A 124,662-nucleotide genomic window follows, 5' to 3' on the forward strand; every position below is an offset into this window, starting at 1 on the left:
AATACAGATTTCAGATATAAAACTGAGCTGTAATCTTTTCCTAAATATTTGTACATTGCTGTATCGAGATGCTGTATGATTTATCTGAAATAAATGTGCACAGAAAAGAGTTACCGAGATATACTGTAGGCTTTGCTCGTACCCGACAATGACCATTTTATTGTCGCTACATGAGCAGTTTTTTGATACTGTGTCAGATGAAGACTAAGGCCCTTCCTCTGATTCTCTTGGTTGCTGTGTTCGTCATTCAGGACAGTGAGGCGGTGAAACTGTGCAAACTGCATACTACAATGTTTACAATGCGGATTAGACTCATCCAAATCTGTGTAATCCGTATCAGACCATTCTGCCATATTAACAAGAGACAGGTAAGCCATTCTCTTATTTTGTTTTGTGAAAACATAAATGAATTATTTGCGAAATGATTTTATATAATTAAAACAAGATATGACATATCATCCAAAAGTTAAGTCAAAAGTTAATACGTAATACAGTTGCTTTTTCCTCTCCATTTTAGCAAACCTGAATTTCCTGTTGTAGCCAGTCACATGTTATCAGGCTTGCACAAGATCAGATGCTTCACGAAGATGAGCTGGAAACGACTTTCTTTCGAGAAAGTCCGGGCCTCTGATTGGGTAAATAGGCTGATATAGGGTGTACGCTTTGTACACGAATTAAAATAACGCTTTCGTCTAGCCAATAAGAAGGCCTAAATGAAAACTAAGGACATATGATATTTTGTGAAACGTGGCAAGATATATGTATATATATTCGTCAAAAATTCTATGTATCTGATAAAAAACACTATCTGATAGATATGGAGTTGAATGCTTTGTCATAGCAATCTGAGGGTCAACTGATCAATAGATAGTGACGCAGATCTGTATCTAATCCTCGCTTTCTTGTTTTTTGATGATCACTGGTTGATTCGGACCAGATCGTTGACCTCCGCCAGTTTACGAGACTACGCGGATCGTGTTCGAAAGCCACGTCAAAACACCAATTCGTCCCAATAAACCGGTGTCACAAGAGCATATATTATGTTGCCCGCATTAGTCTTTTCTCATACCGTATACAAGCAGCATTCAGCAACGCAGATTTCCGTGTGAATAAGAGATCAGTTCAACAGCTTTGTGGTGCCCCAGAGACTGACAACTGAAGCTGTGATCCTGAGATCATTGACAAGTGTGATTCTGACATTTACAACTAAGGCTATGATCATGGCATTGATATCTAAAACTGTGATCCAGACATTCAGAAATATGGCTATGGTTGTTTTCACGTCCTGTAAAAACAGTTTTATTAATGTTGACATCATAGATTGATTTAAAGTTTTGACACTCAAGAATATTTCACTGTGATGGTTATCAATTTGATCAGTAGAGGAACCATGACTAATTGTGGTAACAACGACAGACGTTTGCTGATGAACATTACATTATGTGACGTACAAAGGCATAATTAATTACAGAAGCATTTAATAGTACCGGTATGGTAAATCTATAATATTCCAAATCAGAGAAAACTGTTATTTAGGCTTTGTGTCTCTTTTGTTTTTGCTTTGACAACTGCATATGTGTTTGGAATATCTAGCTTAGCCTTTTGGCAGTTTTATGAATATAAGATATAAACAGTACCCTACAGAGTGCCTGTGTAGAAAGAAAGGCTTCACATACATGTACACAGACGGCCATATCCCGTTTCTTATTTACAACTTTTGGTGAGATCTTAACTTACCACAACAATGTAAGCAGAACGACAACATCTTGTTCATTTTCCAAAGACGCACTCTTGAGGAATAAATGTGAAACGCTCATCCATTTATGGACAACTGGAGTGAGTATTTTACTGGTCACGTTTTTCACGCGCTAAAAACATTGTATAATTGTTAAATGTTTATATGGCGATGGTGAAACTATTTGATCATGGCTGGACTTAAAAATAGTATAAGTACTTAAGAAAGAACACTAGAATAACAAACATGTTTTATCTGTCATGGCTTAAATAAAAGTGATGTGTCAATTTTAGCTGGGTAATTTTTTTCAAAACTAATTAAACTTTGTCTTGAATTTACATGTTATAACTCAAATATCTGTCCTCTTAAAAGTCATATTTCGCGACTGTGGAGAAACTTGTCACGGAAGGACGATCATTTTATATGTTAACATTGTTACTTGGTTGAAGAGAGTAAAACTAATCATCACGTGATGCCCACTGTTATAGTTCTTGTCCAAAAGTGTTTACTGGCCTTCTGCCAACTCTTAGACTGTGGTCAAAAAATTCGGTTGACGGGTAATATACAAATGTTTGTTTGGACGCACAGAATCATAGATTAAACTCTGAGTCAAGATTTCTTGATAACACCTTGATTTCTTCACCCATGATGGCTCACTCACGGAAACATTACTCAGATTTTTTCTTTACCGTCGATAGCTCAAGAAAATAAATCAAAATACTCAGAATTTCTTTACTCTTAGTGGCTCAAGAAACAAATCTCATTCTTCAGAATTTTTTTTTACTACGGAAACTAGTCAGCAGCATTTTTTATCTAAGGCGAACAGAAACAACAATAATCTTTTCAATATGTTAATTATATTTTCCTCACAAAAATTTATACTAAGAACATAAAATACTGAATGTGTTGGTACATGACAAAACCTCCAAAAATACAGTTGCAAAATATGGTACAAAACAACAAGGTGATCATTTGGAATCTTTCAGATCAGTGCGTTCAGCAAAAGCCAATAATTCTGAAGCTGATAAACCTCGAAAAGTCATCCATTTCACGTGTTACGTGCTAATATAATATATTTTCTGGCGATTATGCACAGCACAACAAATTTCTCTCTTTTTTAAACATAAACCAAATGTATTCTCGATCACTTCCTGATTCCTTAACGCTTTAATCCGGACACAATCATACGTCATCGCAACAGTGTTAAAAAAAATCGAACTAACATAAAAGGTGCGTGGAAGTTTGGAGTGTAAATTGTTTTGACATTGTTTTGTTTTCGTCAGAAAAGCGTCTTAAAAGGAAAGTCATGAATTGTTGTTTATATAAGCATCGCTTACTTGAATATTCTTTATTTCTTGTTACGGCTAAAAATTACCAGCTTCTCAGTCGACAGAGAATCATTTGAAGGTGTGTTTTTATTTGTGCTAACTTTCAAAAACATACATATAGGCAAAACTGGCACAACGCCAGCTTGGTCAGTAATAATCCAAACAGGACACTATCGGTTTCTAGCAGACCGGGACCATATCCGGTCGAAGAGTGCTAATTACTTTCCTGGGCAGACAACTGACACGTGACCATTGTGAGTGCGTCTTTCCATCCTTGGTGGATGTCATGTAATTTGCAAATCGAGATACTGTGATTTCTTTCCTCGTATATCTCCTTCGCTCTGCCGTATACATGTACACGATAGTCACTTAATCTCTACGAAACATTTTAAAAATGAAATGCCATCGTGCAAATCATCGTTTCTCGTTGACAATTTCGGCAAAACACCGACTGAGGTAGAAATGTCCAAATGCCGGACTCGCGAGTTTTTGTAGTGTCGCTAATGGTTGGTTGTCCCTAAAATCATGAATTACAAAACGTGTGTAGGAAGGTGACTACATACTAGAATCGTTGAAAATGGTATTTTACTAGATTTTACAGGCGATGGGAAGGTGAGATGCTTCGACGTAGATTTGACCAGTTGGAGGTAAGAGGAGTGCTTATCTGAGCCGCCATCTGTTCTTCGCCAATTAGACAACGGCACTAGCCTCAGACTGTAGGTTGAGCAGCCATGGATATGGCGTATCAAAATATTACTCAATAAACAGTCGGATTAGAATGCACACGGCAATGAAGATTTCATTGCAGCTTCATAAACGGCTTTCTGTTATTGTTTCAGATGAAGGCACTTCTCCTTATGCTCGTGATCGCTTGGTTCGTCATCCAATGGAGCGTCGAGACTCCGCTGTAGACTCTGCAATCTAAGATGTGAGCAGGCTAAACCCAGGCCATTCTGTACGCAGCTTTGCAGTCACCTCCGTCCACGTACCAGGAACTAGGTAACTTATAAAGGGCATACTTATATCAGTCACGTATTTGTGTTTTGCTAAAAGAGTTCGGATTGTAAATAATTAGAAAAAAATGTACGATATACATGTGGTACTTTCAAATACAAAAGTTAATACATTCCACTTCTTGTTTTTTCCCTCTCCATTTTATCAAGCGTAAAATTCCTGTTATAGCCTGAAACTACCTTAATTTTCAGGCTGTCGTGGGACGATCAGGTAATTAACGAAAACAATTTGGGCCCTGTTTCACAAAGTGCTCCACACGCTTAGAGAAACAGGTGCCTGGGCACCACCTGCTTTCTAAAGTAGTAGAGTCTGAACCTCTCATTGGGTAACTAGATTTATATAGAATTTGTAAATGATTTAAGACATTGATTTCATCTCCTCAAACAGAAAATGAAAATGAATAATATATTATTGATAATGAACCATGGATTGATACAGTGAGATTCCTTTTTAAGCAAGTTCCATAAATGTTGACAACACTAAAATATTTCTTAGATATGGAGTTCAATTCTTCTTTACAACATTCGTTGGGTCATCTTATCACTACACAGTGACACAGTCTTCGAACTGATCCTCCTTTTCTTGTCTTTTAAGGATCACTTGTTAGCTCGGGCCAGGCCGCTAGCATTCGTCAACTGACATACGCTCGGGAGGGTCGCGAAAATTCCAAATCTTATTGATAAACCAGACTAAAAAAAAACATTTTTTTGGGGGGGGGGGCTTTTTGTGTTAGGACTTTTTCATGGCGTTCTCGAGCAGCATGAAATAACAAAAAATCTGTTTACCGGGGAGTCGTGTCGAAAGCTGTGCAGCCGGGTATGGCCATGTCATACCAGTTTTCATTAAAAAAAACCCTAAAGGTAAAGAGCCAATGAAATGGCGACCAAAAAAAAGGAAAAAAAAATGTTAAGCACATAAAACTACAATGGATCTGTGTGAAGAATAAAAAAACCCGTTAAACGATTTCAGGGCATCTTCGGTCGTCTAGCATCCCTCCGGGGCAAAGGCGGCCTTGTTCTGGGAGAGTCGACCGAGGGTCGTACTACTTTCAAATTGCTTCCGGAGTGCGTGCCGGGTAAATGCAACAGTCTGCCACTCTCACTAAGCGGTCGATGACACATATGTTGTCGTTTGGGCAGTCGAACGTTCGTTGACGACCACTTGTCGTCCATCACTGTGTTGTGCACACGTCACACGTGGGAAAGACCATTAATAACTTACCAAAGGTCGGTGGTTGACCCTGGGCACTTTTCCACCAATAATACTGACTGACATCGTATAAGTGAATAATTCTTGAATATCCTCAGTGACAGATGCCACTTGTTCGATCTGGGACACAAGAGGAACAGATTCAAAGCCTGTCTTGGACTGGAAATGTCTACACCTCCCCGCTCCCGTAGGGCACTGATCACAAAAAACGGTCGAGGACGCTCGTGAGGTCGCCCACTGTTCGTTGAAGACCACTTTTCACCAATATGGTGTGTATATCTGTATGTCACGCGTGGAAAGAGTTAGTAACTTGCCAGAGGACAGTAGTTTATAACTGGTATACCGGGATCGTAGCTCTATAAAACTGACCTCCATGATGTCAGTGAAAAATTCATGAGTATGGCGTTAAATTTATTTATTTATTTATTTGATTGGTGTTTTACGCCGTACTCAAGAATATTTCACTATACGACGGCGGCCAGCATTATGGTGGGAGGAAACCGGGCACAGCTGCAGACCTTCCCACTTACGACCGGAGAGGAAGCCAGTATGAGCTGGACTTGAACTCACAGCGACCGCATTGGCGAGAGGCTCCTGGGTCATTACGCTGCACTAGCGCGCTAACCGACTGAGCCATGGAGACCCCCATGGTGTTAAATAAACAAATAACAAAGCAAATGCATAATTAAGAAAATGTTGATTTAGATAGTATTCGTTGTGAGTTGTTGTGGTCAACAACCAATAAAATTAGTCGTCAGCAATCAAACAAACGTCAAGAATGTCCATGTACATTTCTAATGTGTAAGGGGAGCTTACTCTGAATGCAAACACGAAAATTTTCTTACATGCTTGACAACTGAACAATGACAAAAACACGCTGGTTGAAACGGAAGGGGCTGAGCACTTTACTACCGTAAACTGTACTTACATAAATGGCATGTGGTAATCACCAGCATCGGATACCATAACATCCTTCTTTCTTAACAAGTGTGACAAGACACACTTAAACAATTACATAAAACATGTATATGACAGCTCTTCATGACTGTTTGCATATGGCTGTCCATATAATTTTTCAGCTGAAATGGAAACTAAACGTGTTGTATGAATACGTTTTAATATTTAATCTTAAACGAAAGACCATCCATGAAAGTTATAAACGTTTAACTGTAAGACTGAGTGTCATTCGCAATCACACAGATCCGGAAGTGTTGGATGCTTAGTAATTTGGCCTGAAGGTGTTAAAACACTTGCTGGTTTCGGTGCAAAGGAAGAGTATGTGGTACATAGGGGGTGAGATTTTAAAAGGGTCCCCTGATGGCAGAATTCTTGGACAAGATATATAAAGTCGCTATCCGGCCTTGTCCTTTAGGCACCACTTTACCTCTGTCATGTTGTAACATTCTGGGAGAAGATCTCAAAACTGGGAGCTTGTTCGTGATGATGTTAACATTGACAGCTAGATAGGTAACAAACCGCAAAACAGGAGTTGTGCGGTAGTCTAGGAAGATTATTTGTTTATCTCGGCATGATGCCTCAGTGGCATCGGAAAAAAATGTTAAGTAGGCCTTTGATGTAAAACGTACATATACATGCATACATTATCGCCAACAAACTTACATTTTCTCTGGCTAATTGAAAGTGAATTCACAGTCTGTCGAAAACGGTGCACTTCGGGGCCGAGATCAGTCGTTTGCCAGTTCATGGCAGGTTTTAATGCAGAAATCACACATCACTGATCAGCCATGGTTACTCAGCGTTGCACGCGCCTTGCGTTCAATTCCAAACTCCCTAGTTAGAGGTACATGTCACGGACAGTATACGTCGTGTAGAAGACCATACACCTACTCTCTATGTTGGCTTTACATCACTGCCACTAATAGATAAGCCTCACCTCATCAATAAAATTGTTTCAGGTGCTGGGTAGAATCATGTTGTGCATACTTCAGATAAAAAGAATGCAACTTCCTCTTTTAAAGTCTTGGGTGTGGCTCGAACCAGGGTTGATCTTGATCTACCGCTCTCCCAACTGTGCTATCCGAGCCGGTGCGCTATAAGGAGTTTTGGTGCTAGACATTTTACCAGTCATTAAATCTGGGTTTTCTGTTTAATGTCTTGTAACCTCTGATTCGACATTCTTCTGACCGTATTTTATTTTTATGACACAAGAACTTTTAATCTAATATTCTACGTTAAATTTTCGCATTGTGTCATTTAGTTGAACACTTGAAATATTTTAAAAATAAATTTTTTTAAAAATTTGAATATTTTTTAACATAAATCAACCTCTTTCTATGGAAGCCGGCTGAGGACATCTCGCGGGTCACGGGACGCGACACGAGGGCGGTGCAAATGGCGCGCGAATGATGTAGACTTACGGGCTATTATAGATCAAGAGTATTAATCTTGAGGGCAATCCGTTGACAAACACGGTACCGTCCTCGCCCCCTCGTGTTTTTTTGCTAAATACTTATGTAGGGTGAAGATTGACTGTATACTCCTTTTGACATTGAATTTACGTCTATGGAGTGTCTGGGAAATGCATGTTTCACGCAGCGATGACTTTATCTGTTTTACAAAATATTCCGTGTAAGGGCATGGTGTAAATATTTTTAGGTTCCACCCATAATGATGTCATGAGCTACACTGATTTCGTTTATGTCTCTCGCCGTGATAAAGTAATGAGCCACTCGTAAAAAAGTCATAAGCCACTCGTAAAAAAGTCATAAGCCACGCTGACATGCTAATTATCCGTGATAAAATCATGAGCCATAATGACGTCGTTTACGTACATCTTAACCACAAATGATAACGTAATGAGCCCGACTGACGTCGTGTACGTACATGGCAATTACCCGGGATCAAGTCATGAGCCACGCCGACGTGCATGTAAGACATATAGAGGTTATGCAACGAGAGACTGTGTTACGATGGATACCATTCGAAGCTATTAACTTTTTTAGAATCACGAGCCTCTCACACTACACAAAATTTTTACTTTTTAAGTCGCTTTAAAAACGCCTCCAGATCATTAAGAAACGAGTTTCGCTGGTTTTCTCATTGCCATGAATATTTTCAAGAGGCCTATTTACTGTTTGGAAAAAAAACATAAACATTATGAAACACAACATAGGCCACACAAAACAAGCCCATCGATGACGAATAGTTATAGCTGACAAGTAATAGAAATGTGCCGTTTTATTCGAAAGCATATTATTTACACCTTTACACCTTTTCTTCATTCTGGTAGTTGTGTTCATGTGCACTCGCTGACCCAGCTTGCACTGGTAGCCGGAGCCAGAAAAGGCAAGTTTTTGTCGAGTGCATATTATCAATTTTACAAACACAATGGCAACAAAGGTGAGCAGTCGTAAAAACAAGCAAAGGAAGAAACCACGTCCTAAAACATTTACACGAGGAAAGTTTATCGCTGATAAAAATAGCTTGAGACTTGTCGAAAAGATGCGCGGTGAAAACTTCGAGTAACAGCAACAACGCTTTATTTACCTAAGCTATGTGTGAATGTAAAATTTGTAGATTTCTTTACAGAAATATTACTGAATTGAAGACTAGAAACATCAAATCGCCGAATACTAATAACTAACAAGTTATGGTTTATAAAAAAAAAGTTGAGTTTAAGACTATGTAATTAGCTCATTAATGAACCCTAGGCTATAACTGGCTGAATTTTTTCTGGACCAACAGTAACACTGAGTAACAGTGGGTCCTTGGCTATATACATTGATGACAACTTGATTGATTACTATCATTATCTGACAAATTAGGGCGTGAAAACTTACCAATACATAAACATCATTGAAAAGCAGTCTACTGATGAGCAACGCTCTCAAACATACCACTGGTTACGTATTGCTGTAGTCTGTGCATGATTTACTCAGTCCATCTATTGTCAGACAAATGAGGCGCGCCGTCCAATTTTGCTCGCTAGGTGGCGCTCTTGTCATAGCAGTGGCTCGCGTTTTAATTCAGTTTCTGCGCCACATGTTTTACTTGCTGAGTAAACATCTAACATAAGATACATGTATGGCAATGGATCTGTAGCATACCTCTTATAATCTCTGTTTAAATTTCTACTGTGGTTTTTGCTTCATTTATTCAGACTTCAAAAATGACAAGAATAGAAACTACAATAACCTGTACACATACATTTTAACTTAGTAGGCTACCTGTATGTGAGATTTTTAGAGCGAAAACTTTAAAAAGCTGAGAGACCGAAAACTCCTTTAAATCTAATTTAATTTTAAAGTTACTACATTAATTAAATTTTTATTTTGTTCCCCTATGCATACATGCACATGCTGAAATGCATGTTCATGCAGTAGATACATGCTATTTTTAAGATATTTTATTTTAAAAAATGTTAGTCTCATCAACATGACGTAAGTTTATTCACAATTTAACGCTTGATACTAAATACACACATATAAATGACCATCAGGATATCATCTTTCATGAATGTATGGAACAAAATTTTTTTATTTAGAAAAAATTAAATTGTACTACATCCAGATAATCTTGCTCCTCCGTTCATACATGTACACGCACGAAGGTCCATGTTGCAGATAAATATTTTAATTAAAATATAGTATAGTAGATATAAACATTTGTAAATTAAAATTAGGATATCACCATATATGAGGGGCCTCCGTGGTTCAGTTGGTTGGCGCGCTAGCGCAGCGTAATGACCCAGGAGTCTCTCACCAATGCGGTCGCTGTGAGTTCAAGTCCAGCTCATGCTGGCTTCCTCTCCCGCCGTACGTGGAAAGGTCTGTCAGCAACCTGTGGATGGTCGTGGGTTTCCACCGGGCTCTGCCCGGTTTCCACCCACCATAATGCTGGCCGCCGTCGTATAAGTGAAATATTCTTGAGTACGGCGTAAAACGTCAATCAAACAAATAAATCATCATATATAAGTTATTAATAAGTAATTTATAATTTCTACACTGTGTCTGACCCGTTTTTTGTCAAACACAAGCAGGCCTATATCGTCATGGTAACAAAATACAAGACTTACGGTATGTAGTCAGTTGTAACAATATTATTTGGAGTAATTTATATAAGCTTAGATTTTTTTCTTTCCTACCGAGTGAGGTTCAGTTGTTTTTCTCATGAAATCTGCTTTTTTGAATGAATGTATAACATTTTTTCATTGATATTAGGTCTACTGATTTGTTTAGACATTCACTAACGATAATCTCAGTAACCTTTGAGTTGCTTTTATCTACATGTATATAATGTTTGTAAATTTCTTTTGCAAAGTAATGTTGTTCTGACTCATGCCATTAAATTTAATAATAACCAAATTCAGAGATGAAATACTTCTATAAATTTGCTATGATTTCACTTCACACAGGCTGATGGAACTTGCAACATTTGATTCTCCTTGGCCGGTATACCTAAAGTAAAAAACAGATTTAATTCATTCGCTATGACCACTTATTATCTTCTGGAACTGCTTAGCTTTCCTTTTAAAATCCATAATTTCGGATAAAGCTGTATTTTCAGTCCTCGAAATCAGTAGGGAAAACACACATTTATGCGACGACGTTGGACTCGTTGCCAAAAAAAGAATACAGCGCCTGAAACTATTTACCTTAAAACGAATCGCCGAGGTCGCAACAGTGAGTTGAAAGGTCAAGGCCTGCTATTTCGCATAAAAATAATCCCAAGTTCTAAAAGTCATTTTCCTTGGGTAATACTTTATGACGTTGACCAATAACCAATCTTTGTGGAATTGAGAGCATAATCCAGGTCAGAATATTACCCCGCCACTTTCAAAGCTCTGCTTTGATTGGTTACTTGAAGCAAGATGTCTAGCCATCTCTCTTCTCTCTACATTTCAGCAGACAGTAAATGATACATGTGGGCTATATAAAACGAAAAAAACCTGCACTTGGATATGGTCCGGAATCTTGGTGTAAAAAGACGCCCCAATCTCAAGCTTCTATTGAAAACAAAGACTGGCAAATAAAATCATTGTTCTCCCAGTCAGCTTTCCGCACGTACCTCACTGGCAGACGTACCTTTTTATTGGTCCCCTTAACACAGATTTACACTTCTGTTAACTGGCATCACGACGCACTGCTATTTCGCTTTGTGACACGGATAAAGGAACAGGCTGTACCAGGCGCTGATTTTTTTATTAATTTTTAATGTACGTGGATGTTATTTCAGTTCGCAATCTCTCTATGTCATTTTAGGGCTATATAGGTATGAAGGATATTTATACTGAATGCACATGTTGAAGGTCATGTGTAGTTTCAGTCAGTCCTCTACCTGTCAACCAATCAGATCTGATTAAATTCTGGTCAATAAGAAGTAAAAATCACAGATCCAGACATAAATAAACAGCCCGTTACAAAACATGTAATGGGCCTGACATGTAGATAATGTAGAAAACTAGATATATATTCGGAATAATACACCTTATTCTGTCCCTTAAAGTCCAGCCGTGTTATTTATGTTTTTGTGTGTATTTGTTTTATTTTGAAATACGCAGCAATCAAATTATCCTTATATACCCCTTGTGCAAGAAAACTGTGTCCATTATCGAAATAATAAACCTTAACTGTCATAATATTTATGTTTCTTCGTTATTTGTGTCCTTCACAATAATCCTACTTCAATTAACATAAAGAGTTGCATGCACACACAATGCTGTACCACCCCGTGCTCTCTTATGTCTCTTATAATATTATATTCTGTTATAGTATACAACGCGGTATTGACATGCTCCGTTCGTACGCCTGGCGTTGGAGACTGAGTCGTTTCAGTTTCAAGTTTAGTTCACAGCCAGCTGTATGAGCACGTATGGAGCTTTGTACTTCACCGCTGTTTACGGATGTAGCATTATAATTCACGTTCATGTGTATTTGTTCATGGCGTTACATGGCGAACAATAAGATTGGTGACACGAGATAAAGGCTCAGTCAAGCGATGGCCCGGATGTGGGGGGCCCTTCAATCATGCGACCAGATAATCAAATGTATACTTCTGTATTTCGCTCTAATTAACCAAGCACTCAGAAGCAGAAACAAAGGAGACAACATCAACGTTGACGATGAAATCGACGCTAATAAACAAAGGGACTGCACAATGTGTTCGATAGTAAACATGTGCAGTGGCCACATCGCAAGATAGCTGGTTCGACAGCGCAAGATGACACTGCCAACAAAGTGAATTAATGAATGAATGCTTGGGGTTTAAAGTCGTATCCCTACAAAATGAAGAAGACTAGCTCGACTACTTTCATGGGTCTCTCCATAGGGTACACAGTACACTTATAAAAGTTCGCCAATACAAGTCAACATGGACGATATTTATTTATTTATTTGATTCATGTTTTAAGCCGGACTCAAGATTAGCATTATGATTAGAGGAATCCAGCATGAGCTGGACATGAGGAATTAAACCTGAGCTGCACTTGAACTCACAGCGACCGCGCTGGTGAGAGGCTCATGGGTCATTGTGCCGTGCTCGCATGCTAACCACCTCGATCACGGAGGTCCTTGAGATACAAAAATAAGTTTAAAAAGCGATCTTCATTAATTTCACTACAGCTGGATTGTCCGGGAAAATAAGTAACTGTGTGAATCTTTGCGCGGTGATTTGCTCTGCAAATTAGTAATACAACAGTGTGCTACGAGAAATCAAGAAAACTATACCCGTTTTATGGAGCCGTATGTGATAACTATTTAAGTAAATAAGCCCGTCGGAAGTAAATTTATCGAATTAATAGATATTTGTATATATAAATATATATTCTGAACATCAGACAGCCACAGGCAGGTTTTACGGATGTATGCAAATGTACATACATCCTGTTATAGACTAATCTAATACGAAGTAATTATCATTCATAAAAAAAAAACATGTCGTTATTATTTGATCTGTGTGCGGTGATTTGTGATTGGTGGAGACGAGACTGGTTATGTGACAGGATGCCCTGGTTTTGTCATACAGGTAACTACTGCACCTTCACAAACATCCTTCCCATGTGCCCTATATAAACGGCTTCGTAATACACTCTACAGATCACTTTTACTAGGTAAGTGCTCTTCACTGGGTATCTTAGTCTTCTTTCCTGTACTCTAGTCTATGTAAAATAATTTGTTTGACGTCCTGGCTTCATATGGAAATCCTCTTGTTCTCCAAAATGCCACAGGTTTATCAATGTTAAATGCCTCGTTGTTTCTTCTGTATGTTTTACCTGTGCTTCATTTAACTTCTCCTTACTGCTTTTTAAATATCTTGGAACAGTATCATTACAACCAATGACGTCATTGTTTCTTTTGTCTTACTAACTGAAAGTGTGAGTATAATACCCCTGGCATGTTATATTTACGATTCTTTCTTTCCAGACAAGATGTGGTATTTACTAGGTGCTTTATTGTTAACCGTTGTTAACGGTCAAAATATATTGCCGATTGAACCGCCTATCCCAAACATTCAGTAAGTAGACTTATATCCTTGCTTCAGAGCACAATTTTATGAGCAGCGTGAGTACACGTATTCTGCTTACTGTGTACCTCAGCGTAGCGGTGGATAAATGTTACATCAGCTACGTACGCTATGTTCAGCCTTTGTGTGACATTTTGGCGTCGCCAGGGTAAAGAAATTGCTGTATCACGAGAAGGGTGGTGGGACTCGTATAGGACTATTCCATAACGAAAGGGTTAGGAAAAAATACCATATATTGTAAATAGCAGCGCGTCTCTGACTGGTTATAATATTCCATCATTCTGGAACACAAACTTTTTTAATAAACCCGGCAAATGATTTAAATATTATATTATAATATAGTATAATATTATTAGGATTACCACAATTATTCTGTAACGAACATTTTCACTCACCTGTGTGGTCAGTTGCAAGCTATTTTAATTGGGTCACGAGATTCAAAATGATCTACAACCCCTTCGAGGGGAGATTGGCGAATGAGAAACCCCGAACGTGATATCACCTGTAACGAAAGTAATTCGGACTTGACGAAACTCTAATACTTCCTCTACATGGTTGTGTACAGTCCAACCTTTTCAACTAATCAGACCGGTGCTAATTTCACTGAACAAAAGTATGTGAAAATGTCATGTTATTATGGCAGTAATTAAGAATAAAATTCTTATCAGTTAGCTTTCCAGTATTACTGTATGTTTACTGTTGTCACTTCCAGGGAGCCAAATCTAGAAACTCCTACTTTCGACTCGTACCTTGTCGGCGTCCCCAGCTGTATTAAGCCTGGCCTTTCTGCAGATGTGTACGTGTCTGTGTTAAAAGGCTACAGTCCCGCCAATGTTATTGTTGAGCTGTTATCCGACACAGAAAGGACACTTGCAACCAATCGATCAATTGTCTATGTCGGTAAGAAAAAACCTAACATTCGTCAGCTCTAAACTAAAGTGCTGAATTCTATATTCTAACAATAAATTAAAAGTGCTATATATAGTGATTATTGTGTATATCGATCGTAGCTGGAAATGATTGGTCAGAATATGTATCAATTTTTTCCACAAGAATACAGTGTATATACACACATAGCTTATGGCTCCCAATCTTCATATGACTGAAAAATTGTTAAGTACGACGTAAAACCCCAAGCATTCGTTCATTCATTTTAAATCTTTTGCAGGAATTCCCAAGATACTATCAATTCAGGTGAGTTCATTATATTTATATCTTTGTAAGGCCATGCCCAATTTAATTCGCGGTAAGGATGTCTTGCATCTCATTATTATGCATACATGATGCAACACATTAAACGCACTTGCTCCTTTTCGCACTTCTTAAACCATTTTGTAGACTACATCTATATCAAATCAACTAAAAACTGTACTTAGCTCATATATAACGCCTTATTTTACCCATGATGTTACCCATTTATTCAGTAGCACATGTATGAAATCTCTCATCTATATTACTATCTAAGTTATTCATTATGTTCTCATTTGTTACGGTGCTCACTCGTGTGGCCTTACATGGAATTCCACAAGTATGTTACACGTCACACATCAAACTTTGCATTCCGGAATGATGCCATACGTGGACATGTCCTCAAGTATAATTTTCCAAAGCTGGATGGTTTACTCCGGGCATTCCACCACACACAGTATTACCCATCATTGTTGCATAAAGGCCAGTCAGATAAATAAATATCAATATCTTAATTATTAAGTATGCTCTCGTTTGTGGCGGTGCTCACTTGTGTGGTTTTACATGAAGTTAACTGGAGACCATTTACCTTCCTCCAGTATATGACAAACGTCACACGTTGACAGGTTCACCAGAATAATTTGCCACAGAGGGATGGTTTACCACGGGCACTCCACCACCCATAATATCATTTTCGTATAATTTAAACAATTTTGAGTCAAATCAGCTAAGATAATGCATGAGGTCATAAAATATATACTAATTCAGTAGAATTCTGGCGGTAAACACATTGTATTAATCCAAGTCATACTGACTTCCTCTCCGGTCGTACGTGGGAAGGTACACCAGCAACCTGTGGATGTTCGTGGGTTTCCCACAGGATCTGCCCGGTTTCCTCCCACGATAATGATGATCGACGTCGGATAAGTAAAACATTCTTGAGTCAGGCGTTAACACTGATCAAATAAATAAATGGTATCAAACCTAAATGCAGTAGTATACGGCCGTTTTTTCTTCACTTGCACATGAATGTCATAAAAGACAAATTGTGGATTTCACCCAAGCTGGTATAGCAAAATTTATTACTGCAAGCTAGTTTATTACGAACATTCTTTTACACAGTGATTTGATTTAAGTTAATAGCGCACGTACGAGAAAGTGGACTACTCAGAGTAAAGCTTTGGCATATACCCTTGACCCTTGGTGTATGCATAAATTCCATGACAAAAACAAAACGACAGCGAGAGCTAGATTCGAACACTCGGACTTGTTTGACAAGTTCCTGAGAGTTTCAAAGAAACATTTGTGTACCAATAGGGACGTTTCAGGTCAATAATCGTAAGGCCAGTTCCCAAAACGACGTATAACACAAACCACCAAGGAACTAAGAAAGTATACAAAGTACGAAAACAGGACGGAAGCAAAGTTATTACATACCAACTGAGTAATACATCTAAATCTGTAAACCTAATCCAGCAGTTCATTCAAGTTTTAGACACTGATCCACAGTACTCACGCATTATTATACACTATAACTGTGCACTACATGCATGGCCGTGGGTTTCCCCTCCCACCACAATGCTGGCTTCCGTTGTATAAGAGAAATCCTCCCACCACAATGCTGGCTTCTGTTGTATAAGAGAAATCCTCCCACCACAATGCTGGCTTCCGGTGTATAAAAGAAATCCTCCCACCACAATGCTGGCTTCAGTTGTATAAAAGAAATCCTCCAACCACAATGCTGGCCTCCATCGTTTAAGAGAAATCCTCCAACCACAATGCTGGCTTCGGTCGTATAAGTGAAATATTCTTGAGTACGGCTTAAATCACCAATCAAATAAATAAATAAATATATGCATGTTATTTAATATGCTGTATTTTATATTGCACATATTATTTTTCACACACTCATTCAGTACCGTAGTGCATGAGTGATATTGAACACTAGTTCAGTACCTCGTGTTTATAAACACTACATCAGTAACAGAGTACCACGCGTGCTTCTTACATGTTATTATCATCTCATATAAACTTCATACAACAATTCCACACAGTAGCACATGCATCCTATTACAAACCAAGTAGGTGGTACATGTTAGTTAGGTTGTACGTGTTAGGGAAATTTGTCAACATCGTTATGGGCCGTAGCCGAGGGATTCAGGTATTTGCCTTTCAATCGCTACGACTTACAAGGTGAGTGTTTAATCCGGGCCATGGACTACGAATTTGTAGACTACCCCGCTCTTACTGTTCATTAATGTCAGTAGACGTCTGAGACACAGGTATAGCCGTTTGCGCAATTCAGTGTTCGTTAGAGACCAACAAGGTGTGCATATCTGTTTGATCCACGTGGGTAAGTTCGTCATTAACTTGCCAAAGGCCGGTGGTTTTCGCCGGGCGCTCCTGTTTCCTTCAACCACAAAACCGACTACCCATCGTAAAAGTGACCAAAAAAATCGTAAAAAAAATCGTTAAAGTATTATCAACATTAATATCAAGGCGGTATAAGTACATTGTACTTGTATGTTAGTTCAAGTATACCTATTGGTCCGCTTGTTTCTCTTCCATTAAAACCAGTTTATATCAAATACACTGCCTCTCCCTTGCCTTGTCCTATGGTGTATCTATATGCAAACCTGTCCGCGTAAACACCATGTCTGGATGGTTGCTTGGTCTTGCTAGTTCCATTTCTTTCGGAATGTTTAAGGAAGGTTGTATAAAGCTTCAGATTCTGTGCTTTCAACAACCACCTCCTAGCAGCCCGACATGTTGCTGAGCATTGGTTTTAAGATTAACGAAAGACTGGAACCAGATGCTTTATTACAACTATTCTGTGAAACATCCAAGGACCTTGACTAGGAAATAAAGATATTATCCCCATTATCATATCACATTAAGTACTGTAATTCATTTGTATCGGAATATTATAAAATGCCCTCTTCTAAACACATCTTCAAATTTTGCAAGCCTCTTTAAGACGAGCTAGTACATCACCATTAAAAGTACGGAGGGCTAATTTCATAAAGCTTAGCCCTGTGTTTCTTCGTTAAATTCGCAGGTGAGGGGAAATAAAATTTTGGCGTGTTATACGTGGAGAATTATTGCCCATCATAAATGGTGCGGTCCAGGTATTCCAGGGTGTATTATCCCGCATTAAAGTCGGTTTTAACTGTAACGATGAGACTGACATAAAGCTTTAAATCTAACTTAACATCTGATACACTTGATAGAATGGATATATTATATCACCTGCCCATGGCTGTTCCTCATTACACAACACAAGTTTTGTAAAGTTTTGTCCTGTACATTTTATCTAAATTTGTATCATCGATTTCCGCCTACCAGATTCCTTCTGACATCGCTCAGCCAAATATGTATCCTCAACATTTTATCCAGCACAGCTTTGTATCCTCCACTTCCTTGTTCCAGATTCCCACTGACATCGCTCACACAAATTTGTATCCTCGACAATTTAACCAGCATATTTATATCCACCACTTCCTTGTTCCAGGTTCCCTCTGACATCGCTCAGCCACATTTTCGCTATTTGTTTATGCGCGTCACGGGAACAGGCAGAGGTGTGAACTTTCGGAACGAAACCCAGGTCAGAGTGAACCGTCGAAATGTGACGGGTTTTGTGCAGACAGACAAGGCCATATACAAACCCGGGGATACAGGTTAGTACAAATGTCAAGAATAAAACCAACTGGTTAGTATTGTTAGGTACACAGTCCAAGGTGACAGCATATCAGGATGCAGCTATAAACAAAACCCTTTCTCCACTGACACGTAGGTATCATAGTCCCGGAGATTTTGTTAATTTGTTTGTTTTCCTGTAAATACTCATTAAATGTGATGATATAATTAAAGACGTACAGCATAGAGAGTGTAACCAGAGCAACGAAAGTAGGGCAGACGTACGGCATAGAGAGTAAAACCAGAGCAGCGATGGCTGGGTGATAGACGTACAGCATAGAGAGTGAAACGAGAGCAGGGATGATTGTGTAATAGATGTACATCATAGAGAGTAAAACCAGAGCAGCGATGACTATGTAATAAACGTACAGCATAGAGAGTTAAACCAGAGCAGCGACGACTGTGGGATAGACGTACAGCAAAGAGTTAAACCAGAGCAGCGACGACTGTGTGGTAGACATACAGCATAGAGTGTAAAACCAGAGCAGCGACGATTGTGTGATAGACTTACACCATAGAGAGTAGAACCAAAACAGCAATGACTGTGTGATAGATGTACAGCATACGTACAGTGATATCTGGCAAATGGACACACGTAACGGGTAAAATACGGCCTCATATCGGTTTACCTCAGTTAGGGTTTTATTCTAACCGTTCATGTAAATATTTAAATAATTGCAAATTACACACTTTTTAGCACCATGGCTTAAGCAGAATTGTCCAAAAAAAGAATGCAGTTTATTTGACGTCACTGGTGTAAAAATACTCAAAATGGTGTATTATCATCGCATTTTACATGCAATAACATTAAAACAATGCAAAGGGACCAGGCCTTGGGGGTGCTTAGTCCACCAGCAGAACATGGGAGAATACAATATAATTGAAGACGTGTAACATAGATAGTACAAGAGCAGCGGGAACAGAGTGATATATCTGACAAATGGTGGCACGAAACAGGTGAAATACGGCTTCCTGTCAATTTATCTCATTTAGGGTTTTTATTCTAACTGCTCAAGTAAATGCTTAAATAGTTGCAAATTACTCCCCCACCCCCAGCACCTACGCATTACAATAAACGAAAAGGGATCAGACCTCGAGGATGCTTAGTCCACTAGAAAAATCCTGGTTTATGCTCTAATACAGTATAATTAAAGAGTGAGTGAGTGCTTGGGGTTTAACGTCGTACTCAACAATTTTTCAATCATATGACGACGAAGGAATCATTAGGGTGCATGTACGTGTAATGTGCCTCCTTGTAGCAGGACGGATTTCCACCGCTCTTTTATTTAGTGCTGCTTCACTGAGACGACTTACCGAAGGCAAGTAAGCCGCCCCGCCTGAGCCATTATACTGATACGGGTCAACCAGTAGTTGCACTATCCCCTTCATGCTGAACGCCAAGCGAGGAAGTTACAACTTCCTCTTTTAAAGTCTTAGGTGTGACTCGATCAAGGATTGATCCTGGATCTACCGGTCCCGAAGCGGACAGTATAATTAAAGACGTGCAGCATGGAGATTAAATGTACAGCCGCGACGAGAGTGCGATAATTGGCAAATGGTCACACGTAACCGGAGAAATCCGGCCTATCTTCAATTTACCCTAATTAGTGTTTGATTTTAATTGTTCATGTAAATGCTTTAATAGTACCACACTTCTTAGCTAAAGCGTATTGAGGTTAAACATTATGTAAGGATGTCAAGTTATTTTTTAGACGAGACGTCGTCGTATGACATGTTCTTGAGTTCGGCGTATAACCCCAATGTAACAAATAAATAAATGGATTAGACGTCACTGATCTAAACTTAAAAGGCAAGTTGTTGTCCGGACCACATTTTTTTCCCGTGGCAGATGGGTACATCTCATAGATTTCATATATATTTCTTTAGGACAGACTGGACAGTGAACTGGCTTTGGTGTCGCGCGTATATTACAGTTTACCGAAACTGTAACTCCGTAGAAAGAGTGAAACCTTTTGGCTGATAAGATTGACCAGTCAGTAATGTTGGCACATGCGCACCCCGTACTGTTGTACCCAGAGCTTGTGGAGGCCTACATACTGCTGGTAGAACACTGAGGATAAAAAAAATACAAAAATCCATACCGGTACCTCTTTAGTAGTAATCATTTAACTATTCATTGTTTGTTTATTTTTTCAGTGAACTACAGAATATTTTCACTGTTTCCTGATCTGAAAGTTCACAAAGCTAACTACGACATTGAAATCAAAGTAAGTTAAATCCGTTTAAGTTACTCTGTACAAATTTGCGTCACAGTTTGCCCAAGACTTTAAGCCTACATTGGATATGTTATTTTCTTTTCTGTGTGAAGGAAGCCGGTGTCTCACGGTTAACAAATCGAATAAAGAATAAATGAATCATTGATGCTACTTTGGTAATACTAAAGCCATTTATTGGCGAGAACATGTTCAAACTTACAATTTCGCAAAGTATTTTTCACTTGGGCTGAAAGAGTCTTAATAACGCTGGATTAGTTCGAGTCGGTATAGCCTCTGTGACATTTTGTCGCAGGCTGCTCATTCATGTTAAGGGAGATAACTGTGTAACAATGTAACGATTTTATGTCAACTGTTCCAGGACCCCAAGGGAAATAAGATTCTGAATGTGAAGAACGTGTATGACCCCAGCGGACTGGTGCGAGACAGTTTAAAACTGTCTGACGAACCTGTGTTAGGTTACTGGCAAATACGCGTCGTTGAAACTGTAAGTCAGTCCTAGTGACCTTGCGTAAATGCTTACCGATTCGAAATTTACATAGCTGTGGCCAATTGTCTTATATATTCATTGATAATATTAGATCCCTGTATATTTTTTTCCATACGTGGGAAGGTCTTCCAGCAACGTGCGGATGGTCGTGGGTTTCTTCCCACCATAATGCTCGCCGCCGTCGTATAAGTGAAATATTCTTGAAGAATGGCGTAAACCACCAATCAAATAAATAAATATAATAATTTATTTATAATTATTTTTATTTAATTATTTAACAGTGTATTAACATCATAGATTAGATGCCTATATATCGTAATTATTTCAATCTCTTTGTAAACAGTATTTAACTGTATCAGAGGAGTCACGACTATCGCATTTCTTACATACAGTTGTTCAAGTCATTAACCTTTGATACCCGCCATTAAATCTTTTGCATTTAAAAAAATTGATTGTTGTTTAAGGCTTTACTCCAGAATCTTTCACTTATACTATGACGGGTCACATGTGGAGAGGAAACGGGAATGCCCGGGGGAAACCGCCGCACTTTGCCAGGTTTCTTTCAATCATCCTGACTAGGAGCTGTATGCAAAGTTGTGAGACCTGGATTACGAACCTAGAATAAACAATAGACAAGCTTGGACCCGAGTTATTTCGGGCCAGAAAGGTTTACCATTATATGGCATTTCCTCTTGGCCCAAAAAAAACACCTCAATATACTAAAACACAATCAGTTCTTATGTCTAGCATCAAGTCTTTGAACATGTATAAGTTTTGACTGAATGACTATAACTAATTTGTGGTCTTTTGCAGGGTGCCGGGTCTATCACATTTCACAAATCATTTGAGGTGAAAGAAACAGGTAAGTGCTGCAATAATCAACCCTGGGCTGCTCTGATTTCTGTAACACGTCAACACAGTAACACATCGCAAAACATACTCCATAGGGCGGATGCTCCGCCCTCTACTCTCGTCTTTACGCAAAATTTATACAGAAATCATGAAGAACGCCAAGACCTCTGGTGTCAGGTGGATGAGGCAGGAAGTGATGGCTAAAACGAACATGTTGCCCCAACATTAGTTATATTATTATGGTATTTGATACATATCCGTTTTCGATCTTCATATAAAGAGTGCACGGCTTGATTCCAACTGACGCCTGAAGCAATTTTATTGAAAACGATGATTATAGTTCGGTGCATACACATGAGTAATAAGGCTAAGCCTAAACAACCGAGCGTAGTGAGGGGCTTGCGCTGTAAGGAGTATGATGAGTACGCCAATGCATGAAAGAACAAAATTCCTAAATGAGTATTTTTATTTATTTGACAGTTGTTTAGCGCCATTGTCAAAAATTTTTCACTTATACCATGGTGGTCTGCTTTACGGGTGAAGGAAACCGGTGTGCCCGGAGTAAACCACCGACATTCGGCAAATCACTGACAAACTGCCTGATTAAAGATGCAACCGAAGCTTATGTAAATAAATTATTTGTTGCTCAGACTTATATTCTTTAATACGGAAATTCTAGCATGAAATAAATGAAATGGTAAATCATGGCACCGCACCCTCACAACTCGCCCTCTGGACACTCGCATCACCCACATCATCTAAAACGCCGCCCCTCACATATAGGTCTTGCTGTGTGTGCTTTCAGTTTTGCCAAGGTTCGAGGTGACAGTCATTCCGCCATCATTTGTTTCTCAAGAACATGAAACCGTTGACGTAACGATCACTGGCCTGTAAGTATGGACTTAATCTAGTTCTGACAGTCCTTTTTTTCTTCTCGTGACCATTGGGATCGCACGTTCATATCCAGCTGATGTCTGTTCGGATTCGACTTTGAAGCAAGAAGTTTTGTCATGATCATGTTCGATCCAGATGTTTCTTCCCAGGCTGTGTGCTGTTTCTGGACGCCATCATTTGATCGGGATGTTTCTCCCCACGCTCTGGACAATTACCTCAATGTGTCAACATGAACCCGTCATTGGATCGAGATGTTTGTCTCCAGGCCCTTAGCGATTTCCTCAATTTGTTGACTAGTTGAACCAGTTGTTTGGTCGCGATGTTTTTCTCAAGGCTCTGTGCTGATTCTTTTACCTATAAACATGATCCGTATGGTATTAGTGAAATGATATAGAGTACGACAACACACCACAGCCAAGTAAAACAATGATCCACTATTTCTCGCGAGTACACTTTTCATCGACCTCCTCTACTGCTTGTTAATTTCACACCTTAAAGGACAAGACAGCACCTGGCTAAAACATATTTCGATCGAAAGCTTTCTAAAAAGCATCATGTTTTATTATTTTAATGACATTTCTTCGAATAACTGGTAAAGTTCAAAATGACAATACTGCACAAATTCCTGGTGTGAATCAAGGCAGACATCTGGAGAATTTTTATCCAATCAAACACGTTGCTGTCAGATTGCGCGGCCTAAGCTGTGAAGAAGCCTTTACCCATTCACTCCATGAAGTGACATATGATAAGACAGAACTACTGCATAAGACATCATTTTGAGATCGTTTACAACGATTTATTTACGTGTAGCCGAAGGGTCATTTCACAAAATGTTGTGGGATAGGTGTGTATTATTTATGGACCACCATCTTTGGTTATACGGCTTCCTTGCACGAAGCTCCCTTGTTATTTAAATGGACGGTCTTGTCAATGTTTGTGAAATGAGTTGATTTACAAGCCGTGTAATATTTAACGACGGTATCACAAATTATATGAGACAGTAGCATACCGTCTCGACCCAAACCGCATTCATCTTCCCCGATACCCTAGGCATGCTAGGCCTATGCTGTTGAAATTATACAAATACATTTTTTGTAGTTCATTTTAGCGTTTAGTTATCAGCTTCTAAATAACAAATATCAGAATCAGTGAAAAATTTATTAGGGATGCCGCAGATTTATGGGAATGAGAAGGCGGCATCTCACCAAAAAATGCTTAAAATGAAGTAATTTTTATCAATTAATTTTTTTTCTCAAAATTTGTTGGAATAGAAGAATTTAAATTATGCACCTTTGTCTTTCTCGCATACAAGGGATGATTGTTTTCTTTTATAAATTACAGTAAAATTATTGAAACGCCGTGTTCAAGCCGAGGTGTATCAGTTACGTATTATTATTATTAGTGTTTTATAGCTAGGTCAACATTGCTCTCATCTTAGAAGTCACCACCACAAAACTGAAGCACGAAGTTCAACGACAGTCGAATGCGTAGATCAGCCTCAGTGGTGCTTAAGTTTAATAGGCTTCCAAGTTTTGTTTTTTTTCTAATATATTCTTCTATACTTTTGGCAGGAATATGTTTGGAGCCATCACGCCTTCTGTGCAAGTAACGTAATATAAAGTGCTACTGCTTTTCACTGCAGTCTAATGGGGTTTCCACATTAGAACACACTCTTTTCACCTGTTCGACCGACCCCACAGTGTCTGTAAGTTTTATATCTACTTTCTTTCAAACGAAAATCTAACAGCCAGTTTACCGTCTACTTCCAGCTACACGTTCGGTGATGACGTCAGAGGTACGTTGTCTGTCAGCGTCAAGGGATTTCCTTGGTGGAAGTCCAACAAAGAAGATCTCCAGCCTATCCTTCATCAAACAGTTCCCGACGTGAGTATTGTATGAAGAATGTCCCTATTCATCATTTTTTACATCAATTATAGTAAGTAGTCTTAAGCACCTCAGTCCAGTTCCATATGAATGGAGAGGTGTGCCTGCGCCTGCTCACCAATCCATTTTAGTTGGTTCGAAATAACTATTGTTTAAATCAGTTCAATTTCTAATATCTTTCCTGACAGGAGTATTTGTAATATAGCTATAGGAATGTACCTCAACAACCCTCTGAATGTTAATACCGCTATACTCTTGAAGGGAGAGAGTGTATCCCTTACTTTATTCCACTAAAATGATATGCCAACGGATTTTTTTTTGTTCATTTTTGTACCAAGCTATTTTAGTTGATGTGGGTTGTTTTTCTTCCAATATTGCTAGCAGATTGATCCAATAAAGTCAAGTTTGCTTTGTTTTGCCCACCAGTGACAAATTTATATTGATATTAATACCTATGTCTCAAATCCAACTGTGGGTTAATCTAATCTGTCTCTAGTTCATTTGCCGAACTTCGGAAATATCAGTTCGTGAAATAAAACCCATACAATCTCTAAAACATATTTTTAAAAATCCACCCAACAACTGGACAAAAACGTATATCTGTATTTAAAGATAAACCACACCAATGGAAAAAGGAAATGTGTGTTTGCAATAAATCGAAATAATCTGAGCGTGTTATGAAGCAAGCTTCAATAATCAGAAATACTTGGATATAGCGCTAAACAAAAATTAAATAAATACACCAGAAAGCAAAAGATATCAGCATGGAGAGTAAAAATACAGCAGTGGCGAGAATGTGTTAATACGTAACCAGTGAAATCCGCTCTCTTTGTCAATTTACCTCAGTTAGGTCTTACTAATTGTTCATGTAAATGCTTAAAAGCAGCATTTAACTTCATTGCATCACTTTATCTGTAAACCGTTTATATTCTTCACAGTTTGTTGGAAGATCCACCTTGACATTTAGCGTAGACGATCTTCGCAACTTGACGAGTAACCAGCGCCTTTATAGCTTTGAGGTGGAAGCCACGCTACAGGAGACTCTCACGGGAATAACCGCCACCGATTCTAAGCATGTCACAGTATATCAGACTTCCACGAAAGCCGAGTATGCTCCAGGCAATTCCAGGACGTTCAAACCGGGGCTTGATTATAGCGTGATCGTGAGTATATACTTAGTCCTTCTGGACGCCATGATTGATGTTCTCTTAGTCCTGGATTTTATTCTGCTGTTTCTTTTTGGGGATTTTTAAAACATCGACGACCATTCCATGGTGAGAAATTCCAGAAATATGCTACAAGTATAAAATGAATGAATGACTGATTACGCCTTAACGTCACATCAGTACAAGTTTAAAGGAATGGAGTGTGTTTGTCGGCTAGTCTTTTAGTGAGAACAACATTGAATCTTCCTTGGAGTTTAGTGACCACAATGGCTGTGCATGGTTTAAAATTCTAATGTTAGGTTACACTTCGTGGTAAATTCTTGTGGCTGTTACATGTACTCTTGGTCATTTGCCAGCTTAGATTACAGTACAGAGAATAGAACCTCAGCAGTTATCACAATATGCATGACAGGTCACACCTTGTACCGGTGAAATCCTACCTCTAGTCAATTTACGTCATGTATAAGAGTAAAATGTAGCAAAGTACACACTCCCTAGCATTATGACTTAAGCAGAATTAAGTAAAAGAATGCTTTGGTGTTAGTTGCTATTTATTAGACGTCAGTGGTCTAGAATTGCTCAAAAGCCACAGGTAGTTCATGCTTGTTGACAAGATTACAAACGATGTCTGAAGTAATTTTTTACATGACAGTTGAAGGTCAGCCAGCAAGATGGAACAGCGTTTAATGGACCTCTGGGTAATCTGAAAGTACTGGCCGAGTTTACTCACCAAGTCACTCACACCGCCGAGGCGACAGTTTCCCTCACGCAGACAAACCCACCCAACAGTTCCCTGGCAGAGGTGTCCTTTGTGAGGAAACCCAAAGCTTCCCAGGAAGATATTACCCGGATCTTTGTGACGCTGTCTGATCTTGGGGGAGGTCTTTTGAAGATTAATATACCCACTGTACCCGAATACGCAGAAAGGCTAAGCATTATTGTAAGTTCCGCATGGCATATATGCATGCAAGTACACAAAGGATCTAAGAATGATGTAGATGGACAATATTAGGTTGTTTTAGTGTCGCTTCTTCTACTGAATGTTACGAGAATAGGATCGCTATAATGACATAAATACATTAAACGTTTAAGAAAGTTAAACGTTTCTCCAGAGAAATTCTGAAGAAAATATGCTATAGGAAATTATAGGGCAAATATTGTTGGAGTAAATTCGCTTATTGACGTCATTCTTTACTCTGTTTACAGACAACATACCAGAAACGGGCTTACTACTGGTATGCAAATCGAGCTTACTCTCCAAGCAACAGTTTCCTGCAGATGGCGGTATCCAACACCCAACCGAAGGTTAACACTCATTTTTTTTCTGTTCCGTCAACGAACTATACAGTTATATTGCTTGTTGCTGTCTGTGAAACCTTTGATAATTTAAGTGAGATCTTCATTATAATTAATATGTGTTAAAGGATAAATTTTAATCTGAATAACAGTTTCATTCCCGCTAACTGATCGGAGAACTGTCGTCTTTTTGTTCTGTTCATTTATTGTCTGCTTGTTTTCCTCAGGCAGGAGATACCCAGAGTATACAATTCCGGTCTACTGTTGAAACAGATTCATTTAGCATTCTGGTACGTGATAGTTTTAAAAATTTTTAAGAAATGATGATTCTGTCTAACAAGGTGAGAACACAACGAAACTTTATGAAATTTACCAACTCGATGATTCCTCTAAACAGTTATTTCACAATAAATATTTAAACTGATGCTTGTTTGATGGACATCGTGAACCAGTTCATAGTGGAGCTATTGGATTTCTAGAGGCTAACACTGCTAATACTAGTGCTCGGCCTTTACGGAGCGGGTCGAATCAGTAGAACCTTATATTATTAACACTTTAAGGCGCCATTATGCGATTTATTGTGCCTCGTTAGATTTCTGTTTGGCAGCCTTTTGTGGGATGCTAGATATTCTCTTTAAACAATGTGTTTTAGGACGACTCTTATCTAGATATGTATGACTTTTCTTAAATGGATTATCTTCATCGTTCACGTAAAATATGTGTGGTTATATTCAATACAACCCAAATAAACCGGTATATTGTTTAGTCATATCTCACAACCCCTGTTCATTTTACCTCAGGTATCCTCCCGGGGACGAGTTGTAAGAGTGTATGAAGAAAGAAGACGGGTCAGCTCCAAAAGATTCACGTTCTCTTTTGACGTTACGTCAGCAATGGCGCCACGAGCGAAGGTTGTAGCGTTTTTCAGGACACAGAGCGGAGAAATCGTGGCTGATGCTTTAGAGTTTTTTGTCCAAGATCCCTTTGAAACAAAGGTATACTCGGCAAATCAGACGCATACTGAGCTGTGTCGAAATGTTTTCAATGCAAAATACATACAGTATTTAGAGAAGAACAGCGAAGACAGTGTGTTGGTATCCAAATGAATGCAGTAAACTTGTGAAATCCGTCCTCTCGTCAGTTTATCTCAGTTAGGAATTTATTCTAACCGTACATGTAAATGCATACAAAGTAGTAACTCACTCGTCCCCTTATACAGAATTATGTAAAACACAATGATATTTATTGCTGTTTATTAGACGTCACCGGGCAGGCATAGGATTATTCAAAATGCCGAGTTGGACTTATATGCTTTGAAAACATCAGGGACATAAAATAAGCTTATATAAATGTTCTGTGTCTGCCAGTTATCACACTTCTGTGTTGGCTCTGGTTTTACTCTCTATGATGTCCTCGTCGTATTGTAAACATCTTAGAGACAGGTGTTTTATAGTAATAGTGCAGATATTCACTTGTGTGTTAAAGAAAGTGGTCACCTTGAGGTAGGCCTAAACCTGGCTAACGGCCGACGGGTTCTTGTAGCTTAGATAATGTTTCAACCACAATCTTAAGCTTTGATACTCAGTATTTCCTAGTTACTGCCAGCCTGAGTTGTCAAAGTTGCATGTACCAACCTTTGTGTGTTGGACAGGTGGCTGTAGGATTCAGCGACGAGGAAGTGAAGCCTGGAGATAACGTCACAATGACGGTGCTGACAGCTCCCAACTCATTGGTTGCCACGCTGGTCGTGGACAAAAAGGTTCTCCTGCTCAAGTCCGGAAATGACATCACTGAAAGCCAGGTACAACCACTTCTAAACATATTATGATCATTTAATTTCTTATTTGTAGAAAAGCGTCCTAGTTCCGTAAATGGTTTCAGACAACGGATGTTTGACTTGTGTCACATTGTTAGTAAACCTTCTAAATAGTCCCAAAGCGTAATCCATATGGTTTACACTGTTTCTTTCACTTGCATGACATATAAATCTTACCACGGACATTTGCTACTGTTGTTAGCCAGAAATACCACCGAAACATCTAATCTTCTTTTTTGTTCGACTCTCTTCAGGTTACACGTTCCATATCTGGATTAGACTGTGGATACCTTAGCAGCGTGATGGATGCTGTGCAGGCGTTTAAGGTAAGTGAACATTGTGTCTAATGGTTAATGCTTATGGCAATACATAGCTTGCAATAATAGGGGTTCGTCAGTTACAATTAAATCAGCATCCTACCCGTAAATGACTTGTTGATTGCAACATTTTCTATTAAATCGTCGAGATGCTTTGATATTTTCAAGCGGATTGGTTAATCTTGAATTGAAACTCTGTAAGTGGCTACACCGAGACAAGTACATGTTACAGACCGTGTTCGAGTTTTGGGCCGTTTAGTCTAAATTTAATAAAGTTGGGGCCGTTTTTGTCCTGCAATGAACTTTGACATAGCTGTTTAAATATTTTAATGGTAAAATTAAAAGGCGTTATGTGTTGAGAAAACAACCTTCTTAGGATGTTTATCGCTCGTGCAGCCAACAATCAAATAAACAAGTACTTGGGTTTACAGGCATCCGGCTTTATTGTACTTACTGACAGTGTACTAGCGTACAGCCCAATACAGCCGTCAAGACGTCGGGGATCACGTGAGTATATTTTGTTGTAGCTATTTGCGATTACCTCCATCTGAAGAATAAGTTACAGATAAATACAAACACATAGAAAGGTATACTTGTTGGTCATTGGCCATTTTGTCACTTGCAACGATGTGGGAAATCGTTACCCTGTCGCTCAGGTTGTTTGCCAATCTGCTCACAGTGACGTATTGTCTACGAAAAGACAGAAGGGCCTCCTCGGTATACAGTTGAAGTTGTTATGCAATGAGTGTAGGCAATGGAATGGGCCAAGCTAAAATATTCGTTGGTAACCGTCAGCCTACTGTATATCGCGAAATGCATAGGATAAGCTAAAATGATAAACAGTTGCCCCGTTTTTTCAATGTAATTGTACGATATGCTGTTAGCTGAAGTAAATAGCGTTGAGCTTTCATTAGAAGAAAATCATATATAATCTGTATAGATATATAATAATATATTTAAACTTATCTAACATATAGTTTGACAATATATGAAGAAATATACAAAATAATTTTTTCTATGGTTTAAATTCATCTCTCCCACCTATTATCTCACTTTGTTAAGCACTAAAAAAAAGAGCATGCAACTATAGGAATCGAACTCCTGGCCCTAATCGATACATTGGTTTCCGGGCATGCATGTTACGACGGGACCAACGCGGACAATGCTTTAGGCGTCAAGAAATATTGTGGTGAATGTAGAGCTCCCTCTGAACTTCCAAATTATTTCATTTTGTTTTTGTTTTTTTGTTTTTTTTTTATTTATAAATATATGATTCCGGGAACCAGCATGTTACTTCGTCCCTTACTAGATTTCTACTCCCTGCCTAGACACCAAATATGTGGAAATGAGTTTGGTTCACGTTTTGGTTTTGGTTCATATTGTTATTATGAAGGAGAATTCCCTCAGGAAAACGCCTTAAAATAGCAAACTCTGCTTCTGACCCTACTTTTGCCTTTTGATAAAACAAAAAAGTATAAATCGCATCTCTCTAGTTTTTAGCACACAGATTCCTCAGTAATTGTACTCCGTATTCAAGTAAATTTTACTTGTTTTTCTGCCTGAAAAAATTACACCTCACTGCTGCACCAAAGTGGAATGATTTCCTGTTCAGTTGCCAGCGGTCCTTTATAAATTTTATTTAGTTATCATAACACTCTTAACGTCAGGTTTGTTGAGGTGTTTTTAGCTGACACAATTTAAAATTCCAGACGTTGAGTTTGTGGGCCGGTTGCTAACATTTACACTGTAAACCGTTTTCAGTGTTAATCAAATATAAGTTTATAGATAGTTATAAAGGTCCGTCCGAAATTGAAGTGACATACCCCGATAGGACAGTTGTTAGAACCTCCGCTGCGGGAGAGGTTATTCCTGGGTCGGGGCACATCATAGACCTTAAAAGCAGAAGTTGTAACTTTCTCGCTTGGCGTTCAGCATAAAGAGTATAGTGCAACGACTGGTTGGCCCGTATCAGTATAATGGCTCGGGCGGGACGGCTTACTTGCCTAGGGTAAGTCGCCTTAGTGAAGCAGCACTAGATAAAAGAGCGGTGGAACAAGGAGCCACATAACTCAGGACTCAGGATTCCTTCGTCTTATGACTGAAAAATTGTTAAGTGCGATGTGAAACCCCAAGCACTCACTCGCTCCGAAAGGGAAATATAGGTGAGGGAGGGGAAGGGTGCGGGTGTCAGAAGCTGCACTACACCCCACCCTCCTCAGGTCTGTACCCGGAGGAACAGGGATGTTTTTTTGCCCCTCCTCCCAAGGTTTGATCTGGGAGAAACGTGTCTATAACACGATTCAATGATCACCGATAACCTGAATCAACCAGCATTTTTCAAACCCAGATTTCGTGTGGATACGTGGTGTTTTCATGGATGTATACTTGTATGTGGAACTTAAGGTACGTGTCCTGCGTGCATTTCATGATTTCAAGAAAGACACGAGCAGGTCACTATGTTGGTAAAGCCTTGGCTTGTTACGTTGTATTTGGTTATGGCAGGGTCGCCTGTCTTTTTTGTTTTGTATTTTAAGGTAATAAAGCAACTGCAGGATCTGCTTTGCCTCTCCCGGCCCTGGCACCTCAAGAAGACTTCGCCGCTGGGGGTTCTGGAGGTTCCCAAGTTGAAGAACTAAGAACCCTCTTCCCAGAGACATGGATGTTTGATGTGGAAGTCGCAAAGTGAGTTACGCCAAAAAGTGTGAATGTCTCCTAAGAGGGACAAACCAATGCCACACTTACTACCACTACCGTAATCCAATCCATTTGTTCCACTAAACCACAAAAACACAGACCACCTGTACATCGACAGCAACGACAACTTCAATCACAGTTCAGTTGAAATGACTCACACGAATGCCATCAGTCGTTGTATCGAGTCTCCTAAACCATAAATCATAGTAACTATTAAGCCGACCAAACAGCTTTCTAGATAAGTAATTTGTTGTTCTTTGATATGCAGACGACTAAGAATAAAGCCAGATTTGTATGCACTATGAAGTTACACAATATCGGGACAGAATACCGTGTTAGTGTTGCTTGCTAAACGCAAACATTTGATCTCACAGTTCCCGTGGAGAAGTGAATATCCAGACGACAGCCCCGGACAGCATCACCTCCTGGCAGGCCACAGCCTTCGCCATCAATGACCAGTCAGGATTCGGACTTTCTACGGAGCCAGCCAAGGTATTAGTCAAGCCAATAATTCAACTTGATGTATGCTACGTCTAATGAAGTTTAGTACGTTTATTGACATTCAAACTTTACAACCAGACCCACATATACCACATTTAACAGATATTAGTTTATTAAGCTGATTTCCTATTTGCTGTTCAAAAAAGGCACGATACACATGTATTGCCAAGATATTAAGGCGAAGACCGTACGCTTCAGTTGTGAACAGATTTGTCCTGGTTGGTTAAATTGAACTCGGTAAAATTGCCACTGTTTTTAACGTTGGTTTGATTTCAACAAGCCATAATTATTAGACTGGGCAATGTTGGGAAATGACTCGATCATCTGGTGTAACTAGGTGTCAGTATATAACTATGTGTGGAAAACCATCCTGAGGAAAACATAGCATTGCTCTGAATTTAAATATACTGTATATCCCACAGCTGACAGTGGTCAAACCGTTCTTTGCTAACATATACCTGCCATACTCCGTAATCCGAGGAGAAGAGCTCTTCCTTCAAGTCAACGTTTTCAACAACCTCAAAATAAATCTGACGGTAAGTAGACTGGGTGTTAATACAGGTCACATATGCTAGCTTCCTCTAAGGCCGTACGTAGGAAGGTCTCTCAGCAACATGCAGATGGTTGTGGGTTTCCCCCGACAGCTGTCGGATAAGTGAAATATTCTTACGGCGTAAAACACCAGTCAAATAATTAAACAAATTAAATGCGACCTTTTACCGCAACCTGAAGATATTACGAAACTGAATAGCTCCATATCTCTGTCGGTCAGTCAGTTTTAACATCCCAACTTTCAACATGGACATGCTATCTTTTAATACCAGACATTCATTTAACCATTTGTCAGCGTGCAAGGCGACACGAATCGCTCAGCGAGATGACGCATCTATTGCAAATGAGTGCTTGTTCAAGTATTCATTTGATGAAGGCGCGTTGTAAAACCTTGTCTGCAGTGACCGTTTCCAGATGATGTACACCCAATGAAAAATGAAACTAAACATGAAAAGAAAAGAAATAAAAACTACTACCGAGAAAAATGAAGAAAAGATGTCACCCCACCTAGGTGACAAAAGAAAAAGAATTGGTGTACAGATCAAGGAATATACACTGTCTTATGTATGACTTTTGATTTCAGGTTGATGTTGAACTGCAAGAATCTGATGGCTTCCAAACTCTTGACATCAATGACGCTGGAGAGGAAGTTCTACTTCCTGGATCCCGCAGCCGGACTTTAACAGTAAGTTTGAGGAATCCGTTTCCTAAACCTGTCTATAATCGGTGCAGTGAAACCGGCCATTTTGTTGAATTTAACGGTGCTTAGTGTCGCTTGCAACATTATATTACAACGTCACGAAGATGTCTTCAAGTTGGCTCCAGATCGAACCTCTAGTTCACCTCATCAACAAGGCAGTACTTGTGTGTGTGTGTGATTAGGCCTTAACATCAGCACTACTCCAACCATATCATGGTGACAGGATTTTGGTGATTGATATGAATTAATATTGTTAACAAGGCATGCAGGAGAATGAATCGTTGAAGTGTAACGTTAAATTGGCAATATTTTACCCAAATCATGGCGAATATCGCAGCAGAAAGTCAGTCTTAGATATACAGACGCAAAGCGTCTCTCAAAGAACTTCATTATTAGATTAATGTAAACGCAGATTTCAAGAATACTCCCCTACTAGGACTACGTATTGCCAAAGATGGAGAGAACATATAAATGACATAAAGTTCAGATAAAAGAGTGCGAAAAGTTATTCCTTAATGTGATCTTCAATATCGTTTCCCCATTTTTCCTAAAGATTTTTCCTAATTTTTGTATGGTGGGTATTTGGGACCAAATGTCGTTGTTTAATAATGTCACAAATGAGGATGTAACACAGGTCTAATAACTATTTTTGCACTAGAATTTGTTCGTTTCAGCTAACAAATATATTAAACTTCCATTTGGATCATATTATATTTTAATATGTTCATAAACATTATCATAATTTAGGTTAAATACATATGTTTTGATATCAACAACAAATTTACGTTCAAATAAATTTATTGGACAAGCATCACATCCTTATTTAGAACATTATTATGCAACAACTATAAATAGCAAAAGTTACCCAAATACCCATCATACAAAAATATTTTCAAATACCCTTTTCTCTTGAAAAAAAAATCCAAAAAAATATTAAACATCATATTTTCAAATAAGTTTTGACGCTCTTTTATCTGATTTTGACATCATGTTTATGTTTTCTTCTCCTTTAACACTATTACATGTACTTTAGGATCTGTTCGTTTGATTTCCTTGGTTTTACCATTTTGCATACAACGTCTGTATACAATCTTTTTCAGGTACCCAGTGGTATTCCCAAATCTGTTGTGTTTCCTATCAAAGCTGTTAAGCTGGGGAATATTCCCATTACTGTGACAGCCCGGTCAGGAGCCGCCTTTGATGGTCTCACTAAGACTCTGCTCGTGGAGGTAAGTGACCTTCAGGATTAACCTTCAGATATACAAAACTTTGCCAGTTGTCATGTGCTTGTCATCAGTTTTGTGCCGTCGTGTAAAAAGGTCGTTAGTATTTCTCTTGTAGTCACAAACTATAAACCGCTTCACTATTTCATTAACATCTTATCATTTTAGCACAGTTTATCCATGTCCATTGAAGTGAATATGCCGCCACTCCTTAAAATTGTAGTAAAGTCTAACAAGTAAGATGAATATACCAATGGCTCTAGAAATTGCTTGGTTGGAAGATGAAATTAGGGTTGTTGATGGTCTTGTAAGTACTTTATCTAACAAAACTCTTCATATGTACAGCCAGAGGGCGTGGCGGACGAATACAACTTTATCCAGCTGGTTAACCTAACCAGCTCAAGCCACCATCAAGCGACCAGCCCAGTTTCGTATCCACCAGGAGTGGTGCAGGGTTCAGAGAAACTTAAAGTGAAACTTGTGGGTAAGTTCAAAGATACAATAACATATTTTATATAGAACGTTACAAATACTGAGTCATCGCAACCATTACCACGCTCTCTGACCAATGCAAAGCCAAGGGGTTGATCCCAAGGTGGCGAAGCGAACAATGACAATAGCAAGCCGACACTATTATTTGTTAAGTGATACAAGACAACCATATGTCATTTCCGTAGGTGACGTACTGGGGGGCACGGTGTCGAACCTGGCAGGTCTAGTGCGCATGTCTTATGGATGCGGAGAGCAGAATATGGTGAACTTTGCCCCCACCGTGTTTGTGTCTACATACCTGCAGTCCGTGGGTCAGTTGACAGGAGAACGGAGGAGACAAGCGATTGACTTCATCTCTCAAGGTACAGTCGATTTAGCTCTAAAGAACATAGAGAAAAACACAAGACGTTTCAAAGCCGAATCTTTTATAAAATTTTATCTTAAACGGACATAGGCTTTCAAGAAAGATTAAATAGAAATACCGTTGTTTATTTCAGAGCGAAGTTGGAGTAACACTCCAACTTCGCTCTGAAATATAAAACGTTGAAATTTAAGAAAGACAAATCATCTCCAAAATTTGCTTGAGTCATGTACCGAAAGGTTCAGACATAGAATGTACCCTGTGCTTTGGCTGAGGAGTTATCAAAGGCCAGTGAATTAAAGAATTTGTAAATTCAATCTTATTCTCAGATATTTGTTTGGTTTTGAAGGATACCAACGCCAAATGAACTACAGGAGGAACGACGGGTCTTACAGCGCATTCGGAAATCGCGACAAAGAAGGCAATCTTTGGTGAGTGAACCAGGGACTTACAGACATAAATCATAAATCACAAAACATATTATCCAAGGATTTACATGAACATTTAAAAAAACCTTTTGAAGGTCAGGTAAATTGACACATTTCGTCCGTTATAAACAAGCTACATTACACTGTTTTTAATTATCAGTTGTCAAACCTATGTTATCCGCTATGTTATTCGACAATATGCCATCTTTCCTTTCCAGGTTAACAGCCTTTGTTGCCAAATCCTTTGTAACGGCGGCCAGTAACGACTTTCTGAACCTGGACCCAGTGGCTCTGAGAGCATCCTATGCGTATATAGCTGCACAGCAGAACGTCGACGGATCCTTCCGGTCAAAGGGAAAACTCCACAACAAACGACTGCAGGTAAGAACGACTCCTAACTGGTTTAACAGCAGAAACATTCATTCATTTTTTTACCGGTAAACCAGTAGAAATATTCTGTGGGAATATGTAGAGTTTTAGTGAGGTTGTTCGCCCGAGACAGCCAGAGCGTCTGGGTATAATCAAAGTTTGAGGAAAATGGGGTTGTTCATGTGTATAAATCTTCCAGTATATACAAATACGGCCCACAGTGACTGGTTTAACTATTTCTTTGCTCTTACTAAACCCTGGCTATTGAAATTTTTGTCTTGTATATCTGTCATTTGTTTGACAACCCTCAACATACCCATGCAACATATGTGCAGGCTACGTATTAGGCATTTTATGTTGTCTAATAAAGTTACCGCCTTCCACCATTAATGCACACATATTAAGCTTGATGTGTAAGTAAAATAAGAACGTGAGGAATTCGTATCAAACATCAAACAGATAGGCTTCTTATGAATGAAACTGTCCTGAGTTTTGCTCTAATCATCTGTTATGACAATAAATCCAAGGTAAATTAGCTGTATAATCATGTAAATTATCCTCGTTATTAGTGTTAATGTAAATAATGCAAAACTTGTAATTGTCCTCATTTGGATCGTTGTGTTACAGGGACAATCTGGAGGTGGTGACGCGTTGACAGCGTACGTACTCACTGCCTTGTTGGAAAACCCATCAACGGTAAGAGAAACCCTCAAGTCAGAGATCACGGGAAACACTCACCGATAGATCTGTGTTCATTCATTAAGGTGTGCGATGAATGACCTTAACTTTTCTTTAACTACGAGATGTTCCTTTTTGACTTTGTTTTGTCTACTATTAGTATGTATCATCAGAATTAATGCAATCCAACGCACAATTGTGATTACTAGCGCATTCAGCTACGGAAACAGCCGATCTTATGTTCAGACTAGAGACGAACACGAAAATAAGAAAATACAAAAAAAATGCTGTGGTAAGGCGTTTCATGATAAAATTATATCTATTTATACCTAATGAGTCGCCCGATTCAGCTTGACAACAGCAACTCTGCTCCTGTGCGTAAGAATGTGGAGTGAGTTGAGGTTCAAGCGTCTCATTCAACATGACCTCCAAATGTTAATTCCCATGATTCCTGAGAATGGCGGTGTCTATTTTTAGTAACATTGCTCCAGTGGTCGATCATACCGGATGAAGTACAAGTGCGCGGACAACCATAAGACCCAGTACAGTATTTCTCACTATTGATATACGCTTGCTATTATATTTTCCTCAACAGGATACAGACTTCAGCCGTACTATCGCCAAGGCTCAACGGTTTGTGGAGAACTACGTCAATACCAGTGCGGACCTGTATGACTTGGCTATCGGAGCGTACGCTTTGGCCCTGTCTGGCAGCCGGCGGGTGGACAGCGTGCTGGAAACTCTTGAGGCCAGGGCCACAAATAGAGGTTTGTTCTAAACTTGATTCCAAATAATGATATCCATTCAGAATTCACCTATTATGCATTGTGGTTTGTGCACAGTAACCTCTATAAAGGCCTGTGTCTTGGTCTTTAAAATAGATTTATGTTTACATAGCATCTGGCTAAAAAGCTTTGCTGGAAACGGATCATTCTTAATGTTTGTCCTGTACATATGCTTGGGCCACGTGCAGCAACAACAGCAATATCCAAGTTGTGTAACTTTATTTACTTCACCATACACACATATTCTCTTGTTCTGGCGATGTGAGAGATTCATGTGTCTCACAAAAACTATAAGCAGTACATTTTTCCGACGTGTTGCCAGCGGTGGGAATGTCACGTAGTTGCAGATGTGCCTTTTGCTGCTAGTGGGAACCAATGATGCTTTAGATATGATATAATTTATTATCTACTGACAGACGGCTACACGTATTGGGAGGTGGAGGCTGATCCCGTGTACAGATGGGAACCGCCGAGACACCAGTCAAAGGCAGCCAGCATTGAAGCTACCAGTTACGTGTGTCTTGTGTATGCCCTGAAGAAAGACATCAGCAAGAGCTCCCAGTGTCTGGCTTGGCTCGTCAGTCAGCAGAATGATTATGGGGGATTTGTCTCCACTCAGGTAAGAGAAGCTTCGTATCATATCTGAGGTCGTGTACGTCTTTGTGTCTTCTTCGAGAGTTGCGAAAAATTCAGCAAGTATATATCATGCAAATGCTTTGTTGACATTTATTCTTTCGTCTATAATGATAAGTACAGAAATGAATCCGGATTCAGTGATATGTTCAATTGTCTTTTTGGTAAACTGGGTATTTGTTTTACAAATATCAATGAAATCTTTGATTTTTCTTCGTCACATAATGATGAATATGTCGTTATGTTTCTATCATTTTGTTTTTGTTGTCCTTAAGGATACAGTGGTTGCTGTCCAGGCTCTCAGTGCTATGGGACCTTTCTTCTACACGAAAACCCAGAAGGGTTATATTACTGTTGAGGCCGCCGGGACTTCTGCATCCTTCACTGTGAACGACGCCAACAGGCTGGAGTTACAACAGGCTACGGTAATGTGTCCATGTTTTCTCCATTTAATAATAATCAAATAACTAATGAGGCTTTTCGTTCGGCTTATCTAAGTACAAAGATAAGTGACATTCAATATCTTTGAATCATGGTAATGGTTCAAAGAAGCATCCTCTTATTGCTAGAATATATAGAATGTTTGCACACCACAATTTTACACAAGTATACTAGTTCGGTAGTGTGTGTCCAGAACAGTTAGCCCATAGGCTCACCGATGATCTAAAGATTTTGTTTTCATTGTCATGTTTTATCTTCCTCAGCTACCGGTTAACGCCAGCAGTGTTACCGTGCGGGCATCTGGGATGGGCGTGTTCTTGGTCTCCGTAAGTACATCTATACACTTCAACGCCACTAGCACGTAGAATACACGTTTTACTCGCTCTGACCCAAACAAAAATTATTTTAAGTCCATGTACACTTGTTTGAGAATATTACTTATCCTGGTAGTGTGTCTTATAGTGTACGAGAGTTTCTTCCAAACTTCCCTCACTACCTGCATGTAGTCTACCATCATACCAATCAAAGCCAGGTAGGGACATAGGATTGTTACTTTAGGCTCCGGTTTGCATTAAGATGTGGTTCTAGTGATATTTTGATATCAGATACATACACTAAATGATATACATCGTTTGACTTGTGTTTTCGTTGTATGTTTTCAGATTTCAGTTAGGTACCACATCCAGACCCCAGTACTGGAGCCCTCGTTCACGCTCACCACGACCCTTATCAGAGACACACCCACGGTCATTGAGCTAAGCGTTTGTGCCAAGTGAGTACTATACACCAGGATGCCGGCTCTTCAAAGCATGTGCTTCCCAACACACGCTGTCTTTCTTTCGGATGGGTAGCCAATCACAATTTCTGAAGACAAAATTCTACCTTGGATGGGTTACTGTGGGTTATTTTTGTTTGACTTTTGATGATGGCACCTCAGTGTTCTGTTGTGCATATAGCCATGACGTCATCTATTTTACATTGCCTTGAGCTCTGAAACATCATGCCAAGGCAATATCACTCACAAATTGGATCTAAATTTTGAACTAAATGCAAATATTAATTATGTTGAATAGGTCATTATGGTTAGATTTGTTAGATACTTGACGACGGGCAGTGGTTTTCTACAGACAACCCTGTTTTCTTCACCCATAAACCTAACCGCTGTGGTACACGTGACAATTTCGGAATGCGGCCTGAAATGCAAATTTAATAATTTAATGAATCAAAGAGAGTTTGACGGGTTTGAACTCCATATATACTGATGTATTTGTCTTAAAGCGCGCCATTAACGAAGTACTACTGTTGTCAGATATCTTCGTGGTGAGGCCAGCAGTATGGCGAACATTGAAATCCGGTTGCCGTCAGATTTTAGCCTGACTCAGGAGGGGAAAGATCAACTGCTGTCTGTGGCCAAGAGGGTGGATGTGCTGGACGGCAAAGTCTTGATGTATCTGGATGAGGTAAGCGAAATGTGTTGCTGTTGAAGTATCTGACATCGTTTGAATGATACATAAATTTACATGCACTACCTACAGCGTTAAACTTTCCAACGTCTTATCCCTGGTAGGCTCTTTAACAGACTGACTTGTTCCGTATGTGCGAGCTCGAGTGAAGTTAGTATGTAAATGTAGTAAGCGACAACTTTCCTCTTGTCCTGTTTAGAACGCCATAAAATCTGATATTTTTGTCCTCGTTAGATAACAAGCAGAGGCGTTTGTACAAGCTTTACGGCAACCGGAAGTGGGAACGTTAACAAACCCAAGCCCAATCCTGTCAGGGTGTTCGACTATTACAACCCAGGTTAGTTTTACTTTTATTTTATTTTTGCCCCTGGCCACGATCGTGCTTAAAACGAAATAGGGGCCTTTTTGAAAGAGCTCTCTGCTGTGTGAGGAAGATTTGTCCTTGACAATGAGGCGGGGTGTGAGATTCCAGCTTCCACGTGATAGGCTACGGATTTGTTTATATTTTTATTTGACTGTTGTTTAATGTGGAGCTCTACCATATTTCATCTGTCCGACGCCAGTAGAGCTTTAGGAAAGTTAGGTTCAGGGGAAGGAAACTGTGCAGGGAGCGAACCACCGACATTGGCCAGGCACCTCACATACTTCTTGACCTAACGCCACAGCCAAAACAGCGAAAGATGGATTCGAACACGCACTGTGGATTTCCTCCATTCATAAAAGTGACTAGTCATGTAAATATTCACGAAAGGATGCTAAGGACTCCAGTTAAATCTATGAAAACAAGATAGGGATGTCTACTGATGTCTGCACTCGTGCCGCTTCGACAGCTAAATAAAAAAAACATTACTATACACGTGATAATTTTGTCAGCTAATTTTTGTCAGGTGTAAATGTCCTCTGCTGTTTGCTTGGAATTTGCACAAATTTATTTTCTCTTTTCTTTAGATGATTCTGCCCTAGCGTTTTACACCCTAACATCTCTCAATGGAGATTTCTGTGATTCTACCGTTTGTGCTAACGACTCTGCAGGCTGCTCGGCCAACTGCCCGGTAAGTAACTGATAATTGCGGGAAAAGGATGAGGAAAAATGTAGCATGTAGCCTATGGCTTTGTGTGAAGGATGAGGAATGAATGAATAAATGTAGCCTGTGGTTTTGTGTGAAGGATGAGGAATGAATGAAGCATGTAGCCTGTGGTTTTGTGTGAAGGATGAGGAATGAATAGATGTATCATATACATGTAACTTGTGTGAAGTATGAGGTATGAATGAATGTAGCATACAGCATGTCATTTCTGTAGAGGATAAGGAACGAAAGTAGTAGGTAGACTGTCGTTTGTATGCAATATGACTTCGTTCAGCATGTATCCTGTCGTTTTTATGAAGAATGAATGAATGAATGTAGTATGTAGCCTAACGCATGTGTAATAAATACAGAATGAATGAATGAATGTAGCATGTTGCCTGTAGTTTCTGTGAGGGGCGGGAAATGAATGAATGTAGCATGTAGCCTGTGTTTGTGTGGAGGATAAGGACTGAATACAGCATGTTGCCTGTAGTTTGTGTGGAAGATAAGAAATGAATACAGCATGTTGCCTGATGTTTGTGTGGAGGATAAGGGATGAATACAGCATGCTGCCTGTAGTTTGTGTGGAGGATAAGTAATGAATACAGCATGTTGTCTGTAGTTTGTGTGGAGGATAAGAAATGTTCGTATGGAATATGAATAATGAATGGGTGTAACGAGTAGCCTGTTGTTTATCTGGAAAATGAAATCTGAATGAATGTAGGATGTAGCCTGATGTTTGTCTGGAAGATTGATTAACTAAATGTAGCATAATGCCGTTTGTGTGAGAACAGAGAAATGAATTAATATATAATGTAGCCTGTTGTTCATGTGGAAGATGAAGCATGAATGACTGCAGCATGTAGACAGACGTTTATGTGAAAGATGACCTATGAATGCACGTAGCATGTAGACTGACGTTCATATGGAAGAAGTATGAATGAACGTAGCATATAGACTGACGTTTATGTGGACGATGGAGTATGAATGCAAGTAGCATGTAGACTGACGTTTATGTGGAAGAAAAAGTATGAATGAACGTAGCGTGTAGACTGATGTTTATGTCAAAGATGACGTATGAATGAACGTAACATGTAGACTGACGTTTATGTGAAAGAAAAAGTATGAATGCACGTAGCATATAGACTGACGTTTATGTGGACGATGGAGTATGAATGCAAGTAGCATCTAGACTGACGTTTATGTGGAAGATTAAGTATGAATGCACGTAGCATATAGACTGACGTTTATATGGAAGATGAAGTATGAATGCACGTAGCATCTAGACTGACGTTTATGTGGAAGAAATAGTATGAATGAACGTAGCGTGTAGACTGATGTTTATGTCAAAGATGACGTATGAATGAACGTAACATGTAGACTGACGTTTATGTGAAAGAAAAAGTATGAATGAACGTAGCATATAGACTGACGTTTATGTGGACGATGGAGTATGAATGCAAGTAGCATGTAGACTGACGCTTATGTGGAAAATGAAGTATGAATGCACGTAGCATATAGACTGACGTTTATATGGAAGATGAAGTATGAATGCACGTAGCATCTAGACTGACGTTTATGTGGAAGAAATAGTATGAATGAACGTAGCGTGTAGACTGATGTTTATGTCAAAGATGACGTATGAATGAACGTAACATGTAGACTGACGTTTATGTGAAAGAAAAAGTATGAATGAACGTAGCATATAGACTGACGTTTATGTGGACGATGGAGTATGAATGCAAGTAGCATGTAGACTGACGCTTATGTGGAAAATGAAGTATGAATGCATGTAGCATCTAGACTGACGTTTATGTGGAAGAAAAAGTATGAATGAACGTAGCGTGTAGACTGGTGTTTATGTGAAAGATGACGTATGAATGAACGTAACATGTAGACTGACGTTTATGTGGAAGAAAAAGTATGAATGAACGTAGCGTGTAGACTGGTGTTTATGTGAAAGATGACGTATGAATGAACGTAACATGTAGACTGACGTTTATGTGGAAGATGAAGTATGAATGCACGTAGCATCTAGATTGACGTTTATGTGGAAGAAAAAGTATGAATGAACGTAGCGTGTAGATTGATGTTTATGTCAAAGATGACCTATGAATGAACGTAACATGTAGACTGACGTTTATGTGAAAGGAAAAGTATGAATGAACGTAGCATATAGACTGACGTTTATGTGGACGATGGAGTATGAATGCAAGTAGCATGTAGACTGACGTTTATGTGGAAGATGAAGTATGAATGCACGTAGCATCTAGACTGACGTTTATGTGAAAGAAAAAGTATGAATGAACGTAGCGTGTAGACTGATGTTTATGTGAAAGATGACGTATGAATGAACGTAACATGTAGACTGACGTTTATGTGAAAGAAAAAGTATGAATGAACGTAGCATATAGACTGACGTTTATGTGAAATATGACGTATGAATGAAAATTTATTTATTTATTTATTTATTTATTTATTTGATTCGTGTTTTAAGCCGTACCCAAGAATATTTCACTTATACAACGGCGTGAATGGAAATAGAATGTAGCCTGTTGTGCATGCATCTTGCTTTTTATGTGGAAATTGAATTAGTATGAAGTATGAATGACTGCCGCATGTAGCTTGATGTTTATGTGAAAAATGAAATATGAATGAACGTAGAATGTAGACTGACGTTTATGTGGAAGAAGAAGAATGAATGAACGTAGCATGTAGACTGATGTTTATGTGGACGATGACACACGAATGAAAATAGCATGTGGCCTATTGGGCCAAAGATGAAGTCTTCATGCATCTTGCTTTTCATGTGGAAGATGAAGTATGAATGAGCGTTTGTACAAGAACATCATCAGTGTATTGAACCTGCTGCCTGTGTGATACAAGAATGAATATATACCGTCAACTGATGTTAGGGAAAAACTTCACCAGCACGTAGGCCTAATAGGCTGTTCGTAGAGGAAGAACTTGTATATATAAATTCCATACCTTATAGAAACATTAGCCTAGCAATGTAGCTTATTCAGATATCTTGAGAAATCAATCCGCAAAGCATTCCCTGTGTTTGTTGCAATTGCTATATAGTTTTGTTTTGTTTTTGTTTTTTCAGAAACGCAAGAGAAAGTAAGGAGCATGCAGCGCAAGAGAGGCTATTATAAGACTTCCATTTTGTTGTCATTTTACTATTTTCTTTTAAATTTGGATACAAATTTGTTCTACACTACATTTATAGTGTTTTCAGATCATTGATAAATTATAATTATACTTTTGAAATTTGGCTATTTATAAATAAATGAGTTTGAGGGATATTAATTTTATGAGGTTGTCTTTATTGATCATAATTGTTTTGCTCAAGGGTCAGTTAAACCAATTTCAGCAAAATGAAGCCATAAGTATTGAAACTGAGATTTCTGTGAATAAGGTTGATTCTTTTGATTCTCACGTTATTGTGTGGTTACAAGGCCTCTTCATGATTACATTGACTACACTGTAGTTTGTCACCATCACTGTTAAATTAGCTTGGAACATCCAAACAGAAGACTTGGTTCTGATGGCAAAGCTATCAGTTATCTTATTCTCGGCACTAAAAGACAAATTTCATTTTATAATCATCGAGGTTAAACAGGATTTTTCAGAGAAAAGTGACAAATCTGAACGCTATCCTGATTCGTATATGTAACACGTTAACATGTCTCGAAGGTGACACATTCCATGAATGTTTGGCAACTCACAAAATGCCAAAAGCAAAATGTTCATTCAACGTTCAAAACATTTTACACGATATGTGTTTTTTGTTATCTTGGGTACCTTTAAGATTTAGCTATTGTCCACGAAACACAAGCAATAAATCGGATGACATTCTCTCTATACCAGAGACCTGTGAACATCTGTATTGTGACGAGGCGCTCTTTCGGGGAAAACAGAGTGCAAACAAGTCTGATATACATTGCATTGGATTAGACCTCTCCCGAACGTTTCCATGAACACGTTTGGGTTTTTTTTTTCGAGTTTATTTACATGAATAATTCTAATGAACACAATCAAGTCGACTGTAATAATTACAGGAGCAGTGAGGAACCTTTCCCTAAATATCCTAAATATTGTTACAATAATGTTATTTATACCACCATCCTTCATGGCCAACACCTGCATAAATCGGAGATAACATTTATTGAAAATTCACAATCTTTTAAGGAGAATAAGTCTTCAATTATGAAACATGAGCGATGTATAGTATATGCCTATATATTTCTAACCAAAGAGAAGATGAATCGGACCAACCCATGACAAAGAAATATTTTGACTACTTTATATTTATTGAAAAAACTGCCTATTTACAGACTGATGTACTACGGTTTGTTTTGGTATAGGTGTGTTGAGGGCCATCTTTTCATCCTCTTTCTTGAACCATCCTGCACATCTGAAGAACCAAAAGGTTACTGTCTTACTGTGAATATGACAATAAATGTATGGTATATGTCTGTAACGATCAGTTCAATATTTGGTTTGACTACAAGGTTTTTCATTCATAATCCAACACGAACAATAAGGTCATCTAAAAAGGCAATTAGGAGCCAAATGCTCCTACATTCTGGTTCGGTTCCTCGAAAGTTTCCCATTTCTTTGCATATCACAAGGAGACAAATTGGTCATCAAAAATAGCATTGGTCCCAATGCTTCCACTGGCCTTCATATTTATTCAACAGGCCCGGTATGTTCAAACGACAATGCTGGAAACAAAGTTTTGCCAACCTTGAAACTTGTATTTCATGGTGTCCAGTGAGTCTTACACCGCCAAATGGTTTGTCGAAATATCCATAACGTGGGCAGAATTAATCAAGGGCATGCCGAACTTTCAAGAATGTGTGCAGGCATACATGTACAAGGGAGATAACTGAAAGCGAATAATCTTCGTCGAATTCGACCAACCAAATGAAAATAGAACAAACTCTGCATGTAAAGGCCTACATGTATTTCGAGGGTCTTGTAAAATTCGGCAAACGTGGGTAACGAATGAGAGTTTTTGATTCCACGAATTTCCCAAGTCGACACGACAAATCGCACTGTTTTTTACATGTTTTTGTGCGAGAAATACAGATAGGCCTATTAGATCTACCTATGAAGGTACATGCATATAGCCATTTACCTTTGCCGCAACTCTAATTGTTCTTGCTTAATCAGAGCTCATCTAAGAACACGGGAGTGTCCTCTTATCTCTCTTGCGTCAGAGCCGGGGCTTCGTACAGACTCTACATGGTCACGAATAATACTAAAATGTCAACCCTTCCTGAAAAACACTTTCAAATACATTGGAATTGATCTGTGACAGAATATTTTACGTCCTCAAATATTTCTGGCACCTGACTCATACTTCCTTTAAATCATTTTATTTACCTGACTGGTGTTTTTTCGCCAAATACCTCAAAAAGATGTTTGTGTCCTTATTTAAAGTTTTTCGCATCTTTTCCGTGTTCTATTTTTCTACGTGTTTAGCTTTGTTTCATTTACAAGTATCGATAACATCATAAGTTGAGTTAAAAGTGAGAAACTGTGGAACTTAATCCAATCAATTTGAACTCCTCTTAATTTGCAGAATTTAATTGTAATTTGTGCACCCCTTGCGGGTGTTAAAAATGTCTGTTTTCGACACTGCCGATGTGGTCTGTTAACGCGTCGTTTTAGTTCATGTATACAGGAAATACACACAAAAAAAGATTGCTTTTCCGCTTTAATAGTAGGCCTGTTACCTCATCTCTCTTCATGCAAAATCGTCTGTATCGCACTCTGCAGGGCAATGCGTCCAATCACCCTCACCCGCGCGAGGTTGGAAAGAGGTGGTGAGAACGAGGACAAGCACGTTAGTCTTCATCTGAAACAGACAGGGAGGCCGAGTACATACCAAGATGAAAAACAAGTTCGATTATTTGAGACAACGAGCTGTACAGTACATATAGGCCTGACTAATGTGACATGTGGAAATGCGATATGGAGTCATTTTTTTACAGGCTCTATTGGCCTAGAAAAGTCTAACTGGGTTAAGAAGTTATTAAACCATCGATGTGGCCGTCAACTATCAGGTGGTCAAATATCGCCACAATCGAACTACCGGCAGCTGGCCTAAAACGGTCGAACACTAAGTAACCAATCGTGTTGTTTGACCATACTATAGGTCTACAGTAATTAATTCGCTGGACGTCAGCCTTCATGGGATCACGTTTTCTCGCACCTCTTATTCTCTAGATAACAGACAAGAAGTATGCATTTCATAGGCGTACATCACTTAAAATGTTTTCGGTTGGCTTCAACACCAAGATAACATCGAATCTATCCGATGAACTAGCCACACGCTTGACGGCCATGATGTTAAAGGGACAGTTATCTCCCATAAAATTTTGGATGAAGTTACACCCCTGAATTCCGGAACACTTTGAAATTAAAGCCGAGAATGTGATTTTTTTCTGATGTGCGACTAAAACCGATCAAAATGTAGAACTTTTAAGGCAAATTATAAGCCTTGGGTCAGAAAATGTGCTTAAACATAAAATACCCCAAAAAAATCAATTCGAAGAAGTTTGATTGAACTTACCCCATCAGAAATGTTGCAACTTATCCCAAGAATACATGCTTTAAATGTCCATCATACAGTGGTTATCAACAAAACTTAAGAATTCTACAGACCGGTACATGTAAAAGACCTAATATCTGTGTGACAGTTGCAGTACAATTGTTATAGTTTTCTTCTTTTCATTTAGCTTTGTATGTGCTCACTCTCACAATATAGCTTCAAAAGAACATCAATAGCAAAATATCTATATCTTCTTTGTTTTTGATTCATGTGTGTCTATCAACGTTAAGGAAACGTGACAATTGCATCAGTTTTGGCATATTTCTGCATACTCAGAATATATGCATTAATTACCTTAAAATTTAAGGGAAAAAACTTAGAAATGTAACTTCCTTTTACATTTATTTATCTAATATTTGACAGGTGCTTTTACGCCTTAATCAAGAATATTTCCCTTGTACGACGTAGGCCAGCATTAAGGTTGGAGGAAACCAAGCTTGGAGTCCAGGGAAACCCCTTATCATCAGCAGTTTGACCTTTATGTACGAGCGGAGAGAAAACCAGCATGAGCTTGAACTAGTGGCCGGATTAGCGAGAGGATTTTGTGTTACTGCTCTGCGGTAGCACGCTATGTATATATAACTACTCGGAAACAGAGGAAGCAATTTCAACGTATAAAACAGTCCCATGAGGTGGAGAAACTAAAATTAAGCGATTCTCTCCGCGGTGGCAGAAATAGTGCCACTGCTGCAACTTACCTGTACCCTGGTTGCAACTTGTCCCTGTTTCCCCTAGCTCTAAGCTATGACGTACATGAGTTACTGAAATATGTATCCGAAGGTCAATGGTTATTTCACGTCCGTCTGGTTTCCCCATACATAGTCTTGACCGCGGTCACTTATGTGAACAAATTGTTGAGTAGGCCTAGTCATACAACGTAAATCATCAATCAAATAATTAAATTTAATAATTCATTTATTTATTTATTTGATTGATTGATGTTTCAGACCGTAGGCCTACTCAAGAACATTTCACTTATACGACGGCCATGCAGCATTCTGGTGGAAAACCCACGACCATCCACAGGTTACTGACAGATCTTCCCACGTACGGCCGCGGAGGTAGCCACCCACAGCGACCGCATTGGTGAGAAGCTGCTGTGTCATTGCGCCGCGCTGGCACGCTAACCACCTCGGCCACGGAGGTCCCCTATGGATTTATAAAGATATATGTATATATATGTAGCCTACATTATCTTATTGTAACATAATCTGCCCCTAACTTATTATTGACCTTTCCGGAATGTCTATATAGGGCCTACTGTTAGGCTCTATCCGGTTTCCCCCCACCATAAAGTTGGCCGCCGTCATATAAGTGAAATGTTCTTGAATACGGCGTAAAACATCAATCAAATAAATAAATTTGTTTGTTAATTGATTATGCTTTTCTTTGAAGCCACTGTTACTAGATTACACATGCATGTAGGCATATATATAGCCAAAATGTACCTCACTTGGCACAAATCTCCTGAGGAAGACTTGACAATTTTAAGTCGAAATAGGCCTACTAATTAATCGTCGAAATAAATTTCTTCGGATTTAGGCTACTTTACTTATTTATTATGCTAATCTGTTCATTGGATCAACTAGATTTCCTCGTCCAATTATGGGCACGTTCCAAACACAAAAAAGGACAAAAAACACACATCGAAATTTCAACACAATCCTAGACCTCATTTAAAAGAGTCCAAAGAGAAAAAGAGTCGAAATTTAGACTCCCCGCCCTCCATTCCTCACAGGTTTCTTTGCAATGACTTCAATAGGCTTCTGCTGCCCATGGGTATTATTACCGTTTGATCTCGTGGGTGGTTTGTTCTTCTATCTCGGAATGCAAGTACATCATAGTGCAATTCTAAAATAGAAATGTAGAGGTTTACGTTGAGATTACTTGGAGAGGCGCGTGATCCCGAATGTACGGAGAGTGTGCAGTGACAACCAGCATGGCAGAGGATAAAGCACGGAGATATGAAAAGATAGAATTTCTTGGCGAAGGACAGGTTATCATTTCTTTGATCTCTTATCATTAACTTCTTATTTTCTTCATGTGCGTTCCTGTTACATGAACGTGTTCGCCTGACCTGTTTTAATTTACCAGGAATAAAAAAAACATTGATCCTTATACGACATGAACGAAAACTGGACACCAAGTGATTTCTGCAAGTAATTTAGATAGATCCAAAACTGTAAATGTGTGAAATAAAGTAACAGTAGATAATGAGACAATCGAGAATTGTACCGCTGGAGCTTGGAACCGACCAATAGAGCAAAATCAAATACGACAATATATTGTACCCTAGTGTAGTAGTTGACTATAAGGCATATGACTTCACTAGATAAAATGCTGTTTTAAAATTCTGACATTTTACGTTACATTTCAGCAATTGAATTAAATGCCAGAATTTTAAAACAGCATTTTGCAGCCCAGGTTGACCAAAAGACTTGTCCATAATGTTAAACTTTTATTCTATGTTGTAGTTTGCCACAGTTTACAAGGCAAAGGATGAAAGAACTGGTGACATTGTAGCTGTTAAAAAGGTAAGACATCTATTGGATTTAAAAGAAGGAGTTAAAAGATTGAATTATTTTCTTCAGACTATTATGGATTTAATATTTATTTACAAATGTACAATAGTGTCAGAGGAAAACTATCATGGTATTACTGACAAAATGTCGAAAGTAAGGTATTTATTATGACATTGTAAGCAAGCAAGCAAGCAAATCCTCAGTCCCCCCAGTTATGATATTGCTAACTTAAATCAATACCAAGACCTATATTTAACTGCTGCTGCCATAAAGGCATGAAACAATAGTTTGGACTTGAACTCGTTGGTAAGGGCCGTGACTACCAACTACTGACACTCAATCCTGGCCTTGGACAGGAAATTTCTGGAGCCCCCTGATCTTATGGTAACAAATTATTTATGTGGCTCTAGTCTTGGATGACTTTTGTTCAGCCTTGCTTTTGTTTGTCCTCAGCATGAGGAAGTCCATCAGTAATTTGCCAAAGGCTGGTGGTTTGCCAAGGACATGTCAGATTCGGACACCCGTAAAACTTACTTACATTGTATAGGTTTTAAATTCTTTAGTATGGTTGATTCAATTGTGTCTGTGCTTAGAGGAGATCTGTATACTTCAATAAATATGATGGTTTACAGTTGTGTCTCCGCATTTTATTGCTATCACCACGTTTATCTTTGTTATGAGGTTTTAACAGTTTTGTTACACGTTTTATCATCCTTCAGATTAAACTTGGTAACCGTGTGGAGGCTGCGGATGGAATTAACAGAACTGCTCTTAGGGAGATAAAACTGTTACAGGAGCTGAACCATCCAAACATCATAGGGGTAAGATAGCTAAACATTCAGTGAGATGATGGTCTAAATTGTGACGTCAAATGAATTCCCATTACAAGTACTTTAATTCTTCAACCTTTGTGTATGTTTCCAAGATGTTTATTCAAGCAAAAGATTAGGGTATTAATCTGTGTAGACTGGTAAAATTGTATTTTCTTGTGAATTCTTGAAACTTATCTACCGAACCAGTGTAATTTTCTCTTCAAAATCCAATTAAAAAGGTGCAGGATTCACACTGAAAGTTACTCTTTAGTATGCATAAAGGCTGAGGAATTAAGATATGAAGGGCTTAAAGAGAATATATACTGGAGAATTTTGGTCAATTTTTCTTAAGTGATTAATCATTCTTTTCTTTTTTTAAATTAACGTCTTAGATAGATTTTATACCAGAAGCAGAACAAATTCTACGTCTAATCCACAAACCTCACAAATGTAACAGATTGTGAATCTAAGCCGAAAACTCTGCTGTGTATACAATAAACTTGGGGATGTGTTTCAGCTGCTGGATGTATTTGGCCAGCGGTCCAATGTTAGCCTGGTATTTGATTTCATGGAGACCGATTTAGAGGTAAGTAGGATAGTAGTCAGCAGATAGTGGGGCACAAATGTCACAAGGGTTACTCAGGTTTGTGATAAACAATAAACAATACCACTGACTTGAGTAATGGCCATCATGATTCTGCTGGCGGTATAACACTTACTAGTGTCAAGTAAGTAAAGCATTACAGCCCATGATAGCATGACTATAAGTCATGTGGCACAAGTGCCATAAACTGTAAGTAATGGAAATTAGCTCAGTGTGAGTGGTATTCTGTTATTGTTGACTTTATTGTTTAACTTACACATTTCAGACCATCCTTGAAAAAAAAAAAAAATTGTTGGGCTTAACCTGACCGTATCAGATTTGTGTTTTTGTTTATTCCGACTGGTGGGGCCTCCGTGGCTCAGTTGGTTAGCGCGCTAGCGCAGCGTAATGACCCAGGAGTCTCTCACCAATGCGGTCGCTGTGAGTTCAAGTCCAGCTCATGCTGGCTTCCTCTCTGGCCGTACGTGGGAAGGTCTGCCAGCAACCTGCGGATGGTCGTGGGTTTCCCCCAGGCTCTGCCCGGTTTCCACCCACCATAATGCTGGCCGCCGTCGTATAAGTAAAATATTCTTGAGTACAGCGTAAAACACCAATCAAAAAAAAAAAAAAAATATTCCGACTGGTACATGTAGGGATTTTAAAGAAGTTAACATTGAACTAGAGAAAAAGAGAAACATTTACATTAGAAAAAGTACGGTCTCAATTATAGCAGTATGCATCTAGAATGTTGTCGTGAAATATATGAGTTGCTTTGTATTTTGTGAACTTGGTGGCTCTTAGGATACTATTTATTTATAAAGTTCAGGGATACGTGTAATTCATGGGTATGTGTTTCAGATAGTGATAAAGGACTCGAGTATTGTATTGACACAGTCTCACATCAAATCGTATGTGATCCAGACTTTACAGGGCCTGGAGTATCTACATAAACGCTGGATTCTTCACCGGGTGAGTCAACCCTCCCCTGCCGCAGCGCCATTTTCAACTAATTCTCTCAATAATACATTACATTACTACAAGAGCAAATACAGTTTGAAAACTTGAGGACAAACTGTGAATCCACTCCAGTTGGGGATTGTGTTGAATTTTCCCTTTCATTTACATTTTTCAGGATGCATCTGCAGAAAGAGGCAACAGAATATCGTTGAAGTTGTAAGAATTTCCTAGAGAGATCGTGGATTAGATGACTAATGGCACAGACCATATTACCATGTAGCTATGGTTCCCCTCCATGTACATGTATTTATAAGTTAACTGCTTCAAGGTGTGACTGAAGGTTACGCAAGCACATTGATTTTCCTTAATATTTATGTAGTAAATTTGTCAACTTCAACTTCAGAAATACATGTATATATCCCCTAACTTTTATATCGTACAATGCCATATCACCACATGCAGTTTGCTCTTTTCTCTACAGCATATCAAAAAATCAACCTAGCATGACCACCATTTTTTGAGCTATGATTGCTGGAAGTGAAGTCATGGTATTTTGTTACCTTTCAAGCCCCTAGTTTTCAGTTTATCACATGGCGCAGCATCATGCCTATCAGGGGTTCCCCATGTCTCTGTGAAGCCACGATGCAGTGCGCCCTGCCTCTAAAAAAACACTTTATTCGATTTGCAGGCAAGGCTTACATGTATGTGAAAATATCCGTTTTTTTATTATCAGTGGAGTGGCTCCATGGGTGGCGTGGCATTAATGCTGACATATGTTTAAACTATGACTTTAACTAGATCTAAATTGGTCTTGAATAGCAACATAGCCTTCTCCAGCGACAACAAGCTGTTGGCAGTGGTGGGGGTTGGGGATCGGGGCGTAACCACGGACACCTGGCTTTTATGGCTAGGACACTCATCCCCCATGCCTTTCATAAATCCTGGCTAGGGGTCTGCCTTGGTAACCTCCAGTGGGTAGGAAGTAACACTGGCAAAAAAGTTTTCAGTTTTACCCAAAACAGACATAATTCTGATATATTTCAATTAGGTGCAAACTAACAGTGCAGAAATTTATTGTGCTTCAATCAATCAGTGCCTCACTCACTGTGTAACCGCATGTGTAACCTCATGTGTAAGTACTATCAAGGGGGATAACTCTAAAGTCCATTTGTCACTGCTACAAGTGAACTCCTATTGGGCATTATTGAACTTTTAGCTCGGTGAAAGTCCTGATGAAGTTTACCGTCATAATCATTTTACATTGTCTGTTTTGCTTCATTTCAGGATTTGAAACCTAATAACTTGCTTATCAATAAACAAGGCATTTTGAAGCTTGGAGATTTTGGCCTGGCAAAGTTTTTTGGTTCTCCAAATAGGATTTACACACATCAAGTGGTTACAAGGTGAGACTGACAACAACCTCAAATTTACACATTAGGTGCTTACAAGGTCAAATAGGTCATACCACAGTTAAGAATTAATAGAGGTTAATTCTGAATAATACCAAGACAGGATATGGTTAATGTGAGATCTTTTATTTATTTTGGCAGGACTCCATACACCGCAGAAAATACACTGTGACCCAAAATGATAGGTCAGTGCCAGCAACCTGTGTAAGGTAGTGGGTTTCCCCCCAGACTCTGCCTGGTTTCCTCTCATCACAATGCTGGTTGTCGTCTTATGAGATGAATATTTTTTTGTATTGTGTAAGACTATAATCAAATAAATAAATGTTTAGGTCGGTGCCTTCATAGCATTTGATTGATGCAACGCCATTAATATGATAGCAGTTGAATTGTTCTACCACAAACAAATAAACTTTTCTCAGTCTGTGGTGACCATTATTGTGTGCGTTAGGCTGCTTTTCAGTCCCATAGCAGTTAATATTTTTATCATCACTGTGAGGATTTTTCGTGTACATCTGTGATTTAGATATGTGTTAACATCTCGGTCAAAATTATATTCACAGCATCTGGCTGTGAAAGAATATTATTCCTTTGGACCATCAGCGTAAAGGTTACTGTACACGTGAACGTCAGATACTTACATGACCATGCAGTCATTGATCTGTGGCCGTGTGCGCAGTCTATCTGTCCACCAGTATGTCGAACATACATCTCTATGTATTTGTATGTCACATACAGGAAAGTTTGTCAGTAACTTGCCAAAGGTCTGTGGTTTACCCCGAGCACTCAGAATTCCACCCACACCCCTAATACTGAGGTATAGGTGAATAATTCTTGACTGTGGTGTTAAGCAGTAGTGAAATAAATACATGAGATAAAAACGTGGCTACATAGCCTGTTTTCTTATCTCAGGTGGTACCGTGCTCCGGAGCTGCTGTTTGGAGCGAGGAATTATGGAACTGGTATTGACATCTGGGCAGTGGGATGCATCCTGGCAGAACTGTTGTTACGGGTAAGAATGTTGGTGATCATTGGATAGGTGTTGTTTCTCAAGGTACAAGGAAACATTGAGTTCGCTAAACATCAGACCTTATCACAATACATTATTATAAAGTCGCACATCTGGGGTATGACCATTGAACTTCAAATACAAAACCTCCGGTCATGTAAGAAAACTCAGCCTGTCTTAAATAAAAAATATAAAATAAAAAGAAATTCAGAAACAAGTCTTCACTCGTGTTAGCAGTGATGCCATTTTGTGTCTCAAATGAAGTTCTGAATGTTGAAATTTCTTTCTGTTGTGCATTCTGTTTAAAGAAAACTCTTTCCTTTAACATCTTCTGTTTTTTTCTCCCAGGTACCTTTCTTACCAGGAGAAACAGACTTGGATCAACTCAACAAAATTTTCCTAGCGCTTGGCACTCCTACAGAAGAAATCTGGCCGGTAATTATTCTGTTGCGCTTTGGTTGGTTTATTAAGAAAATATTTGTGCATAAACTGAGAGCTGATTATAAAACAATGATACTTATATTTGTCAGGTGAGTCCCAATTTGTATTAAATACATGTACTTTATCAACCACTTTTTGTTTTTCTCCCTTCTCAGTGTTTATCCATACATTATACATGTTCAGTGTGTGTGGTGCTTAGTTCATTCTGGTATCCTCTGGATGGATCTGGGAGGTGAAATGAAATGATTGCAATGGAATGAGGGACAAGAACTCTGATTCAATCCATGCAAATAACTCAAAGGTACATGGGTTTATACCAGGCACTCCTCATTTGCCCGCCGAACCCTGACCCAAAACCCACCCAAATAAAATTGGCCTCCATTGTATTGGTGCAGGATTGTTGAGTATGGCTTGTGCTCAACAACAACATCCCTGACTCCGTCTTCCCTGGCTCAGCAGAACAATGCGTCCTCGTTACACACCAAAGAGGACTCCGCTAAGATCTTAATACCAAAGGTTTATCATGTACCTGGTTAAGTCGTGTGGTTTCATGTAGGTTTTGTTAAGTTTGTAGCCATCCAAATGAAATATGTGTATTTTTTGAGAATGGTGTACAACTTATTAAAACAATTGTGAAATACCACAAAAAAATAGACGTTAAGTACATGTACAGTACTGTTCAGGCAGAGTTTATACTGTGTGCCCTCTGTTGTTTACAGGAAATGAAGTCTTTACCAGACTACATCCAGTTCAAGCCGTGTCCTGGGACGGCCCTGAAGGACATATTCACAGCCTGTGGTCCAGACCTGATAGAGGTGCTGTCTAAGCTGTTACACCTCAACCCTCTAAGGAGGTGCACAGCCTCTGAGGTAACACTAATCAAGCCATCTGTTAGATTTCGTATCTGTCATTGTTTTCTCAAATCCTGTCACCGTTTTCTCTAAAATGATGTCACTGTTCTATCAGATCCTGTCAGTGTTCTCTCAAATGATGTCACTGTTCTCTAAAATGATGTCACACTCCTCTCAAATTCTGTCAGTGTTCTCTCAAATGATGTTTCTGTTCTCTAAAATGATGTCACAGTTCTCTCAAATCTTGTCAGTGTTCTCTAAAATGATGTCACTGTCATCTCAAACCCTGTCACTGTTCTCTAAAATGATGTCACAGTTCTCTCAAATGATGTCACTGTTTTCTAGAATGATGTCACAGTTCTCTCAAATCCTGTCACTGTTCTCTTGAATGTTTAACATAGCTATTATTATGAAAGCTCGAACTTGTAGAGGAAATTTACTGCTTTTTCAATACATCCACAATGATTGTTATCTCTGACATTTAATAGAATATTTGCTATTTATTTATTGACTTGAATGGTGTTTTATGCCGTACTCAAGAAGATTTCACTTATACACTGTCGGCCAGCATTATGGTGGGAGGAAACTGAACAGAGCCCAGGGGAACCCACGACCATCCGCAGTTTGCTGGCAAACCAGATGTTTGCTGGCAAACCAGATGTTTGCTAGCAATGTGGTGTATTAACAGTGTTGTAAACACTTACTGTTTACAAGAGCCAACACCTTTTACCAACTGCTCATTCTGTAACTTGCCTATTTGTCTCTGCTTCAGGCCCTGGACTTGGCGTACTTCAGTAACAAGCCTGCTCCCACCCCAGGCCCAGAGTTACCCATTCCGGGCGACAACAAACTGGTGAAGCAGGCTCAAGCCGAGTTACAGAGGCCGTCTCTAAAACGTAAATTACAACAGGATGGAAGTAAGTTTGAGGAGCACACACTAAATATAAATGTGAGGAGCACACACTAAATATAAAGGTGAGGAACACACACTAAATATAAAGGCGAGGAACACACACTAAATATAAAGGTGAGGAACACACTAAATACAAAGGTGAGGAACACACACTAAATATAAAGGTGAGGAACACACACTAAATATAAAGGTGAGGAACACACACTAAATATAAGTGTGAGAAACACACACTAAATATAAATGTGAGAAATACACACTAAATATAAGTGTGAGGAACACACACTAAATATAAAGGTGAGGAACACACACTAAATATAAAGGTGAGGAACACTAAATATAAAGGTGAGGAACACACACTAAATATAAGTGTGAGGAACACACACTAAATATAAATGTGAGGAACTGGCATTAGAAAGAGATTCTAAGAAAGCTGGGGTTGGTTTTTTTTTTTTGGAAGGTGTAATAAAGTGACACTTTTGATGCCAACACTTTCTGTTTTTCTGATGAGAAATGAGAAATTAATCAGTCTCCACAAAAAACTCTTAAGATGATAAATTAATCAGTCAAGCAAAAATGTGTCACGCTGAAAATGTAATACTTTAGGTTAAATACAGTATTCTGCATGTATTCAAAAAGCTTACTCAAGTTTTGTGATTTCAAACTGTTACATTATTACAAGTATTTGATGTCAAAAGTAACATCAGATTTACCTCAATCAAGGATGTGAAAATTCGTAAGTAAATTTATTGTTGATAGAGATAATTTAATTGAAAAGAATTGTATTTTATCTACAGCAGGTGCAGGCTTTGTGAAGAAATTACTTTTCAACGACTGAAGAACAAGTGTGGCAGGAGGGAACGGTTTATAGGGATCCCTGAGTTACATGCACTGTAAGATCAGCAGTTAAGGGAGGACTTCAGTGCATCAAAACTGTTACCTGAGAGGCCAGATCAGCAGAAGTACAGACTTAAGTTTGTACGTTGATTTGTCACCTAGAAGAAAACTGTGAAATAAGAACGCTGGCTTACAGAGTGATCCCTTCTACACTTTTGTTTTGTGGATAGAGATGCCAGCAAAAAGTTCAACAAGGAGTGAGCGGGAAGGGGATTGGATTGCTCTTATGGTTGAAGCTAAAACCCATCATGCTCAGCACAGAGACCATAAGAGGGCTTGATTGTTCTTGTGGACAAAGCTATACCCACCATGCTGAGCAGAGAGACCATGCAAGGGATTGGATTGCTCTTCTGTTTGAAGCTAAAACCCATCATGCTCAGCACAGAGACCATAAAGAGGGCTTGATTGTTCTTGTGGTTGAAGCTAAAACCCATCATGCTCAGCACAGAGACATAAAGAGGGCTTCATTGTTCTTGTGGACAAAGCTATACCCACCATGCTGAGCAGAGAGACCATGCAAGGGATTGGATTGTTCTTGTGTTTGAAGCTAAAACCCATCACGCTCAGCACAGAGGCCATAAAGAGGACTTGATTGTTCTTGTGGACGAAGCTAAAACCCATCATGCCCAGCACAGAGACCATGAAGAGGACTTGATTGTTCTTGTGGTTGAAGCTAAAACCCATCATGCTCAGCACAGAGACCATAAAGAGGGCTTGATTGTTCTTGTGGACAAAGCTAAACCCATCATGGTGAGCAGAGAGACCATGCAGGTGATCGGATTGCTCTTGGTTGAAGCTAAAACCCATCATGCTCAGCACAGCTAGAAACCGTGAGGAAGACTTCATTGTTCATGCTCGGGGGCAGAGACCATGAAGGGGACTTTAATACTGCATATTGGCATACAACTGATCCCAGAAGCCAGTGTACCCCGTGCTGTGTTCTGGTGATTGGTGTAAGTTTAACTCTGAGTGACAAACACCAGCATCCTCACTATGGGTATGACCCAAGTTGATAGAAGCAGAAATTATGTTTTGTTTGGTTTTGTTTTTTTTTTTTCAAACCTTTCAGCAGTTTATCAGAACTGATATCAGAAGATAAATCATCACTCTTTCTTTCACATATCGACAAAGTATTCCGTGAATTTTTACGTTGGTATGTGTTTGTATATAAGCATCAAAATATAGAATGATTAAGAATTACTGCTGTCCTCTATGCAACTCCAGTGTAACCAGTGTGACGAATGACAATGTAGACACCATTCTATTCATATCGTCATATATTCACAAGTGCTTCCCTCTGTGTTCATTGTTATCATTGATGTTTGAAAGAGAAGTGATGTATGTTGCATGGATATTGAAAAGAAAATAAATTATATTTTGTTGATAAAAGCTTGAATGTGATGTTGCACAGGTGAAGCAACTGTTTTGTGTAACGTTTATTTATATAACTGCTGACTATAAAGCACTTTTTAACAAGGTGCAAGCAAAAGAAAAACAGGAATGGATCGTTATATTGACTAGTTGTTGTTTTCCTAGTTGTTGAATTAGTTTGTATTATGACGAGTTTTGGAGTCATTAGGCGACACAAATTTTATTTTGTGTTTTACGAGCCAGCCTAAACTAAAAAAAAATCCAAAAATGGAGAAATTGAAAATCTTTTCATTGTGTCCGATCTTAATATTTTTATAACTTTTATAACTCTTATATAAGACTTTCATAATAAAAAATAAAAAAAAAAACTGACACGGCAAATCACATTATGGCTTTATATTAGTGGGTTTGTCGAATAATATACAATTCCTGTAAAATAGCCTTGTCCAATTTCCATTCCATTGTTGAAGGGGGCTTTGTATTTAGTAGTAATTCTTGCATTGATGGGGAATGTCAACGTCTGAAAAGTGTTTCATTTTTTCCCACTAAGCCTTCAGAAGCAATGTGAAATTAAAGCTTTTCTAGGGACTGTCCTATCAGAGTGTTCCTTCGACTCTTTCATAAATAATGATCCGCCAGAAGCAGATTTTTACACCTGACCTAGAAGTAAAAACTGTCACGTATAATGCGCTTTTAGCTTTTATTGATTACTTTAGAGTGATTTTTTCTGATGCAAATACATCCGAGGTCAACCCAGAAAAGGAATGATTTGTCAATATTAGATTTTAAGAGGAATTTCCACTTTGACACAGTCATAGTTTATTCTATCTCTGTAGACTTCAATTGTCATTGTCTACAGTTCAATTTAATAACATCCAGGACATACATATATGCCAATTGCTAAGCCTACGTTAGTCTAAACATGAACTGCCCTCTATAGGCGATCCGTTTGTGCTGATGAGCAACCCTCCCCCAAATGTACGAGTCATCTGTCAGCAAGTCGCTGATTGGATAACCTAATGTGCATTAACACATTTTCTGATGAGGGTCAGATAGATTTATGTTTACCACAGCAGAGGAGAGCATAGAAATGCTGCTCGGCCACCATTTCCAGTGATTTATTTTTCCCTGGAATATTGCGCATGCCACAAACGCTGTAGTTCTCAAGCATGTGAAGGTTAGGCTATTGCGGAGGTGTTGACTTGGAATGTCTCTTCTAGTATACCAAGGTAAAAGGTTTTAGATATCCATCTGTCGGGTACTCAAAACAAACTGTATTGTCCGCTCGCCAATGTAGCTGGTTATTGGGGTTGGGCATCTTTCCCCCTACTGTATTTAGGGGTTGATTCGAAAAAGCTATTTTCGTCACTTGTCAAAATTTAAAACCCGCTCATAATGGTTGGTTTTTGGTATAGCAGTTGTGTTAAGATAATACTGATGAGGTCAAGTCAAACACTGCATTATTCCATGACATCTTTTCATTATAAATAAAATATATTTAACATACACGTGAGGATTAAAAAATGTTAAAGTTTCAATTCAATAAACGTTAATTTTATTCAATAGTTGAACAGTTAAACATATTGAATACATCTTTCCATTAGCTTCAACCTTCAAAAAGGAAGTAGGCCCTATATTCAACATTTTAAAACATAAAATAATGTTCTTCGAATTACCCCTCCATCCCAGCTATCAAGTACGTTTTACCTGTGAGAAAAATGAAGTCGGTCAATGAATTCTAAAATTAACCCATATAGCTTCATGTCATAACAAACACCTGAAATAAATAACATGACACGATTGAGTACGGTTTTTTTTATACAGTGTTGTAGTCAAATATTTTCAATATTTGTTTCAAGTAAACCAAAACAGTTTACATTCGTTGCAAACAATTTTCTTCTGTAAGCCTGGGGTGGGTTTAATTCCGCGGATGCTCACAACAACGCGTGGACAACAGTTTATTTATTTATTTGATTGTTGTTGAATGCTATACTGAAGACAAGCCCAGTAATATAAGAAAATATAAGCCTGTTATTACTGGCAGCTGTATATTTTCTATGCGGGGTTCCATGCAAAAGTTCATTCTTTGTACTTTTATTAAAGCTTGCAAAATATAATGAGAGAACTTGGTGAAAATACTGGGAAAAGTTTGACATCCAGGCATATCTTCTAGAGCGATATGCGGTTGTGTTTGGTTTTGTACCTTGTGGTCTGTACATTGTAAAGTGGTGGATACGTAGCCTTTAGTTTATAGTATTCATGTACACACGGAACAGAAACAGACTCGTACGTATTTAATAGTTCTAAAGGCGCGTGAGCAATCTTGGAAATAAAGAATTCTGAAGAACAAACTTGCTTTTGGCTCTTTATATAAATAAACACAAAATAACAAAACAAGAAGAACTTGTGTCGGTGTTTACCTATCCGAAGTCTTTCATCCAAAAGTCATCACCACTATTTTGTTTGAAAAGTTGGATTGACAGTATAAAATACCAGATAAATTAAACTTATTTTAATAGGTGATGATACAATGGCGAAGGTAAATACACAGGAAGACAAACGAATAAGGTAAGTGAAAGTCGTCTTGAATACGTAACAGAATCATTTCTGTTGATACAGCATAAGCTTGGTATGAAAAAACAAAACATAAAACAGAAAGAATATTACACCAGAGTTATAATGGAGATTACGTTAGAGGTGTCTCTATATATGTACACATATGAAGTAAATTTAAGCATAATTATTATCGATGTGACGCGTGAGATATTTTCACATTTCATGAGTTTGCGCATAATAGTGTTTCTTAACAACATAACGTCAAACCAAGATCCCACATTTTACCAGTCTCAAATTAAGCAAGCAACTGCTCAAAATACGAGGAAGATATTTAAACCACCATTCAAAAACGTAAATGTTTCTTTTGCGTTTGCAGATCGATGCTGCCTTTGATGCATGTACAGGATTCATTTTCTCGGAAAGTGTTTGGTAACTAATATTATCTAAAGTCTTCAAAGCGCAATATTATTTAACATTTACGTTAACAGAAGCTTATAATATGCTTCAGCACATATTAGACAATATAATAACGTATCCTTTGTAAGCTTGTTGCCAGTGTCAGAAAGTCTCAAAGTTTCTCGGACACAGCCTTTCAGATCTCTCTCCACTCAGCCAGTCTCGTATATCCACCTATGTGCTCAAGAATCCAAAGCACCCTGATACTCAAGTGTCCCAGGTATCCATGAACTTAGAGGATCCAAGCACTCAGGTGTATCCTGTGTACACAGGAGCCGGAGGCCACCGCAACTATCTAAGAGACAGAGGCACTATACATGTACATCCGTGTATCCGTGTGTCTTGGTCATTCATACAGTCAATGTCCCAAACAACCATGCCAGATGCCGTCGACTTCCATGTGTACTTGCTGTTTACGATGTTTCAGAAAGCCCAGCACATTATCTAGAGATCCTCAGACACCTGGGTATCACGGACTTAATCCACTGTTTCGCTCACCGCTCTCTTTTCACTGGCGTCACATGGATATTTACGCCAGTACAATGTGCATGTGAAAGATTTTATAACGCAATGTCCTCGGTGCTTCTAACATATGGTCCTTAAATCACAGATGTTTGTTCGAGCCAATCAGATGTGTTTATTCCGACAAACAGACCAATCAAACGTCCATTGGGAATCCCCAACTGTTCATTCCTTTGTCCCCGTCAGCTGAATGAGTCACATCCGGGCACCACACAAACGAATTTACCAGGCCCGTTGTTCTGAAACCAAGAAATCAAAATTAAACAACATCGTTGTTCGGTTTGGGTAGAGATGTCCTTGTCGTGGTCTCATTCAGTGTATAAGTAGGTACACAAATTAACAGGTAAAATTAACAAGGTGTGTCAAAAGTGCATCTGAAGCTAACACGCCCGCACAGGACAGGACTCTGTGTTCGTGTCAACCTTGTCACAATAAGCCGTCGATGTCGATCGTGTGGCCGTTTGTGCATTCTAAAGTTCGTTGAAGGCGACTTGTCTTCCATAGATATAACTTGCATGTCTGTACGTCACATCGGGGAAAGTTCGTCAGTAACTTGCTAAAGGTCGGTGGGTTATCTCAGCCACTCTGGTCTCCTCCACCCATAAAAAGGACAGCCATTATTTATAAGTGAAAAATTCTTGAGTATCGTGTTGAACAAGAACTAAATAATAAATAATTAAGTATATCTATAACGATGGAACTTCCCAGAGTTCTTTACTTTGTGAATCTTATCAGTGAAATCATTAATTTTGATGAATACAAAAAGTGAATAAAAAAATTAATCGAAGAATCCACAAATTACTTTATAAAGTATTTGATATGTCCAAACATAGCTCTGGATCATTCGCTTTTATACGGGCGGGCTTTACCAACATGCCACCGTAATGTTCGAATAATTTCATTTATATGCCGTATGTATGCTTCGAAAATGGAGTTTCCTGGCTTAACACACCGTTATTATCAGTACGCCGATTTCAGTTGTAAATATAGTGCTCTCTACTTAAATGTTCAGTCTAAAACTGTAATAAGGCAGTGCCCATACTGGAGTACATGCAAACACGGTGAATTGTTACCCTTGTTAGTTGAAACCAAACTGATATATCAGTTAATCGTAGGTCTTTCAAAGTATATGGGGAAAAACGTCAGAGAAATTTCTCCAACACACAAAGCCTTTGTGTGTCTTCGATTTTCCCACAGTAAATAACGGCCTATTGTTTAAGTACAGCTTAAATCTATGTTACCAAAATCATGATCTAACAACCAACCATTAGCGGAAGAGAGAACTGATGGTTAATAATCTTCGTGTGAGTCCTAGACACGGGGCCACTGCGAACAAATATCCTGTTTTTGTCGGCAAACATTTCCTGTGACCTGTATTTAAATGATCGATATATAAGTACGTTCAAAGAAAGCAGTCTTTGTGACTAATTCACCGTCTCTTTACGGTGATTTACGATTTTCCCGGAGGTCACACCGTGGATCTGAGCACCACCTCCGTTATTACCTTGGTAACAGGGGCGGGCGAATTTACACATAATAATACGGAAACTGTTACCTGCTATTGCCGTGATCAAAGGATGGACGCCGACAAGGTAGTTAATGTTACCTGTGATTCTCACCTATCTTGGACCAAACCAGCGTTTTGACTCACCCAAGCTCGACATTTTGACCGTGTGTTACAATACGTTTCACACTGTTACACCGTCTTCTACATCTTCTATAAATAAATTTTCCTATATTGAAAAACTATTGTATTTGTACAAAAAAGTCTTCTTCTTTGTAAAGAAATCATTTTCTCGGTACACAGAAATCATTTTTCTCTCTACAAGAAGCAATGTCCTTTGTAGAAAAAAATCATACAATTCTTTACCAACATTTTAAGACAAGACACCTCTAGGCACAAATAAGCCACAGTCGTTATGCCTATGCAAGGTCTTTTCAGACCGCAACGCGACAAATCGGATCCTTTGATCTGATCTTCTCAATTCAGTGCACCAGTTCATGATCATGCCACTGAATGACAACTTTGCCAACCCTACAGGGAGGCTGAGCTCTGGTACACAACCTATACAGCTGGCTGCCCGACCCTTCCCACCTTTAACTCGGTCTTGCCTCCACCACTCTATCACTGTTTCTACCCCAGTGATTTTAGTGGCTCACGTGCCGAGTCCCGCCCATCAGTCACTCCGATAACTACCAAGATGTCAGCCAAGAACTCGCTGATACTCGATCCTTGGCTGTTTTACTGTTTCTGTTGGCAGTGTTTTGTTTACTGGGTAATACCTCACCACCGCTACATCTTTCTTTGACTTGTGATTGTAACACTGATAAACACTCGTCTGAAGCATCAAAACCTCTCGCCGTGTTCCTCTCTCTATGCCATGTCACAACGCTGACAGCGTGTTTGTGAAAAAAGAACCCCAATAGAACCCAAACTGTAAAATGCTGTTCATTTTTATGTGACTCTCAACAGTTCTCCTATCCTTACAATGCTTTTGTCTTTTGTGTAGTACTTTTGTTTACTCCCAAGAAACGTGACATTGCTGTAATACTAACTGGATTAGATGATTCTGTAGGGCAATTAAAACCTAAAATCAGTAGATCCACTGCCAAGTTTCACGTACGAAACAAATAGTGTTATTCCGAAAACCGAAAATTTCATTTTGACTTTTAATGATGATAAAATAAATTGCTGACATGCTGAGTCACCTGATGATTGCAAACTAAAATGCCGCAATATTCAGTCACCTGATGATGGAAAAATAAAATGCTGAAATATTGAATCACTTGATGATGGCAAAATAATATGCTGAAATATTTGAGTCACTTGATGATTGCAACATAAAATGAAAATATATTTGAGTCACATGATAATGGAAAAAATGCTGAAATATTGAGCCACCTGATGATTGCAAACTAAAATTATGAAATAATGAGTCACCTGATGATTGCAAAATAAAATGCTGAAATACTGAGTCAAAAAAGTTTTCGTTTTTATGGTGTGACACTACTTATGTATTACGATTATAGCCTTACTCCCCGTATATTAAACTAATAGAAGCCAAGAAAACCATTATGCGTGTCAAAAAAAAAAAAAACACAACGGAGAAGATTGAATAACCGTGGTAGCCTAGACTCAATATTTCAAAATTATCGATCAGAAATATATTTTAAATTCATGATGTATTCCTGTTTTGTGTTTTGTTTACTCTGTGGGTATGTGGGGCCAGACTGGTAAAAAAAAACTGTGCCTACACGTGAGCGTATTTTTCGGTGAAAAGTTAAGGCTCATATACACCTGAAGTTTTGCAACTTTGTCTTTGGTTTTCACCGGGTGAAATCACTTATCACCTTTGTAAAAATGTTTTCACCTGGGTGGAAACAGTTCTCACCTGGTTCAAAAGTGTTTCACTGGTTATCATCGAGGAGGAAACGATTTCAACCACGCGAGAATTGCAGATATTCAAGTGATACCAGAGGCTTTGTTAGAAAGAGCTTAAAGATGGAGGGAAAGAGCGAATATCAGGTAGTATTGCGACACGATATATTTTCATACTTATGCAAGTGTTCCGGTTGTTTGTGTAGCGTTCGTAATTAATATGTCTAAATGCTGTCAAAATGTCGCACTCCGCAATCTTCATTTCACGGATTAACATCGGGCGTTAATTGCTTTCAACCTGGTGAAAACTTCACCATAGCGAAAATGTTTGCACCCATTCGTCGGGATTTCACCCAGGTAAAATCTACCTGTTTCTCCTATTTATAACTTCCCTTCTTTTCGTGGTTTATAATACACGCTGATAGTGAAAAAAGGAAAATGTTGAAAAATTCCGGAAAAAAATCTTGGGCGGCCTTTCCAGAATTTAATAAAAACTATACGTAATTTTATTTCATGTTGAAAAGAAGGGAAAGAAAAGAAACAGCAATTTATTCCTAAAGAAAATATACTACTATTGCTTGTGATTAATGAAAGACGCAATTAGAGGAATCAAATGTTCATAGGCGTCCATATTTTTAGGAATAAAAAAAAGTTTTGTTTATAAGAAAGCACTAAATATTGTCATGCTGAGGCCAAAGTGTGCTGCGTTTATGACAACTGGATGCAATAAAAACAGTGTGTTGAAATTCTTAGAATTTCTGCACTGAGTAAGATGGGACAAGCTAACGACACAGCGGTCTGTGTGTGTATACAAAACCTGTCTAACAAACAACAGGCAATATATACAAACACACAGTCCCGACCCTCCGGACTTTACCCACGGCGTCTATATTTGCTTGATTTGTTTTTAGCACAAGGAGCGTCATTCTGACTTTAGGCATTATTAATGACCCTTACCCTGGATTTCCGACATGGGAATATATTCCTATTACAGACTGCTCTCCGCATACACTTGCCGAATCTCTTCAGACAGTGGAGGTCGTCCTTGGCACATCGGCCGCAGTCGGGTTCGTCCTGCAAAAACCGACAGGCCCTGCACGAGGTGTGCTGGCACTGGCCATGACAGCTTTGGTGACGCTCCGCTACATTCCTGAAACATAGCATACAGTAAAAGAAACTCAAACCAAATTCACTGATTTTTGATTGGGGTTTAACGTCCTGCTGATTCACTACAGAATGTCCGTCACATTCTTGGGCAGAGGAAAGATGCGTGAGTAAACTACCTAATTTTCCCCACGTCACGAGCTCAGAGTGACAAAAAAGGAAAGGTCACCTAAATAAGGCTGGAACTGAACCACCATCTCGGGCTTCCGAGCATTAAAAGAAACCTCTATGTTTCACAAAGTTGTTTTATGTGGAATGAAAGGTTAACTATTCACACGAACATCAGCGGATAGCAGGTTATAAGAAACCACAAAGCTTTCGCGGAAAAAAGGTTAAACTAATTATAGAGTAGAAAGAGAATGAAATGTGTGCCAGACAAAAGTACAACGTTATTAACAAATTTCAGTTGGAAGCAGTCAAATGCATGAGCTGTCAAGAAAAAGTAAATGTTTATTATATACGATATCAACACCCGCATTTTGAGTAGTTCAAGACCAGCGACGTCTAATAAATTGCATTTAACTTCTATACACTTTTAATTCTTCTTAAGCCATGGTTCTATACGGGTGTGTAAATTTATTTATTTATTTATTTATTTATTTGATTGGTGTTTTTAATACGCCGCATGTACTCAAGAATATTTCACTTATACGGCGGAGGAAAGCATTATACTGGGAGAAAACCCCGCAGAGCCCGGGGGAACCCACGACCATCTGCAGGTTGCCGAATTCTGCTGATGAACTACATTTAAGCTTCGCGAGGCCTATTCCCTATAGGTGCTGTTTTCATGTAAATGTTTAGTAACTGTGATTACAACATAGCTAATTATCACACTGTTAGGCCTGCCCTAGTTTTCCTTTCCATGCTGTTGTATTTTGTATTGACGTACACTTAGCAGATATATACATAAAAAATATCGAATAGCTCAAAGTGGAAAATCACACGAAGTTCAAAGGGGAATATCAGCCGAAACTGAATGTGGAATATCACACGAACCACAAAGTGAAATATAAGACGAAACACAATGTGGAATTTCAGATGACACTCATTGCGGAATATCGGATGAAGCCCAAAGTGGAATATCAGACGAACTTAAGGTGAAATAGTAGACGAAGCTTAAACTGGAATATCAGATAGAAGCTCAAAATAGAATATCGGACGAAGCTCAAAGTCTAATATCAGACGAAACTCACTGCGGGGACTCAAATGAATATGTGGAACATCAAACGAAGCACATTGTTGAATATCAGATGAATCCCATGGCGGAATATCAGATGAATGCCATTGCGGAAAATAACATGAATCTCACTGCGGAATATCAGATGAATCCCACTGCGGAATATCAGATGAATCCTATTGCGGAATATCTGATGAGTCTCGTTGCAGAATATCGGACGAAGCCCATTGTTGAATATCTGATGAATCTCACATTGGAACATCGGACGAAGCTCGTTGTAGAATTGATGAATCTCACGGCCGAATATCACACGAAGCTCACTGCAACATATCAGACTGAGTTCAGTGTGGAATATCAGACGACGCTCATCGCGGAATATCAGGCGAAGCTCGTTGCGGAATAGATGAAGTCCGTTGCGAAATGTGAGACAAAGCTAACTGCGAAACATCAGACGAATCACAATGTGGAATATGAGACGAAGCTCACTTCGAAATATCCTATGAAGCTCAACGCGGAATATCCTACGAAACACATCGACTAATTCATATCAGACGAAATTCAGTGTGGAATATCAGACGAAGCTCAATGCGGAATATCAGACGAAGCTCATCGCGGAATATGAGACAAAGCTCAGTACGAAATATCAGACGAATCTCACTACGAAATATCAGACGAAGCTCACTGCGTATAATAACGGTTGATCCGTTATTATACGCAGTGAGCTTCGTCTGATATGGAGCTCATACAATTGTTTTTTTAGCTGCATATATAGGTAATCTGTAAACTCTCTCTTGAAACTGAATTACACTATAAAAGAAGCCTATCTAGTTTGCAATGAATGATGAGAGTGTGTTTCGGAAGCACACGCAATCTCTAGCATGGATCACGCCAGCAAGTGCATGTATGCCTCGTTCATCAGTAGTCCTTTACTCGCCATTTGTCTTGTCACGTACAGCAAACTACGAAAGGCGTTCTAAACTGCACCAAATGACCCCGGGAATCTTGAGGTCACAAAGCTAAGAATGCGGCAGGGTTCTTTAAATAGCTCAAAGAGTAATCTATTACCCGACAAGTCTTCTTAATTACACCTTTGGTTCCATCTTTGTTTCCAGAGTTCGTATTTGTATGCAGCCCGCATCAAAGAAAAACTATTTATCAAGTCGTTCACTGTGTTGTACAGACTCCATAAACATTGCTTGTATATCGCTAAATAAGTCAATACGTAAATAAGCCTAGGGAGTTATGCTCCACACCGTTATCTTTCTCTAAGGAATATTTCCTCCAAAAATATCTTCTTTCTTTTCCTTTTTGGTTTAACGTCGGCTTTCATTATTATTTCTGTCCCTACGAAAAAGAGCAATAGTTTAAATGTTGACGTAGTTAACTATTCCTTACTCTGCCTTAACTAGATAACAATACATGGAGTGTACATATACCACCTAGTACATAGCATTTGTTAAATCATGTGTGTTGTGGGTCGGTTCCAATTAACATCACCAGGTATTAGTACAAAAACGAGAGTGTTATGGATGTCCATCAAACGCCTTTAAGCTGAGCGGCGTATATTTTACAATGTGTATTTATTTATCTGATTGGTGTTTTACGCCGTACACATGAATATTTCACTTATACGACGGCGGGCAGCATTATGGTGGGAGGTCTCTGGGCATAGCCCGGGGGGACCCACGACGATCCGCAGGTCAGCAACCTCCGGCCAAACCTTCCCACGTACGGCCGGAGAGGAAGCCAGCATGATCTGGACTTAAACTCGTAGCGATCGAACTGGTGAGAGGCTCCTGGGTCACTGCGCCGTACTGTCGTGGCGGCCACGGAGGCCCACTACAATGAGTATAATTCTCTTGGGAATAAATATGGACGAAGTGTTGAGAAATGTTTTCATTCCGCTGCTTCATATAACTGAGTCTTATTCTGCATAACCCAGGGCTATATATGTGTCGTGTTGAATAAAATCACCACGTTTGGTGTATGAACAATTGCAATCAATGTATGAACAGTTGCAATCAAAGCATAACTGAGATACATATATCTGATTAACAACTTCTTATAAACAAATGGTGCATGATTTGGACATTGATTAAATTTACGAGCCTGAAACATTTCTTGCGCTTTTCCGGTATGATTGAAAACTGAACAGGTTGCATGCTTCTCTGATCAGTGGTTGTTCATGACTGTATCTTAATTTCTCTTTTGATATACTTTTTTTTAGTTCTTTGGTGATTTGCCTTGACCGTTGTTTTTGAAATTAGTCTTGCGATTATTAACCTGGAAAGTTGATTATAGTGGACGATTCATATTAGAATGTTTGTAACAACATGCACCTGGGATATCCTATTCCGCTATTTTGAGTGCCATTATAGTCTTTGAAGCCATCTACATGGCTTGACACGAATGGGAACAAAAACCTGGTTTCCAGGTCAACGCTCTACCATACCGTGCCCTATTGGTTCTATTCGATATATGTTAACATTCAAAGAGAGAGAGAACCGCTTGGGCAGCCTAATGGTTAATACCTCCGCCTCGAAGTTGAGATCAAACCCGGGTCGGGTCATACCAAAGACGTACTTGTTGCTACCTCGCTTGGCGTTCAGCGCTGAGAGTTTAGTGTAAGGAAACACGACTGGTTGGCCCGGTGTCAGTGTAATGTGAGCGGGTGTCAGTGTAATGTGAGCGGGTGTCAGTATAATATGAGTGGGTGTGGTGTCATGATACTTCACTGGCGGCAGCACTTTGGCGGCATGGACTCGCCCTGCCGCAAGAAGTATTCATTCAAACAAAAAGTAAGAGAGAAATAATAAAACCTGCTATTTAAGCTATTAGGCAATATGCGAAATCCCGAATGGTGCATATGCATGGGTCACCCACTTACCGTATATTTGTTAATGAACCACCACAGTATAGTGCACCTATACAGGACCTACATGTTTTGAAAACCTATATGATATAGTCCTTTATGGTGAGGAAATTAGCCACAAATTATTATCTCCAAAGAATCATCTTTTTACATCAATTTTGAATAACTGTAAACAAAGTATGTATACACATCCCTTCTATAACAGAGACTGCCTGAGGAACCTTATATATGACCTTGTTGCAGATCTTTGCCCTAAGCCAGTTATTATTGCATAAAGGTTATCCCTTACTTATTCAACGTTTTAAATAGACATAAATTTAGGACAATGACACACGATAACATAAATCAATTAGGTACGCTTAGACTTTTCGCTTCCAACTAAGGTCACAGGTCATGGCAGTTAGTTGATATCTCCATCAGGAAACTTCTCAGTTTAAGTTCTGACAGTACACCTGCATTAACTTGTTTTGGCGTTCTGATATGATATGGTAGCTGATGGATATTTTGTGTTGTTTTACTGATACCATCAGAAGTATGGGCGTCGTAAAATTACTCAAACAATTCATCAAGAAAATTGGCGAGTTTCAACACAGTTTCTGTGCAAATTGTGGTAAAGCTGTAAAAAAGCTTGAAACACAATCGCATTTCAGAGCAAATATGTAAATTGACCAGTGGTATTATATGGCCTGTTGGTTTTTGACTGAAATAAATCCATTGTAACTTTTAAACATGCGAGCGGCAAAAAGCAGCGAAGAGACTATGCTAAATGTGAAATGTATGCAAATTAGGTCTGAAGCAGCTATAGATATATAAGGACTATATCTAAATTCAAGGCATGGAACCCAAAATCTACAGCAAACGGAAACTGCCACATTCAAAACACAAAGAATATGCAAGAAAAATACACGTAATACAGAAATGTAGATTAAAAGTAATTTAATTGTCAATTTAACTACACTATGTTCAATAATTTGTCCAATTTGATTCACGCTTCTTTGGCTGATGATATTCAAGCTACTGTGTGTCATAGAATGGAAATGGTGATTCTTTCTCTCCGCGATGAAAATTGCATGTATAGTTTTAGGAGTTTTTTTAAATATCTGATTGTATATTCCAGTTTTACCCTGTATTTCACAGTCTTTACTTAAAAATATCTAATTCTTCTTTCCCCACAAATCGGAATTAGGGTTTTACAGCGTATATACTCACTTTAGCGTATATATCAGCGTATATACTCACTTTAGCGTATATATCAGCGTAAATACTCACTTTGCCGAGCAAATGGCTTTAGGTTTTTTCTTGCAAAACTTTGGAGTACATTTGGGATAACAATATGACGGGAGGCCCTCATCCCCGACCTGGGTCGGACCTGTAATGAAAGTATAGCGAATTATACAAGTGAGTACTTCTCGTTTCTCTAGATGGCAAAACAGAGTATGTACTAGTTTCAAAAGCTACCCAGTAAAATAGTGAATGACAAACCAGATAAAGTGTTATTACGAAACTACAGCTTAATCTCAAAAGAAATGAAGATAGAGAAGGCAAAATTTCGCCCATGTATATAAGTACAGCGTGCTATGACAACATTACGAGTGCTGCGTGAACAAGACGTTAAGAAGACGTTTCCATCTGATAATGTGAGGAAAAATTGCCAAGGAACCCGCCAATTCTAATTTCCAAAATTTATTAAAAAAATACAAATATTAATAACAAACTTTTAAAAATGTAATTATAATAATATAAATAAAATCAAAAGAAACTCAACATATATCCTTATTATTGCTTGTGATAAGTTAAGCCGGTGTAACGTGAAGTCAACGTTCCAGCATCATTGAGCGAGAAACGTAGTTTTTCCACGCTGAACTTGACACAATTGACATGAACTGAAGAATTCCAGTCGATAAACGTAGGGCATATTCTTTATACATATGAGCCACAGCTACATTAATTTATAATAGTTTTAATTAGATAATCCATTTATCAAAAATAGGGAAACTATGACGGCGAAAACGTTGCAATGGCAAGTTCCTTAGTTGTGAACTGATCTGCCAAATGTACACTTCGGTATATGGAACTGTCTAACGAGTTCTAAAGTAATTTCGAAATGCACCCCAACTAGATTCAAGTTAACGTCATGCACAACGACTACACAGCATCGGTGCAGAACATAATTTATATCCAAAAATATTTACCAACAAAAACTGAATGTAGAGCGTTCTCTTTAACAACTTTAAACTCTTTAACTCTCTAAAGTTCCAACTTTAAGCCACAAGCTTTCATTCATTCTATTTGTTCCAACATTAAACCTCATGCAAGCATTTCCCATTCTATTTGTTCCAACTTTAAACCCCAAGCATTCATTCATGCTATTTGTTACAAGGTTAAACGCCAAGCATTCATTCATTCTATTTGTTCCAACGTTACACCCCAAGCATTCATTCCTTCTATTTGTTACAAGGTTAAAGCCCAAGCATTCATTCATTCTATCTGTTCTAACCTTAAACCCCAAGCATTCATTCATTCTATTTGTTCCAACGGTAAACACCAAGGATTCATTCCTTCTATTTGTTCCAATGTTAAAGCACAAGTATTCATTCATTCTATTTGTTCCAACAGTAAACACCAAGCATTCATTCCTTCTATCTGTTACAACGTTAAAGCCCAAGCATTCATTCATTCTATTTGTTCCAACGTTAAAGCCCAAGCATTCATTCATTCATTCTATTTCTTCCAACGTTAAAGCACAAACATTCAATCATTCTATTTTGTTCCAAGGTTAAAACCCCAAGCATTCATTCTACTTATTCCAAAAATGTGAACTTAAAATTTAGATGTTTGGCTGGTGGCTCTTGACACTTACAAAAACATGCACACATTTTTGAATTTTCACAGTTTCGTGAATTAATAAGAGTTGATTACTGATGATAATCTACAATCTGATTATCTGATTTGTGATTTATTTTGATATATTAAAAAATAACTTGTATAAATGTATTTATTATAGCATCTCCAGTCCGCTGATCAAAGCTACTGAATGAAAATATTCTACCATTATAATTCAAGCCAATATTGTTCTCAGAACAATAGCTTTTTTTAGGAATAATGTCCAAAAATCTCTTCACTCGTTTTGCATTACCAGACGAATCATCTTATATGGAACAAATTTATTCCTTTGCTATTGGTATCTGTTATGGGTCTCAGCTAGCATTATTCGTTGTACACACGATGGTCAAGGCTAGAGGTTATAAGGCTATTTAAAACATCTACACCAAAATAACTAAAAAGTGGGTACCTGACAAACTCTCTAGGATTAACATTCCTATAAATTCGACATGGTTAAAGAGTAAACTCAGTGACACAGGGGCAGAATTTTCCTGTTTTTGATCACCGCCCCCGTCAGTTTCCGCTGTTTGTTTATAGAGATATCAAAGAGAGCTTTTTTGCACGCTGGGAGTTTTCAGTCAGCACGCGAAAGCTTCTGTTCAGCACGTGGCCTCACTTACATCACGTGACCCATGGTTGAGACAATACTGCGCCTAATACAGGGGTAAGGTTTCACTTTAAACCTCTACGCAAAGATAACAAAAACCTGAATCTGTAATTTTTTGGCGAGAAATTTGAGTGTGTAAAAAAAATAAGAAAAAAAACATGTCTTAGTTAACCGTTAATGCTAAGGGCAGTATGTCCCAATCGCTGCCGCATTTCAGCATTTCAAAGGCAGACCATGTTAAAGTTTTAGGAAATCGTTTGCGTCATCATAAGAATCTTTCCACAGCCACAGCTTAATAATCAATTAAAGAAGCTCTATACCCGATATTTTTAACACAATCGATCACCGCCAATTCAATCGAATTTTCTCTGTTATTTTTCAAATTATTACTTTTTACAAAATATCAGACTATCCACGTGTTACCTTTCAAAGTCAATAAAATAGTTTCCAAATGACCCGTTTTACAACTTTTTATAAACTTTTTAAAACACTTCAAGCTTTTGTGCAGAACCTATCACTTTGTATTCACTAAGAATTAACTGCAATTATCAAAGGATTTAAGAAATTTAATGTATTCTTGTTAACAAGACGGGGCCTATTTTGAACGCAGGTTTGGGCAAGGTTACAAAACAGAGCATACACCCCATTTTCCAATTCAGACGTTATATACACCAATTTAACGTGGTCAAGATAACAATAAATTTGTTTGATCATAGATATAAGACGGCAATCCTGTTTATTGGTACAGAAAGCCTGGGTAACTTAATGAGGTACACATATCAGATGCGCTATATGTCTGCTTCCACAACAAATATTCAAACCAAGGTAAAATCCCATATCTACGGGGACTTGATATGTGAAGACTCTTGGGTTAAATAATCGTTTTTTTTTTTCAATATTCTGGATCATATGTTGCATTTAACCCAAAGCACATTCGTGATGCGAGTTCACCAGATATGCAACTAGCTCTTCAGTGCTTATGTCCATATCATGCAAGGTATCTTTGGTAGCATTTAATTATAACAGTAAATACGTCTCTATAAGTTACGCGATGCCTCCGTGGCTCAGTTGCTTAGCGCGCTAGGGCAGCGTAATGACCCAGGAGTTTCTCACCAATGCGGTCGCTGTGAGTTCAAGTCCAGCTCATACTGGCTTCCTCTTCGGCCGTACGTGGGAAGGTCTGTCATCAACCTGCGGATGGTCGTGGGTTTCTCCCGGGCTGTGCCCGGTTTCCAACCACCATAATGCTGGCCGCCGTCGTATAAGTGAAATATTCTTGAGTACGGCGTAAAACACGAATCAAATAAATAAATAAATAAATATACGTTACACAAAAACTATGTCCAAGAAAAACATCCCTGTCTCCATGTAAGATGCGGCGCCGCGATTCTATCTGATTCTTAATTCTAAACCTCATCGCAGGTTAAAAGATCGACTGCTGGGATGAGCGATCTCTTTAAAAAGACATCTTTAACCAGCAGAATGAGGCTGATTTATATATACTATATCACAGCCACGTTACAGCGTAGAGTAAGAATCATTGAGAGTTGTGGGGCTAGACTTGTCTTAATCACAAATAAACCAGAGTATTCAGGGAACAAGGGTATCGCGGACTGGTCGCGTGACCCCTGGTAATGTGCACTGTAAGACAATCGGCCGCGGCCAGTGCCTTCCAGCCCTGACGGTGCTCGCAGGGATTACCCGGAGTGTATCTAAATAAACACCGCGCGTTAAATAGAGCGCCAGCTCTTTGAAGACTACCGCGTCGTTTAGATAGGATGCCAGTTTGCCATGTTCGATTTCAGCTAACGTGTATGACGACTAATAAATTATACGACTTAAAGACCTGGGTTTGTCCCATAGATAACCCTAATGCATGCCACTTGCCGAAGGTTGGTTCTCAATACTTTGCCAACTAACACCTCCAACAGGGCAAAGCGTTAGAGTTATTTTGGCAAGACTTTCTCAGTTCCACCGTTGTGAAACCATCTCCCCACTCCTTCTCAGATGAGTAACAAAGCGCTAACATTCCATACTATATAATAAAATAGGATTCATGATTAGGGAGTAAAGTGGAGCGGGCCGTGGCGCATATCTTACAATTAATATGTGTGACATACGAGGTGCGGATTCAAATCCAGTCTTACATTTGTTAGATCCTGCGTGTTGTGTGACAATTTCAATCAACGTCACAAGTTATTACTGCAAAAACTAGGGTGTCAAGGTTATTTCATCAAACGTCTTTATTTCAAGTTTCTTAAGTTCTACAATGAGTAAAATTCTCTTGTAAGTACATATGGACAAAGCGTCCAGAACTGCTTCATGGCTGTGTCCAATTCCGCTTAACCCAGTGCTAGGGGCTGTATATTCATCGTGTTGAAGTACATCGCCACGTTGGATATATGAACAGTTGTAATCAAAGCGCAAATGAGATACATATTTTGTTATCAAATGATATTCTAGCATGATGGACGATTTGAATACTGATTTCACTCAGACGCCTAGAACATATCTGGCGTCTTACCAACATCAGTGAGAACTGGTGACTGCTTCTCTCCTTGATTCCGCCCTATTTTTGTAATTTATATACTTTCTTAGTTCTTTGGTGGGTTGTGTTACACGTCGTTTTGGGAATTGGCCTTGCGATTACTGACCTTATAGATTATATCCCGGTCTAATTGCATGTGGACGACGAAGTTGTTGTAGCCGTTACACAGTGTAACATTCGTTTAAGAGCACGTCTTCCACCAACAATAGTCTGCATATATGTACGTCACACATGCATGCATCGGAAAGCTCATCGGTAACTTCTCAAACGTTTGTGGGGTTTTTTCACGAGCAATCCATTTCCCTCCATCCATGAAACTGACCGCCCATGTGACCTGGAGAGTTGCTAAATTTGTTCTAGTAGTTTTACCAGCGACTGGTTCTTGTTTGGATGGTAGCTGTTTGCCAATGTGCCATCTTATATGTGCTTAGAGTGTGTTTGTTCATTGTTGCCCCTCTCTCTTTAGGTTTTCCTCTGCTGCAACTCATCTGTGCGGGTATTTTTACTGTTGCTCTTCCAATCTTTTGGGGTTGAAATTCCGTTATGTCTGTATATTTGAAAGTTTAAGAATTTTGCATCATATATGGATAAAATGGCTATTTGTTTGCTAACGTTTTTGTAGAAACAACCCCTCTGTTGATTTATCTGACATGTAAAACCAGCCATAGATTTACGACAAATATTAGGTAAACGAAGTTGACTTGAGTAGATACTGAGATGGACATTAGGAATACCGGTCATTCAGTTACAGAACCCAATTCGGTACGAAAAAGTGGTGGGGCTCACTGAACGGCATTCACGTGTAATCTCGCCAGATCTCACCCACAAGTTAGGGTCTATAAGGAATGTCCGTATACTGAAGCTCAGTATATCTGCGCCTGTTGCATTTCGCTTGCATACTACACATAAATCAGGCGGCAATGTATATCGCCTTGTTCAGTGTCAATTGTCGCGTGCTCTACCCCACCTCCGCATTCCGGATCAGTGGCCAATAACCAAACCCCAACGTAATCGGACAAATTACCGGACATTTTGTCTCGACTGCCATTGTTAAAGAATGTAGCTATTGTGAATTCCACCGAAACTCAATAGTAAAATGATACGGCGTGAACGAGACTGTTGGAGTGTTTAGCGTGAATGAAGTGGGTTGCCATGCCCTTGTGTACGTCTGTTCAGTGTGTAAGGTTCAGTGGGGGAACCATTTAGAGGCTATCATTACTGACTTTGTCCAGGTGACAATCTATACACCGGCTTATCTTGGAATGTTAATGCTTGGCCAACTCTTAACTACGCCCATTCGTTAAGGTCGGTAGAATAAGAAAACTGTTACTGTTGTTCATCTATTAGGTTATACCCACGCCCTATTATAAGGCTCGGTACCCAAGAGAAGCCTTCAGTAGGTGTGATCGAAGACCCCGCCTCGCGATTATACTTGTACAGACTTACAAGTAGACGATAAAATAGCCGAAAATGATCATGGGAAATGAGTTGAGCGACGGACATATCCGTGTTAAAAAGTTTCCGACTAGAGCATCCACGTTCGATAATCTTCCCACTTACAGCCTGTGTATACAAGGTAGATACATACCATGTATGAGAATCTGTACACATAAAGCCATTAGTGATGACAGATATCCAGGACACGCAATCTGAACTCAGTGGCCGACAGCACACTGCATGCACACATATATAAGATTCTACACACACAGGACTGATATACAAGTGGAAAATTTACAATAACTACACGTGAGGAATCTAAATTCACACGAATTCACGCGAGTTTCGCACGAAATATATATACATGTATTTATTTCATTCATTTGTGTTTTACGCCGCACACAAGAATATTTCACTTATATGACGGCGGGCAGAATTATGATGGGGGCAGAGCCCCGGGGAAACCCACCTCCATCCTCAGGTTGTCGGCAGACCTTCCAACGTACAGCCGGGCAACAAAAATATACATACAAGAAGAATCTACACATATTGTTTCACACAACAGATATACATGGGGAATCTACAAATACACATGAGAATCGACACGTGACAGATAAACACAGAAGAATCTACACTCACTATTATCACACGACAGAAATACACGGAGGAATCTATACTTATACTGTTATCACACGGCAGACATACACGGAGAAATCTACATTAACTGTTATCACACGACAGACATACACGGAGGAATCTACATTAACTGTTATCACACGACAGACATACACGGAGGAATCTACACTACAACAAACATATGTGTGCAATCGACATCTACTGTTATCAAACGAAAATGTATACACAACTAGGATTCACTCTTATCACACCACAGATATGCAAGGCTGAATACACAAACACTCAATGTTATTACACTACAGATATACACATACTGTTATCACATCACAGACATACACCTACTGTTATTACACCTCAGATACACACATACTGTTATCACACCACAGATATACACATACTGTTATCACACCTCAGATATACACCTACTGTTATCACACCTCAGATATACACCTACTGTTATCACATCACAGATATACACCTACTGTTATCACAGATATACACCTACTGTTATCACATCACATATATACACCTACTGTTATCACATCACAGATATACACCTACTGTTATCACAGATATACACCTACTGTTATCACAGATATACACCTACTGTTATCACATCACAGATATACACCAACTGTTATCACATCACAAGTGTATCAAATTATACACTTACTATCACTCCCCACATATACTCGGGGGAATCTACATACATTTACTGGGGGGGGGGGGGGGCTCCGTGGCTCAGTTGATTAGCGCGCTAGCACAGCGTAATGATCCAGGAGTCTCTCACCAATGCAGTCGCTGTGAGTTCAAGTTCAGCTCATGTTGGCTTCCTCTTCGGCCGAAAGTGGGAAGGTCTGCCAGCAACCTGCGGATGATCGTGGGTTTCCCCCGGGCTGTGCCCGATTTTCACCCACCATAATTCTGGCCGCCGTCGTATAAGTGAAATATTCGTAAGTACGGCGTAGAACACCAATCAAATAAACAAATAAACATACATTTACTGTTATCACATCACAAATATACACCTACTGTCATTGCGCCACAGATTTACCACTGTTACCACTCCATGGATATACACACGGGAATCTGCATACACTTACTGCTGTCATGTAACAGATATACACCTGTCTGCATTTACAATCTGTTCACGACACATATCCACGCACACACACGACTGTTTCAAACTTATTTCACTTTGTAATAGTCTACTTAATAAAAACCGATTACCTTCAAAACATGCCAAGCATAAATCAATGCCCCATGAAACCGAACATTATGCAAGTAATAGTCATTACAATTAAACAGAGCACACATACACACACTCGTCCCTTTAAACGTTGAAAATCTCTGAATAACAGTAAATGACGGGGAAAAAATGAAAATAAAAGATACCAACATCAAATAATTTCAATACGTTATTTTAACACACTAGAAGAATAAAACACGTTGTATTTTATCATTAGAATTATTGCTTAAATACATTTTGACTAACAAGTCTCGCGAATTTGACTTCATTTACAACGTCTAGGTGCGTGACGTGGTTGTAGCCGGGATGAAGGTGCACGGAGCAGTCATGGTTCGTTCCTCGACAGACAGCACATACCGGCTGCCTACAGGAAATCATGCCAGCCGCTCTGCACGAACTGTACCCAGCGGTTTCAGAACTCTAAACAATAACTTCCTGGCGTGTTTGGAGCGTCATGCCTAATGCATTCCTCAACAATTCTAGCCAGAACATTAAGTTGTCTTCAAGAAATCAGTTAAAGTGGAATTTGGACGACTATGCAACGAGGGCTAGCAGTTAGTGGTGTGATGACAAATGAAAAAGCTCTGGCATTCCACTGTCTGCAGTCTGCCTTTTACTTCAAGCGTATCCAATAACGGACGTGAAAGAAAACACAGCCAGAGAAAAGCTTTGAACTCGTCCATGTTGAACTTGTCAAGTCCCGACACCTTGCTAATGACGTTCATTGCTGTCACTAAGAAATAAACACAATTACATGTGATTCACGGGGGAAATTGATGGCGGTATTAATTTTCAGCTATTTACTGCCATACACTAAAGCACGTGTGGCTGCTCCGTACGTCGTTGTTATTATAATATGCAATTAATATAAATGCAAAAACCGTTTCATTCTCGGCCTGTCTATAAGTTGTGATGACGGTCACTGTAAAATAAAACGACGCGTCATGGCACAATAGCTTAAACGTACACAATATGTCGTACCCGTCAAACAATTTAATATTTATCAGACTAGCAATGCCACAGATAACAGTGCAGAAAGCTACTGACATCTTTCCATCCATTAACACTTCATATTTGTATACGTATATGATTGCTATTGTTCAAAACGCCTTTACAACACCGTCTGCATTTTTACAGCGTCATTCTGAAATGGATAGCGTTGAAGTGTTTAGAGTTGGTGTGACATGCATACAAGGAACGGAATTAACACAAGCATACGGTAGAGCGAGCGTGGAACTGCATGAGAAATCAGGCGGTCATAAAAAGTGTCCGGATATGATAAAGATATCGGAGATGAGAAGGTAGAAAGTGGAATGTACTTCTTGTTCTAGACGACTGCTGGCAAATTAATCTTACACTAAAACGTTACCTGTAATAAATTTAGCGAAATGCTCCCTATAAAATGAATAAATATATGTAAGGAATAGTCTCGACTGCAACTAACATCACTACATTTTCTTACTTCATCCTGCTTAGGCCATGGTGCCAAGCTGCGGGTAATTTGGTACTATCTAAGAATTTACATGAACAGTTAGAATCAAACACTAACTGAGGTAAATTGACAAGAGGCCTTTACGTGTCACCATTTGCCAACTATCACACTGATAGCGTCGCTGCTCTAGTTTCATCCTATATGCTCTGTCTTAAGAAATTAAAAGAAAAAGACTTTATTTGTGTTACCTTTCTGACATATGCCAGTGGGTCTGTGGGCTCCGGTGTACAAGTCCTCCGCTAGCTGGATGGGAGCTCGATTCTCTGGCTCACACACCAAACCCCGGTCACATTTACCCAGGTAATTCCAATCTCCTCCACATCGTTCGTGCTCCAGTTTGGCACAGACTGGGCAACAGTTACAAATTCCAGTCGTGATACCACCACGACACTCTAGCTTGGAAGCTCTCCGCGGGCTGCAGTGGATTTTCTCACAGGATGGACACTGTAATTCCGATGCAGACGATGCTAACAAGTTAGGGAGCCAAACAACAACAACAAGTGTAAACACCAGCTGTAGGGCAAGTCGATGACAGCACAATGACATGATCACTCAAAATGCCGGCACGTCAAAACACTGTGAAAGCCTATGTGGGAAGCACATAGTCTTAGTAGAGTATACTTTCACATCGAGTTCGCTTGGGGAACGATGAAGAAGGAAGTCGGGTTCAGCGGTGTGTTGATAAGACAGACGCGTGTAGGTCTTGACCTCCTTCACCTATACCATCCCGCGACCGCACCAGTCAAACTCACTGTCATTCTAATTGTGTAATTTTCAATTTTGCTAATAGCTCCGCTCGCGTCCCATACCAACCCGCCTAGATAACCGATTGAATTACACACCCCGCCTCTATAATACATGAACCTTTTAGAAAGGAGAAACACCTGGTGCGCCGTCCGAGACGATGGCAGAAAGCTTTTTTACCTCTTCCGAAATACCGACACTAAAACACTCTCCGTTAAACAACTGGCTCGATGTTTGGGGGACAATTACCAATATGTTTGGCACTGAGCCGTTGTAGACAAACAGAAAACAATTCAGATTTAGCTAAGAAAAAATACTTCTCTGAATCAGTAAAACTATCTCTGCTGTATTGGTATGAGACGTTTAAATAACGCAGCGCAACCTTCTGGTCTTCTCTTATAGGCTCTTGTCGAGAATACACAAATATTCGACCAGGGGAGTTTGAAATTCGCCCGATCTCCAAACTGTAGGGTCACGCGGTTATAGTTTGAGAGTAGAGCGGCGTGGTTTTACCGCGGCTGTTCGGCACGACTTTACCAGACCTTAGAACAACTGCAGGCCTCTGTATCGGTTGTCAAACTCTGGCGAGATCATAACGTCAGACAGTATGGAGAACAGAAGTAAGCCAGGAGATAGTCCCAGGTTGAATGTTGAAATAATCGTTTTTGTTATAGATATAGCATTATTACAGCCTATTAGGGCCTATATTAAAAGTTTTTACGTTGGAACGAATAACCTGTAGGGTACGTGGTTGACAGGCATCGCTAATAGCCAAAATAGCCAATCTATATATTATTTATTTATTTGATTGGTGTTTTACGATCATCCGCAGTTTGTTTGCAGACCTTCCCACGTAGGGCCTGAGAGGAACCCAGCATGAGCTGGATTTGAACTCACAAGGACCGCATTGGTGAGCTGCTCCTTTGTCATTGCGCGCATTTTTTTCTTCATTTACACTCCCATATATGCAGCAATATATGGGTTGTAAATTTTCCTAATTTATCGCAGTTTTCCATTTATAATTCTCTTGTTTATGTGAAAAAGTGACTTGAGCAGATTCTGCTGTAGACTCTTACATCACTTTCCAGCTGGCTTTATGTGAAAAACACTTTTTAACTAACTGCCGCAATTTGTAATAATATCGGAATAAGTAATCGATGGATAATAATAGTAATAATAGTTTAAGGAAGAGTATCAATTTTTCATAATTATTGCAACAATTATCACTAACGCCGGAATACCATGGAAACCAGTTGCTGCCGCGGTAAAATAACAATTTGACAGAAAAAAATCGGAAATTTGCTGAGTTAGAACACTGATATGTGCAATAACAAGCACAAGAACGACGAGAAAAAACGCTCTTGACCAATTCTGGAGCATGTTATTTTTTGTCTCCCGGTCGTAATTGGGAAGGCCTCCCAGCAACCTGCGGATGGTCGTGGGTTTCCTCCGGGCTCTGCCCAGTTTCCTCCCATCATAATGCTGGCCGCCGTGGTATAAGTGAAATATTCTTGAGTACGGCGTAAAACACTGATTAAATAAATAAATAAGTAAATAAATAAATACATAAGCAAGCAGTTTCACAGGGCTCTATACTGGTTTCCTCCACCCTTGACCGCCGTTGTATAAGTAAACTATTTTCCTGAATACTACGCCTAAAACACCAAAAAGGGCTTCTTGGCTAAGTGTTTAGCGTGTTGCACAAAGACAAACGAGCCTTACACCAATGCTGTCGCTATGAGTTCAAGCCCATTTTCCTCTCCGGTCATACGTGGGAAGGTCTTCCACCAGAAACCTGCATTCGCACAGCCGACCAACAGACCAACATACAGCTCGACGAACTGACCGACTGACAGATAGACCAACTAGACCGATTGACAGACTGACCGACCAGCTGACATATCGACCAGCTGACCAACTGAACGACAGATCGATCAACGAACGACAGACAGCCCAACTAACTGACAGGCAGATATGGCAACTTGAAAGAGCCAGACTCGTATATATCAAGTTATTTAAGTCTTAAGTCAAAAATTGCAGGACATGAAAAAGCCAAACTGAGAACAGTAGCTAACTCAGTTTGAGTTCTTCAGACGTTTGACAAATATTAGCCAGCATATATCAGAGGATACCAGATGCAGGTTCATATTAGTAACCCTTTCCTTCTTTAATAGCTGGCAATATAGCGAGTTAACAGTATCATTGGATTTTCTGTGACCGACTAGTGCCACGAATATCCTTAAGGCTAGGGTAACAATAGGAGACTATGTCCATTTGTCATGCTTTCTCTTCATGTAGCATCTAGGCCCTGGATCACTACCTTAGACTAAAGTCAGATAGAGCAGTATAATTCCGCAACATATTTTTACTAACTTTAAACTTTGTCATGAAAGTCAAAAACAACTCTTCGTGTTAAAATGAAAATTCCTAAGGTAAGTCGCAATTTTACAGCACAAAACTGTTTTGAAGTTAAAACTAAGGCCGACTTCAGTTCAAGACAGCTTGGTGATCTCGGGGCCTATCCTTGGGTGTCCGTTAATGAGTGTTTAAATTTTCGTTTTCTCAATAGTTTACAATACTAAATCGTTCAAGTGTGCGGGTGATGCATGTGTGTGGAAGAACATGTCTGGTTTCTGTTTGTCAACAATTATCCGTTGCTGCGTGTTTGGGTTATGTTTGTGTATGGAAGAACCTGTCTGGTTTTTGTTGTCAACAATTCTCCGTTAATGTGTATTTGGGTTATGCATGTGTATGGTGGAACCTGCCTGGTTTTTGTTTGTCAACAATTCTCCGTTACCTCTGTATTTGGGTCATGTATGTGTGTAGAAGAACCTGTCTGGTTTTTGTTTGTCAACAATTCTCCCTTACTGTGAGTTTGGGTTATGTATGTGTATGGTTTCTGTTTGTCATCAATTCTCCGTTAGTGCGTGTTTGGGTTATGCATGTGTATGGTAAAACCTATCTGCTTTTTGCTTGTCAACAATTCTCCGTTACTGTGTGTTTTGGGTTCTGCATGTGTGTGGTGGAACCTGCCTGGTTTTGTATATCAACAGTTCTCCGATACTTTATATTTGGGTTAAGCAGGTGTATGGAAGAACCTGTCTGGTTTTTGTTTGTTATCAATTCTCCATTACTACCTGTTTGGGTTATGCATGCGTATGGAAGAACCTGTCTGGTTTTTGTTTGTCAACAATTTCTCCGTTACTGTGTGTTTGGGTTATGCATGTGTATGGTGGAACCTGCCTGGTTTTTGTTTGGCAACAATTCTCCGTTACTCTGTATTTGGGTCATGCATGTGTGTGGTGGAACCTGCCTGGTTTTGTATATCAACAGTTCTCCGGTACTGTGTATTTTTGGTTATGCATGTGTGTGGAAGAACATGTCCGGTTTTTGTTTGTCAACAATTCTCCGTTACTCCGTGTTTGGGTTATGCATGTGTGTGTGGAAGAACCTGTCATCAATTTTCCGTTACTGCCTGTTTGGGCTATGCACTTGTATGGAAGAAACATGTCCGGTTTTTGTTTGTCAACAAATCTCCGTTAGTGTCTGTTTGGGTTCTGCATGCCTATGGTAGAACATACCTGCTTTTTTGTTTGTCAACATTTCTCCGTTACTGTGTATTTGGGTCATGCATGCGTGTGGAAGAACCTGTCTGGTTTTTGTTTGTCAGCAATTCTCCGTTACTGCGTGTTCGGATATGCATGCGTATGGTTTTTGTTTCTCAACAATTCTCCGTTACCGTGTGTTTGGGTTATGCATGTGTATGGTGGAACCTGCCTGGTTTTTGTTGGTCAACAATTCTCCGTTACTGTGTATTTGGGTCATGTATGTGTGTAGAAGAACATGTCTGGTATTTGTTTGTCAACAATTCACCGTTACCGTGTGTTTGGGTTATGTATGTGTATGGTGGAACCTGCCTGGTTTTTGTTTGACAACAATTCTCCGTTACTGTGTCTTTGGGGTATGCATGTGTATGGTGGAACCTGCCTGGTTTTTGGTTTGTCAACAATTCTCCGTTAATGTGTATTTGGGTCATGCATGTGTGTGGAAGAACATGTCTGGTTCTTGTTTGTCAACAATTCACCGTTACCGTGTGTTTGGGTTATGTATGTGTGTGGTGGAACCTGCCTGGTTTTTGTTTGTCAACAGTTTTCCGTTAGTGTGTGCTTGGGGTATGCATGTGTGTGGTGGAACCTGCCTGGTTTTGTATGTCAACAATTCACCGTTACTGTGTGTTTGAGTTACATATGTGTATGGAAAAACCTGTCTGGTTTTTGTTTGTCAACAATTCTCCATTACTGTGTGTTTGTGTTATGCATCTGTATGGACATGCCTGGTGTTTGTCAACAATTCTCTGTTACTGCCTGTTTGGGTTATGCATGTATGTGGTGAACATGTTTTTGTTTGTCAACAATTCTCTGGTACTGCCTGTTTGGGTTATGCATGTATGTGGTGGAACATGTTTTTGTTTGTCAACAATTCTCTGGTACTGCCTGTTTGGGTTATGCATGTATGTGGTGGAACATGTTTTTGTTTGTCAACAATTCTCTGGTACTGCCTGTTTGGGTTATGCATGTATGTGGTGGAACATGTTTTTGTTTGTCAACAATTCTCTGGTACTGCCTGTTTGGGTTATGCATGTATGTGGTGGAACATGTTTTTGTTTGTCAACAATTCTCCCTTACTTTGTGTTTGGATTATGCATGTGTATGGAAGAATATTTCTGGTTTTTGTTTCTCCGTTACTGTGTATTTTAGTTATGCTTGTGTATGGTGGAACCTGCCTGGTTTGATTGTCAAAAGTTTTCCATTTGTGAATTGCTCGTATGGTAGAATTGGTCCCATTTTTAGCTGTCTGGTTTTTGTATAAAGTCAACAGTTCTTGGTTATTGAGAGGCTTAGCCTATGTGGTAGAACCTCTCTGCTTTTTACATTGTCATCAATTCTCCATTATTGAGAGGCTTAGCCTATACGATAGAACCCTTCCGGGTTTTGTACGTCATCATGTCTCCGTTACTGACAGGCTTAGCCTATATGGTAGAACCTGTCTGTTTTTTGTATTAAATCAACAGTTCTCCGTTACCGAGAGGCTTAGCCTATATGGTAGAACCTGTCTGGTTTTGGTATTAAGTCAACAATTCTCCGTTACCGAGAGGCTTAGCCTATATGGTAGAACATGTCCGGTTTTGGTATTAAGTCAACAATTCTCCGTTACCGAGAGGCTTAGCCTATATAGTAGAACCTGTGTGGTCAACAATTCTCCGTTAATGATTTATTTATTTGATTGGTGTTTTACGCCGTACTCAAGAATATTTCACTTATACGACGGCGGCCAGCATTATGGTGAGAGGAAACCGGGCAGAGACCGCGGGAAACCCACGATCATCTGCAGGTTGCTGGAACACCTTCCCACTTACGGCCTGAGATGAAGGCAGCATGAGCTGGACTTGCACTCACAGCGACCTCATTGGTGAGAGGCTCCTGAGTCATTGCGCTGCGCAAGCGCGCTAACCAATTATGGTAGAAGATGTTCGGTTTTTGCATGTCAACAATCCTCTCTTACTGAGGGGCTTAGCATCTATGTATCGCTTTCTGAAAGTCAGCAGTTCTCCGTTGCTGTAGTGCAGCCTAGTAGAGTTGTACTTTTACGTTTTTTTGATACAAACGTTTCATTTAATCATGTATTTATTTCCTTCATTATGCTTATAGGCCTATACTTTATCATAAACAAGGTGTGTCGATACGATTAATTGTATGTCATAACAAATGATCTAATGGAAAATAACCAATTACATACACCGACAATATCAACCCTTATAGTTGGCTGATAACTGAAAAACAAAACACACAACCCTTATAGTTGGCTGATAATTAAAGACCAATCCACACAACCCTTATAGTTGGCTGATAATTAAAGAGCACTTCACAATAAAACCTTATAGTTGGCTGATAATTAAAGAACAATCCACAAACCATTTGGGTCGATAGAAATTTTATTTTATTTTTATTAACTGTGATAAGTGCTTCCTTTGGATTGGAAGTTTCTTCAGTTTACTTCCCAGTTATAGTGAACACATTCACATACCGAGGAAAACAGTTCATGTAAAGAATAAGAAATATGCAAATTGTGCCATACACATACAGTGATTAAAACATCATACACTGGAATGTGTGAACTAGCTAATTAAGGTGATGTATAACAGTAAGCAAATGTAAACATGGAGATATAAAAATAAAGACGATTCCTTATGATGGTGTCTTTATCATCGTGTTGTTGCTGTTGTTGTTGTTGTTAATGGACACAGCTGGGTTGAGGGTATCGTGGTTGGACCGCGTAAATGAACACACTGGTAAACATTTCAATAACACAGATAGATGCCTTCAGAAACAACGGAATGTTATGTTCTCATAATACCTTGATAAGAAGGCTTACACTGAAACATAGCAACGGTTGCCACCATGAGATACAATATAATTTTCATAACACACTGGTTAACATCTATAATACGAACAGAAGTCCATATCGCATGGCGTTTACAGCTGAAGCAACAAAGTTCTCATAGTACAGGCCTAAGGCATCAGTAACACAGACGACTATTATAGGGGTTATATACGACAGTCAGAAAAAAATTCCCAAACAACAGTCAGTCCCATACTGTAATCCCATAGTACATGAACCTCAGATTCTCTCGTACTCTGTCCTACCTGCATCCTGGATTCTGGCCTCACATTCACAGTGATTACAATCCCGAGGCCTGAAATCAGGATGTTCTAATGATACACAATACAAACGCTGCCGTGACGTCACGAATTACGTATCTCCTGGATCAACGTTACGTACCACAGCTGTATCACAGCAACGTGTTGCCTCGAGGTAACTTTACACTGATCTTGGCTGAATGTGTTTGATGAACAGATTGGGTAAAATTTGTAAACACCTGATTCTCAATCAAATCTTCAGAATATACACTGTTCAAAACAAGACGAGGGAAGTGAAATGGAATAGATTCTAGCCTCAATATTACACGCAACAGTCCTAAACGATCGAGCAAGTCTAATTTAGTTAATAACACAACTGACAAGGCGAACATGTATGGTCCATCAAAACTTTCAAACAATAAAAGTAGTCCAAATAGGTTAAATTAACGATTAATTTACTTAATGAATTTTCAAACTGTTACATGATAACGAGAATTGTACAAAACTGCACAGGCGTGGTGTATTTGCCAATCAGTGGTACAAAAATAAATGATGGGCATAACTGTGTAGGGGAGACCACTCCATCAGATACAGTTAGCAAGCCTTGGCTTAACCGGAAAAGAGAGACGAATATATGATACCGATCGTCAGAGCAACAAAGTCAATTGTTTTCATTAATTTCTCCGTCAATACAGACTTGTGAGAATGCCAGTGAAGTAACCATCAAGAAAATCATTTGTTTCTATTTTTCACATCAAATATAATCTCAGACAAAAAACATTAGAAACAGAGACATGCACGACATTACAAAGCCACTCTCAGCCTTGCCTCATCATCTATACATCTGTAACTATGAAAAACTGAAACAACAATTTCCATGGAAGACAAAAGATATTGGCAAGAAATTAAACTATGGCGGGACCATTAAATGGAAACTCAAGACGATATACTGGTGAGGGAAAAGAGAAAATATTATGGTAACTTGTAATCGTTTGGTCAGATGTAGCTCGTTTTGATATCACGGTCTCTGGATTAACAGATTAAAAACCATTGAGGAAGAATTGCCAAATATACGGTAATTGGATCAAAAATACCTTTCATTACAGATGACAAGCACTCTCGGCCATGTTGGATCTCTAACAAAATAATTTCATTTTCCAGAACTCTTAGTGAAAGGCAAGCTGCAGGAGACAATGACATTGCTTTAAAAACCCAAGATGGCCGCCAATGTACGTCGCCTATACCACGTAATACAAGCTGAATGACTAAGTGTTTAGTCAGCACGCACTGCTTCGGCATGTGTCAGTTTTTTCTTCATCCAAATCGAAAATGCCTGCATAAGAAACGACGAATGGTGACACTGTCTGATGACAGGTTTTAAATCATGACAAATAGTAACTGATGTCATAAGACTGCGTTTAATGACGGCAAATGGTAACGACGTCCAGATGACTGCGTTCAGTCACGGCAAATGGTAACCAGATCCAGATGACTGTGTTGAGTCATGACAAGTGGTAACCATTGGGAGTTGACTGCGTTGAGTCATGATAAGTACTAACCACTGCCAGATGACTACGTTGAGAGACAACTATGACCGCATTGAGTCATTAGAAGTGGTAACGATGTCAGGTAGCAAAAGTTGAGTCAGAATAAACAGAAACCGTTTGTCAGCTGGCACCAAGATGTTCGCATGGTTAGTTGTCTTGTAAAAGTTCCCGCTATTTTAACAACCTCAATCTTTATAAAATATCTTTATTTTTTATCCTGAAACTTGTATTCAGTTGGCGTCAGATCTCGTTGGTGGTGAAATGTTACCAGGGCCCCCTTGGTAATGACAGATGTTATCATCAGGGAGGAAATTGGAGAGTTTCTCTTCCCAGAGTACGGGTGTACGTGTCCTTGTCCAACCGATTTTGACAGTGTCGTACGAAGTAATCAAACGTTAGACGATCACACTAAGGACAAGGATTATATCTATTGCACTGAGTGCAATTCTGCAAAAGTGAATACCTTACTGGGTGAATCCCGCACTGAGGTTATTCACTACATGTGAATACGTAATAGGTGATTCCCGCACTAGGATTATTCCGTGTAGGTGAGTACTTTCATAACTGAATCCTGTAATTTGGTACTCCTGAGCATCCAAAATAGCGGAACGACCACAAAGCTCAGAACAGATTGCAATTGGTCAGGAGCGGGCCTAAGGGTTTTCCCAGGCTTGTTTTGATTTTGATCAGGTGGATGTCTTGAGAAAAGGTACCAAAGCAGACCGAAGAGTTGATCACTGACCTGTACAGAAAAGAGAACATTGTAATGAAAGAAAGTATATACACCTGCAGCACTGACAAATAAAAAAAAGGACAAGATAGCACTTGGCTAAAATATATTTCAATCGAAAGCAGAGTACTCAAACTTTCTAGAAAGCATCATACTTTGTTATGTTAATGAGATTTCACCGAATAACATGTAGAACAAAATGACAATACTGCACAAATGGCTTGTGTGAATCAAGGCAGCCATATTGAGAATTTTATTCAATGAAACACGTTAGTATCAGATTGCGCGGCCAAAGCTGTGACGTCGCCTTTACCCATTCACTCCGTGAAGTGACATATGATAACATAAAACTACAGCATAGGACTTCATTTTAAGATCGTTTACAACGATTTTTTACGTGTAGGCGAAGGGCCATTTCACACAGTGTTATAGGGCAGGTCTGTGTCATTTAAGCACCACCACAGACGTAAAATCACTTCATTTACAAGCCGTGCAATATTCAACGATGGTGTTACCAGTTATGTCAGACAGTATGATACCGTCTCGGCCCAAACCGCATTCATCTCCCCAAATACATTTTTGTAGTTCATTTTAGCGTTTAGTCAGCAGTTTCTAAATAACAAACATTAGGGTTAGTGCAAAATCATTAGGGATGCCGAAGGTTATGGGGAATCCAGCGATATGCAGTCGAATGTATAGATCAGCCTCAGTGTATTAAGATTTATTGAGCATGAATCTAGTTGTACAACAATCCTATTGTAATCTTGTAAACATTTAACTGAGGTCAAAATCATCAGCACAACCCCTCCAGAGGCTACGGCCTGAATCAGGAATACCCTGGCCGTGCATCTGTAGTTAGGCTATTGTCGCTTTGTTCCTTGTAAACGATGTAGTAGGCCTACTGTATCAACAGTTCAAGCAGTGGAAGAAATATTCTTCCAGCATGTCCAATTTCCGAGAAAACTATATTTGTCCCTTTGGCCTTCATCGCCGAAGGCATAGACTATTACACAGAAAAAAACCCTCGACGTCAGAGAGCTAGAGTAAACGTCAGGTCACCTTGCCCTCGATTATGGGTGACGTGCTGAAGCTGTGTCAAGACAAAGTTTCATTAAGCTTTTGCTAGGTTGAAAAAAAAATGTAAAAAAATATTTAATGCCGGGTTAAAATACTTTAAATGGTCGTCTTTTAGTGGACATAGGCATTAGTGAGGTGCTGTCTTTCACGTAGTGGACCTGTGAATTTTACACAGTACATGGATTTGTTTATTTATTTATTTATTCCATTGGTGTTTTACGCCGTACTCAAGAATATTTCACTTATACGACGGCGGCCAGCATTATGGTGGCACATGCATTGAAGCAGGTGACAAATCCTGTTCTTTTCTCCCCTACTACTCACAGCAACAATGAAGTTCATGCTACGTAGTAGTTACTGTTGTTCTGGCATATATTAATATTTATTTCATTAGTATACTTAACGCTGTACTCAGGAGTTTTCAGTCATATGGCGGCAATCAGGTTTATTAGTGGCAGAAATCATTTAGCACTGAGCGAACCGCCCTTCGCCAGGTACGTGGAAATCCTCATGACTTACAGCCGCAGTTGCAGCCGGATGCAGCGAGAGCTCGGATCAAAGAGGCGACCTTATTGGTCAAAGGCCTTTCAGTTACAGCCAAGCAGCGGTTTAGCCGTCCGTCCTCTCCATAACAATGACCATGTTTTTTTTTTTTTGATTGGTGTTTTACGCCGCACTCAAGAATATTTCACTTATACGACGGCGGCCAGCATTATGGTGGGTGGAAACCGGGCAGAACCCGGGGGAAACCCACGACCATCCGCAGGTAGCTGACAGACCTTCCCACATACGGACGGAGAGAAAGCCAGCATGAGCTGGACTTGAACTCACAGCGACCGCATTGGTGAGAGACTCCTAGGTCATTACGCTGCGCTAGCGCGCTAACCAACTGAGCCACGGAGCAATGACCATGTGTGTATGCATCCGTCATTGTATACTGTAATGGCTGAAACCCGAGTTCTTTGTACTTTTTAACATAGGGACAATACACGGCAATATTCATCATTTCTGGTGAGTTATGCACATAACAATGATATTTTTCACATCTTTAATACTGTGTGAAAGTTTAACCAGTATTCTGATACGGAAATGTTATCCGTTATCAGTTTTGTCTATCTTAAAATCAGCACCACTGTTAGCCTCTTCCGAGCAATGAGAGAATGATTTTAAAACTGTATACTTACGAAACGTTAATTCTTCAAGATCAAACTGAAACAAGACAAGTAAAGGGTTTGCAAAAAAACAAACTTTACATATGTGCAGTTTTCAGCTAACTGTACAATACGAAATTTTCACATTTGATGTTCGTTCATGAAGAACAAATGTGCGTTGGTTTCATAGTTCTATGTTAAATTTTATGTTGGTTGATGGGGAAACCAAATGTCGCTGGCTTCATGGTGTTAGCTTACATTTTATATTTGTCTAAGAGGAAACCAATGTAAGCTGATTTTACAGTGCTATCCTAAATTTTATAAACCAAAGTGCACTGGTTTTACACCAACACTATTCTGATTTCATTTCAATGCAATTCGACAAGGTGTAACTATGTCATTTATTATATTCAACAAATGTAAATTTCAACAACAAATGTATTACAACTATTAATATGTTGTTTACTAGATAAGCTGTTAGAGCCATTGCTTTGCTGAATGATTTAACGATCGTCTAGATAATTCATTTAGGCAATATATTATGCCATCAGCATGTTTGGATGCAAATGTACAGATTGTTTAGACGAACATCTTATATTCTGTAAGAGATTGGGGAGGGATGGGAGGGGAGGGGCGTTAGGGTTGAGATGGGGTATGGGGATTAGGGTGGAGAGGAGAAGACATGAATGAAGAAGGACAGAGTAAAGAAACGGATCGAAATAAAACATTGGATAAAAGGAGGCCTTACATTGACCGATTGTTCGGCGCTTAGTGATCCGCCTTGAGTATCATCTGAAAACCAAGAGAAATCATACCTAGACTCTAATAAAAACTAGCACTAGCGTACTAAGCAATTCGGTGCAGAACAATTAATGTAAACAAGCTGTATTATGCTCGTAGCTGCAGGAGCAAAACACATCAAAGGAAATATCAGCCGCGCAAAGTGGGTTGTTTTGTAAATCTAAAACGAGCTTATAGGTCTACCACAAACAAGCGTCAACTTTGCCGACTACTGTCTAAAAGATTACGAAACTGTAGAGAGAATAAGCTGTACTGCATCTACTTGTATCTCGTTTGAAGATAAAAAAAACCCCATGAGACTATGTCATGCCGACTACAAGCAAGCAATCGTGATATGAGATAAATGATCAGGAATGTCTCTAGCACGATATTGGAATTTCTTCGTTTAAGATTATGTCAGTAATGTATCCTTGTCCCTATGCACGTTCCACCAGACACAATTTTTATGTAAACGCCTTCATCAGTTACGCCCTTCCTTCTAGATACACGTATGTACAGAAGTTACAGAATTGCCTGTAGATAGACGCATATAAGTAAGTTACACATAAGTTATGCACTTCCTTGTTGATACACGTATATACATAAGATGCACACTTCCATGTAGATACACGTATACACATAAGATGCACACTTCCTTGTAGATACATGCATTTGCATAAGTTACACACTTCCCTGTGTACACGCACATACATTAGTTACACATTTCCTTGTAGATACACACATATGCATGAATTTCCATCAGTTACACATTTCTCCATAGGTACACGTATATACATAAGTTGCACACTTCCCTGTAGATACCTGCATTGCATCCGTTACACACTTCCTTGTAGATAGGACGTATACACATAAGTTAACACACTTGTCTGTGGATACACGCACTCATAAGTTACACACTTCCTTGCTCATACACGTATATACATAAGTTGCACACTTCCTTATAGATACACGCATACAAATAAGTTGCACATTTCCTTGTAGATACATGCATTTGCATCAGTTACACACTCTTTTGTAGATACACGTATATCCATAAGTTGCACTCTTCCTTGTAGATACATGCATTTGCATCAGTTACACACTTCCTTGTAGAAACACGTATACGCATAATTGCACACTTCCTTGTAGATACATGCATTTGCATCCGTTACACACTTCTCCATAAATACACGTATATAGATAAGTTCCACACTTCCTTGTAGATGAACGTATACACATAAGTTGCACACTTCCCTGTAGATACATGCATTTGCATCAGTTAAACAATTCCTTGTAGATACATACATTTACACAAGCTACATACTTCCATGTAGATACACACGTAAGTTAAACACCTCCTTGTAGATGCACACATCCGCACAACATTCCCCTAAAGCAATGCACGTTCCTTTCGTTACGTCGTCATGTCCTAATGTCAGTTACATACTTTCCTTTAAGCACACGCACAATGTCAGTTACATCCTTTGCTCTAAGCACTTGCACAATGTCGGTTACACCCTATCCTCTTAACTCGCGCGTGATGCCAGTCACACCTTTTTTCCAAACACACGCATCATGTCTGTTAATCCTTCCCTATCAACACATATTTGCCTGTAACGTCCTTCCTTCTATGTACAATACACATATGATTACACCTATACGTGGACACATCCCGTTAGCGCAAATCATGGTCCAATGGCCACTTTCACAAAACTTCGGAACCTTTTTCGTATAAGACGTTGTTTATATGTTATAGTGCAGTAAGGCGACGTCATTTACGAGAAAAGTTATGAAAAACTGACTTCTATCTCTAGAGACATTTACTTGTTGCAGAGACGATATTTGCTATATATTCTGTCTGGGACCCACTCATGCTGCGTCCTATATAACTGAGAGTAGGCCTATGTGCCTATGTGTAAATGGGTGTAATACATATGTATCGAAAACTGTTTACCAAGCTGCGCAAAGTACGAGTGACAGCTAGCTCCCTGAACTAAGATGCTAGGTGCAAGTGATATTTAGGATATCAGATATCAATTAAAACAAAACAACCATGCAATATACATACAAAAGCAAGTTCCAAACGATTTGATCAAATTCTGCCATGACCAAAATGTAACTCGATAACGGCGTTCGTTGGTTTCCAGAAGTAGTCTTGATGGAAAATTATAGTATGTGTTAAAGAGATTTACTTTGTTTCCAGAAGTTAACAATCAATCCATCCATCCCCTTACAACCTGGGAAACGACAAACCTGATCTGAATCGAAAGCGTACATGTACAACTAGAGATTAGCAGATTCCCCACAGTAATAACCTACTGTGGGGTGGCAGGACGCAATCAAAAAATGCTTTAGAGTACTACATATGGATGTAGCCAGCAGGAATGCCGATTTGCTTTCAGAAATAATATGGCCGATCTGGGGTTATGAGGGACACCTGGAGGACATGAAACAGCCATATATCTCAGTTGGTAATTTATTCGGTTTGACGATGTGCGACCCTGGTATCTGATCAATCTGATACGGCTTAATGAATATTCATTCGACTTTATAACCCCAGTGGGTAAAAAGTGTATTTGATGAAATGATACCAGTAACCGCATCACCCTTTTCTCAGCCCGCAATGCATGGCTATCCAAAAATAATCTACCTGTAAGACCACAGGCTGTTTTGACATCAACATGGCGTCAGTTCATAACACCTCCTCGATCACTCTTGTTGCAGACAGCCAGTTTACGCAGGCAGACCGATGCCATCATGCATCAGAGATAAACCTGTCACGATCGATATTCCTCCGCGATCTCGCGCGCTGCCATGGAAACGGAGCGGTATTTGTCAGATTTTCTGCTTTATCAAACCTACTTTGACTGCAAACTACGCAAAAAGTGATACCTCATTCCGTCTGTCTTTTCTTTTTTTGTCACCGACTCTAGCTTGGAATCAAACTTAATGGCCATGCAAGGCTAGGGTATTTATAGTCTCTTGTTGTTATAGAAAAAAACCCTTTTATGTCGGCGTGTTTATCGAGAATGACCTTAGCGAGACATTTGTGGCACACAAAGGTTGTCAAAAGATGTTTTGTCCTCGTAGGCCTTTACTCATAGCAAATCATTCTTTCAAAGACGACGAATACTGAGGGCAGAGATAGGCAAAAGACTCTAGAAGACAGACAAACAAGAACACATGCTGATTATACCAAACTAGACGAAAGAGTGACAAAGTAAGTGTGTCTCACTAACTGAGACAATGCTTCTATATCCCCAAAAGTATACTTACTGCTTTGACCTTCATTCATGTATGATGGCGGTAGGTCATTGGATCCCGGGGGGATGTAAGGACCCCGAGTTTCCTCAACTGAAACAGACAAAGTACATTAGGCCTACACATACGAGAATAATATCAACTGTAATCTGTAGTATATTCGCTTTAAATAGAATTAACGCGGTTGATATTCTATGTAAAACCAGACAAATACATTTTCATTCCTGGGGCTGAACTCCTGAAAGTACAATTTTACACTGAATGACTGTATGCGCAGAATGTAGTAGCTGCAAAAAGTCCATTTGGACAATCATACGCCTTGACCCCTTGTATATGCATCCATGCTTATTAAATCGATACAGTGGCTTTATGAACACTTGGAAACAAAGCGCGCAATAGGTACCTTTATTTGTATTCGACCTGAAAATCATTTTTGGACTAGGAGTTTGAAATCTGAATTGGATGCCATGATCTAGTCTTTTATCGAATTGAATATCAGCTGTCTTCCCTGCTATACGGTGAACCAGTGACGGTTTCTCCCTTATCTGTTACCAGCATTATTTACTACGTTTATATAATTAGTTCCCAGATATTACTTTCAGGAGCTTAGCCTAGTGTTTTGGAAATGGGTTTTGTGATTGTCGGCTTGGAACGCCCATTCGTTGTTAACTAGTGGTATACGAAAGACGGTTTTGACAAAAGCAGCGTGTATATGGTTTTCATATGTCAAATTCCATAAATGTAGTATCTATGAGTAATTTCGTGCGCTAATACTTAGCTGTAAAGCGAGCTTTACTGAAATTTCTCAATAAGCGATGTCCACATGGTGGTAATACAAATGGCTGGTGAAATAATCTTGGGAGATACTATACCATGGAAGACTTAGAAGAAACCCCTACAAGTTTAACCGAATTAAACTGACTAGAGACCGAATTCCACAGGTTACCTCTGACAATGTACTAGTTATCCCACTGTCGTCACTGCTCTGGTGTTACTGTCCATGATGTAACCCTTTCAACTTAAAAAAAAAGCCATCTTGAATGTCAAGAATAAGAACATAATTATTTACGACAGTAAACGAAATGGAATATCCACGCTATATACAAACAACCTTGTCACCTTGTTAGTCTGAAGTGTGCATAGGACAATGTCGTAAATGTCAAACCTCCTACTCTGTACAGTCACCACCGTGAAAGCACGTCGACAAAAAATACAATATCCCATGAACCTTTCTAGCAAAAGAAGAATAGCTAACTTCAGTAGCTAATGAATGGTAGTGGCGCAGAGAAGAAAAAACGTCTCGTGAATACACCTCGGTCTGGTGTAAAAATAAGTGATTATGTCGAAAGTTTGAAGTTTTCGTACTGGAAAATGGTACGTATAAAAGTATGGAGTGAGTGTCTGGTCGCCTATATATATATATATATATATATATATATATATATATATATATATATATATATATATATATATATATATATATATATATATATATATATATATATATGTATATTTATCTTCACGTATAACAAAGGTGTATTAGCATTTCTAGTAAAGCATAACATAGCACAAAATGTTAACAATCGCTGGTGCAAAATTGCTGCTCTCTGGTGATGACCTCTTATACAACAAAGCCAACGAGGACATTACATAGATCAAACAAATGAGTTTTATAAATAAATCAAGCACATGTAATCATCTAATTTGTCAAGCTGTCTACTGCTTTTGTATTGGCAACTGTTGTCTAACAGCAAGCTACACCAGATCTCGCTGGACACACTCGCCCACCATTGTTCGTCACCGGAAAGAGATCGATACCTGACTGGTTCACCTGTGTAGGGTCATTTATTGACCGTGATCGGCTGCACGGGTTCCGATAAAGACACACCGGCCTGAATGCGTGCTAGTCATGAATTTATAAACGGTGTGAACAATCTATAAATGATCATGTAAGCGGGAGGGATTTTTGTGGCTGATGAACGCGGTTGGTAATGGGGGCTCCGTGTGATACCTACACAGCACCGACATATATACGCTGTGAGATCCGTCGCACGGCGCTCCATATTGAGTTGATGTATAAGCATCACCACATAAGCACTGTACCTGCCTCGGCATCAGGGGCCAGAGGCTGAATAAAGGCGCAGACAGATCGATAATCTGCGCGAGGAGCAGGTCAGACTAGAGATACAGTCAGTACATTGGCGCTACAGAAACATACCAACACAGAAAACCTAGCTATATATGTTTATAAGAAATGGCCCACACACAAAAGTGACCGTGCACACAAACGTAACCTTGCACATAAAGGTGTCTGTGCACACAAACGTGACAGTGCACATAAACGTGATCTTGCACACAAGTGAAGCCGTGCACATAAACGTAATCTTGCACACAGACGTGATCCTGCACACAAACAAAACCGTGCACGCAAACAAAACCGTGCACACAAACGTGATGTTGCACACAAACGCGATCTTGCCACAAACGTGATCTTGCCACAAATGTGATATTACACACAAACGTGATCTTGCACACAAACGTGATCTTGCACACAAACGGAAACCGTGTACACAAATGTGATCTTGATAAAAGTTCTTGATAAAACAAGAGCATCGGTGACAATGTGATAGTTCACATATGGTCAGACGTAAGCGGTGAAATATGGCCTTTTGTCAATTTACTGCAATTAAGGTTTATTCATAGAAGTGCTTATATAGTAGCAATCTGCACCCCACATAGCACAACGGCTTAAGTAGAATTAGGTTCAAAAATGTGGTGATGTTAATTCCAATCCATTAGACGTAAGTGATCTAGAATTACTCAAAATGCTGTCTTGTCATCACATTTAACATACAATAACATATAACACATCTCATAATGCACACAAACGTAAACGTGTACAGAAACGCAATTGTGCGCACAAATGTGACCATATAGACAAACATGGGCCGAGCACACAAACCTGGCCGTCCAAACAAACGTGACTGTACACACATTCCTGACAGTGCCCAAAAAAAGGTAACCGAACACACACCGAGCACTGACTGTATACGAGGTGACCGAGTACACAAACCAGATTGTGATCAAAGTGAAAAAAGTCACCGTGTATAGACAGCTGGCCCTATACAAAAGTGACCGTGTACACTATCCATGCTGTGTACACAAGTCAAGATGTATACAAACTGCTCGAAGTACACAAAGTCATCTTGTACACAAGCTGAACTCAGAAAGTCACAGCTTGCCAAAAAATTTTGATGTATTCAAAGTAAGCATTTTCACACATCTGACGGTGTATACAAAGTAACCATATTCACACATCTGACGGTGTATACAACGTAACCGGGTTATCACACCTGGCGGTGTGTTGTTAGTTAAATGGTTACTCATTGACTGGATACGCACGGCCAATATGAAGATTATTGACACCATACATTTGCGTATCCTATCACTGAGTCACCATGTAACTAATAATACACCGTCGGCTGTGTGAACACGGTTACTTTGAATACACCGTCAGATGTGTAAATCGCTTCAGCGATATGATCATCGTTGGACCCAACAAAGGGAGATAACCTACTCAGTAGACACATTTGACGACGTCTGCAGGATTCGAGAATATATCTGTACTCCACGTGACTGTTGTTGTCTAAGTAAAAGCGTAGTATGATCAACCAGACCCTGATGTTTTTACTTGTTTGCCTGCAACGTGTCTAGCACAGATCAGGCACGTTCGTTTTCGCCGAGCTATGTTCTTCATTGAATCTGATGTATTGATACGCTTTGTCAATACATTCCTAATCGGATCCAAGTCACACTGGTCTCTCAACAGTGAACTCTAACGAGCTATCATGTCGGGTTACCAAGCACTTAATGCCAAACACATAGAGCAGACTCATGCAAGTTGTCATAGCGTCGAATAACTAGAGTATCACCAATGCAGTCCTCACTGGCTGTGTTTACCTCTGGTTGTGTGTTTTCACTCAGTAACAATGAGCAAGCAAAGCCACGCCATCTCGGGTTTCATGATACACATCAGTGATGGTCCTTTTGTAGCCTGTAGATAAGTTGTTCAATGTTTGCTCCAATCTCTGGGTGCGAGAGAATGGACAAAGATCTGTACTACTAACGTTTATTGATCTAGGCGCCAAAATAAATAACTACCATTTGTCAGTGGTAACTGCATTGAGAAGACACCAATCATGTACGGTCAATAAAGTCCGAACGTATAAAGTCAGTTAAAATTGTAACATGTTCCATTCCTCCTTGATTACATCTTCTTGAGCTGCTCCAGGTTTGGTTTCTCAAGTTGTGACTTGCTATAGGAATTAATTCCTCAGCATTTCTTTTTTATTTGTTTGTGATAAGTTTGAATCTTTCCAGTTTCTGAATTATTGGATTGCAGATTTAGGCGTTCTAACAGACAATACCAGTCGAGGTTTCTATCAAACATTCGCACACCAATCGATGTTTCTATCAGACATTCGCGTACCAATCGACATTTCTATCAGAAAGTCCTACACCAATCGACGTATCTATCAGACATTCCTACACCAACCGACGTTTCGATCAGACATTCCCATTCCAATCGACGTTTCAAGGTCTTTAATCGCAATAACAACACTAACCATCAAATACAGTGTGTTACATGGGAATTGGTCACACGTAACCGGTGTAATATGTCTTCTTGGCAAATTACCAGTTAAAATTTTATTTCAATTGTTCATTTAAGTACCTGAAAAGTAGCAAAATGCACGCCAGCTAGCACCATGACTAATGTAGAATTGTGTAAAAAAAAATCCCAGGGATGTTTAATGTAGACACTCACATATCATTTGTTAAGAAACTAAAATCAACGATCACAACAGTCCACCAAAGAACTAAAACAGTGTATCAGTTAAGAAATTAGAGCGTCATGTCAAGAGAGGAAATTTTCAGTTCTTTTGAGATATTGGAAAGACACGAGGAATGTTCTACGCCAGTAACCAGAATTCAACTCGTGTTTCATGATAGTGTATTAGTAGTGATAATTCAAAAATATATATCTCAGTTAAGCTTTAATTACGACAGTTCACATCTTCAATACAACGATTAGTTTGTTGTGTTTGGACTCGAACACTGTTTAAAACTTGACCCTTCCTTCACTTGTAATAATACACAGGTTCGATTCCTTTGTATTTACGTCTCTGTGGTTTAGAAAACTTTAATTCCATGTATTATTTGTAGTACTGTTTTCTTGGGAACATGAAAACATGCTCATTGTATGAACAAGCAAGCACGCTACTTGCTTTGAAGGAGGGTTGATGACGACATTGCACTGTTTCACTTTGACCTTACGAATTCCTGCAAATGACCTATATAAAGCTAGCTTAGAATTGAGCTGCCTCGGTATCGCTGGCCTCGTGCCACTTAAAGAGCATGTATTAATACTTAATCAGCGAATGGCGTGAGTTCCTTCCCTCTCCCGTGGCCCAAATCGATTGGATTCTGTCCATACTCTCTGATCATCTTGCATATACATGAAATGCTAGACAAGCTTTAACGAGAGCTCGAACTAGTTTGTGATGATTATCAGCATTATTTCGAAGAACTATGGCATAGTTTTGCCTCACGAGCTCACGGCAGCATCCTGCAACCCGCCCGCCTCAACCATAAAATATATCTTCCGATTATAGACTGGTTCATTTATGTGATTGGTGTTTTACGCCATACTCCAGAATACTTCACCTGTACCACGGCGCCAAGTATTACAGCGGGAGAAAATCGGACACAGCCCTTGGCAAACCCACGATCATCCGAAGGTTGCTGGCAGGCTTTACTACGTGTGATGGGAGTATATGATTTAAGACGCAAGCCAACCAAAAATCTTTCACCATGATTGCACCTTGTGTGCAAAATATTTCGGTAAAGATATCAACTACTGTTTAAAAATGTGACAACGTCGGACATTTTAAACACGTTCTGCGTTTCGCAATGTTCTAATTCGAATATCAATGATGGCGATGTCACAGCTCTATTCTGGATGAGACGCTTTTAAAAGGTCGATCTGTCTGAAACTACGTCAACCAACGTACTTGCTCTAGCTTTGGCAATCTATGTCAATGGTGGTGATGACACTGACACCTTGTCCGAGAAAAGTAAAGAGAGAAGCAATAGACTGTGACGCACAGCTGCACAATGCCAATGGGCCAGGTTAAGCAACTAGAAGGCAGGAAGAGATTGATTTTCGAAACTCCATGGTACAGGAAATAAAAGATAAAAACCACATGCCGACGACCACGCATGCAGAGTTCATACTAGAACTCATCTCACGCTGGGTCATTTATTGCCTTTTATGGATAGGTTTGTCAGGCACCTTACGAGATGTCGCTTCCAAATAGCTCTGTCCGATTTGCTGCTTCAGTGTGTTATAAGTGAAATATTTTTGCATTCAACGTAAAACGTAATTACATAAATAACTTAATTGCTGCCTATATGCACGCACTCTGTTTTGCACTCCATGCGTGAGGGGGTCAGGCTTTTGCCGTCAGGTCAATGGCTCACAACTTACACTTAATTCCAATAAAGCCATCTAAAAATAAGCCAAATTTAGCTTGCTGGCGTCATGAATTACGTGAAAAGCGGATAGTATACGACATTTAGTAACATCAAAGAACTCAGGCTGAAGTCGAAATTACCTCGGTGTTGTCGAGAAAGTAATCTAACATTGGCAGATGGTTGAAATTAGACAGTGCTTCGTCACCACTTTCTGGTGTTATACTGGTGTGATTGACGGTGCAGGCTTAGCAACCCGATATTTCGGAGAAACCCTCCCCTGTCTTTCAGCTCCATGGAACCAAATACAACAGTGGTCATTCTGTTCCTTTACCTTTTTGCTAGACTCATGGAGCTTTTCGCTACTCGCAACAACCTGGTGATACCTATAAAACCTAATAAAACGCGAAGGCCATCCGTTGTATTTGTATGGGTACAGCCATGACACTGGGAAGGGTAAGCGTACCTGCTGTCCGCTAGGTGGCGCTTAACATGAAAGTTGTGAATTTGATGATTCCATTGGCTTAGCAAAAAAAGTAAAGGACGAAACTAGGAATGTATGAAGGCGCATTGTTTGTTGTTAGTAGATAAATACTGATATATGATCTCCAGCAAATGACTGGAGACATGTGCGAAGGAACATACTATGTAAAAAGAACAATACGATATAAGCCTACCTTAAACTTCACTACAGTTCCATTTATTTGTAGAGGGTAATAGTAGTCCACTTTGTATCTACATTTTTCAACTTTTTCTTCAGACGTCTGGCCAACATTTCCCTGTATTCACTTCACTTTCGACCTCATTTTCAATGCAGGTACATGTATATAAATGTATTTGTAGATTTGCAACACACATCGCTGTATTCGTATCGTCAAGTAGGTGAGATAATGGGTCGTCCATACTGATAGCGAATGGCACTTGTCATGTATTATGATGAAACTGTAGTGTTCAGATTTATATATGGCTTATGTTTGACACACCATTGATAAAGTGCCGCTAGCAGTGTAAGAAATGTTGTCTAGGAATAGACAGCTGTCATACATTGTATGTACCCGGATAAGCATAATGATCCACAAACATGTGGCTACATGACTTGTTTTTAGAAATAGTCTGCAGAAATGTAAGTGACCTCCATCACGTGCCTTGTAAACCATGTCCAATAGCAAACGTCAAAATCATGCAGTACAATCAGCAAGAAGATTACAGTTGCCTGCGGTTATCAAAAATAGATTCTCAAATGAAATTTTCTGCGAATAATGGATAACAATGAGAAATGGGCTAAATGCACTAAGTCTGACAGAGGGCCTTAGAGGCGTAACGTGTGTGTCGTCTATACAAGATTGGATATTAAGCGCTGGTTTGGGAAAGGTTTCGGCCTTAAAGTCGATATTCAGACGCACTGTCTGAGTAGACTTTACTCGTGGACTTTACGCGACTTTGATGAACACAGGGCCTGGTTATTTCTCCCCATCACCACTGAGGGAAAACAAGCAACATTTCCTGTGATTTACTTGTTGATCGCTTTGAATTCGTATGACAATAGTCTATTAAAACGTGACTTTATAGAAGAATCATTTTTAAAAGGAGAGACCTGGGCCCGACTGTTCAAAAGTGTATTAAAAGTTAACCCAGGCTTAAACTGCTATGGTTTTTTCCCCAGCTGTGGGGAGAGAGATAATCTTATGTGAGGGACCTGTCGTGGTTTTTACTCTAAGTTGTAGAAATAAGGATAGTCTTTGAGGGACCTGTCGTGGTTTTTACTCTCAGCTGTAGAAATAAGGGTAATCTGTGAGGGACCTGTCGTGATTTTTACTCTCAGCTGTAGAAATAAGGGTAATCTGTGAGGGACATGTCGTGGCTTTTAGTCTCAGCTGTAGAAAAAAGGGTAATCTGTGAGGGACCTGTCGTGGTTTTTACTCTCAGCTGTAGAAATAAGGGTAATCTGTGAGGGACCTGTCGTGGTTTTTACTCTTAGCTGTAGAAATAGAGATAATCCGATGTGGGGGATGGCTCAGAGTGTAAAAAAAAGTCTCTGCTGTAAAAAATAAAGAGAATCAGAGAAGGGTATTGGATCGAATTTTGGGCCATTTCTGACTTAAGTCAAAACTTGAAATGCGATCTTACAGCTTATTTTTAGGCCTCAGTGATTAATGTTTTTAATACAACGTTATCCCAAGATAAATGTGTCACAAATTTCAACTTCCACTACCAAAAACTAAGCATAGTGAAAACGTTTCAAACTTAAATCAGAAATGGCTTTGTGAAATCCACCCGTGGAGGTCACCTTATCGGGGCAAATAAGGCAAATAAGACAATAGAGACCTTTAGTTAGAGCTTACAAGTTCTACTTGTTACAAGCTCATCTTGTAACTTTTAACTTTAAACTAGAATAGATAAAGTAATTCTGGTTTGAAGTTACAGGTTACAAGCTGAACTTGTAACTTCTAACCTAAGGTCTCTTATATCTGTGGCGGATTTTATATACAGTTGAAAGAGTTTGTGGCCAGACCGACGTGTGTTAGTAAAGGAGAGTAGAGATAATCAATCACTCACACACCTGTCGTCTCTGCTCGCCAGGTGTTCGATGGCTTACAAATGTCGTACAGCAACAAATTGCTCGCATTAGTGTTAAATCCCGATTATTAACAATATCAGTAATGACGACTAGACCAGTCGATAAACATCTAGAATAACACTTGAGAGATTACAGACTGAACTCAGTGCTGTTCTGTCGGCCGATGTAAGTATACCAATGAAATCAATATACCAGCGTGAGACAAGCTGGTTCCAAAAGTAATGCCGCTTAAATGGTGTTCACTGTAAACGCAGCTGTAAAAACATAAGCAAATTATCTCTGCACAAACTTAATCATTATCTCCCAAATAAAGAAAACTACCGTAAATTGTCTTCACACAGGCTTATGGAGTGTCTCCGCAAATAAATGAACCCAGTATCTCCCCAAGCGTTTAACGCATTGCACAAGAATGAATCAAAATGAAATCATTTTCACTGAACTCAAGAAATATATCTCGAACTACTTGATGAATCGCAGCGAAATAAATGAAATTACTAGTAAGTTATCTCCACGTGTATGACTCTGCTCTAATTAAACCACGACTCAGGACAACGACCATTCTTACTGCAACACGGACTAATCAATCAACCTAACTGTAAACCATCTGTTGCAAAAACTTGCACGCTGCTGTCACTCAGTATGGATGACCTGATGCATAATTGATACTGCAGATCGTGTGTTGCACTGGCCACTCCGGCATGAGATCTATACGTAGCAGTCAGTCTGGTGCTGTTTTAACTCAGTCATATACGAAGCCAGTGTATTTCCCGTGTCCCATATGGAATAAAACCTCTTAGCCATAGACAGCACAGTGACAGCTGTTTTAGTAAAATGGACACCTCAGCTTATGCATTGCGTGTGTGGGTATATGGAGCACCGGTACATAAGAGTATACAGACCACATTCGCATCTGTGACCGTTAGTTAGTGGATACCGCCAGGAATAACGGTAGCCCGACTGTAAATACATGTAGTGCAGTGCAAACAGACAGAGACACCAGATTAGAGAGGGTTGTTTGGTGTGAGACAGCTGGTTAGTACTTCCCATGTCATACCTGCATAAATACACATACTTCCTTAACGGCACATGTAAGCGTTATAGTGTATACGTACGAACATAATAAATCATATCATATATATATAGAGATACATAGTGATGGTGTGAAGTCACATCTGGATATGTCATCTGGATAATACAGGTACACGATATCGTGTATGGGTAAACACGTGGACATAATAATTGCAAGCTATAGCACATGTAACGACAAAGGCGCTGTTCATTGTAATGTTCACAGTCATTTTCTTTTCAAATGTATATAGGCGGTGTTGATTAGGCGCAGACGTGTTAACCGTCTACGTCTCTTCAAGGAATTTCTCATTGAAGTGGGTGGAAACTATCTCGATCATATGCCCAAAACTGTCCTAACATTAAAACAAACAGACTTATTTCTATATTAATTTGAATGGTGTTTTAAGCCGCGCTCAAAAATATCGAGCTATTTGTAACTGTGTCACACTTGGACTTAAATGGATTCCTTGACCAAATTAAGTTGTGTTTTCTGAAGATGTTCTGGTGACCTTGGTTGAGCACCTGCTGACCTTGGCCATGAACAAGCAAGTCAATTGAACTAATTTGAACATATGGTGAGAGTGTTTGTAACTCTCATTTTCTTTTTAAATACCCTACATGATTTTATGATAAACAATACTACATCTACACAATAAGAGAGATGCAAAACACTGATTAAATTGGTATCTGAAATTGCCAGTAAGCTGTACAAGACCCTGGTAAATCCTTAGTGGTTGCTGTTTGAAGACACGTCCTAACATGCTGTACCGTTACCAGGCCATGGGTGCCCAACAGGCACTGTGCCAAACATCCTATTCCATACAAGCCTACGGTTAATTTTAAAAAAAACGATCGACATACTTAACTAGTTCGAACTTCATGGAAATTTCGCCATCGTTAAATAATGTGCTGCCGTACACTATATAAGGAATTAAAACATTACCATTATCTAACTGCCATAGTGAACTTTGATGTAACTTGGTCTCAAAATGGATTGTCCAGTGCTCATGCATTTTTCTCAAGTATTTTAGAATTCTGGCAAAAACTTAGCAAGTAAACACCTTCTACATGTTGATTTCCCCGTCAAGTGGACAGTGATTAAGGTTATTAAACGTCCTATGTCAGAGTCTGTAAAGTTACTTACCTACGGTAGCGTAGATGACTACGATAATGACGGAAAGTAACAGCGACACTCCAATTGTGAGGAAGATTATGTTGAGGATTTTCTTGAGCACTCGGTGGTCCTCGGGACGGGTCGAGTTCAACACAGCCTCCCAGTCGTCTCGACCTTTCATCCTATTGTCTTGTAAAATACTCCAGATCTTTTTCAGGATGGAGTTATTTTCTCGCGGAGGGGCAATACCCGTGTGCATTCTCCTTGGACTGCCGCCTTCCCCATCGTCAATGACAACCTCTATTCCACGAGGTACCATCGTCACCGACGAAGCGTCCATCTCCATTTTTCCGCCAGTTTTTCTGTGATTTCTGCCCACGGAATCAGTGTTGGCAGCGCGGACGTAGTTCTCAAAACTCAAATCGCCGGTTTCGTTCAGAGGTGCGTCTATTTTGCCATCCTGCCAGCCCGAGCTCGGGTCACAGGAGGACGCAGGCGGCTTGTTCACTCGGTTCTCTGCCTTCTCTGTCGACAGCTGGGCTTTATCGTCTACAGGGTCTAGAATAATAAATCGATTTTGATAGTACACACAGTTCCTCAGTGTACCGCCTTGCTTCCCTCTACCCGGGCCAGGCGGAGTCGACGATATTGGAAAGCCGAGCTTTTGCCCATCGCCGCTAGATGGCACTGTTACCATGCCTGCCGTTTTATTCGTCGTGTATTTCTGGCCAGCCACCAGCTGAGTCGGGGAGGTTGATGTAAGTTCGTTAGTGATAACCATACTGATGGAATGCTCTAACCATCATACATTCCCTCACCCTCTCCCTCTCCGATCTCACTGTCCGATTAAGTACAATTCCAGCATGGCATTCACACAACCATTTTATGTTAGCACCAATATCACAAAACGAACCGGGAGTCGAAGAGAAATGCTTTCCGAAGGTTGTCTACTTGTCGCATTGGCCACGATGATCTGACGTTCACGAAACTCAAGCGTTAGTGGCTTATTCACCGCTCCCCGAGTTCCACCTGTCTCAGATATATTCACACCTTTGTGTCTGCAGCTTTCAATCCGGAACCAAGCGCACTCAAGACGATCGAGCTTCGGTGTTGTACTATAAGCAGACCTGACTTCAGGAAGGCACAAGGATCTCCGAGATGGACAGGCACTGTGTGCAAAAACACCGCGTTTAATACATGCCAAGGATCGTCATAAAATATTTAATGCGAGCGTTCAGTGTTGTATGAAGAGTAATTCTCCAGTTAACCTGGCTGTATGTCTATCACCATGCCTGTGTGTCACGTACGTCGTCTTCCAGCAGGGATGAACACAAGGATTGGCCTCCCACCATCTACTCCATCTCCCCCCAGCGGCCGTGCTTCACGAGGTACGCCTACCCTGCCTTCCAATCACCAAGTCCTCCTGTCCGTTTGTCTTTCCACTACGTCGTTGACAGCTTAGCTCGGTATTATTGCTTTCTGATGTGTGAATCCGTACAAAAGTCGCCGCTTCCATTCCCCAGCCTACAGGGATCGATCCAAAACATGCAGCTAGCAATAACTGGCAATGCTAAGCCGTTCGACGTCCGAGAAGTGTACAAGTTGCCGGTGCTGCGCTCCCTCGTTTAATGCATGCATGTCCGCTTCACTGTCCCTATACCGACTTGCTGCAATTACCTTGCACTGGAATTGCGAGAGCAGCAAATATCATAGTAGCGGGCACACGACATACCAACACAATATATATAACAGGGCAACAAAGCAATTTTCTCCTCGTTCCCCTGGAAAAGGTTAATCGAGCCGCGCGGCAGTTTTCGCTCCCGTTATTTGCTTGTCTGCGTTGCCGTTTTGCCGACACGGTCGACAGGCCAAACCCCTGTTGCTACAATCAAGTCTGGCAGTTAATTCAATTAATTACGGCAGTTAATCAATAGAGGATATTTCCCACACCGTATGACTCTCACGTTCCCATTGATTTAGCCAAGAGCTGGGCTTGTCACAGAAATGCTCCGATTCTTGAAGCACTTAAAGTGCATGAGAATGTAAATCTCCAACAAAGCCTTATCGAAATCAAAGTCGCTTCAGGTTTACGCTTACATCAATGGACACAGTAAACGGCTTACTCTTGGAACATATGGACTCATTTTGAACATATGTGTATTTAAAGGCAGACTCGTGCACTCTGTGTGCATGTTGCAAGCGGCTTATACTCGTGGAACAGCAATATGGACTCAATTTTGTTGATTCGTACACTGTATATGCATATGTCATCTTTGCATGTCATTTAAGGGTGAACTCGTAAGCTTTGTATGCGCGTGTAAGGAGCGAGGTAATCTTGAAACATTAATACATACTCCTGTTTTGGTGTACTCTTCTACTGAAGTGAATACCAGTGGATTCAAACAGTCTATTATGGGCGTACACTGTAGTGCAGTGTAAAGGCCGAGTTGGAATAAATTAAACAAACTGGCAGGGTTTATACCTTTTTTTCGCTTTTCGCGATAGACGTAGCACCTGGCGTTACGGTGTCGACAACCAAGAATGAGTGCTGTGTCATATCCGGTGTCCGTGGAGCCGCATTCCAGTGAGATAGCACTATGATATCTAGGCAATACAGAGCTATAGGCACCGCCATGGCGCAAATGAGTTTGCCCGTGAGGCAACACTCAGTTAATAACTTCACATTCCGATATCCTTCTGAAGACATTCCATGCAGACAGAAACATGCATTTCCTGTTTATTAATTTGTGCGCGATTAGACAGCGCTCTGCCAAGAGCTCGCCTCCTTTGTCTTCCACTGTTCTCTATACTCATTTGCCCTATGCTACTCACTTCATACCTTCATTTACTCGCGTGTTCATGTAAGCCTTCATATGCCGTTTATTGCAGAGTGCTCATTTACTACTTTATTAGCTTGCGGGTGCGCTTATGTGCTCATGAACTGTCATTAACTCGCACAATGTCACGTTCTCGCGAACCGTCATCTACACATATGCCGTCATTTACACACGTAAAGACTTTACTCATGTCATCCGCTCATGAGTTAGACGTAATTCCTACGTGATCATGGACCCATTCCACTGGTTCATTTATTTATTAATTTATTCGAAGAAGATAAGGAACATTACACTTCACAGGGAGCGGTCAAGTTTATGCTATAAGAAATCCCGTCTTTTGCTACATACTTAACTTCCTAATAAGCAAAAAGTGAAATAATAATTGCGGTTTAACTGCGAATTGACAGCATTTTCAAACATATAGAGGCGACAAGGAGAAATAATGTGCAAGATGAGCCTTCCTAGACCTAAGGTATGTTGTCAGCACCTTGGCGGACGCTTAAATACCTGGGCCAGAGAAGTGCCCTTATACTACTGATGATGAGGAACCATTGACTCTTGCATATATAGGCTACTACGAAAGTTTGCACCCTTTTTATCGGCTTGTTCCAAAGCTATTATAATTTTCCCCTATTTTCCGTTTTCTCGGCAATAAAAGTCTTAAGTGCGTTGACTGGCGTAGTTAGTATTGCTAGCGTCACAATTTTGTGTAGGAGCCTACATTTTTGCCTACAACACAATAGGCTTATAAACATGTATAGCACATTAAAGTAGATATGCAATGCAGCAACGTATATTAATTTATTTGACTGATGTTTCACGTCGTACTCAAGAAAATTTTACACCAGCATTATGGTGGGAGGAAACCCGCTTCCATCTTCAAACTGCTGTCAGACCTTCTCTTGTACGACCGAAGAGGAAGCCAGCATGAGCTGGACTTAAACACACAGTAACTACACTGGTGAGAGGCTCCTGGGTCATTGCACCGCGCTGACAAGCTAACCACTTCGGCCACGGAGGCGCCCCAGCAACGTATGAGCCCAAGACTACGTGAATCCTTGCCATCAGTCTCGAAAATTAAGATGACAGACAACTGTAATGACCGGACATCAGTCCCCGATGCTCGACATCCCTCCCGGCCCGCCGGAACTACACCCAATAATAATACAGCGTTTTCCAAGGGTACCATGGAGTTATCTTCCTTGATTGCCTCTGGTGAGCTGTGGTGCCAACATATAAAATTATAGTTTACATACATCAGTCTCTCATCGTATTACATCAGTCATCTTTATAAACTGCAAATGAAAAAAACATTATATATGTAGCAATAGAAATACGTCATTCCAATGTTTGTATACCCACCAATTATAAAACGCTGCACATCCTTGTGGTAAAATTACCATCGAATTCGTTTCTCATGAGAAACTGAGCCTATATAAGCAACTAATGTGTTATGCTAAAGGTCAAAGTTGATGACTTTTGTGCATTTATTCTGCGCCTGGCTTTTGCTTCTTGGTTGAGATATCAATATTCGTGAGGTGTTCTTGGTGAAATACTTGATATATACCATTTTCCATACGTTTTAGGGATGACGATTTGCAAGCCTTTAAACATGCAAACAGGTATACATATATTTTGATTCGTTGACCCTACATTCACAAAAAGCATTGATTTAGCTTGAAAAAGAGCTAGAGAATAAAGCAGATTGGTTAATTTCATTGGAAAAGATGTTTTTACGCCTGGGTTCGACTGATTCAAATTTCAAATTGTGAAGCATAAATAAGATCCATCAATCATATCAGATATTTGTTTACGTTATCGGTACATATGTAATCGACTTTCCAGATCTATACTCGAAACTCCAATTTCCAAAGCAATGTTGAATGTCAACCACCGAAGATGTATATAAAGTAAAAAATTAAAATGAAATGATGTAAAGCTGTTAATAGTTTTCAGTGATGCTAGAACAGTCGTGTTTTAGGCAGGTCAGTTTAAATCCACGTATTAAACATTAAGGTTAATCAGTTTAAACGTAAATCAACGGACGCTCAACTGTTTTTATGGTTATCTTTGACTTCACTCGTTATACAGCTATTGTGGTTCCCTTCTGAATTGCAAATGCAGACTTCACTTTGTTACGCTCACAGAGGCTTCTCACGGCATAAAGAAAGAACGCAGTGATACATGCCATAAATATCCGGTGTACCACAACAACCTGGCTCAGGGTCCGATTTCGGAAAGCGGTCGTAATGTAAAGGCCAATTTCCACTGCACGCCGTGCCGAGCGCTGCACGACGCAACGTCATACAATTTAGCACTACTTGTTATGTATAACCATTTTCCACCGTACGCAGCGCGATTCCGATACGGCTCCGCATCATTTTGTGCGGCGCCGTCATTTTAAACCCATCATTTGCCAGCACAATCGTTTATCCCTTTGTTGTCTGTTGTCCAAGATGGCTTCTGTATCTCGGACCAAAGACGATCTTTTCTCAGAAAAACGCATCAACCTTATTTCTGAACAACCAGTTTTGTTTAACAAAGCCATTAATAATCACAAAGATTTAAATATTCGCGACAATGCCAGGCAGTGCATAGCTGGGCGGCTAAATACAACCTCAGGTTCGTTAGCATAGGGAAAAATGTAGCTCAAGATCAGAACACACACCTGCGACCTAACTGGGCCCTGTTTCCTCACTCAGTTCCTCCTTCCAGGTGATCTTGGAAATCTGCTGCGCTCACACTTGGCTTAAAAATCTGTCCGGATTCAGAACCGGTTTTCGATTCGTGTGAATGGTTGCGTGAATGGTCGTGTGAAGAACGTCGTACTTAACAATTTTTCAGTCATATGACGATGAAGTCTAGTTTGAACGTAGTAGCCAATGTGGTACATGTAGGCCGCTGACTGAAATTCACGTCTGACTTTCACACAATGTAACCCTGAGGGATTATTCCACACCTCTGCCCATGCATAACGAGAGATGTGATATAGCCACCTTAGACTAGCCCCGTCACAAAAACAACAACTACTATAGTCTTGGTAAGTTCTTGGTAAATTATATTGTCATATTAAAATATATATGACATACATACATAAAAACTTTTTGATAAGCGCAAACATTACATACGCTAATGATACTACATGCTATACTGCCAACTGGTTGTCAGTGGAACACTCCATGACAAGCTATTTATAGCTTTAAATGAAAAACATCAATTTGTAAGGGGGGAGGGGGCATCTGGTAGAGATAAACATAAGCATAAAACAAATGACCAAGAAGGTATGACCAAAAAATCATCCTGTTTGGACTCCTGCACCATATTCTGTCTTTGTCACAAAATACAGCTTTCACCCCATCTGCGTCAAGAACACTGGTTTATGTTTGTGACGTTGGTGCCAGCATGCAGAGCCAACGTAGCGCACGTAACAGTGACGATGCGCCGGAAGGATTGTCATGACGACGGTAGACTGTGACGTCATAAACGGTCGATAGCATTCACACAAATGAGTTCATGTTGCATGTGAATATATGCGTATTGTATATAGCTGTCTACAAAATGAGGTTTCGATCTTCAAAGCTGTGATACCAGCAGGTACAGTATAAATATATTTTCACTACAAATGTCCACAAAGTGAATTTATCCTATTATGAGCTCGACATGAAACAATTACCAGCGAAAAATGAGATCCATTCCACTTTTGGAGTCTGTACAAAGTCGATCAGTTCTGGAGAGGTTAACTGCGTTTGTTATACAGTAAACTAAGGATTTTCTAACTTAAATCCCATGAATAAAGCAGTTATCTACATTTTTTCAGTTGCAAGTGTTCTAGTTGATTGACCGAGCAGAAAGCTGATGCGCAGATTCACAGCAGAATATGTTCAACCTCGAACAACTAATTGCATCCGTCGCAAAAGCGCAAAGGCGAACTAAAATTTCCGTCAGACCGGACACAGTTGACATCGAGACGATCCTGAATACTTTAGAGATGCTTTCAGGCATTGAGACCTCAGATGCGCAGAGGTCATGCATGTTTCAAAATCTGAACTTTTTGTAACAAATTCTAAGCATTGTGTGGATGTTTTAATTTTTAGCTTAGGTCGGAAATGGTTTAGTGGTATAGGGCCAGGAGGCCACACATGGTATTGCTTTGCTAACTTTCTGTAATCCACATTCTTCTATAATCTTCTGTATTTTAAAGGATGTCAGAAGACCAAGCTTTTAAACAAGTACCATGGCAGAACAGCCCGTATCTGAACACAGGTATATATCCTCATCTTTTACAATTTACAACACTAAAAATAATGGAAAAGTTTAATTGGTGGAGTTACCATTCGCCTCTTGACCTCACTACATGCGGAGACCGTAATAACAGCTTTAACAAGGTCGATCTACACGTGTCAAATTAAGGCCTTGCTAGACCTAAGCTTTCATGTCAGTCCCTTGTCTTCCTTGATCCGACAGCTTGGTTCAAGTCTTCCTACCGGCACTTAACAAAATAATAAAGACTTACAGCATAGAGTAAAGCCAGAACAATCAGATATTTCCCTGGTCATGAGTAAGTGAGTGAATTTGAATGTTTGGCGTTTTCTACGCCTAAACAGAGATGATGCACGCCATTGTCCTTGGTCATATTGGCGAAGGATTTAAGGCAAATATAAAATGTTAAGACGTTCCAGTCAAATGCATTGTATAGTGAATACTGAAACACTGAAACACATGGCAGGTCAATCTGATGAGACGATAGAAAGAATAATGCCTACATTGACATCATGGTGTTTATGACAGCAAACCAGTAGGCTATACTTAGCTATAACTGTTTCTTGGAATTTCTCAGCCCCTCATCCCCCAACCTTACACACACACTCGTAGAAAGAGTGGTAAGAGCTTATCCTACCAGATTTTGACTTTCATCTGCCTTAAATGCAGATAAGCTATGAATGTTGTTGAATTCGTGTCTAGACTGTGGTCTAGTGGTTAAAAGCGCGGGTTCAAACCCGGTCAAGGACCGCGAATGAGTAGATTTCCCCCGCGCTCACTCTTTGGAGCCTTGGTAGGCCCAACGTGTCACAATAAACGTTCGACTACGCCATGGTGTGTAGATATCTGTACCTCACATGTGGGAAATTTCGTCACTAACACACCCCCCCCCCCCCCACCCCCACCCCCCTTTTTTTCCTCCCACAGTAATGCAGGCCGCCATGGTATAAGTGAAATATTCTTGAGTACAGCGTACAACCAATCAAATGAATAATTAACCTAACTGGCCAAAGTTATGTGGGTGATTTCCTTCGTCCATGAATCTTACCATCAACGTACAACTGAGGAATGCTTAATTCTTTAAGCAATACTCAAATAAATACAATATAAATATGATTGACACACTGTCTCCTCAAGGCAGTACAGTCATGGTTTATGAGCCACAACCAGACAGACTATAGTTTATATGACGAGTTAAACGCGCGGGTGGAGATAATTATAGCGCTCCTTGTACACCACCACCTCGCAATGTAGGTATAACTGACCTACCTCTTGACAGATAGATTCCTGTAAAAGAAGCTCTTTAGTTCAGTAGGCCCACCCGGTGAGACTCTAAGCATATCTCTAATTCGTACGCCATTCAAGTAAATATAACGAGACGTACGTTCTGATGTAACCACATTCACCTCTTTCTGAAAAAAATCTTCACTCACATTTAAAATTATATAACATAGCATGCAGTCAGGGCATTTACGATATGAACACTAAAATAAGTGTTTTGTTTATAAACACATTTTTGTTACAGTTTAGAGAAAACTAAAAAGATGTATTTGAACATCTAAAATGTTTACATTGTAATGTGGTGGATATTTTCCATAAACACATAATCCGGTATACATGACTTTGTGATTTTAGGTTAAGTGTAAAATGCCGATAAACATGTAAATGTGTTTACATAGTACATGTCACAAGTTAACTTTGTAAACATGTCATATGTTCAGTAGAACAAACACATCGCCTTATTACACAACATTAGTAAACATAGTTTTTTATGGATAGACACCAGGACGTCTTTGTAAACTGTAACAGAAATGTGTTTAAAAACGGAACGCTTTTTGTGTAATTAGGGCTGTATGCGTATACTGATGGACGATATATGCATGCTCCTTATACAGACTCTGCTGAGGATGTTCTGAGTGGGGAGGAAAGTCCCTACTGGAGAGATGTTCAGATTGAAACCCTGCCCCCAGACGACGAAAACATATGGGAAGACTTTGGGGAGGTGTTTAGCTTTAAGACCAAATCACAGACGATTACACCGTCAATCGCAGAAAGCCCGGCGGTCCTCGCTTCGCAGTTCCATCCCGGGGACAGCCCTCCCAAAGGTCTGGTGACAGATAAGTTAGACGATGGTAACTCTGTCACCCAGCCAATACCATCTACATCAGCCACTCATGCGGACGGCCTGACAAGACCAAGGTCACACGAGTTGGTCACCGCGACTGCTCCGCTGTTATTTGGCGGAGATGGTTCAAAACGCCAATCTCCAAAGAGACGACACCGGCGACAGCGTGCCCGCTTATCGAAGGTGGCCACTTACAACCTGGATTCACTGCTTCTGGGGGAGAATGAGTCAGATTTGAGCACAGATATAAGCAATACTCAGCCCGAAGAGGGAGAAAGTGAAATGTCCACAAATAGTGTGCGCGACGGGCGCGTATGTGGGCTTTCAGACAATGGCCAGACGCAGTGGAATGCAGCTGAGATGGAAGGATGCGAATTTCGACAGTCACAAATAAAAGCCGACAACAGCCTTACACCGGAGGAGCAGACCCCAACTCAAATGCCCTCAATCGAAAGAAGTAAGTTTTAAATGGGTGGTTCATTCGGCAGGATGACAGCAGAAACATGCAACATTCGATTTATTTATTTATTTATTTGATTTATTTGATCAAGAATATTTCACTTATACGACGACGGCCAGCATTATGGTGGGTGGAAACCGGGCAGATCCCGGGGGAAACCCACGACCCTCCGCAGGTTGATGCCAGACCTTCCCACGTACGCCTGGAGATACAGCATTCGAGTGAATAACTGTGTTGCTGTTACCCTGAATTACACTTTCCGAATATAGCTCAGATTTTAGTAAAGAACATTGGCTGAGACCACCCTGGGTTTCGAACCTGCGACCTCAGAGTCAGGCACCAAATCGGCAGTAATATATGCCAGCATTCAGGTAAAAATTGCAACTGTTTGGGAAAGATATAAGCGTATAGCGAGACAATGGAAGAGGGTAGACAAACGCATGGATCGTGCGTTAGGCAATATAACTTGAGAGGGCGAACTGCAAAGAGATTGAGAAGACAGCAAATTGGAAAGGATATGAATGTAGCGGGACAACGAAATTAAAAGAAGCAAGATCGAAATGCCTCGCACAACATTGCAAGACTGGAGACTGCCGCACTAGGAACTAAAACCACAATGAAACTAAAGAAAACCACAAAAAAATAAAGAAACGAATGACATCAGTGAAAGACTAGAATGTGGTTAAGTAATAGTTGTATAAAGTAATATCATACTAGAAGGAAAAATGCAGCAGAGAAACGGTAAAAACACAATGTGAGAAAATGCTTTAGGTAACGGGGGCATGTAAAGAGATAAGTACTGAACTAAACCGGTGTGCACCGTGTAATTACATTATTGGGAAAAAATTAACGACACGGTGAGGACAATTGATTTGGGAAAGCAGTAGTATGTAGAACTTGAAGAGTTTACACATGATGTAAATGACATATATCTCCTTGGCATAGTATTCATTCCACACCTGAGAAAAGTACACATTATTTAGAGAAAGATTTGTGACGTCATCATTGTCGAATTTGGATATGAAATATTTCGAATTCTCGACACTTTCTTGCGTCTTCGGTAACACATCCGACAAGTGTTAAGACTTAATTTGGACGGTTATATCAAGACCTATATTGAGTATTAGCCCACTTATAAATTGCATAAATTGTTTATACCTGAAATTGCATTTTCAGGTATAAACCACTCAGACCTGACCGGAAGTCAATCAACGCTGTCCCGTGTGTCTCATCAACATTTGCTACACGACGGTGACTCAAGAAGTGGAAGCAAAAAAGAGTTAAAAGAAAACGATCGGTATAAAAAAAACACCCCAAGAACGGTCCCAATCCCCAGAGATTGCAACGAACTTTCACCATCGGATGACAGCCGAGTCGCCTCAAATAGCGGGAGAAGAAACCGACGACGAGCGCACAGTTTCCGGAAAGGACGAAGCAGATCGTCATCGCGGAAGACTGAAAAACATTGTGGACATTTTGACCTGCACATCATGCAGAGTAACTCCGTCACATCTATAAAAGTTGGTCAGTTAAAACGTAACCAGTTATTTGTTCCGTCACAGCCTATAAGACATATTCGCCACAAAATTACAATAAAGCTAATGAAAAAATATTTATATCAATATGTGTATCTGTCTTTTTTCACATCTTACTGTTAAGATCAGTCGTGGATGCAAAAGGGGGCTGAAGCGTTGAATCATACATCAATGTATTCATAATCTCAGTTGAAAATCCAATTACACAACAAATGGAAATTAGTTACTGCATAGTTTAATCTAATTTTCGGAATGGTATAAATATATAACTATACGACCAAAGACCCGATTGCCCCGACCGGGTCACTGACAAACGACGAAAGAACTCGTAGCATTTTCAACAATAACACATACAAAAAAAGAAATCAAAACGGACATTACACAGACTAGTGCAGGGTATCCGGCTAGTACAACAAGCAAACAGATATCAGTCAACAACTTATATGTGAGGGAAATCGTTATCACAATTTAAAGTAAAAGAAAGCTAAAATATGGAGTAAGGTTCATCATAAAGTCAACTTAAAACTATGCGTAAAAATACTTTCATTTAATGTTTCATATTTTTTAAAGAGTGTTGAAAGCATTCAAATATTTGAATACTATGGTGGGCTTATGAGACATACTGACGGTATCTAGTAACTCTGATGTCACAACATTTTTTTCCAGATGTTCACTAGAAGGAAGGAATTTTGGGGAACATTATTTCAGTAATCTTTAACTTCTAAGTAAAAAGAGATATTCCAACATGTAGAGTCGTGATTTGAGTCGGATATACTTCCTGTGACGTCAGAATTCCTAACCCTTGATACTATGGTCCATAAAGCCCACCTTAGAATCCCATTGTTTAAGCGCCTTTAACTCTTTTCATAATAATCTAAAAAAAATAAAGTATATTTATACGCAGTTTTAAGTGATCTATTTAGAGAGGCATGTTTGAGAGGTCATTTTCTTTACTTGAGTACATACATAGGAACATTTGTTTCACGCCTACTGAAAGAGGCTATACCAGACATTTTTGGCCAAAAAAAAAAACATACTTGCTGATCAAATCAAATGTTTTGTTGTACACAAAAATAGTTCAAATTATTTCCCATCAGCAGTAAATATCGGACTCGTACCAAAAAGCGTACTGTTTACTGTGTTAAAATGGGTCTAAAGTTATCACGAGACCCGCTTATAAATTCTAGGTACAGACGTTCTGTGAATGGTGATTATTATGGACTTTTGAATTCATTTGATTGGTGTTTTACGCTGCACTCAAGAATATTTCACTTACAAGACGGCGGTCTGCATTATGGAGGGAAACCTGGCAGAGCCTAAAAAAAAGTTTTCGTACGAAATAACGACCGGAAAGATTTGCATATGTGTCTCGCACAGGCCACCACTTTGATAGTCTTGCTATCAGATTTAAGTTTAAAGCGTTTGATATAAAATTCTGTCAACACAGAAAGCATTTTAGCGGCAAACAAAGGTTATAAAATAAAAAGGTTATTATTTTTTGTGCTGAAAGTTTAATTTTGCCATACAGTTAGCTCTGAGATCGATTGGCCATTTTTCCCAGCTTACCTTCCACATTAACATTGTCTTTCGGAGATTTAAGCTGAGAAAAGTGAAACAGATTTCATATCTATTATACAGGATATGATTTTCTTCAAGTAAACCTCAGAACACCTTTCTATAAGATTAACAGCTCTCTCGGAATCAGGAAAGATAAGAAATTATTATTAGTTTTTTCTATTTGACTGGCGTTTTACGCCGTACTCAAGAATGTTGTGGTGGATTATGATGGAAGGCATACAGTAAAACAAGAGCTGCGACGACAGTGTGGTAACTGGCAAGTTACACGTACATTAAGCTACACGTCACATATAAGCTGGGAAATACGGCCTCTTGTCAGTTTAAACCCTTGCAACACCGAAGAAAACCCAAGAAATGTCTTCATTCTCACATATTCAAAAAGACACGATCATCGATCTTTGGTACGCTTTATTCTCAATTTTGGAGAGGTTCACGACTATCAATCAACCCACTTTCAGCAAATATTTGATTGGGTTTTTACCCAATATATAGGTATACGGGGGCCTCCGTGGCTCAGTTGGTTGGCAAACTAACACAGCGTAATGACTCAGGAACCTCGAACCAATGCGGTCGCTCTGAGTCGAAATCCATCTCATGCTGGCTTCCTCTACGGCCGTACGTGGGAAGGTCTGTCAGCAACCTGCGGATGGTCATGGGTTTCTACCGCGCTCTGCCCAGTTTCCTCCCACCATAATGCTGGCCACCGTCGTATAAGTGAAATATTCTTGAGTAAAACACCAATCAAATAAATAAATAAATTTACCAGGTAAACTTAATACTACTTCACTTAGGCTTACATACGACCGCAATCGATATTAAGACAAGAGTACAAGAAGGGCGTGGAGCACACCGCTGAACTTCGGCCAGTAAGTGCTGAACACTTCCACACGTCACACACAGTGTCAAAGCGGGCTTAAGGTGTACGTCAACTTAGTGGAAGGAAAGTGTACATGAATGGCCGTATGGGTTGGCTTATTACCACCAAGAACCCCATGCAAAACTTATCCTTTTTTTTGCGCTGACATGAACAGCTTATCATTTCATTGAAAATTCTTCTGCTTTTTTTGTCACATGGCAAAAACAATTTTTGTACATGAATTAGTGAAATATTCTCGAGTGAGTTACACATCAATGAAGAAGCCCAGCATGACTAGACAATTGAATGAGAATGCAACATCCTCCAAGTACTGCGTATTGTTAAGTTATTACTGTGACAAATCAGCACCAGGTTTCGTGACA

At 39.5% G+C, this 124,662-nt stretch overlaps 4 protein-coding genes across 7 annotated transcripts; 2 read left to right on the forward strand and 2 right to left on the reverse strand.

Annotated features, from left to right (window-relative positions):
• The first annotated feature begins 13,633 nt into the window (after positions 1–13,633).
• LOC135474016 (CD109 antigen-like) lies at positions 13,634–45,299 on the forward strand. The gene is made up of 36 exons (XM_064753997.1): positions 13,634–13,758; positions 14,480–14,667; positions 14,936–14,961; positions 18,467–18,632; positions 20,809–20,879; positions 21,247–21,372; positions 22,189–22,237; positions 23,033–23,117; positions 24,891–25,005; positions 25,944–26,168; positions 26,824–27,111; positions 27,378–27,476; positions 27,695–27,757; positions 28,268–28,462; positions 29,119–29,268; positions 29,538–29,609; positions 30,032–30,107; positions 32,135–32,282; positions 32,669–32,786; positions 33,218–33,331; positions 33,931–34,032; positions 35,148–35,276; positions 35,616–35,754; positions 35,948–36,124; positions 36,473–36,554; positions 36,770–36,932; positions 37,548–37,616; positions 38,194–38,365; positions 38,800–39,002; positions 39,292–39,441; positions 39,721–39,783; positions 40,120–40,229; positions 40,767–40,917; positions 41,155–41,257; positions 41,869–41,972; positions 45,097–45,299. Exons 1-36 carry the CDS (start codon positions 13,673–13,675, stop codon positions 45,112–45,114), a joined length of 4,395 nt encoding a protein of 1,464 aa, XP_064610067.1. The 5' UTR covers positions 13,634–13,672; the 3' UTR covers positions 45,115–45,299.
• A 5,252-nt stretch (positions 45,300–50,551) lies between these two features.
• LOC135472478 (cyclin-dependent kinase 7-like) lies at positions 50,552–63,434 on the forward strand. Its single transcript, XM_064751997.1, has 11 exons — positions 50,552–50,608; positions 51,087–51,146; positions 51,854–51,955; positions 52,464–52,532; positions 53,388–53,498; positions 54,771–54,889; positions 55,805–55,904; positions 56,250–56,336; positions 57,062–57,211; positions 57,966–58,110; positions 58,901–63,434. Exons 1-11 carry the CDS (start codon positions 50,552–50,554, stop codon positions 58,939–58,941), a joined length of 1,041 nt encoding a protein of 346 aa, XP_064608067.1. The 3' UTR covers positions 58,942–63,434.
• A 653-nt stretch (positions 63,435–64,087) lies between these two features.
• Positions 64,088–83,895, reverse strand: LOC135473562 (insulin-like growth factor-binding protein 2). Its single transcript, XM_064753417.1, has 4 exons — positions 83,538–83,895; positions 73,767–73,866; positions 68,242–68,434; positions 64,088–64,144 (listed from the first exon to the last, which is right to left on the reverse strand). Exons 1-4 carry the CDS (start codon positions 83,893–83,895, stop codon positions 64,088–64,090), a joined length of 708 nt encoding a protein of 235 aa, XP_064609487.1.
• Positions 83,896–90,075: 6,180 nt separating this feature from the next.
• LOC135473034 (uncharacterized) lies at positions 90,076–111,418 on the reverse strand. 4 transcript variants are annotated; one of them, XM_064752812.1, is made up of 5 exons: positions 110,659–111,418; positions 99,353–99,430; positions 96,045–96,088; positions 95,330–95,354; positions 90,076–93,080 (listed from the first exon to the last, which is right to left on the reverse strand). In XM_064752812.1, exons 1-5 carry the CDS (start codon positions 111,407–111,409, stop codon positions 93,073–93,075), a joined length of 906 nt encoding a protein of 301 aa, XP_064608882.1. In that variant the 5' UTR covers positions 111,410–111,418; the 3' UTR covers positions 90,076–93,072. The 4 variants fall into 4 exon arrangements, with proteins under 4 accessions (XP_064608882.1, XP_064608884.1, XP_064608881.1 ...); XM_064752814.1 differs by lacking the exon at positions 96,045–96,088; XM_064752811.1 differs by lacking the exons at positions 90,076–93,080; positions 95,330–95,354 and having other exon boundaries at positions 95,857–96,088.
• Between the last annotated feature and the right edge of the window lie 13,244 nt (positions 111,419–124,662).

This window comes from Liolophura sinensis, chromosome 8, assembly GCF_032854445.1.
Source record: "Liolophura sinensis isolate JHLJ2023 chromosome 8, CUHK_Ljap_v2, whole genome shotgun sequence".
Taxonomy (NCBI): Eukaryota; Metazoa; Mollusca; class Polyplacophora; order Chitonida; family Chitonidae; genus Liolophura; species Liolophura sinensis.

What these genes read in the sequence shown, in the direction of transcription:
- LOC135474016 (XM_064753997.1), top strand. Translation starts at nt 13,673, where the DNA reads ATGTGGTATTTACTAGGTGCTTTATTGTTAACCGTTGTTAACGGTCAA. An exon ending in AAGATCCCTTTGAAACAAAG is followed by an intron (nt 28,463 to 29,118) that starts GTATACTCGGCA and finishes TGTGTTGGACAG; the next exon opens with GTGGCTGTAGGATTCAGCGA. An exon ending in GGCCAGGGCCACAAATAGAG is followed by an intron (nt 38,366 to 38,799) that starts GTTTGTTCTAAA and finishes ATCTACTGACAG; the next exon opens with ACGGCTACACGTATTGGGAG.
- LOC135472478 (XM_064751997.1), top strand. Translation starts at nt 50,552, where the DNA reads ATGGCAGAGGATAAAGCACGGAGATATGAAAAGATAGAATTTCTTGGC. An exon ending in TGGCAGAACTGTTGTTACGG is followed by an intron (nt 55,905 to 56,249) that starts GTAAGAATGTTG and finishes TTTTTCTCCCAG; the next exon opens with GTACCTTTCTTACCAGGAGA. An exon ending in GGAGGTGCACAGCCTCTGAG is followed by an intron (nt 57,212 to 57,965) that starts GTAACACTAATC and finishes TCTCTGCTTCAG; the next exon opens with GCCCTGGACTTGGCGTACTT.
- LOC135473562 (XM_064753417.1), bottom strand. Translation starts at nt 83,895, where the DNA reads ATGTCATTGTGCTGTCATCGACTTGCCCTACAGCTGGTGTTTACACTT. An exon ending in CACTGGCATATGTCAGAAAG is followed by an intron (nt 73,867 to 83,537) that starts GTAACACAAATA and finishes CTTTCATTACAG; the next exon opens with GTCCGACCCAGGTCGGGGAT. An exon ending in AAAGCCATTTGCTCGGCAAA is followed by an intron (nt 68,435 to 73,766) that starts GTGAGTATTTAC and finishes GCTATGTTTCAG; the next exon opens with GAATGTAGCGGAGCGTCACC.
- LOC135473034 (XM_064752811.1), bottom strand. Translation starts at nt 111,409, where the DNA reads ATGGTTATCACTAACGAACTTACATCAACCTCCCCGACTCAGCTGGTG. An exon ending in AGTCATCTACGCTACCGTAG is followed by an intron (nt 99,431 to 110,658) that starts GTAAGTAACTTT and finishes TGTCTGTTTCAG; the next exon opens with TTGAGGAAACTCGGGGTCCT. An exon ending in CATGAATGAAGGTCAAAGCA is followed by an intron (nt 96,089 to 99,352) that starts GTAAGTATACTT and finishes CTTGGTTTTCAG; the next exon opens with ATGATACTCAAGGCGGATCA.